This window comes from Sturnira hondurensis, unplaced genomic scaffold (assembly GCF_014824575.4).
Source record: "Sturnira hondurensis isolate 20B ecotype Veracruz unplaced genomic scaffold, ASM1482457v3 Scaffold0008948, whole genome shotgun sequence".
Taxonomy (NCBI): domain Eukaryota; kingdom Metazoa; phylum Chordata; class Mammalia; order Chiroptera; family Phyllostomidae; genus Sturnira; species Sturnira hondurensis.
The window spans coordinates 1,469,171-1,613,349 of record NW_028081579.1 but is presented as its reverse complement, the minus strand read 5'-3'; positions in this window follow the sequence as shown (position 1 = coordinate 1,613,349).

Sequence of the window (144,179 nt, the reverse complement as noted above, 5' to 3'; positions counted from 1 at the left end):
AGGTATGTAATTGCTCTACATTAGGCCTGAGGACAGGCACAGCATAGGTGCCTACAGTTAAGTCTTTACAGTTGTTTCTCCAGCCTCTGTTTGAATAGGCTCAACATTCATGTTTCATGGAGGTAAATGGGAAAAAAATACCACGTGCCAGCAGAATACCACGTGCAACTCGAAGAGGAGTTCCGGTGAACAGAGTGTTCACCCAAGTCTGCCTTATAAAGCAGCCTCACCGTGGATGTGCTCCTCTCCCCTTTTCTGCTCTGACCCCACATTGCTCCAACCCAGCATCGGAGGAAGAGGATGTACTACTGCTCTCCAGCCCCAAAGACTGGAGTGTTGGAGAATGCTGAAAAACAACACTCCTGGCACAGTTACAACTTTTCTTAGGAAAGACAGGGGGCAGGGTCGGTGATAAAATATTGTTTCAATTGCCTTCAAAGCAGCAAATATTAATGAGTGAAAAAACATGAGCCAACTTGTTTGTAAGTCCATGAGAACTACTTTGTGAGCATACTTCTAGAAATACTTGGGGAAAGACTTAGAGCCAGGCATTCTGTGCAGAAGGAGGGCTACACCACCAGCAGCACTACATTAATGATGTGAGCATTATTTTATTATTATACAATATTATGTCAATGTATTTTGTTATTGATTTGAATTTCATTTGTACCACACATAGGTAATACCTTGGAAAAAGTAAGTTTCACACCAAAATTTCAACATAGAGGACTGAAAATTTTACTTTATTTGATTTAGACAATCTGAACACTATTGTCTGATGTATTTAATATTAGAGCTGTTAAGTGAAGAATGGCAGGGTTGTTTAGATATTCATAATTTGCTTTTTAATCAAAGGGTAATAAAATATATGTGTCTGGTTTTGTACCAATACCATGCTAATTTGATTACTTTAGATTTATATCACAGTTTGATATTAGGTAGCTGATTCCTCCAACTTTGTTCTTCTTTCTCAGGATCACTGTTGCTATGCAGGGCCTTTTGTGGGTCCATATAAATTTTTGAACTATTTGCTCTAGGTCTGTGAAATACGTCATTGGAATCTTGATAGGAACTTGAGTGAAGCTAGATTGTTCGGGTAGCATGGACATTTTAATTCTGATCATTCTTCCTATCTATTATGTGCTTCCACTTGTTTGTATCCCCTTCGATTTTTTTCTTTGGCATCTTATAATTTTCTGCACACAGGTCTTTTACCTATTTTGTTAGATTTATTCCAAGGTATTTTATTCTTTTGGAAGCATTTGTGAATGGGATCGTTTTCTTAGTTTCCCTTTTTGTTAGTTCATTATTAGCATATAAAAATGCAACTGATTTCTGGATATTAAGCTTGTATCCTGCTACTTTGCTGAGTTCATTTATCAGTTCTAGTAGTTTCTGGGTGGAATCTTTGGGGTTCCCAATTTACAGTATCATGTAATCTACAAAGAAAGACAGTTGTACTCTCTCCTTTCCTATTTAGATGCCTTTTATTTCTTCTTGTTTTCTGATTGCTATGACGAGTCCTTTAGTACTATGTTGAATAAGAGAGGTGAAAGCAAACATCCCTGTCTCATTCCCAATCATAAGTGAAATGCTTGCAGTTTTTCATTTGAGTAGGATGCAGGCAGTGGGTTTGTCATATAGGCCCTTTATTATGTTTAGGTGTGTTCCCTCTATCCTAATACCACTTTGCTGAGAGATTTTATCATAAATGGGTGCTGGATTTCATCAAATGCTTTTTCTGCATCTATTAATACGATCATATGGTTTTTATCCTTCACAGAACCCAGAAATAAACCCACACCTTTATAGTCAGTTAATATTCGACACAGGAAGCAAGCACATACAGTGAGCTAAAGACAGTTTTTTCAATAAATGGTGTTGGGACAATTGGACAGATGCATGCAGAAAAATGAAACTAGACCACCTTCTTATACCACACACAAGAATAAATTCAAAATGGATTAAAGACTTATTAGATCCAAAACCATAAAAATCCATAGAAGAAAATATAGAGAGTAAAATCTCAGAAATTGCTGGTAGCAATATTTTTACTAGTATATCTATCTTCTAAGGCAAGGAAAACAAGAAAAAATTAACAAATAAGAATATATCAAACTAAAAATTTTTGCACAACAAAGGAAACCATCAACAAAATAAAAAGACAGCCCACAGAATTGGAGACAATATTCACCAATGATACATCTGATAAAGTGTTAATATACAAAATTTATAGGGAACTTACAAAAGCCAACACCAAAAACACAAACAATCCAATTAAAAAATGGGCAAAGAGCCTGAATAGACACTTCTCCAAAGAAGCCATATGGATGGTCAACAGACACGTGAAAAGGTGTTCAGTTGTCACTAGTTATCAGAGAAATGCTAATTAAAACCACAATGAGATACCATCTCACACCTGTCAGAATAGGTATAATCAATAAATCAACAAACAAGTGCTGGCAAGGATGTGGAAAAATGGGAATACTTTTGCACTGTTGCTGGGAATGAATATTGGTACACTCACTGTGGAAAGGGGTATGTAGATACTTCAAAAAATTAAAAACAGATTGCTTTGACCCAGCAATCCCACTTCTGGGAATTTATCCAAAGAAATCCAAAGCTAATTTGAAAGACTGTAAACCGCCCCTATGTTCATCGCAGCATCATTTACATTTGCCAAGATATGGAAGCAGCCTAAGTATCCATCAATAGATGAGTGGATAAAACAGCTATGACACATTTACACAATGGAATCCTACTCAGTTATAAAAAAAAATTTTACCCTTTGCGATAGTATGGATGGACTAGAACTTTATGCTAAGTGAAATAAGCCAGTCAGGGAAAGATGAATACCATACAATTTCACTCATATGTGCAATCTAATGAACAAACTGAACTAACAAGCAAAATAGAGATGGACTCATAAACAGAGAGCAGGATGACAGCTATTTGGGGGGTAGATTTTAGGATGTACAGGGATCAAGCAAAAAGGTGAAAGGAGTAATCACCCCTCTTATCACCAGGGGAAAAATACAGTAAAATAATAAAGTCTGAAAACTGAAAAAAAAGTAATAAGAAAACACTAGCGTAAGAATCACTCCTGCATACCATCAGCTGCAGCCATCCCTGTTAAGACTCCAGAGATTCCACTCAAAAGAAGTCCTCGGTTTGCCAGCTCTTGCACTCTCAAAATCAGAGGAATACCTGTGCTGGTGAGCGGTCTCTGCCACGTGTGAACTGCACAGCTCCGTTCAAGCCACCAGCTCAAAAGGAATAGCAAACACATAGTGCCCACTGTGTCGAGACACCATTCTAATTGCTGTACACATGACAATTTATGTAATCCTCACTCTGCCTTACTAAGTAGTTGCTACTTTTAATCCCTCTTTTAAAGAAAAGGAAATCAAGTACTGAAAGTCAAGTACCATAATGTGTGGGCAGTCTGCACCCAAGGCCTAAGCCACTAGTTGCTTCTTTAGAAACTGGACCTGAAGACTTCACTAGCTGACCCCAGGCCACCCTCTGTTCCAGGTTCTGCTGAAGAAGTAGAGAGAAGGAGGAGCTAATAAATCTACCAATGACATGATGGACAGATTCCAGAGGAAAGCATGATGCAAAAGGAAAAGCAAGATCCAAAGTGGACTGAGAGAGCAGAGTTAGTCTGCCCCAGACTATGTCTCTAATCTCTTCACTCTCCCACAAAAAGCAACACTTTCTTAGTGTTCTTGGGTTCTTTTTATTTCCAGTTTTAATTGACGTACAGGACTGGGTAAGTTTAAGACACACAGCCTGATGGTTTGAATTATGCATATTAGGAAGTGGTTACAATGTTCTTGGATTCTTGACTGATCCACATCAGAGCTCATACACAGTGGTGGTGAAAAGGGGGATGCTCTGTATTTCTTGAAAAAAGGAGTTGCTTCAAAAATGCGTCCTGCTGCCACCCCACAGTATCTATGTTGCTGGCCATGAGGAGCACCAACCGAGAATGCCACTACCTTTAACGTTGTCTGTGAAGCAGGACAATTCTGGCAGGCCGAGCTACTGCTCAGAAATTATAAACAACATTTCATTCACCCCTTTTCCTTCCTCCTCCTCTATTTGCCTTCATCTATGTGCTGGTGAGCTTTGTCTTTGTAAACAAGGAGAAGGAAAGAGTTTTATTAGAGATGGGGCTGCAGTAAAGGTGAGGGCCATGGAGGGGACACAATGGTATCTGGCCCTCATCTAATCTCTTGAGTTGGCTTTGAGCCCCTTTGGGAAAGGAGGTTAGAGACTTTGTGTGACTTTGCCACAAAACAGAGCTGTATTGGGGTCAGAGTGACCGAGTGGGACCTAGAGTTGGAGAGGAGGCTTTAGTCTGCACATCAGTGCTCATCACTCTAAGAAGCAGCGGCTTTAGGAGCAGCCGGAGGTAACACTCTTGGTGCGGGCACTGGCATCTCACAACTGGAGTTGGCAACAGCACTTCTGTGAGCAGTAGGTGTGGACAAGAGAGCACCAGGGCAGTGCCAACAAGTGCAAACAAGTCTTGGCAGCTGGCAAACTGATTTGTGGCCCTACACAAGACACACCTTTAGGGACATCTAATCAAGTTGATGAGGCCCTACTGCACTGCACCACTGTAGTTCATAAAATGAAGTGTGCCTGTGGGCAACATAAAACATGGTTCTAACTGAGGAAGGCAGGTAGAATGATCAGCCATTCCAGTTTGCCTGTCCTGGTTTTAGAGTTGAAAGTCTCCTGTACTGCGAAACCCCTCAGCCACAGGCAAACTGGAAAGGTTGGTCACCATTGCTGAACATGGGCTTTAGCTTGGGATTGGCATAAATGTGTATGGAGTATATTTTGCTTTATGATGCGCTTCAACACAGAGAAGAACCATTAACAGGTGCTATTTTTACACCATGAAGCAATGAAATTTAGATGCTTACTTCATATAGGCAGCTTGGTTGCCATGGCAACAGTGAGTGGCTAACTTGATTGTTTGAACATAAAATCGACAGCTGTTTCAGTATTTGCTTCATACCTTTAAGTTTTAACATTTGCTACAGGGCTGAGCCCCTTGTATTGTGAAATTGCATTATAATATTTCAGCATAATTATTTACTTTCCAGAATATTATTAGCAACAATTAGTTATCTTATTTATAACTGATATTTAAAATATAGTTCCTTTGAGAGGATTTCTACAGCATCCATCTAATTCTAGACACATGAATTGCAAACTCTCTGTGACCAGCATGTTTGAACAACTGCTAAATTCTTTGTGCACAGGCAGTACCTAAACATATATCCACAGTTACAGTACATAGTTTATACATCTTTATAGGCTGAAGTTAAGACTCACTATTATTTATTTATGTAAAATAAATAAATAGTGTACCTTGCCCCATAAAGTATATAGAGAGGCTTTAAATATACAAAATAAAGCCAGAAAAAAAAATAGAGATAAAGAGAAAATGTGATCAGGAGAGTAAATTGGTGAATGAGTAAAGTTAGTACAAAAAAATGCATGCTAAGAAGTTTCATTTCCTTGAGAACATCTAATGCTGGGTTATGCATCTGTTTCTGCCCTATCTGACAAGCAAATTAAAGACAAAAATCATGCTCTACTATAAAATTCAATGTCCTTTTGATAAGGACAAACCAGTACCTTAGAAACAGCATAAACTTATTGACAGAGAAATGAAAGATAGTTATCACATGGTCTTCACATGGAGAATTCTATTTAAGGATAAATGTCTAAATTGATGCCAACTACTGGTATGTCACCTAAGATCTCTTGCGTATGTGAGGAGTGTTACCTGATTGTGTAAAAAGGGAAAAAAGTCTTTTTCACTTAAAAGAAAGAAAGAGAAATGGACATCTCTGTAAGATAAAGATTTTAACTTTGATTTTTTGTTACTTCTACCAACTATTTTTTATAAATTGTTCATAAAACAGAATATCAAGGTAATAAGTAATAACCAACATGGCTTTGAAAAAAATTGTTGTTCATGTGGCTTCCGAAGATCTTATTAAACACAGCATGCAGTAATATGCCAATAAAATAAATCACTAGCATTGGTCTTTATAGTTTACAAGGGGATTTTACATTCAATACTTCACTTGGTCTATTTAGAACACTAATTGCACAAAACAGGAAACTAAAGTGAACCAACTTTTCCCACTTGCAAATGGTTATTTCTGATTCAAACTTAACTCTGACTCATAATCATTCTATTGCCTTTGACTGATGAATAAATAAGCCATATAGTACAAAGCATAGAGATTCTGTTGCAGGAACATTATATAAAAATTATAAAAAGTAATCTTGGCTGTGATATTTCCTATAGAGACACCACTGAGATAGATATCACCACTGAGAAAGACTGCATGAAGGATACATGGGACCCCTCTGTACTATTTCTTGTAAATGCATGTGAATCTGAAATTACCTCAAAAATGTTTTAGGACAGTAATATTTCAATTATATTTGGCAATAGTCTTTTCTTCGTGAAATAAAAAGTAAAAACTCCTAGGCCTTCAGTCTGATCTTCATACTTTAAGAATAAGACAAGATGTAGTAAGAGACATTAAACATAGGACTTTGTAAAAAACAAAAATGAGAAAAAACATGGAGGGGAGGGAAGATTCCACTCAGGATGGCAGTGTAGCTAAGTGCAGTACTCAGAACCTCCCATGACAACATCAAAATTACAACTAAACTATATAACAACCATAATTCATAACCACCTGAAATCCAGTTGAACAGAAGTCCTACAACTAAGGTTATAAAGAAGAACCACATCAAGACTGGGAGGAGGGACAAAGAAACAGAACCAGCTGGCCCCACATCTACCTGTGGCAGATAAAAATCAGGAGGGATAGCTCGGCCAAAGTGATTCCTTCTAAGGAGTGAGAATGTCCCAGCCCCACACCAGGCCTCCCAGCCCAGCTCCAGTGCTGGGAAGGGAAGTCCCCAAAACTTCTGGCTGTGAAAACCAGTAGGGATTATGGCCAAGTGAAATGAAGGGCTTCTAGAGTCCCAGGCAATCCCTCTTAAAGGGCCCAAATAAGAACTCAATCAGACTCACTTTCTCAGAGCTCCAGCGCAGGAGCAGCAGGTCAAAAGACAACAGGGACAAATTGGGAGGAATTAAACTATCTAGTTTTAGGACATGAGCTGAAGGGGAAACTTTCTCACAGACAGAAATTCTGGTGGAGGCCATTGTTCCTTCTCTGAGCTATTCCCCAACAGAGTGCACAGATGAGTACCATATCTCAGTCACCATCAACCTACACTGTTCATTCCACCCTGGTGATGCTGTGAAATCTCTCTCCATCCAACTTCAGAGTCCGCCTAAACCATATCCAGTGGATTTTCCATACAAAGAGCCTGCCTTGGCTCACGCTTTGGACTATCCTCAAATAAGTAGTATCTTACCTCAGCATGGCCCATACCTCTTATTAAGTGGCCCTAGGCCCAGACTGGCAGCAGCTGGCCTTGAATCATAGCTTAGCCTCTCCTGAGTACCTCCAAGCCCAGCCACAAGTAGCAGCCATCTGCAGATCACTTTGTAGCTCATGCTGGGTGACCCCAGGCAGAACACAGGTGACAGCTGACCCTGGCCTGCACCTCTCAGGGGGCTCCAGAGTGATCGCACCTGGTGGACAGTTTCAGACCAAGTCAGAGTACCACCTAACCTCCTAAACAAGTGACACACTGAAGGGGAGGCTCAGCAAGCACAAGGCCCCACTGAAATAAGTCCTGTTCCATGGGGACAGCCTCTGTACAGCTGATCCTTCATGCTTATCATAGCCAGTCTTGACAGCTCATTAGCCTGGGGGTAAATCCTTCCATTAACATACCAGCAAGGCTCAACTACAACAGGGAGGTATACTCGGCCCACATGGGGTGAGAAGGAGACATGTGGAGTTCCTAGTTTGGGTGATCAGGGAGGCTGGGCCAGTGAATCCTACAGGAGACCTACTACGGATAAGGCCACTCTACCAAGGCCAGGAGATGTAGCAGCTCTACCTAATACATAGAAACAAATACAGGGAGGTGGCCAAAATGAGGAAACAAATAAACATGTCCCAAATGACAGAACAGAGTAAAACTCTAGAAAAAGCACGAAATAAAATGGAGAGAAATAATCCACTAGATGAAGAGTTCAAAACACTGATTATAAGGATGCTCAGTGAAGTTACAGGAAGAGTAACTGACAATGAAGAACTTCAACAAAGAGATAGAAAACATAAAATCAGAGATAGAAAACATAAAAAAAGACCCAGTCATAACTGAAGAATACATTAACTGAAGTGAAGAATACATACATCACAAGGAATCGACAGTGGAGTAGATGAAGAAGAAATCAAATCAACAATGTGGAAGATAAGAAAGCAGAAACTATAAGTTTGGAAGAGTAAAAAGAATTCAAGAACATGAAGACAATGAAGGAGCCCCCGGGGCAACTTCAAGTATACCAATATTTGCATAATTGGGGCACCAGAAATAGAAGAGAGAGAGCAAGAAATTGAAAACCTATATTAAAAATAACAAGGGAAAACTTCCCTAACCTGGTGAAAAAAATAGACATGAAAGTCCAGGAAGCAAAGAGTCCCAAACAAGATGAACCCAAAGAGGCCCACACCAAAATGCATCATAATTAATATGCCAAAGTTTAAAGATAAAGGGAGAATCTTAAAAGCAGCAAGAGAAAAGCAGTTAGTTACCTACAAGGGAGTTCCCATAAGACTGTCAGTTGATTTCTCAATAGAAACTCTGCAGGCCAAAAGGAATTGGGAAAAAAAAATTAAAAGTGATTAAAAGCAAGGACCTACATCCATAGTTGCTCTATTCAGCAAAACTATCATTTAGAATCGAAGGGAAGATATAGTGCTTCCCATACAAGAAAAAGATAAAGGGGTTCATCAGCACCAAATCAGTATCACAAGAAATGTAAAAGGGCCTTCTTTAGGAAGAAGGGGAAAGAATATCAAAATACAAATAAAATGGCACTGAATACATATCTACCAATAATTACTTTAAATGCAAATGGATTAAATGCTCCAATCAAAAGACGTGGAGGCTGAATGGATGAGAAAACAAGACCCTTAACTATGCTGTCTGCAAGATACTCACTCCAAATTGAAAGACACACAGACTGAAAGTAAAGGGATGGAACAAGATATTTCATGAAAATGAAAAAAAAAACAAATAAACAGAAAGCTGGGGTAGCAATATTTATATAAGATAAAATGAACTTTAAGACAAAAGCTATATAACAAGAGACAAAAAAAGACCCAGCAATTCCACTTCTGGGTTTTTATCCCAAAACACTAAATTGATAATACTTATTTATCTGTATGTTCATTATTTATAATAACCAAGGTATGAAAGCAACCTAAGTGTCCATCAATAGATGAATAGGTAAAGAATCGGTGCAAAATACAATGGAATATGACTCATCCATAAAAAAGAATGAAATCTTTCCATGTGCAACAATAAACACCATGGATGGACCTCGAAGGTACTGTGCTGAATGAAATAAGTCAGACATAGGAGTATATATCCATATAATTGCACTTATGTGGGAACTTAAAAAATAAATAAACAAGCAGAACAGAAACAGATTCATAAATACAGAGAATATTTTGATGATTGCCACATGGGAGGAGGTTTGGGGGATCAGTGAAGGAGGTGAGGGGATTAAGAAGTACACATCGATAGTTACAAAATACTCACAGGGATGTGAAATACAGTGTAGGGAATATAGTCAACAACATTGTTATAACTATGTAAGGAGTCTGATAGACACTAGATTATTCAGGGTGATCACTTAGTAAGTTATATAATGTCTAATCACTGGGTTGTATACATGGGAATGGAGTAGGTGTGAATAAATCATCTTTATCCAGAAAATAAATCTAAAGAAAATGCACTTGGACAAAATTCAGAAAACACTTTCTAATAATCTTTCTCATAATAGGACTAAATACTTCCACAATAATAGAAAATTACCCATCCGTCTTTGACAAGGAGGGTTCATCTGGTTGGAGGCTATAGGCTTGGTATGTGAAGTCCTTTGATCCCTTTGCAGTTCGACAAGGTAATCAGAGTTTTATAGAAGAATAAAAGAGTGTTTGAATGCTGGCTCTAATGCTTGAGTGAATCGTGTAACCTCCTTGGACCTCTGTTTTCTTATTTTCAAATAATGACAAAGGGATGCTGCACTTTGTAAACTGCAAAATTCTGCAGAAGTACTGGTTATTGTTACTATCTTTGATTTAAATGAAAATGTCAGAGGTAACTTTAAGCACAGGAAGAGCAAGTTAACCATCTTTGTACTGGGATATGAGAGGCACTGAAGACAAACTCTCCCAAAACAGAAATAAGTCCATCCTCTACCCTTCATCTACCAACCTGCTTGATATTCCACCATTGAAGGTTCACTTTCCTCTAATACACTGTCAATGCCCTAGGGCAAGTTGTAAGTCTTATTTATCATTGCATTCCCACAATGCATAATGCCTAACAAAATAGATGATCAAAAAATACTGAATATCCATTGAAAAAGAGTCTATTATCTCCAGATATTCAAAGTTTAAATTCCAACAGGATTACAAAAATGATATGCTGAGGTTTTGTGAGCCAGTGACTCTTTAAATGATCACCTGCAGTAGTGGACACTGCAGTGCAACACCCAGACCCCACCCCAGGCCTGAGGCATTCATTCTCACAATCACTAAGAGTGCTGGTGGTCCACAGCTCCACATGCGTTCTGTAAATGAAGTCCCTTTTCTGGTCTTGCCTTCAGTAAAGAGAGCTACCTCACCCCAAATTATACTCTCTCCCCAGGGGTATAATGGCCAAGTTTTCATGTCTTAATTTGGATCCATTCTAAAAGGCCAATCCTAATGGGGAGCTCTTGGAGGGACCAGCTGATGCTCCTGTTGCAACTTGTATTTGTCTTGGAGGGACCAGCTGATGCTCCTGTTGCAACTTGTATAAGTGTTCTCCAGAGAACAGACCCAATAGGAGATATACATCTATATGATGATTTATTATGAGGAATTGGCTCACACAATTATGGAAGCAGAAAAGTCCCTTAATCTTCTGCTTGCAAGCTGAAGAACCCAGGTAACCTAGTGCTATAATTAAGTCTGACTCTGAAACTCCAAGTACTAAGGGAGCTAATAGCATAAATTTCAGTCCAAGTTCAGAAGGCCAATGTCACAGCTCAAAGAGTTGGACAGGAAAGAAATGAATTATCCCTTCCTCCACCTTTTGTTCTACACAGGCCTTCGAAGGATCTGAAGAGACCCAACAACACTACAGAGGGCAATCTGCTTAACTGAGCCCACCAATTCAAATGCTATCTCACCCAGAAGCACCCTCACAGTAACTCAAAAATAATGCTTAGCCAAATATCTGGGCATGCCATAGCCCAGTCAAGTCAACTCCTACAATTAACCATCACACATCTGTATCAGAGTTCAACATCTCCTTTTACTTAAATCTGCCTCCATCACCACCCCATCGCTGTTGGTCTCTAGATCATTTCCCAAGAAACTGTCTTCTACACGTATAATGCCCCTCTTAAAGTCAGTGTCTTGGGAAAACTCACTTGTGTCACCTATGCGTTCTGTAAATGAAGTTAACCACCAGACACACCCATTTTGATATGCATTCTCACATAGGAAACCATGCTGAAAACTGGCCTACTTTCTGTATCATTAAAAATGTAATGACTAGGCCCTGGCTGGTGTAGCTCAGTGGATTGAGCGCGGGCCTTCGAACCAGACGATTGCGGTTCGATTCCCAGTCAGGGCACATGCCTGGGTTGCAGGCCAGTTCCCGGCAGGGGCCAGTTCCCAGCGGGGGATGCAGGAGAAGCAACCATACATTGATGTTTCTCTTCCTCTCTCCTTCCCTTCCCCTCTAAAGATAAATAAATAAAATATTTTTAAAAAAATGTAATGACTAGATGACAAAGATGGTAATTAACTTCTGGGCAAGATGGAGGAATACATAGATACACTTTGCCACTTCCCAAAACCAAAAGAAGGACAAAAAGAAATTTGAAAACAAAAATTAACTATAACTGTCAGAAAACAGCACTGTATGGAAGTCCAACAACCAAGAAGTTAAAGAAGAACATCATCCAGACCAGTAGGAGGGGTGGAAAAAGGCAGCCAGGGTAGAGAGGACACATGGCAAGGTGGAGGCTGGAAGGATGGGCAAGGCTGCAGCTGATGGAGTGGATGATCCCACATTTGCATGCAGATAAACGGGAAGGAACAACTGAGGAGTGAGACAGTCCCCATTACCCAAGTTTCCAGCATGGGGAAATAAAGCCTCAAAACCTCTGACTGAAAAAACTTGTGGGGGCTGAGGCAGCAGAAGAAACTCCTAGCCTCACAGGAGAGTTCATTGGAGAGAGCCGCAGGGTCCTAGAACATACACAAAACCAACTACCTGGGAATCAGCACCAGAAAGACCCAATTTGCTGTGGGTAGCAGAGGAAGTGACTGAAAGCCTGTCAAGAGCTGAGCAAGTGGCATTGGTCTCTCTTGGACCTCTCCCTCATACACAGTGCCACATTGTAGAAACCTGGGTTGCCATGCCCTGGCAAATACCTAAGGCTCCACCCCTTATTATGCAACAGGTGTGCACAGACAAAAAAAATGAAAAAACAGATAAAAGCTAAAAAAAATACAACTAAGTGATGATGAGATAGCCAACCTATCAGATGCAGAGTTCAAAACAATGGAAATCAGGATGCTCACAGAAATGGTTGAGTATGGTCACAAGAATAGAAAAGAAAGGTTAAAGACTGTGTAAAATGAAATGAAGAGAAATGTACAGGGAACCAACAGTGAAGGCAAGGAAACCAGGACTCAAATCAATGATTTGGACCAGAAGAAAGAAATAAACCTTCAACCAGAACAGAATGGAGAAAAAGAATTCCAAAAAATGTGGAGAGACTTAGGAACCTCTGGGATAACTTTAAACATTCCAACTTCTGAATCATGGAGTTGCCAGAAGGAGAAGAGGAAGAGCAAGAGATTGAAAACTTATTTGAACAAACAATGGAGGAGAACTTCCTGAATCTGGCAAAAGAAATAGACTTCCAGGAAGTCCAGGAAGCTCATAAAGTCCCAAAGAAGTTGGACCCAACGAAGCACACACCAAGACACATAATAATTACATTACCCAAGATTAAAGATAAGGAGAGAATCTTGTCTACAGCTATACCACCCTGAACACGCCCCATCTCGTCTGATCTCGGAAGCTAAGCAGAGTCGGGCCTGGTTAGAACTTGGATGGGAGGAGAGAATCTTAAAAGCAGCAAGAGGAAGGGATAAAGTTACCTACAAAGGAGTTCCCATAAGACTATCAGCTGATTTCTCAAAAGAAACCTTACAGGCAAGAAGGGGCTGGAAAGAAATATTCCAAGTCATGAAATCCAAAGACCTACATCCAAGATTACTCTATCCAGCAAAGCTATCGTGTAGAATGGAGGGGGAAATAAAATGTTTCCCAGACAATGTCAAGTTAAAGGAGTTCATCATCACCAAGCCCTTATTATATGAAATGTTAAACAGACTTATCTAAGAAAAAGAAGATAAAAATATGAACACTAAAATGACAACAAACTCACAACTATCAACAACTAAACCTAAAAAAAAAGCAAACTAAACAAACAACTAGAACAGGGACAGATTCACAGAAATAGAGATTACATGGAGGGTGATGGAGGAAAGGAAACCAGGACTCAAAGGGAGGGGCAGGGGTCGGGGGAGAATGGGGGAAAAGATACAGGGAATAAAAAGCATAAATGGAAGGTACAAAATAGGGGGAGGTTAAGAATAGTATGAAAAACAGAGAATCCAAAGAGCTTTTATGTATGACCCATGGACATGAACTTTGGTCAGGGAATGATTGTGGGAGGGGGATACAGGGTGGGGTGGGAATAAAGGGTAGAAAATATGGGACAACTGTGATAGCATTATCAATAAAATATATTGAAAAAACAAAGGTGGTAATTATTGTTATATTTCTCTGAGAAAGTTTAGCTTTCATAAAATCTCTCAATTTTTTCTCTTAATCTCATTACTCATATACACAGGTTAATAAGACACCAAAGTTCTGAATTTTCCTTCTTCCCTTTATCAAGACAGTGTAAAAATATAATTGCTGATCAATAAGAACTATGCTTGTGGTATCTTTTCACAGTATCTGTTTGAGTCACTGTAATATAACTGTGAAGCTTCCATTATATATTCCAAAGTGAATTATTTGGACTTTGTAACTCTATACATTGACTAAGTATTAAAAGTGATGAGAACAGGTAATTTTTATTGCATTTTGTGAGAAGTAATTTAAAAGAATGATTTATTAAATGCAATTCATTTCATTGATTATAATTTTTACCAGGTATATACACAGATAATACTTCTCTGATTACATTTAAAAAGCATCAAAATATTTTTTTAAGTTAAATGGCACAAGTTGGGAAGTAACTGATGTCATGAATTACTAGCCAGAATACTTCATTATTTGTCTGTCATTTAAAGGCAACATAGTTAGGATGTACAAAATTTAGTTCATTCAATCAACAAACATCATTTGAGCCTAATGTGTGCATCAAAACTCTGTGCCACTCTTTAAAGATACAAAAAAAAAGAGATGGAAAGTGTGTTTCCTTTTACTTTCAAAGCATTTTATCAAACTGAGGCTTACTACTATTAATCTGTCCAACTACTCGTCTATCAGAAAATTATTCTAAATTGGAAGGGAAAACAAACAAACCAAGCTTAGTGGACTCTCCACACTTCATGATTTTAAAAGTTTAGAGAGAGAACTAAATCACAGATTCTCTGGAGCTGTATTCCCTCTCTAATATTTTAGGGGCTATAAGACACTGTTTCAATCTCCTTAGAAGAATCAGGTAGGAAAAAATATTTTTAACTTCTCAGTCCTAATTGAGTATTTTTAGCAGAATGAAATCCGAGTTCCAGCAGGGCAATTCAATGGTCTCCACGGTAAAAGATATAGAATAGAGTACCTCAAAAATAAGAATTATGCCTATGCCTAACCTACTGGAAGTTTCAAAACACCCTGATTACACTTAGTAATTATGTTTTTCATCATTCTACACAAATGAAATGTTGAGGAAAGAAATGCCTTTTATGTACACCAACAAGAACAAAATATAGAAAGATTTCATTCCATAAAATATGAATAAATTTTAATTTCACTGGACATTGTTGCTGAAGCCAAGCCTAATACTTAACACAGAAACATAATCATGTGGGATCATATGGATGAAAGTGCTTGGCAACCCAAAGATGTAGTAAAGATGCATGGTTGTCATTAATCATCTATGTGACTGAGTGTATGTGGCATCAAATATGAGACTTTAAACTGGCTAGCACCACAAAACCTGTCACATAAAATCCTGTTTACCCAAATCTGGAATGATTAATGGTTACGAATTATAGGTCCTTCTTGAATAGTCTTCAAAGAGTGATGTATTTTTAAAACAAGTAGAAACCAATCAGCTTTGGAGATGACAAAAATACGTAATATGTGCTGTTAATTGCTGACATTTATATGGAGTTGACACTAGAAAGCACTCACCATGGCAATTACCAATAGTAATTTGCATATCCTGGGCCATATAATGAAATTTCACTAAGTTCATTTTTTTAAATGTATTTTCCACTGTCACGTTAATGTTTCTTAAATTAGCCTGAAGTATAGAACAGGGCTTCCCAGCATATTTTATTACACTTTCAGAAGAGGATAAAATGTGTACAGGATCCTTCCTGGCCACCCACAATGAGCAACATTGGCCCACAAAAAGCCACAGGGGGACATTAGCTTAATAGGACCAGTTCTGTAAAGATCATCTATCCATTCTGTAATTTATCTATAATCCACCATCCCATACTCAACAAACGAGTGAATCCCAGTCAGTAATAATGAAGGTAAAATCTCATTATAAAAATTTTCTTGAAGTTAGTTCTATGTATTTATCAAGTTATTTACAATGAATTATAAAAAAATAAATGGTTTGTGGCCTCACCTCATCAATCATTATTTTCTGTAACAAATATACTGTTATTTGGGGTTTTGTTTGTTGGGAAACACAGTGGAATTTCTGCCAGAAGATGCGGAGAGCAGGATGAACAAACCGGTTAGCCACTTTGACTACTGCAAAGTGAAGACCTGCTGCTTAATCTATAAAAAACCCACTCCACCCCTCTCTTGGTGCCTCAGTTGGTTGGAGTGCGTTCCCATGCACTAAAACATCATGGGTTCGATTCACAGTCTGGGCACATACCTAGGTTGTGGATTACATCCCCGGTTAGGATGTGTATAGGAGACAACCAATCGATGTTCTCTCTGCCTCTTTCTCTCTAGAATCAATGAACATATCTCTGGGTGAAGATTTTTTTTTAAAGAAAAAAAAAGAAAGAAATAGCTCTGCATTCCCAAGATAGGACCCAGATTGTGGGAGGATTTCCTGTGGACCAGATGTGGACCTATGTGGTAAAAAAAGTCTGAGGTTAATGCCTACCCAAGAAAATCCTACTCTGCAGGGAGGAGCAATGAGACACCTACAGAAGTTTGAAAGGAGCAGCAGCCTAAGAACTAGGGGTGGTCCCTTCTGGCCTATGAACCAGAAAAGCCGCCCCCCACTGCACCCCCAGGGAGGCTTGAAGTGCCCACAAAAGTGTCCACTGAGTAAGGGCAGCTTGAAATGTCTCAAGGTTGGGTCTCAGCCTATCAATGGTGAGTGGCTACAATTGCCTGGGGCACACCCCTGGGCCCCACAGACTGAAACCATTGCTGCTGGATTGGCCCCCATGATTCTTGTCATGACCACTAGATCCATCTCAGTAACAACCATCAGGGAACTTTGAAAAATTTTATTACTCACAAGTCCTGAAGGGTATACAGCAAACCCAGGGTCAAGGTACCCCAGGACCCATACAGGAAATGAGGGAAGGAGGGAGGGGAAGAGAAGAAAAGAGAGGGAGAGTGAGCTCTGGATTCTGCCTTTCTTGAAGTTGAGGGTGGAGTACCTCTAGTTTTGTGTGTTCGTTCTTTATGGGTGAATTTGAAACAAGAAAGCAAAAATTAAAAAACAGGAAGGGCCCTGGCTGGTGTAGCTCAGTAGATTGAGTGCGGGCCAGTGAACCAGACGATCATGGTTCAATTCTCAGTCAGGGCATAAGCCTGGGTTGCAGGCCAGTTCCCAGCAGGGGACACATGAGAGGCAACCATACAGTGATATTTCTCTCCTTCTCTCCTTCCCTTCCCCTCTAAAGATAAACAAATAAAATCTATTTTAAAAAAAACAGGAAGGGATGCCTTGGCTGGTGTGGCTCAGTTGGTTGTAGTATCATCCATGGAACAAAAGGTCACACGTTCGAGTCCCAGTTTGGGGCACATACCCAGGCTGCAGGTTTCATCCATGGTTGGGGTTGGGGGGTTGTGGCATATACAAAAAATCAACCAGTGGATCTCTTCCTCTTTTTCTCCCTCCTTTCCTCTCTTTAAAAGCAATGGAAAAAATGTCCTTGGGTGAGGATTTAAAAAAATTAAATATGGAAAGGGAAAAGCAAGCCCTCAAACCAGAGGTCTGAAAAGGGAAACTTCATGGGTGGGGTGATCTAGCTCTTTATCTAGTTGCATAGCTGGCGAAGTGTTCATTGGATATGGGTGTCTTTGAAGTGAGTGCCTCAGCAGTCAAAAGATTAATGTCAAGCACTTATGTTATAATAAAAAAGGCTGCTGGGTTCTGACACTACAGCACCCCAACATCTTGTGATGCCTTTTGTTCAAGTAAGAACCTCCAGATCCTGCTTCCCCCTTTTCCTTCCACGGCTCCCAAACTAGCAAATAGGAAAGGATGCATGTGAGAAAAAAGCTTCTTATCCTCCATCCTCAGCAGCTGCCTTGGGTCCTTCCAGGGTGAGAGAAAACAATTGATATTACATCACATTAAGAGTTTTGATGATTGTTGGGCGTTGGGCATCTATTTTCTGAGTTGAGACTATCTAAAGCTTAGTGTGACCGTGGGACTTTCTATTATTTAAATTCACCAGGAAAATCCTGGAGTCTGCCCAGATCACATATGTGGGGAGGGGAAAACTGCTTCTAAGAGTACATTTTAAATGAGCACAAAGGGTGGAAATGAAATTGTTTTGTGCTTATTCACATTACAGATTAACTGAAATGATAAAAACAGAGAGCACTTATAAATGTATAACTTTCTCATGTTTGTTTTAAACTTTATGAAACTTATGTGAACTACACACCAAAAATCTGGCCTTTTCAGAATGTTTTATAGAAAGACTCTAAGTCTCAAAGTTGCCCAAGTGTGTAACTGACCAAGTACATAAAGAACTAAGAATAAAATCAAGGTCTACGTGAAATAAGGGAAATTTTCAGGCAAATTCAGGACCTATAGTCAATTTTTCTTTAAAAAAAAGGAAATGTGGAATTTATGTTACTAAAAAACATAGAAGATAGAAAACAAAGCTAAAATTCTTATGAAAAATCATAAAATTACTTCATCATCAAAATCAGTGCCTAAAGTATCAAGAATAGAAAACATTCTATTGTTAACATATTGATGCTTCTAATTTCTTTAACCCTGGAGAACTGAAAACAAATATATTTCTGAGTTTATCCTCTCTAGCCTCAAGTTTCTAATTAAAACATGTTACTTTGATGTGATTTTGAAACCAGAAAAGTTGGCATTTGTGCTGCCTATCACTACCAGAACTAAGAAGTAGAGACAAGGATTGAATATTTACAGGCGCTTTACTTAGATGGCCGGTGATCTGAGAAGACAGCAGGTTATGTACCCTCAAAAACTGTCTTAACATTTCATTTTAAGCTGACTTATTTATAAGGAGAAGAAAGGGTGGGTAAGAGGTTTGGAAAAATGTTATTGGATAGACGGGTAGGTAAAGGGTTTGGGGAAAAGGTTAATTGGAAAAGAGTTGCAATCCAGTGACAATTTGCTAGTACTTCTGTATCTGTTGATCAGCAATTCTTTATCCGCATCAAGGATATTCCCTCCTTGGGACATGATGGCTCACATACCACTTCCAAGGCTTACAGACCCCCTACGGTACAAAGGTTAAATTGCTTGGACCTGCTGGCATTACATGGTCATGCATTCCAGCTCCTGGAATATCAGCTTTCCATATGCATTAAGCTCTTAAGGCTGTCATCTAAGGTTAAAATCTTAAACTTTTGAATTTTCCTATCAGTTTTGTTTATAATTAAAGAATTAGGAAATTATTGACAAAGCCTACCACCACCTACTGCCCCATACACACATAATTAAAATTTAAAAACCATGGGAAACAGAAAGCCTTTATAATAACTATTAATGTTCATGATGTCGGTATCAACAAATTTCACACCTCTTTGCTTTTCTTGCAACAGCACCTTTCACTGAGAAATCTAAAATCTCTGGATGATTACATCTCCCCACACCAATGCACACTGGTCTCGCTGGCACTCATATTTCCTACTCAGTCTTCTGCTCAATCAAACAGTAAGGCAGGTCCTGCTGCCCTCAGACACCCTCTAGGCAAAATTCTGGAAGTAGAAGTTTGGTGAGAAAAAAGGAGCCTTAATTCAAATCCACACAGTTTTGGAATAACAGCTTTTCATATGCCTTAGTCACTTAGGCCTATCAACTAGGCTGAAATGTTTGACTCTTGAGTTCCAGCTTTAGTCACTTAAGCCTGTCAGTTAAGGCTAAAATATTTAACTCTTGTTCCCCTGTCAGTCCCCCTGTTAGTTTTTAATTATCTTATTTATACAAAGTTAATTTACAAACTAAAACAACATAAGACACAAAAGCTACACAATTTGAAAGAATGGCAGGCTTCTGCCTCGGACCCCGTTCCCTCTAGGACACCCCCCCCCAAAAAAATAATAATAACCCTGCCACCCTCTGCCAGGCCAAAGCAGTCCTAGGCTGGAGTCCCTGGAGTTCCTTCTCCAGTTTAAAATACCATTCTTTGAGAAACACAGGAGGCTACAGAATGATCATCCAGGCATCCTCCAGGAAGGGCAAGAGAGAGAGAGACTGAAGTCCTTCTGTTTAAATCTTCTGGCCCGTAATTCGTGTGAACAGGAAGCATTCAGCTTCTCGGCCAATCCTGTCCTAGACGATTCATCATTGCTTTGGGCAACCTCCTCTTATGGCCCTTCCTTACTCCTCCTCAGTAATCTGATCAGATCTCTGCATCATAATCGATATCCCCATTTCTCTCCTTAAACCCACCCTTCTTTATGCCTACTTCAAATTCATTGTATAGAGAAGCATCTCTCCCTAATTGGAACTTTCTCATCAAAGAAATGTTAAGTTCAGATATAAATGGTTGAACTATAAAAATGCTTAACTACAGGCATTCTAAAATCTATAGATGTTAAATAAATCATTGGGTGTATATTATCAGCTGTAGCTTTAACTATCTTGTTAATTGTTGTGCTGGCATGACAAAGTTATTCCAGATCCTTCAGCAACGGTTCCACCAAATCTTAATACAAAGCACATTTCTATGTGTGAACAATTCTAAGAGAAAATCCACCTAAAAATTTCTACTGTCCCATAAACTAGGAAGAAATTTATAGCCTTTTCACACATGAGGCTGACTTCCTAACATTCAGGAAAAGAAACTAAGGTACTTTATTCAGAAAATTTCTTTTTAAAATATGATTGCTATATTTTATTGATGTAAGAATCATCCATACCTCTGGAAAATTTCCATAAGAGATTATTTGAACCAAATTGACAACAGATACTGGGGAGCAAAATAACAAAAGCTCCAGAAAAATAACAGTTTTGCAGTCTTCTTTTACGTATTTGAAATTAAGAAAGATTACATGGAAGTGGTAAAAGGGCAAAGATTAGATTACAGGATAATTAGCAAAAGTATGTGTTCTCTTGAGGGTTAATATCCTCTCTTAGAAGTATTACGTCCAATATTTCAAGTCTGTTAACTTAGATTGTAAGAACAATGGACAGGGCTGGCTTTATAGCTTTTACTAAAGAATTTACATGTTTGGGGCATGACGACTCACCATGACCTGCCCCATTATGAATTTATCATCAGATCACCCTTCTTTTATCCACAATTTGAAAGAAAAAGAAAAGGATTTGTAGGTCTGGATATTCCAAGTACAGTTTTTGTGAACAAATTATTTTTCAGTTTGTGAATTAAACAGCATGGTTTTTAAATTCACTGATCATAAGTGATCAGTGAGGACCTCTGTCTGCATGTAGTATGCCACTAAGAAGAAATCAGTCTTCATGAATATTCATTGAACACCACAGAATCCTGCTCCACACTGAGACCAGGCAAGCAAAAGACAAATCATCCATCAAATAAAAAGAACAGCCCTCAGGTGATTTGAAAAGAAGAAAAAAAGAATTGTTGAATCTAATAATCTATAGAGTTTGTCTCTATGTCTACTCATGGATAACTTTTTTCCTCTGGAATATTCAGATTTGACTTTTCCGTTATTAATGCAGCTTTTCAGTACTATCAATCCATATGGATGCCTGACTTATAGGAAGTATGGAAAACATTCAGATATTTTTTAAAATATTGTATTCATTTATTTTCAGAGAGAAGGGAAGGGAGAGAGAAAGAGGGAGAGTGAAACACCAATGTGTGGTTGCCCCTCACACACCCCCTACTGGGGGGACATGGCCTGCAACCCAGGCATGTGCCCTGACTGGGAATCGACCCAGTGATGCTTTCGTTCAGAGGCCTGTGCTCAATCCACTAAGCTACACCAGTCAGGGCCATAGTTGAACATTCATATATTTAAGTTGGTAAATCCAGCATAGACTATAAGAAAGAGTTGCTACCCAACTACTTGTACAATACTGGCCTGCCCACTACTTCCCTACTTCTCTATCTTTCTTCTGACTAAGCTGTACTGGCCAATCTGCCTTGAACCCCACTTCAAGAAATTAGCCAACATCCTTGAAGTGTTTTCATCATTAGCAAGTAAAAGTGTGGAAACTAGAAACTACAGGACAGGATCTATCTCTATTTTTGTCTTTATACTTATAGAGCACTTACATTGTGCCATTCTACATATGTAATTGTCCTCTATTCTCATTTAAAGAATAAAGTGTCATCATAGAGCAGATACATTATGGTCTCTATTTTATGGGTGAAGAAATTGAGTATTGAGTTTCAGAGAGGATTTGCTCAAGGTCATACAACTGGTGAATGGCAGACATCAAATGTGAACCAAGTTGGACCCCAAATCTGGAACTTGAAAAGTACATGCCCCTCTGATATCCAGAGGGCACCCATTAGCTTGAGCCTTCCTCCACGCTCAGTCAAATTTAATTCCCTTGTTGATGTTCTGAACAAAGTGGAGTTTTGCACCAAGTATTCAGGCTAGCTGTGTGGACACTCTCCAGTTGACCAAGTTATAACTGACCTTGCTGAGTTACACATGTGATTCAATAGTAATTCCTTTTATTGTATGAGCCACTGGTAAGTGGTTAAAAATAGTATAGGATAAAGAAAACATGGCTAAATGAACACAAACTACATCCCTTATAATCATATAAAAACATAAACTAGAGAACCAACCAGCATCATTATTGTGAAGAATTCTTTAACATCATTTGTAAGCACAGTTAGAAAAACTGCCACAACTCAAGTCCTTAGGATGAGATGGCATGGTAAACATCTATTTCAGAAATGTTTCCTTATAAAAATCTTAAGACAGGAAATGAATTTTAGAAAAAGACTTAAAAATGAAAACAATCTATTTGCATAAGATGAACATAATGGTGAATACAGTCCTTATCCAAACTAGTCTTTTATTTATAGAACTTACACATCACAGTCAAAGTATAATGAAAGTTCAGCCATAAAATCAACTTAGAAAGGAGAATTACCTGGCCTAACTGCACTGACTTAATTGCAGGGCACTTTCATATACAGACATTTGTACATTATCTGGAAGGACTTCAAGATCTTCTTTTATATTTTACTAAGAGATAGATTTATTATAGGGAAAAGATTCAGTCTTTCCTCTTATTCTCAGCATGAAGTGTCAGCAACATCATTTTTTAAAAAGAAAAGAGCCCTTATTTGGCAAGATCAAACAGGAAATCCACATCTGTGGTTTTAGTTGGATCTCCCAGGTCACAGTATTCATAATCGTCTTCTATAGTCATGTTCTTGTATTCTTCTTCTTTTGAACTGTTTTACTGCTCTGCTAAAGTCTCTGGCCCACAATCCTGTTCTGAGAACTACCATACTCAGAACCTAATTCTACTGCTCACACACACACGTGTGTGTGTGTATATATGTATACATATATATATACACACATATACACACATATATATGTATACACACACACACATATATATGTTTTCCTGCTTTACTGAGAGGCAGTTGACATAAAACATTGTGTGAGTTTAAGTCATACAATGTGATAATTTGATATACTTATATGTATAGTGAAAAATGACAAATTAAAAATCTTCTTATATCCTTTTTTTGTTTGGGTGTTTATTGTCTAAGTCTCAAACTAGGCCACCAGTTCTTGGCAGGAGAGACTTTTTCTTTTTAATTTTATCAAGATGTCTTTTTTTACTATTTATTGGCAAAGATGCTTTGTATGAGTGCTTTATTAGGATTCTTGCAACAAATTTAATCACCACCAAATAGGTCCACATATACAATGAGGAATTATCAATAGTTGTTGCTCTTTTTAAAGATGGTCTGAATGATAGCCACTAAACTTCTCCATTGTTTGAGAGTGATATAGGAGTCTTCATCTTAATTTGTTTTTGAAAAGAAGATACTCAGGATATTGCCATTTTTTTATTGCTGTTCAAGTACAGTTGTCTCCATTTCCCCCCTCGAACCTCCTCCACCCCATTCATCCCTACCTCCCACCCTCGATTTTACCCCCCTTTTTCTTTGTCCATGGGTCCTTTATACATGTTCCGTGATGACTCTTTCCCTGTTTTTCCCCATTATTCCTCTCACCCCTCCCCTCTGATTACTGTCAGTTGGTTCTCTATTTCAATGTCTCTGATTGTATTTCACTTCCTTGTTTGTTTTGTTGATTGGGTTCTGCTTATAGGTGAGATCACATGGTATTTCTCTCTCACTGCTTGGCTTATTTTACTTAACATAATGCTCTCCAGTTCCATCCATGCTGTCTCGAAAGGTAGGAGCTCCTTCTTTCTTTTTACTGCATAGTATTCCATTATGTAAATGTACCATAGTTTTTTCATCCATTCATTTACTGATGGGCACTTAGGTTGTTTCCAACACTTGGCTATTTAGTGTACATAGACAACCCTATAGACTCCACCAAAAAACTACTCAACCAAATAAGTGAATTTGGCAAAACAAAGGAATGGATACAAAGTTAATATTCAGAAATCAAAGGCATTTTTGTATATCAACAATGAAATATCAGAAATAGAAATCAGGAAAAAAATTCCATTTACTATAGCAACAAGAAAAATAAAAAGCCTCAGAATAAGCCTAACTATGGAAGTAAAAGAACTTTACTCAGAAAACTATAAACACTGAAGAAAGAAATAAAGGAAGACACAAATAAATGGAAGCATATACCATGTTCATGGATTGGAAGAATTAACATCATCAAAATGTCCATACTATCTAAAGCAATTTATAGATTCAATGCAAACCCTATTAAAATACCAATGACATATTTCACAGATTTAGGACAAATATTTTAAAAATTTATATGGAACCAAAAATGACCCCAAATAGCCTCAGCAATCTTGAGAAAGAAGAACAAAGTAGGAGGGATCATAGTACCTAATATCAAACTGTATTACCAGACCATTGTTCAAAACAGCCTGGTACTGGCATAAGAACAGACACATAGATCAGTGGAACAGAATAGAGAACCCAGAAATAAATCTGAGTCCCAATGGCCAATTAATATTTAACAAAAGGGACGTTTTCTTTCCTGTTCACTTCTGTATTTTTCATAGCCTAGCACAACATTAGCACTTAAAATTTTTTTTGACTGGCTGACTAAATATTGCAAGAGCTCCAAAAGACTTGGATGGAGAATACAATTTCAAGTTATCAAAGGTCCATGACAACATGTAAACATTCAGTCTTTCAAGAAGGAAGCTTAACTAATGGTTTTTCTTTCTTGTCTTCAGTGCAATAGAATGTCTATATTTCCTGTCATTTCTAGAAGAATTTATAATTAGGATAATTACCTAAAAGAAAAAGTGCTTGTTTTGAGGTAGCTAATAATTTGGGCCCAGGGTTTAATTGGCTAATAGTTCGAAAACTAAAGAACCCGAGGGAATTTGACGTGACAGTAGAAATAAGGAAACACCTCTTGGAAAAACAAGGAGTACCCCTAGAGAAAAAGAAAGAAATTGGGAGAAATGGGCAACAGAAAGGGCAACAGAAAGGAAAGGATGGGTAAAAGGGCGCATCAAAAGTCAGGAACAGTCCCAGGGATAAAGAGCCACAGTCCCATAGGAGTTTAGTGGATGAACTGGCAAAGGACCATTAAGCCCAGAAGCTGAGTTGGTGAGGAGGTGATTTTCTTGACGGCTCAGCCCTTACTCAGAAAGGATGTCCTATTGCCTGTGCCCACTATGACACTAATAGTTCTTACCGACCTCTGGTCCAAACTTTGTTATCATCCAGAACCTCAACCATCTGTATCAGTCGCCCTGTGTATACAGTTTCCCCAAACCCCATCCACATAAGGGCCTCCAAGAAAAAGAAGAGAGATGGGATCCTGGACATCTTGTGGGTGGGTGAAGTATCAGCTCATCTGTACTTAGGGGAGGAGGAAATGAGCAATAATATTCATACTGCACAGTCATTAGAAACCATTGACCTATCTATTCTCAACTGGTAGGTCCTTGGGGTTTTTTAATTTTTCTGTAACTTATTAGTGAGGCTACTAAGAAGTCCATCAAAAGCAGGGGTTTAAATGCACACATTTACCCTTATTTCCTCCTAAAATATCACCAAAAGAGCAAAATAACAAAAAGAATAAAAGATAACAGCAAGTAAAGAGACATAATTTTGGGAGATAGGATTAGATGGACCAGTGATAACTGACTTAGCAAAGCAGAGAAAATGAAACCTAAGTACACAAAGTTGGGAAGCCAATCAGTTAAATGAATCATTCCCATCTCCCTGTCGACTTCTAGAATACTGGGAGTCATATACCATATGATCTCAGTTATATGTGGGATCTTACTAACAAAATAAACTGAAGAACAAAATGAAATCAAAGGCATGGATATATACGGAACAGACTGGTAGCTGTCAGAGAGGTGGGGGGAGGGAACAATGAATGAAAGAAAGGGAAGGGATTAGACAAAGAACATGTGTGCATAACTCATAGACACAGACAACAGTGTGCGGATGGTCAGAAGGAAGGGGGGTGCTGGATGGAGGTGGGCAAAGGAGGGGAAAATGGGGACATCTGTAATAATGTGAATAATAAAAATAAGAGTGGGGGAGAAACTGAAGAATCCCTTTCTGAAGAGCTTAATCAGCTAAAGAAAAAAGTCCTAATATCATGAGATCTTGGTAACTTCTCCAACAAAACCTGAAGCAGATTCCTGCCCAGTGAACAGGCCCAGCCAGCTTTTTGGTGACTCCATCAGCTTCTGTATTTAAGAGTGCCTCACTTCTTTAACATATTTAAGAGTGCCTCACTCTTAAATACCAACAGTAAGCCAAGTGTCACTAGCCATTTCAGGAAAACCTCTACATCAAAGACAAAGACCGAAAAACAAGGTTTAAAGAAAAACTAACTCAGCAAAGAGAAATAATACAAAGAGTGAAAAACAATTGTAATTAATAACTTCAGAGGAATAAAGGAGAGCAATGTAATAATGTAAGATCAGGATGCTATATTTGAAAGAGAAAAATTCAGAGAATAATAAAGCATATTTAAAGTTTTAAAAAAATTCTAAATTTTGTTCAAAAAGGCCTTAAAGATAAAATTTTTTGTTTGTCTCTTTCTTCCAGAAAGTTTGAAAAAAAAAGACATGAACAATAAGAATTATGAGGATAACAGGAAAAAGATAACCTCCCAGAACTCAAAAATATGGGGTTTCAAACTGAAAGGTTAAACTGGAGCCAATGAGCATTATTTTCTAATTTTAGTTCTCAGATAATTTTCAGATCCTGAAAGCTTCCAGATTAAAAGAAATCATATGCAAAAATTCAGGATCAGAATGGCACCAGACTTTGCAATAGCAGTACTAGAAACTAGAAGACAATGAAGCAATATTTGGTTTACAGTTATGCTCAATTTAGAATTTTATACTCAGCCAGAATATCAAGGATGACCATTAATAAGGCATTTTCAAATATGTAAGTTTTCAAAAAATAAATTACCTTCTATGCATCAGTCTCAGAAACCTACAGGAGATTGTACACCACTAAGACAAATTGTTTTTTACACGCTCTTAGTATTTTTTATGCATAAAATATCTCCAGTCAAATCCTCTTCTTCCATTTCTGATACTAAGTTCTGTGTTTTCCTTTTTTTTCTCTCTCTTGATGGTTTTTACTAGAAGTTTATCTGCCCGGTTAAATTTTTAGAAGAACCAGCTTTTGATTTCATTACTTTATTTTAGCTTTATCTTTTTTCTTTCCACTTACTTTGGGATTCACTTTCTCTTCTTTTTTCTAACTTCATAAAGTAGAAACTTGTTTTTTTTTCTTTTAAACATATGCATTTAAAGCTATAAATTTTTCTCTAGGCCTTATTTATTTTAAATATTTTCTCCCTGTGGTTTCTTCTTTGACCCATGGGTTACTTGGAAGAGTGTTCTTTAATTTCCAAATAATGGGAGATTTCTCTGATATCTTACTGTTATTATTTCTAATTTAATCCATTATGGCAGAGAACATACCCTGTAAATTTTCACTCTTTTGAAACTTATTGGGATTTGTTTTACAGTCCAGCACATGGTTTACCTTGGTGACTGTTCCATGTACATTTGAAAAGAATGTATATTCTGCCTTTGTTGGGTTTGGTATGTCAATTAGATCATGTTAGTTCATAATGTTTTTCAGATCTTCTCAGATCTTCTCCATTTTTACTCATTTTTCTGGTCTAGTTGACCTCTCAGTTACCAAGAGCGTCATTGAAAATCTCCAACTATGATTTTTGTCTGTGTTCCTGCCTGTGTTTAGTTGCCCCCTCAAACTCTCAATGACTTGAGAGTTTATCATTGTTTATCTAAATGATTTGTTCAGAGTTTATCATTGTTAACTGCAAGAGAATTAGTCTGATAGAAGCTGCACCATCATTTCCAGATGCAGTAACCTAAGAATCTTAGATAATTTTGAGAAAAATATTTATAGGTTAAAATTTTACTCAAATTTCCAGCTCTTGTGTATTGTTCTCCTTACCTGTCCCCACTACCAATAACATCACAAAAGGAACTGATAACAAGATACATCATTTCCATTAATGGACTTCAAAAACAGTTTCCTTTACATTTTATCTCTGTAAACAAGTACTATAGTCCCCTTTATTCAACATACCTTAAAAGCTCTTCTGAAAAAATAGTTGAATATAAAACTAGAGGAAATTGTCTTTATTCCACTCCACTGTCCAATTTTCCATTTATGGGAAATATTTTCCAGACATCCTGAAAAAAAAAACCCATAAACATGAGAGGTACTGGTGATGATCAAACTAAAAGGCGGCAGAAAAAAACGATGGTTGGTAACCAGAATGAAAGGCAATGGCGAGATTTAAAGGGAGTGGTCTGGAGAGAAATGAGAACCCCCTTACATTTGGACCTACACGCTTATGCTGCACAACAAAATTCAAAACACGCGTCTCAAAAATGCCATATCATAAGTTACAGCACCGTTATAAGATGCAATTTTGTAAAAGACATCTATTTTATATGACGGTATTCTAAAAGCTCATACAACATTTGACTTGCAGGCAGTCATTCCTTTGAAAATGGAAACTAACTTCATAACTCGGATCTACCTTTCAGTAGAAGTGGAAGTAAAACATCTTCCAACTTTAGGAGAAACATACGTGCCCCATCCTTATCCCCATGAAAAGCTTTCTTTTTAGCCAAACACTTCTCAGGGGAGCGTTTAGGAAGGTGTGAGCGCTGATGGTCCAGCACATTTCATGGTGCCACATCCACTCACTGATGGTCCAGGGAAAAGATGGAAAAAGATACGAAAGGAAAGAATGTAACCTAAAAGAAGAAAACACACGAATTTAATAGTCTAAATGAAGAAGAGAAGAAGAGAAAGGACAAACAAGGCATGGTTCCGTAGAGGCGCAGGTGATACAGAATCCCTGAGTTCCAACACTAACTCTGCAACTATCACAGCATGCAGTGGAGTCATCATCAGTGTTTGTATTTTTCATTCATCGACTAAGGACACACACACAGAAGGCATGCAACATAGGTCATGAAAATGAGTGCAGGTGTTACCCATCTTAAATGTCTAACAGGTCCTGATACAACCCCTCTGCTCTTTCTCTTTTTGTTTGTCTTTTGTTTTGAGATGTCATTGGCTTTTTTGGGGGGGGGGTATTTATTTAGTTTTATAATATATTTTATTGATTATGCCATTACAATTGTCCCATTTTGCCCCCTTCACTCCCCTCCACCCTGGACACCCCCTCCCACCCACATTCCCTCCTTTAGTTCACATCCATGTGTCATAAGTTCTTTGTCTTCTACATTTCTCACACTACTCTTGCCCTCCCCCTGTCTATTTTCTCCCCACTGTCTATGCTACTTATTCTCTGTGCCTTCTCCCCCCTTCTCCTCCTCCCACCCCCCTGTTTCTAACCCTCCATGTGATCTCCATTTCTATGGTTCCGCTCCCGATCTAGCTGTCCTCTTAGTTTGCTTTTGTTTTAGGTGTGGTTGTTAATAACCGTGAGTTTACTGTCCTTTCACTGTTCATATTTTTCTTTTTTCTTAGATAAGTCCCTTTAATATTTCATATAATAAGGGTTTGGTGATAATGAACTCCTTGTGCTTGACCTTATCTGTTCTTTCTTATATGACTACTGAAAACCTTGGGAAAAAGCTGACCTTTTACATTTTTTTCCAGGAACTAAAACTGGCAGACAATTTCCTCAAGAAGGACTCCCTTAACCACAGCCACCACACTGCTCTGTCATTCTCTATCTCTCGTTCTGCATTATTATTTTCTCCACTAATCATTGTCCGAATTTATGTTATACATTTTTCTCCTGGTTTATTCATAGACTCTAAGCTCCATCTTCTGAAACTGTTATCTAGGAAGAGCGCTTTGTTTTGTTCCCTAATCTATCCCCAACATTTAGAAACTATACCTAGACTAGCCATAATAGGGGCTAAATTAACATTGGCTGAAGAATGAATAAATCTAATGCTGGAATTTAGAAGGAATTTGTACTGAAGCAGATTGAAACAGTTCCAGTGTTTCTCAGACCAGAATCTTGAACTATCTGGAAGTCACCTAGAAGTTCAAGGACACTGACAAGAAGGGTCCTAAAGAGAGGTCCTCGTACTTCTGTCCTAGACTGTGACAATTCTGCAACAGTCCACGAGCCCACTCTGGGTGTCATATGCTGCTGAGTGACTTCCATGAGCTAAATTCAGTATTTTTGCAACTATTTTTGTTCTTTATAGCCTACTCACATAGTTGACCTTAATTATGGATTCTCTCACTGAATATTTAAAATAAAATTGGGGTGGGAGTCCATATATTGAGTATGTGGACAAAAGGAGGAAATAGATATATTGCCAATTGATGTATTCTACAAATTTCATTCTGGGTCTCAGACTAGGAGATTGTTATCACTCCAGATACATTCCCCCTCCTGGATAATGGCTCGGCTGCTTGGGTTTCCATGTGCTCCAGTACTGGTGGAGACAACTGACGTCATCCTAGTGAATGGATAGAATGCCACAGCAACAGTCCTGAGTGTGAACAGGACACAGACACACACAGAAAGACACACACACACCATCTGAGCCATCAAAACAAAACTGGCTTCTCACTGACCTTCCACTTCAGGTGTTATTTCCTCTTTTTTTTTTTTCAATTTCCTTTATTCACTTTATTTGTCACACATAAAATATTTTTTGAGTCTTAAAAGTCAAACTTATATTAAAATACGAGTATCCGCATTCTAATCCGCATTCTCAAACATTTTCATTCCTTCATTGTTACTTTTTATATCACTTTTAGATTCATTTCTTAGAACAAAGAAGATGCTACATTTACTCTTAAGACCCAGAGACATGGTAGAATATTTGCTACCTTCCAGTGGCTCAACTATTTTATCTAGCTGAAGAAAATAAGTTCAATAAGTCAGGTTATTTATGTACACTGGTCCTGCTAAATTTTGATTCATTACTTAAAACCAAAGTACATTTACTATCTAAATTCTGAATATTATTGACTTATTTTTATTTTACTTTTTTCTTAAACAAAGGGGGTAAGATAAAACCTAACACCCAAGAATATATCACCATAATAAAATTTTATTTAAATGCTGTCTATTGTCATCATAGAACAGACAGTACAGATGTATTGACATCAACAGAATCGGTATCTAAGAAGTCAGTGCTATTAGTTTTGTGAGTTACAGTTTAGTTTCAGCAAAAAATCATGTCACGTTAATTTTAACTTGCGTTTTTCTTCTGGGGAGGGTTATGTATATAAAATTTGCTAATCAGTTTTGGGTTTATATTGGTGTAAAAGTTACAAATGTATCCTGAGTTTTAGGTTTATGCGTTTGAGAAACATTATCATAAAGGCCCTTCAGGTCAATGCTGGGGACCAATGAGAAATCAGTCTTTTAGAAATGCAAATCAAAATCACAATATACCACTTTGCACCTACTGAACTGGCTATTAACAATAAGAAAGGATATCCTGGCTGGTGTAGCTCAGCGGATTGAGCACAGACCTGCAAACCACATGATCGCAGTTCGATTCCCAGTCAGGGCACATGCCTGGGTTGCAGGCCAGTTCTCAGCAGGGGACTCATGAAAGGCAACCATACATTGATATTTCTCTCCTTCCCTCCCCCTCTAAAGATAAATACATAAGATATTTTAAAAAAAGAAAATATTTCTAAAAAAAAGAAAGGATATGGAGCAAAGGGAACCCTCATATGTAAACATCATAATATAAGATGTTTGGAATATGTGAAGAATTAATAAAAAATAATTTCTCAACATAATAATATCTACCCAAAGCAAAAGTCAATATCATGCTTAATGGTGAAACATTGGAAGGGTTCCCATTAAAATCATGAAAAAAAATAAGAAACTGTGCTTTTCTCTTACTATTTAACAATGTTCTAAAAATACTGGCCAATAGAATGATACATGAAATAAAAGTTATTAAAAAGAAAATAACCAAATTATCATTATTTGTAAGTGACATTATTATATAGCTGGGGAAAACAAGAGTATCGACTGTAAATTTCAGAAATTAATGGGATAATTCAATAAATGGCCAAATAAAAATGCATGTACAAGTATTAATAACATCCCTATATACCAGAGATAAAGAGCCACAATTGAGAATAAGAAAAAAGTTTCCTCTCATGAGAGCAACAAATACATTTCTAACTACCTAGGAATAACAATAATAATCACAACCACCACATATAACATTTACTGAACTTCAACAGAGAAGGAATGGTCAGGGAAACAGGAATTGGGGAGGTTTGTTTGAAGGATGTTTTTTCTTCCAAAATACAAGAGCTATGGGTAAGTGTGTATGTCGATGGGAAGAATCCTCTTGAAAATTAAATGTTAAGTATACTTAGGAAAAAAAGCTGAGTTGCTGAATTCATCTAATTAAACAAGTTGAACTTATAAACGCACTCCCCCAGCCCCTGTCCACTTTGGACATTTTACTAACAGTTATTCCTTTTCCTCCCTGACCTGATCTTATGCTGTGATGACTTATAGTCACAAAATTACCATTTCCCTGTTTGTGGAAAAATCAGAATATAAGAAATTCTTTTGACCTAATCTCCTTCAATAGAGCCAACAGTATAGTTGAAATAAGTATGCTGATAATCAAGATAAAAGGACTTCATTGCTCTGATCATGCAGGTGATTTCTTCAATTCTTCATTACATACTGCTAGTGTGGAGTTGGTCAAAATAGAATATATAGTCCATAGTTATAATTTTATTTGCATAATTTTGCAGGGAAGACATGGGTGAGAATTCTGTTTTGAAACTGCCCTCTTTTCCACTTTTCTAGCATTGTTTCCACATAACGTTTTTCTTGAATATCACAAATTACCATAGTAAATCATGATATATCAAGTCAGCCCCACCAGGCAATGTTGGCCATGCAGGTGTGAGTCTGGATCACATCGAACCACTTCTGTCTTAGCCCCGTAAATATGGGCAGAATAAAGATGCCGGGAGGCTTCGGGGACCTGCAGAGAGCCTCTTGCCAACAACTAATAAAAAGCTAGGCCTCTTAGTCATATAGCTACAAGGAATGAAGTCTGCCAACTACCTAAATAATCTTAAAATAGGATCCTTCCAGCTGCTAGGTGAAAATGCAGTCCAGCTGATGTCAACAGAGAAACCAGTTCTGGATTGTCGTGGCTAAACTCTTCACTGCTCTAGGTTGGGTGACTGCTTACTGTCAATAGCTGATGAAACCCTCCCAGAGTTTGTAAGAGTCTGAATGAAAGGAGCCAGCTGCAAGCCAGATGTCAAGCGAAACAAAAGCAAAGGTAAACAAATGGATCCAAATCAAACTAAAAACTGCTGCACAGTGAAGAAAGCCATCAACAAAGCAAAAAGGCAATCTACTGAATAGGAGATACTTGCAAATCATACATTGGATAATGGGTTAGTATCTAAAGTATATGAAGAACTCAAAATACTTAACAACATAAAAATAACCCAATTAAAAAATAGGCAAAGGATCTGACTAGACATTTCCCAGAGAAAAATATATGGATTCTTATGTAGTATTTGGAAGTTCACTTGGCTTACTTATATTTAAACATGAATGATTTTTTTCCTTTAAAAGTAAATGCATGAAGTTTTACTAAATATTTCTTTAATGTTAAATAAATTAGCTATTAAAATAAAAACAAAAATGTTGTGGAGATAGAATGTCGACTGTAGTTAAAAATAATTTTAAAGATTTTTGTGGGGAAAAATAATTATCAGAATAATTATCAAAATAACTATAAACACTTAATTACATTAAGCATTTAGGTTCCCAGCCACAAAGCTATTAGTGGTACAATTTGTACAGATATAAGGCAATAGGAAGCAGAATATTTCTTTTTATTTTTAGTGAAAAAAATGAACTCTTGTGGTTAAGACAAGCTGTCAAGCTCTTTTTCTGACCTTTGCTCTTCTGTTTATTCTACTAATTAGTGGCCTTTTACAATTTCTCTCCTTTCAGCATTAAGTTATGAAAGCAATAAGGGGTCACACTTGAAGGCAAAGAGCTACATAAAATAATCTCCAAAGGCGGTATATTTCTGTAACATATTAAATTTACAAATAGGAACTTCACACTATTTTACACGAGCATGCTAATTTAGGCTCAACCCAAGACCCATTTGTAAAAAGTATGCATCAATTCTTTCCATATGTGTTACAGAGCTATTCAATAGAAGATACCACAGGCCGGATCCCCAGGGGGGAAAAAAACACTTAGAGGTGAAGATATGTAGGAGGGGAGGTTTACTAAGGCTTGCTGTGAGGATCAATACTTGTAGTGAAGAAAACAGGATGGGGAAGAGAAAGATAAACTTTGTAACAATTTCAACAAAGGCTTTAGCTAATCCCATGAGAAGCCTTGGAGCTAGAAGGGCACTTTGGGGTTATCCTGAGCTGGGGGGAAACAGCCTTATACTCCCACTTAGACCCACCTTCAGATGTGAGTTACTTTCCCTGCCAGGCCACAGCAGCTGTCCTCAGCCAAGGGCAAGTCCCAGAGACTCAGCTGAGTGCTATGGGCTGCCAACTGTCCCAGCAATGGCAGGTGTGAGTGCTTTAGTCTGGCAGAGAGAGGATTTGAGCAGCATACTACAGCATCTAATACACAGCTGCAATATGAAGCAACAGTTTTTAAAAAGTCCAAAATTTCTATCCAAGAAACATGTCGCAGAGCTTATTGGGCTGAGTCTCAAAGGAACTATATGCTGTCTCTTCTATTGTACTTAAAACAATGTGGCCTTTGGAAAGCCATTTTTCTCCCTGTCTTCAGCTATAAAATCAGTTTCAACAAGAAAATCACTTACGGTCTCTTCTACTTGGACAAGCCTTAACTCTGGTGCCTTAATTTTCAGGGAAATCAAGAGGAAAAAATTTCAAGTGTAGTTATGCCTCATAAAAAGTCCAATTCATTTAGATCTTAAAGGCTTGGATCCTATTATTCCCCAGTTCAATAAAAATCTCAAAACTCCGAAGCCATTTTCCAGTCCCTCTGATAACGTCAATACTGGTACCTTTTAACTAAATCTAAGAGTGCAATCTAAGTCCCAGAAGAGGAAGAATGAAGATGACTGATCACAGAATTCGAGTGCGGAGACTAGAATCCCGGGCTGCTGAATTCAAGCTAAAAATTCAAAAGAGCTCCTTTAATCCTAACTCTGTCATTATCTACATTTCTGAAGGAACAAGATCACTAGTGAGCCCATAATAAATTTGATTATCCTTGTAAAGCCTAGTTGTCCTGTTTCTTCTACGGAGAAGAAGGGGAATAGCCACCCTGCCTTCTTTATCATCTTCTATCCTTCTTTGTAAAGGTCATTGGTTACATCTGGGGTCTCCATCACTCAGAATAGCCAACTGATAGATATGAAAGGTCATCTGCCCTTCCAAACATATGAAAGTCAGCCAACTTTACTTGGGGTGCTTTAATATAATTGCCTGGGAGAGGTGCAGAGAAAACCAAAATGACTACATTAGATTTACTGTCTCACTCTATTAGGACTTGTGTAGCGTCTTTGTCCCTTAGAAGAACAAAGTGGAGAAGCCTAAAAATAGAGGACGCTGGTCTTTTCCTGGCACTAAGCTTCCTGAAGAACAGCTTCTTGCAAAAGAACGGCTTTATTTCAGCTGTTTAAGTATTCCATGTCATGTGTGCAACGTGAGATTTTTAAATGTATCTGATTCATAGTTCTGCCTTGATTTTGTCCACAGCAACTTTAATATTAATGATTCATGTCAAAAAGAGGAGTCCGAAAATACATAGTCTGGAATAAAATAACTCTTCTTTTTCTCACAGGCAGGAAGCCAACTTAAAACTGGTGTTGAACAGCCAGTGAATATGAAGAGAAAATGCAAGCAATTGATTTTAACAGAACTTGTACACTGCTGACACTTGTGAAGGCTCCTTTTCAGTGATTTAAAATAGTTTTCTGCCCTGGCTGGTGTAGCTCAGTAGATTGAGCATAGGCCTGCGAACCACACAGTGTTTGCAGTTCGATTCCCAGTCAGGGCACATGCCTGGGTTGCAGGCCAGTTCCCAGCAGGGGACTCACAAGAGGCAACCATACATTGATATTTATCTCGTTCTCTCCTTCCCTTCCTCTCTAAAGATAAATAAATAGGACTTCCGCCAAGATGGAGGCATAGGTGGAAACACTGTGCCTTCTCCCACAATCAAGTTTGAATACAACAAAGGTTTGGAGAACAAAGACACAGCCAAAGAACGGAAATTGAATTATACGGAAGTCTGACAACAACGAACTGTTCAACTGGGATGGTAAGAGGGGCGGAGCCAGCAGTGGAACAGGGTCGGGCAGGAAAGATCCCCCCACCTAGGCCCGCAGGCAGCCCGGACACAGTCAGGGTGTGGGGCAGACTGACCACGGTCGCATACAGCCCAAAAGATGGCGCAAGAAGAACTCAAAGTCCCAGAGCCAATAACTCTCAGCGACCAAGAAATAGCCAACCTGTCAGATGCACAATTCAAAATACTGGTGATCAGGATGCTCACAGAATTGGTCGATTTTAGTCACAAATTAGAGGAACAAATGAAGGCTAAACTGATTGAAATGAAGGGAGATGCACAGGAAACCAATAGTGATGGAAAGGAAACTGGGACTCAAATCAATGGAATGGACCAGAAGGAAGAAAGAAACAACCAAACAGAAAAGAAGGAAGAAACAAGAATTCAAAAAAAATGAGGAGAGGCTTAGAAATCTCCAGGACATCTTTAAACGTTCCAACATCCAGATTATAGGGGTACCAGAAGGGGGAAAGAAACAGCCACGAATGGAAAACGTATTTGAACAAATAATAAAGGAGAACTTCCCCAATCTGGCAAAGGAAATAGACTTCCAGGAAATCCAGGAAGCTCAAAGAGTCCCAAAGAATCTGGACCCAAGAAGGAACACACCATGGCACATCATAATTACATTGGCCAAGATTAAAATGAAGGAGAGAATCCTAGAAGCAGCAAGAGATAAGGGGACAGTCAGCTACAAAGGAGTACCCATCAGACCGTCAGCGGATTTCTCAAAAGAGACATTACAGGTAAGAAGGGGCTGGAAAGAAGTATTCCAAGTCATGAAATCCAAAAACCTACAGCCAAGATTGCTTTATCCAGCAAAGCTTTCATTTAGAATGGAAGGACAGATAAAGTGCTTCTCAGATAAGGTCAAGTTCAAGGAGTTCATCATCACCAAGCCCTTATTATATGAAATGCTAAAGGGACTTATCTAAGAAAAAGAAGATGAAAAATATGAACAGTGAAAGGACAGCAAACTCACAGTTATTAACAACCACACCTAAAACAAAAGCAAACCAAGAGGACAGCTAGATCAGGAGTAGAACCATAGAAATGAAGAACATATGGAGGGTTAGCAACAGGGGAGTGGGGGGAGAAGAAGGGGGGCGAAGGTACAGAAAATAGCATAGACAGTAGGTAGAAAATAGATAGGGAGGAGGGCAAGAATAGCGGGGGAAATAAAGAATCTAAAGAACTTGAGACACGTGGTTATAAAGTAAGGGGGGGAGAATGGTGGGGGAGGGAGTGTGTGGGTGGAGGGGAATGAAGGGGGGGAATAGAACAACTGTAATGGTATAATCAATAAAATACATATTAAAAAATAAATAAAGAGCCCTGGCTGGTGTAGCTCCGTGGATTGAGCACAGGCCTGTGCAGCACACAACTGTGGTTCTATTCCCAGTCAGGGCACATGCCTGGGTTGCAGGCTCGTTCCCTGCAGGCCAACTCCCAGCAGGGGATGCAGGAAAGGCAACCATACATTGATGTTTCTCACCCTCTCTCCTTCCCCTCTAAAGATAAATAAATAAAATTTTTAAAAAATAATAAATAAATAAATAAATAAATAAAGATGAAACAACATGAAAAAAAGATAAATAAAATCTTATAAATAAATAAATAAATAAATAAATAAATAAAAATAGTTTTCTGTTACAAAGCAGTGACACGTTCCCCACATTGGGCGTGTTTTTATATTCTACTGGAATGTTTCCATGGACTTGCCTATGACCATACCCCAATTTCTGTGTAATACTTTTAGACTATGTAATGATAAGAGTGTGCATTTTTATAGTAAGAAAAGAATTCTATGTCTTACTCAACAATAAACATACTACTCAGTGTACCCTATCAAGTTTTCAAAACAAAGAAAGAATGCGCAAATTATTCTTGAAGATTGGCAACTAACAAAGAATACCAAGCAAATTATTTCTGATATCTAAGTCCCACCTAACTGTATATGTAGTTATTTTTCTTTCAAGACACTACCCCGAGTCATTCCAGAAGCCAAGATCGTGAAGGAGCCGGTTTCCTGGCCTGCAGGTGCAAAGAGTACAACTGTGAGGTGCCACACCCCTGCCTGGGTCCCCTGCTCCAAATGTCCTCAAGTGCTGCCTTGAGGTCTGCATACTTTCCTCACAGTCAGAGACACATTTGTGGAACAATGTGTGGAATATAGAACACAGAAATACAGCATTTTGGTGTAAAAATACAAGGTGGGGCAAAAGTAGGTTTACACTTATAAATAAAGGAAACAGTTTATTCTTGTATTGTTATTTATTAATTATTATATTTTTTCTCACACAAACAACTGTAAACCTACTATTTAAAAAGATTTTACTTATTTATTTTTAAAGAAAGGTGAAGGGAAAGAGAAAGCGGGAGAGGAACATCAGTGTGTGGTTGCCTCTCAAGCATCCCCTACTGGGGACCTGGCCCACAACCCAGGCATGTGCCCTGACTGGGAATCGAACCCGTAACCCTTTGTTTTGAAGGCTCCCGCTCAATCCACTGAGCTCACCAGCCAGGGCTGTAAACCTACTTTTGCCCCACCCTGTATGGGGGAAAAATTAGTTGCTAAGACAAAAAGGAGGTTAATTGGTTGACAAGCAGAAATTAGGTTTTGGAATACAGCCTTGAGAGAGAGAAGTAAAATTCTACTAAAATATCCACAAAACCGGAGGCTCCTTGGTGAGGAAGGTGGGTGAAGGTAGACAGGATGCCAGATTGTTCTGCTGTGCAGCAACTTAAAGTGGGTCAAACTTTGCAACTGTGTGCATCGGAGAAGGGTTAGAAAACACTCGGACCTTAAGGAGTGTGCACTTTGAGCTACACAGTGCTTACTCTGGTTCCCAGACAAAAGCATGCAGCTGCACAGCATCTCCGAAGTCAAGACTAAACCAGGACTGAGAATCAACATAACCCTACTGTTGTGGTTTGCACTGTCGCCCACAGGGAAAGCTATGTGTAAGTCCCCTGTTACCTGTGAACATGACTTTCTTCGAATATAGGGTCTTTGCAAATGTTACCGAGTTAAGGTTAGGTTATATGGGGTTGAGATGGACCCTAATCTAATCTGACTGGTTTCCTTATAAGAAAAGGAGAGACACACACATCACAGAGGGAAGACATCATGAAGACACAGACAAATGACATGTGATTGGAGTGATGGAATTCCAAGCCAAAGAATTCCAAAATTGCCAGCAACCCCCAGAGGCTAGAAAGAAGCGAGGAAGGATCCTCTCTTAGAACCTTCAAAAGAGAACATGGTCCTGCCAATACTTTGATTTCAGACTTATACAGCCTTCGAAACTGTGAGATAACAACTTTTTGTTGTTTTAAGCCACCAAGTATGTGGTACTTTTTTACGGCAGCGTCAGGAAACTAAAAGACCAGCCTTGAGAATGGGAACAAAGGAAGAGGCGGCTCTGCATTGAAGGAATTGGAAAGATCCATACCTTAACAGCATTCCAATAAATTAAAATGATAGAAGAGTGGAGGAACAACCCAGTAGAAACACCGCACAAGTAAGGGGAAGCTGAGAGGAAAGGCGGTTGTGTTGGCGAATCACCAGGAAGTCCCATTTCAGCATGGCATCCATGTGTGTGGGTCTGAAGGCAGGAACACTACAGTGTGAGGTAGGGCCTACTGAGCAGAGCAGCCTGAAGAGTTCAGACTTAACTCATAACTAATGAAGAGCGACTGAACGCTTTTTGGCAACAAGTGATTTGATCAGAGCCGTGTGAGGAAGACTGATCTGACAGTGAAGGTAGGGTGGGTTAGGGGAAAGAGAGAACCTGAAAAAAAAGTGAATCCCAGGTAGGAAATTACTGCTGTAGTCAAAGAAAATATACTAATAAAATATAACATTGGAAAGAGGACACAGGAACAGAAAAAGGAAACAGGAGTCAAGTTTGGTGGAGATAGAACTGACAGTTCCAGATAGTTGATTTCACACAAGGATGAAAAGAATAAATGAAAAATAACTGAGCCTGGGTGAGTAAATGACAGAGGCATTATTAATACATGAGTTAAGTCAAAAGAGAGATGGACTTAGGAAAAATGTGAGTTTGAGATTCTGGTTCATGCCAGGTTAAACTGAATTATTTCCTACTACACAAAGATGCTTCATTCGTGCTTGAAGTCTCAAAGCCAGTTCATGTTTTAGCCTGAACTGAATAGTACTGAGCTGGGCACTGGGGGAAGCAAAAAGAAAAATAGACTCAAAACACGTTTGATAGCACATCAATAGGGCACATGTAGGGATCCCCTGAGATAATCAGAAAGCAGCTATGATAGGAGGTTGAATGAGCCACAAGCTACAGTCTCAACTGTGACACAGGCCAACCCTTTTCAGAAGCACTGAGCACAGCACGTCTGTCCAGGGGAATCCTGGACACAGGTGGACATGCCTACAGCAGAAAATACTCGTAGACCAAGGACCAACTGGGGGCCCCCAGGCTAGTGCTCCTTCTGGTTCAAAAGGGAAAATGAAGTTTGCACGAATCCCAAGTGCACATATTTTATTAAGCCAGCACATATAACAAGAAACACTGTAAATACAATGACTGAAAAAGCTTCAAATTTCCAAGTCAAAGATAATTAATATGTTTTCAAGGCACTAAAGGATGCAGCTATACTTGTTAAATTATGCACTCTGAAAAATGATATTAACCCCATTTGAAAACTTTTTTCTGAACAAAAAAAGGAGTTCTCATTTATTACAGTCATGTAGACACAGAAATTTCTAACCAGCAGAAGAATGTGTTACAGATTCTGCTAAAGGAAAAGTGTGGCCTCCTTCATTCAACAGCATCTATTTTAGACCAGACACTGTTTGGCACTGGAGTGAGCCCAGAAAAATGCATAACCCCACGCACACAGGATTATGCATCACAAAAAACTAACTTACTTATACATACTTAAAAACTAACAAATAAGAAGACAGAAAAAAGATGCTGTGAGAGGAGATAATGGATGGACATGGAAGTCCTCCCTGAGGAGATGACATTTAAGCTGAAATCTTAAGAAACCCACTTTTAGAAGACCTGGGAGAGAGACTGTTTCTGCCAAAATGAATCGTGAGAAAGACTCAAAGATGAGAAACCCCTCAACATGTTCTAGGAACTGAAGGAAAAGACCTCTGCAGGGGTCACAAAGTGAGGGAGGAAGAGAAAGGCACAAGATGAAGCTGCAAAGAACAGCAGGAGCAAGACCGAGGGCGCGTCACAGGACATTGTAGTGGGGGAACTATCTCTGAGCACACAGGGAAACCGAAGAATTTTTAACTGAGAAACGAGACCCAATTTGCTTGCTTAAAAAATTATCTTTTTCCTGTATAAAGAATAAACATCACAGAGCTTAGCAAATTCTAAGGGTGAACATCTAAGATATTCAGTAAAAGCCCGAAAAGGGAAGTAGGAGACCTAGTAGGAGGCTTTGTAAATAATCCAGGTGAGAATGAGAGGCTGGGAAGAAATGGACATATCCAAAAGATGTTTGATATAAAACTGACAGGAATGAAGGGCAAACTAAAATGTGAGGGTGATAACGAGGGGAGAACTAAGAATGACTTGGCTCAATGGCGGTGCCCTTAACTAAGATGGAGAAGAGGAAGCAGATTTGGGAGAGGGAATCAGTTTTGACACTGTTATCAAGGGGCTCACCTCTGTAAGTCTAGAGGTCAGAGAAGAGATTTGGGCACACGGCGCGTGCATTTAGGACTAGAGGAGACCACTGAGAGAATGTGTAGACAAACTCCCATACCTAGAAGTGAGGTGAAGGAAGAGAAACCTGCCAAAAGTCACTATCTTTGTCGACACACATGCCACAACATGCCCTTCCTGATCAGAGTTCATCCCCACTCCCCTGGAGTTGAGCATTACCCTGACTGATGACAATCACTTCCTTACATTTTGGTTTTACTGCACATGTCACCAAATGTGCAGACTTGACATGTCTAGTCTGCCTGTTTCTGGCATCAAGGTTAGGCCCCCTGTACAAAATGAGTAAAGAACAAATGCTCTTTGTCTGTTCTCTGGAATAGTTGGTGTAAGATCAAAATTACTTTCTCCTTAAAATGTCTTATAGAAAACAGTATGGAGTTTCCTCAGAAAACTAAAAATAGATCTGCCTCTTCACCCGGCAATTCCACTGCTGGGATTATACACTAAGAACCTTGAAAATCCAATTCCAAAGAACCTATGCATCCCAATATTCATAGCAGCACAATTTACAGTAGCCAACAGCTGGAAGCAACCTAGGTGCCTATCAGTAAAGAGTGAATCAAAAAATTATGGTACATTTACACAATGGAATACTACGCAGCAGAAAGAAAGAAGGAGCTCCTACCCTTTGCAACAGTGTGAATGGAATTGGAGAGCATTATGTTAAGTGAAATAAGCCAGGTGGTGAAAGACAAATACCGTATGATCTCACTTGCAAGTGGAACCTAATCAACAAAACAAACACGCAAGCAAAATATAATCAGAGGCATTGAAATTAAAAACAATCTGACAGTAACCAGAGCGGAGGTGGGAGGGATAACGGGGGGGAAAAGGGGAAAGGTTTGCAGGAACATCTATAAATGACACACATGGACAAAACCAAAGGCAGGTAGGATCAAGGGTGGGAAGTGGGGATGGCTGGGGTGGGGGTTAGTGGGGAGTGTAAACTGGAGACAAATGCACTTGAACAACAATTAAGTTTAAAAAATTAAAAATTAGCCCTGGCTGGTATAGCTCAGTGGATTGAGCACAGGCCTGTGAACCAAAGGATCGCGGTTCGATTCCCAGTCAGGGCACAGGCCTGGGTTGCAAGCCAGTTCCCAGCAGGGGACACACGAGAAGCAACCATACATTGATATTTCTGTCCCTCTCTCTCTTCCCTTCTAAAGATAAATAAAATCTAAAAAATAAATAAATAAAATTATTTTAAAAAATAAAATAATTAAAACAAATTGAAAATTAAAAATTAAATGTTTGATAGAAATCATGGGTAAAGTTTTGTGGGACTGGACTTTTATCATTCTAAAAATTATTCTTACCAGCTTTATACATATCATGAATATGTTTACTTCAGATCAGTAAACTTAGGACAGATTCTTTCTTATTAATGTGTCATATTATGAATTTAATACAATTCAACCACTTCCCTATTGAAGTCCATTTCAGGTTACTTTCAGACTTTTACTTCTACTAATAATACATCAATAAACTCCTTATGTCCTGAAGTTTTGATTTCAGTGGGGTAGATTTGCAAAACTGGGGCTCCTGTGTAAAAAAAGTACTTGTATTATTTATTTTTAATATATACCTATTTTCCTTAAAGTTATGGAAATTTATAATCCTACTAAGAAGACATGAGTGCATATTCTCTGATTGGCTATTGTTACTCTTTCATTTTTACCAATCTAATAGATGAAAGATAGTCCCTCGTGGTTGCTTCAGTTTGCACTTCCCTAACTACTCCTCAAGTTAACTGTCTCCTCTGTGGTGTTTATTCTCTAATTTTATTGGTTTGTTTAGTGTTTTAAGTTTCTTGAGTTTTGCTTTTGGTATAAATTTGTGGGAGATCCTTGCAGGGTACTAACCCTTTGCCTGGAATATGGTTAATGTTTCTCAAAACTTTCCCACAAATCTCCATATTGGATCTAAATTTTTTTTCTGTCTATGGTTCTCTTTAACTTTCAGTTATGATGTTTTGTGCCATGTATCTTTTAAAAATTTTTATATAATTGTGGTGGAGACGACCAATTGCCCACATAAATTCATTCTGCTTTCCTCTTTGACACCTGGCTGGATTGCATGCCCCCCTCCTTTTCAACCTGGCCTGCGACTAACCCTCACCAGTGTAACATCAGCAGGAGCAGTGTACACCTTTCCCCAGGGTATACACAGGGTATAACATGGCCTTAAAAAATAGCCGTGTTACCTCCATGCTCTCCTTCTCCTTCCACCACCTGGAACCTGGACATGACAGCCCAGTTTTGACCATGGAAAGGACAATACCCTAAGAGATGACAAAGCCACATGTATCTGTCAGGGTCCAATCAGGAGACAAAAACCGGGGATGGCGGAAGGGGGGAGAGATTCAGTACAAAGAATTTGTAACTCTGATAAACAAATGACTATAAAATATAAGGAAACACTACATGTGACCCTAGAGTTAACAGACAGCGTCCAAAGAAGATCAGCTTAGCCAGGCCCACCCCTCTAAAGCTGGGGAACAGCTCAATAGGTAGCAGAGATTTCTGCTTGTTTTCCCACACCAGAGCTGGCTGGTAGTCACTAGACAAGCAGGAAACAATCTTCCAGCGTGAAGGTGAGTACGGGCCATCAGCAGCTGGTGGTGTGGTGGCACAGGCATGCAGACAGGGTGGGCCCTGGAGCACAGGTCCGCAAAGAGAACCGTGGCGCCAAGCAGGCAGCACAGGTTCTTTGGAGGCCAGGTTCTTTGTGATGCAGGCCTCAGGAAAGTCATCTCCAGGCCAGGCTGAAGCTCAGAAGTCACCAAGGGAGCTCTGGTTAGGGCTGCACATTGGGGCAGAATTCTACTGAACGTCCTCCCTGCACACTACTGATGCACCATGCAGCGATCAGAAACGGCAGGAGAAGCCCCATCCTCCACCAATGTGCCTCCAAGCACCCTCTGCTGTGGAAGCTTAATATCTCGTCACTATACAAGAGACAGGCTCCAAGGAATTCAGTTCCCTGTCCCAGGGGACACTTTGAAAATGTGTGTTTCAGGTGAGATTTAAAGGCAATAAACTGACAACTGGCACACTGCAACTTGTCAGTGTGGAAGGAGCCTGAGTTCCCGTATGACCGCATGGTCTTGGAAGGCTTGCCTCAGAACTAGTACATAAGAGAGAAATAAACTGTGTGCTTTGAGCCACTTTCAGGAGGAGGCCTTTGCAGTAGCATCTTGGCTTTTCTTGTTCACTCAGTAGTCAAACATGTCACCTTTTCCATTTACGGCTTCTGAGTTTCCTGCCTTACTGGGAAGACCCTCAAACACTGATTTTAAAATGTATAGCAGGTGATTACCCAGTTAGGGAAAAACTATTCAGAAGAGAACAAATACTGCCTCCTTGGCTGTGGCTTGTCGCCAGCTATTTCCTGGCACAGATGAGCAATAAAGGAGAAGACAGACAAAAGAATCATGTTAGTGAGGAGCCATGCACACAGACCCCTCTAGCTCCTCTGAGTGGTTTCTGGGAATTCTTTCTGGAATACAGACCTAAAGCAGCTACAGAAAGAGAGAGACAGTAAAAAATAATCAAAGTAATTAGTTTTTCTAGCAGATAAATCACAACTCTATACAAACATGTGTCAATCAAGCAAGAGGCCTGAGCAGCTGAAAACAGGGAAGGTGTACTTCAGTGGAAAGTTCTACACTGCCTTAGTCCACAAATTACTCCTCTGGGCTAACATCAGGATTGTCCTGTGTGTGGACAAAGCTGCTTCCATTTTAAAACTCCCCACCCCCGACTCGCCCACCACCTTTTATTCCACACTCTGGAATGTGCAGAGGCTTTGGGTTCATCACAAACTAACATTAATCCTTTCTCTACTAAAGAGTCCTTCTTCCCCTGCAAGGCATCCTCTGCATTATTGTCTAACCCACCACAGTGCCAGGGCCTGCTGGTCTCTGGAGCCTTTGCTCTACTCCATCATCTTGCATTCTTTTGGGGGCAGTCGGTCTGTCTCCTAGCGGGAAATACAAAAGGTGATCTGGAGGGTGGAAGGCACACGGATCCATTTTCTGTCCTGCTGCCCAGGACTCTGTAAGTAAGTTCCCTATTGCAACTCTTTAAACCAACAAGCAGGACTTGTGTGCGTCCTTCTTTGGCTCTTGGCTCCAGCATCTGGGGGCCGCTTTGCACACACAGCCTTTTCATACAACATCCTGTCATGTGAAAAGCTATTCATACCCTCTCTGGGTATTATACATCATTCCCCTTTCCTCTACATCACTTGCCCTTTTGTGAGAAGGGATTATAAGGATTATAGCCTTATAAATAAAGTCAGTCAGCAATCATGGGCAAACAGGGAGGCTGCTAAAACAAGGAGACGAAGAAACATGGCCCAAATAAAAGAACAGGTCAACACTCCAGAAAAAGAGATAAAATGGAGGTAAGCAATCTACCAGAGGCAGAGTTCAAAACGCTGGTTATGGGGATGCTCAAGAACTTAGTGAAGACCTCGGCAGCATAAAAAAGACCCAGTCAGAAACGAAGGATAGACTAATTGAAATAAAGAACAATTTACAGGGAAACAACAATAGAGCGGATGAAGCCAAGAATCGAATTAGTGATTTGGAACACAAAGAACCAAGAAACAACCATGCAGAAAAAGAAGAAAAAAGAATTCATAAAATGAAGATAATATAAATAGCCTCTGAGACAACTTTAAGAGGTCCAACATTGACCACATAGGGGTGCCAGAAGAAAAAGAATAAGAGCAAAAAATTGGAAATCTACGTGAAAAAAATAATTAAAGAAAACTTCCCTAATTTGGTGAAGGAAATAGACATGCGAGCCCAGGAAGTTTAGAGAGTCCCAAACAAGACAGATGCAAAGATGCCCACTCCAAGACACATCATTATTAAAAGTCCAAAGGTTAAAGATAAAGAAAGACTCTTGAAAGCAGGAGAAAAGAAGTTAGTTACCAGAAAGTTGGCAGATGGGAGTGGGGAGGAGGAGAATGGGTGAAGATTTAAGGGGATTGAGAAGTACATGTGGGTAGTTGCAGAGTAGCCATGGGGATGTAAATTACAGTATGGGAGACAGAGTCGCCAAAGATTATACATATGACCCAAATACATGAACAATAGTGGAGGAATTGCCTGAGGGAACAGTGGGCACTGGGTGGAGGTGGGCAAAGGGGGAAAAATCAGGACAACTGTAATAGTATAATCAATAAAACTTTTTCAAAAATATTACTGATTAAAGTACCTGTTGTAATAGGTCCCCACCAGCTAAAAGAACAATTAAGAGATACAGGACAACGATGCTTTGGTCTGGCTAGTGTGGCTTAATGGATTGAATGCCCATCTGCAAACCAAAGGGTCACCAATTTAATTCCCAGTCAGGACACATGCCTGGGTTACGGGCCAGGTCCCCAGTATGGGGTGCACGAGAGGCAACAACACATTGATATTTCTCTCCCTCTTTTTCTCCCTCCCTTCCCCTCTCTCTAACAATGAATAAATAAAATATATTTTTAAAAGATGTTCTTACCTTCCCTATCCTGCACATGGTAGAAGAAATCATAGTTCACGTATGTGGAAATACTAGCTGACTAACTGAGGCCACCTGAAGACACGGCAATACTCCAAATTTGGTGATGACCTGAAGGTGAGCAGTGACGAATGTCATTGTTGATTCTAGTACTTTACAAATTTCATAAATGTATTACATTTCAGCCACTTGTTCTAAACAATAGTGTAAAATCCACTAGTAAATAGCATCTTTCTCACTTTTGTTTTGTTGCATTGTAGAACCCTCTTCTTGAAATTCAGGCTTAAATTTGAGGGTAATAGAAAACAAAATCATCTAACATTGCCCCATTTCATTTTTACTTTATTTTTTGTTTCATTTTTTAAATTTTTTTGCCCCAACATCTTAATTACACTTTTACAGCCTTGTACCTTCCTCCCTAGAGGGATTCTCTTCATCTGTGACCCCACCCACCTAGTGAAGTCCTACTAGACAAAATTCAAGTCTCAGTTCAAATGTAACTGTTCTGATTGTTCTGTGGGGTCTTTTCTGAGTTCCTCTGGGTAGAATTAATTCATCCAGCATGAGTGTTGTCGTGGTTCTTTGGACACATTATTTACTATGTGGTGTCTTCATTGCCTGCTGAACTCTGGCAGGGATTGGCATGATTGAGAATACATTTTTGTGTGTATACACACACACACACATATACACACACAGGTATATACACTTCTACTGTGTGGCATTTGTATGCGGTAAATAAAATTTACTAAATGAATCAATATTTCACTTTTGTTATATTGTTTCTGTTTTCTAATGTCAGGATTTCAAATTCTTAAAATAATTCACTGAGAAGTTAAAGCATTCCAGTAAATTAGTGTTTTGGTCTTAATTTAGAGCAATGTTAAAAGTCCCAAATGGGGGAAGGACTGAAGGTGAGAAGTGTACATGGGTGGGACAAAGGAAAGTGGTAGTCGGAAAATGGAGACAACTGTACTTGAGCAATTAAAAAAAAAGTTTAAAAAAAACCGTCCCTCTGCAGCCTGTTCAGCAGTTCTCCACAGCGGTGGGTTAAGCCCTGGAGGAGCGCTGCCCCCTGGTGGTATCCTTTCAAACAAGCGCAAATGTGGTACCTATTGTGCAAGGCTGGTCTTTGTTCAGATTTTGGTTCTAATCCCACTGCCAAACTGGGCAGCAGATAACCACATAGTCGTAAACAGTTTACTGAAGGAGAGTAATGCAGAATACTCACTTTCATTTTACAGCCTGTGAAAAAAAGTCAGGCAGGATACCAAGTGGGAAATAAAAACTGGTAAATTTCTTTATAAGTATTTTATAGGGTATTAAATTATTATTAAATAATTAGCAATAGTATTAAATTATTTGCAATATTTTATTATGTCCATGATTTTAAGTGGCTTTATGCCCAGCTTGCTAGGACCACACACAGTACCAGAGGAATATAAGATATGAATGCCACTATAGTTCCATGATCCCACAGAGAGTAACAAGCCTCAATCAAATAATAACTGGTGGTCCCAACCTTTGATTCTATAAAAGTATAAATGTATATTTACTGACTTGAAAATAATAATAGAGTAACGTTATTAATAAACATTATTGATAGTTTGTTATTATTTAATAAAGAACAACAATTTATTATCAGTATGCTATTGTGATTTATTATTTATTAAATTATTTATTTATTTATTATTAATGAGAATTAATAAATAATAATTTGTTGTTATTGATAAACATTAATAATGGAGTAAGTTAAAACAGTATGATACACACAGTGTGGCATGTGTACTTACATGTATATAGATATATACAAATATGTGATGTTTCTAATTTTGTATACATTTCACATGCATAGAATTATAGGAAGAAAGGTCAGAAGTAATATGTCAAAATGTTAATGACTCTAATCAGCAGAGAGCAAAAATTTTAGCTACTCTTAATTTTTATCTATATTTTTCTAATTTTTCCTAAAATGGTTATGAACTAATTACTGAGGTAATAAAAAGGACAGAAAAACTCACAGATAATGTTACCAGGGCAAACATTAATAGATAAGGACTGAAATCAAAATTAAAATGATCCTGCCTAGTGCAAGTTAAAGAGGCACCTTCTGATGCAAACCTCACTAAAAGAAATCAGTCTTTAGCTGTCAATTAACAGGAAGAAATGTGCTGAACCCCAGAAGGCTGTCTTCTTGGGGACTGGGCCCAGTGAGGCATGGTTCAGCCCCAGTTATGTGGCAATTATTCATTAAGTCAGTCAGTTCTTCATTAAAAAGCCAGTGAAGTCGGGCCCAAGGTTGTTCTGGAAATATGGCTTCCTTAAAAACTATTTGAGTTATTCCAAAAAGGAACCAAACTATAGGCACTTAAATGCCCCATGAGTGCTCAAGAAAGCAGGCAAATGACATGAACATTTGGCAAAGGAACCTCAGCAATTTTCTCTTTAATTATTGAGATGAGAAAGTGAGTTTGGTTTCATTTAGCTGTTCAAATAGAAATCTGTTTAAATATTTAAACAGAAAAGCCTTCTGGTCTACCATCCTGCCCTCCTGTAACACCCATGGCCTTTCCAAAAAGATAAATGTTATAGTGGTACAACAACCACATGTGGTGGATAAAAATTCAGGAGGAGTATCTCAGGAATAAGGAGTCCCAGTCTCACACCAAGCCCCCCAACCCAGGGTTCCAGTGCCAGGAAGATAAGTCCCCACAACTTCTGGCTGCAAAAACCAGTGGAGATTGAGTCAGCGGAAGACTCTTGGGAAGTCCCAGGCAGATCCCCTTAAAGACCTACACAGAGATGTACTCAGACTCACTCCCCCTGAGCTCCATCACTGGGGAGCAGCTTCAAAGGCACCATGGCAAATAGAGATGAAGTTAAGTGTCTGACATCAAAGCAGGAGCTGGGGAATGGCTTTCTTCCAGACAGAAAGGTGGGCAGAGGCCATGGTCCCTTTTCTGAACCCACCCTCTGCAGAGTCGTAGAGCCAGCAGGTGGGTGACATATCTGAGATTTCATCAACCATGCTAACATTTTCTGGAGATCTGGAGAGATCCCCTGGAGATCACCTGATCTGGAGATCCCCTGATCTGGAGATCCCCTGAGACTCTGTCCTCCAACTTACAGGCCCACCCAAACTGTTATCCATGACTTTTCCATGTGAATGGCTGGTCTTGGCTCATGTTTCACAACTTCCTATGTCCTATCAAACAAGCAACAGCCAGCCTTAGTAAGGCCCAAACCCCCAAAGCTCACGCTAAGTGGCCCCAGGACCAGCACTAGCAGCATCCAGCCTAGATTCACAGCTTGGCTTCACCTAGGAACCTCCAGGAGTAGCACAAGAAGCAGCCACCTCAGATTGCTTTGTAACTCAGGTAGGTTGCCCCTAGGCAAAACACAGGTTGGGGCTGACCTTGGCCTGCACCACCTGGGAAAACCCAGAGTCTGCACACACAGTGAAAGCTATAGAACACATCAGAGCACCACAGCCCTGCAACTGCACAACTGATTCTCCATGGAGGATGAAGTCTGGTGGTTAGTAGCCACAGCCAATCCTTCTAGCTGACTGGCCTGGTTAAATCTTTCCCACTGACTTGCCAACAGCAATCAAGGCTCAACTATAAGAGGAGGTTGTTTTAAGACCACAAAAAGGGTGCACTTCAACTACCTAGATTGGGTGATAGGGCAGGTTGTGCCACTGGGCCCTACAGGACACCTACTACATTAGGCCACACTATCAAGACACTGAGTCATAGCAGCCCAACCTCATATGTAGAAACAAACACCAGGAGACTGCCAAAACAAGGAGACAAATATGACCCAAATGAAAGAACAGATCAAAACTCCAGAAAAAGAGATAAAGTGAAAATAAGCAATCTATCAGATGCAGAGTTCAAAACACTGTTTACAGGGATGCTCAAGAACTTAGTGAGGACCTCAATAGCATAAAAAAGATCCTGTCAGAAATGAAGGATACACTAATTTAAAAAAGAACAACTTACAGGAAACAACTCTAGATTAAATGAAGCTGAGAATCAAATCAATGATATGTAACACAAGGAAGCAAAAAAATAACCAATCAGAAGAACAAGAATGAGAAGGATTCCAAAAACAATGAGGATAGTGTAAGCTACCCATGGGACTACTTCAAGCATTCCAACATTCGTATGATAGGGGTTCTGGAAGGAGAAGAAAAAGAGCAAGAAATTAGAAATCAAAAATCAATTTGGAAAAAAATAATAAAAAAACTCTCCTAATTGGGTCAAGAAAATAGACATGTAAGTCCAGGAAGCAGAGTACCAAACAAGATGGACACAAAGAGTTCCACTCCAAGACACACTATAATTAAAATGCCAAAAGTTAAAGATAAAAAAAGAATCTTAAAAGCAGCAAGAGAAAAGAAGTTAGTTACCTAGAGGGGAGTTCCCATAAGGCTGTCAGCTGATTTCTCAAAAAAATTTTGCAGGCTACAAGTGATTGGCAGGAAATATTCAAAGTCATGAAAAGCAGGGACCTACACCCAAGGTTGCTCTACCCAGCAACAGTACATTTAGAATCAAAGGGCAGATATAAACCTTCCCAGTCAAGAAAACACTAAGAGTTCATCATCACAAAACCATTATTATATAAAATGTTTAAGGGACTTAACTAAGAAAAAGATCATTAAAGTACCAATGGCATATTTCACAGACATAGAACAAACACTTCAAAAATTTATATGGAATCATAAATGACCTCAAATAGCTACTGCAATTTTGAGAAAGAAGAGCAAAGTAGGAGGGATCACAATACCAGATACCAAACTGTATTACAAGGCCACTGTAATCAAAACAGCCTGACACTGGCATAAAAACACATACATTGACCAATGGAACAGTACGAAGAGCCCCAAATAAACCCAGGTCTCTGTGGTCAATTAATATTTGACAAAGGTGCAACAACATAAAACAGAGTAAAAATAGCCTCTTCAACAAATGATGTTGGGAGAGCTGGACAGCTACATGCAAAAAAAAATGAAACACTATACACAAAAATAAATTCAAGGTGAATAAAAGACTTAAATATAAGCTGTGACACCATTAAGATCCTAGAGGAGAACATAGGCAGGAAAATCTCAGAAATTCCATACAGCAATATTTTCACTGATATGTTCCCTAGAGCAAGGAACATAAAGGAAAAAATAAAGAAATGGGATCTCATCAAAATAAAAAGCTTCTGAATGGATAAAGAAAAGAGTGTTAAAATAAAAAGAGAACCAACTGTATGGGAAAAGATATTTGCCAATGATACCTCAGACAAGGGTTTGATCTCCAAAATATGTAAAGAACTCACATGACTCCACTCTAAGAAGACAAGCAACCCAATTTAAAAATGGTCAAAGGACTTGAACAGACACTTCTCTAAGGAGGACATACAGAGGATCCAAAGACACATGAAAAGATGCTCAATATTGCTAGCTATCAGAGAGATGCAAATTAAAACCACAATGAGATACCACTTTACACCAGTCAGAATGGCCATCATAAACAAAGCAACAAACGACAAGTATTGGAGAGGTTGTGGGGAAAAGGGAACCCTAGTGCATTGTTGGTGGGATTGCAGACTGGTACAACCACTATGGTAAACACTATGGAATTTCCTTAGAAAACTAAAAATGGACCTGCCTTTTGACCCAGCAATTCCACTGCTAGGATTATATCCTAAGAACCCTGAAACACCAATCCAAAGGAACCTATGCACCCCAATGTTCATAGCAGCACAATTTACAATAGCCAAGTGCTGGAAGCAACCTAGGTGCCCATCAGTCAATGAATGGATCCAAAAACTATGGTACATTTAAACAATGAAATTCTCTGCAGCAGAAAGAAAGAAGAAGCTCCTACCCTTTGCCACTGCATGGATGGAACTGGAGAGCATTATGCTAAACGAAATAAGCCAGGCATTGAAAGACAAATACCATATGATCTCACCTTTAACAGGAACCTAATCAACAAAACAAACAAGTAAGCAAAATATAACCAAAGACACTGAAATAGAGAATAGGCTGACAGTGACCAGAGGAGAGATGGGAGGGAATTTCAGGGGAAAAGGAGAAGGGTTTACAGGAACAAGTATAAAGGACACATGGACAATAACAAGGGGAGGGGTGGAAATGGGAGGGAGGTAGGGAGGGCTGCGGGGGTGAGCTGGCATGGGGGTAATGTAGGGGAACAGTTTGTCTTGGCCTGGCAAATGTGACTCAGCTCTGTATGGAAAACCTACATACAAGAAGTGGTGGGCAGGAGCCAGATCTTCAAACCGAGTTTTTCCGTGGGAATCAAGACTAGAAAATACTTACAGACTGTTATGGCTTGCTCTTGCTAAAACTCCCTCACCCTGGTCTAAAGCAACAAATGTATATTGTCTATCTTCAAGGTAACTTTCAAAGCCTGTGTGAGCTCTCCCAAGGACAGAGCTAATCAGCCCATTTCCATCCCCTTCTGCATGCTATTTTTATTTCCTTGATTGTACCTAAAATGTAGACAATAATGTTCTATATGATAGATAATAAATCTTTCTATGATGTAAGACCCCAGGAAAACAATAAAAGCCTGTCTAGGCAAGGGTCGGGGTGCTCCCCTCTTGAGGGAGTGGCCGAGGCACCATAGGCACTCTCCCCTGAGAGAGTAGTCATGCCTGTTCCCTTTTTCCACACAGGATTGTTGTCACCTGTGCATTCCACAACAGGCAGACTCTATGGCACAGGGTCTGCAACAGGGTAAAAGGCAGAAAACTGTACTTGGACAATACAATAAAATATATAAAAAATAAATAAAAAGATCAAAAATATAAACAATAAAATGGCAATAATACATATCTATCCAAGACAGAATCATGGATACAGAGAAGGTTTTGTTTTTGTTTTTGTTTTTAATTACTTTATCATTGTTCAATTACACTTGTCTGCATATTCTCCCTCTCCTCCCCCCCACCCCAGCCAAGCCCACCTTCCTCCCTTGGTTCCATCCCCCCATTTGGTTTTGCCCATGTGTCCTTTATAGTAGTTCCTGAATACCCTTCTCCCCACTGTCCCCTCCCCCCACCCCTCTGGCTATTGTTAAATTGTTCTTAATTTCAATGTCAGAGAATGTTTTGATAGTTGCCGGGTGGGAGAGGGTCGGGGAGAAAAGGTGAAGAAGCGAGGGGATGAAGAAGTGGTAGTTACAGAATGATCATGGGGCTACAACGTGCAGGATAGGAATGGAGTAATCAAAGAATTTGTACACATGACCCATGGACATGAACAATGGTGTTGGGGTTGCCTAAGGGATGAGGAGTACTGGGTGGAGTGGAGCAAAGCGGGGGAGTTGAGACAACTGTAATAGCATAATCAGTAAAATGACTTTAAAAAAAGAACAGGCAGACACGTATACACGTCCCATGTGATGGTGAACAGAACACTCCACAACAGAAGCAGAAGAGGAGTCAGAGAGAATCTCCCAAAGTAGATGACAGTTGAGCCAGATCCCATCAGACAGATGGGAGCTTTCCAGGTGAATGTCAGTGGAAAGTCCTTTCAAACCAGCGAGCTAGCACATTGCCTTTGGGGAACTAGATGTGGCTAGAATAAAGATGTGACAGGAGGCCAGGTTGAACGGAGAAGCAGAGGTCAGATCACAAAGAGCTTTGCATTTATTACTAAAGAGAAATTTGAGTTTTAATGTGACGAATCACATAATCAATTTGGGTATGGAACCAGAGTGTAAAATCAGGAGTCTTTGATTTATGGGTTGAATTTAAAAATGGAATATACTATACAGACAGGGCTGTTAGTCAGAAGAGAAGCTGAGACACTAACCCTTTTGAGCACAGTCACTTAAGAAGCAGAGAGAGAAATGGGTTCACAGAGGAGTTCTTAAATCAGGACTCAGAGGTAAGAGGAAAACTAAAAACGAGGAAAAACACACACAAAAAAGGAATTTTGAGAAGCACATGCCTAACAACACAGCAAAGCAGTTAAGTAATACAGAGTAAGTTACATAGAGAATGAGAGTTCAGTGGATTTAGCAATCAGATCATTGGTAGAATAAAAGGGAAGTCAGATTGCAGGAGGCTGAGGAATCAATAAGAGATGAGGACATGAAGACAATCCACCACGGGTCATGAAGACCATGTAGCTAGAGGGGAACAGAGGGTCATGGGGCTTCTTTTAAGATGAACAAAACATAAGCACAGCATTGGAAGAGAGGGAGAGGTTCAAAATGCAGGAGACTCACAAGAGATCACTGCGGGATTAGAATGTTGAAGGCAATGAGAGCAGACAGGATCTACCATGTCAGCAGAGGAAATCATCTTGGATTCTGAGGGGGAAAAGGTAGAAGAGAAATACGGGTGCAGATGAAGACTATTCTGAAAATCAGTGGTACAAGTTAAGGATGTTGACAAGTCCAACTCCAGTGAGGAAAAAGGTCTAGAGCAGGAGGTGTGAGGAAAGTCATAAAAATTGAGACAACTTGGTACAGAGAGCAGGAAAGGGAGCTGAAACACAGGAACCTAAAAGGATCACCTGGTGATAAGTATTGGAGATTCTATTTTTTATGATGACATCTATCCACAATGGTCTGGATTTCTTTGATCAATAAACTGAGAATAAAACCAGAAAATACTCTCTGTTGGGTTGGTCAGGATTATATATTGCATGGCACATGAGCAAGAGAGTTGAAGGTGCTGGCCAGAGAGGTTTACAAAAATGCAGGTGGGAGAAAGAAGAAAACTAATCCAGCAGAGGTATGTTACTCTGAAGGCACAGGGATGTGTCAAAGAACTGGAAGTCTTCACAAATTCCAAGAACCAAAGATGATAGACCTTAGAAAGTGAGACAGCTAAATAGGCAAAAGGCCATGGTCCAAAAGCAAGTGAGTTCCTAGTGGTGGCCAGATCCAGCAGAGCGAGTAGATCTAAAAGTGAGTACCAGAAGCAGCATATAGTATGTACAATGAAACTGAGATCAAGGACCTCTAAGCTGGGATACTGACTGTAAGTTTCCCAGGGCTTTACTTATGCTATGCCAGGCAAAAGAACCCTCTGAGGGAGGATCTATTATTAGGACAATCTTCATTTTGCAGCAGAGGAAACTGAGATACAGAAATGTTAAGCAACTTCCCACAGTCACACAGCTATTCTAGCAGGAGCAGGAATTCAAACCCAGGCCATCTGGCTCCAGGGTCCTTGCTCCCAACATCACACTACAACCATTTTCCCTAGAACAAACAGCAGCAGCTGTCTCTGGTAGTCATGGATAGCATGGCCCAAACCAGGAGACATATTTTGAAGAAATGGTGAAAGGGAAAATGGTGAAAGGATCTAACATCCAAATGTTCTCCCTAATATTAGCAGCATTAGTTACTGCATTTATCCAGCTTCTGCCCTGGGCCTGTATGTGATGTTTTAAAACAATCAATCATAGTACAGAAGCTGTAACACCAGGATTTCGTTTCCCCCGTATCTCTGAAATTTGCACAAAAGTGTTCTATTATAAAAAACAAAGCTAAAATCATACCTTGGTATTCAGCCTGCTGGGTGGGAGAATCTCAAGTTAATTGATTCTATAAAAATCTATGACTTAGGAGCCAAATATATTTCTCATCTGAGAAATAACTGAAAAATTCACAACAGAGTCATGCACAGGAATAACCAGCCAGTAACTACTTACTTCACAGCCTACCTAGGACGAAACTGAGAAGTTTCACCCAACACTAGTCACCCTGGCCAACTCACAGCTATTTATACTGCAGTATCTTAGAACATGCCATGGAGAATATCTAAAGAAGTCAGACCCATTTTTAAACCAAATTTTAAATGCCTTGTAGAGGAACGAGGCAACATGGAAGACCTCCTTGTTCAAATATTCAACTACATCCTGTTGCCTTTGTTTATCTATTTTTCAACATTTGCTGAGAATCATACCAAGAATTATGGCTTGACTGGCAGCACTGAATAAATTTTCTTAGTGAAGCAGGATGTCAATGTAATGTCATAACACACTTGATTCGATATTTGTGGCAATAAACTTCAGAATGAACTATGACATACCATATTTTTCTGTGTGAGTAGAGGATAGAATGACCTGTGTTTAAATTTTATAACCTCCTTTTAACAAGTTACAATTTTATCAGTATTCCCCACCCACAAAATCTTTCTACTCTCCACTAAGTAATAACAAAATCAAAATGTGAACGCAGTAGGCTAAGAAATTAGAGGTAAGAATCAAATCCCCCACAATGGGAATTAGCAAGATTTATTGATCCACCGTAAGAACATGTAACAACGGCAGTACCATAGAGGCCTTTGGAAGGCAGGTAGCCTGGAGAATAGAGGCTTTGGTTTGAACTCCTGCTGTCACTAACTGGATGTTTGTCCCTGGTATATTACCTAATTTCTCTGGACTTGTTTTCTTACCTATAAAATAACGTATGATTTTTGTAAGTGCTGTATTATATAGCATTTAGCATACTGCCTCATTCAGCACAGAGCTAAATATTTCCTTCTTTCTTGATACACCCTCTCCTCCCCGTGCTCTCATTTTTGTCCTTTGTATCCTGGTATCTTAAAAGGCTTTGGCTCTTCCTCCTTCTAGTGGTACCCAACTGCTAAATGTCAGATCCCCTTAGGGCTCAGTAGCAAGCCCTCCTCCTTCTTTATCTCTAGACTCTCTCAATAGACAAACAGCCTCTCCCAGGCCTGGAAGAGTATCTGCCTGCCAACTTCCCAGCCCAGTGCTCCCCTCCTTGTTTTAGAATTATGTATCTTCTTTTCTACTTAATGTCTCAACATGGAAGTCTCACGGATGTCTGAAATCAACATGTCCAAAAGTGGACATTTAGCTTGACTCTAACTCCCATGCCATCCTGACCTGCCTCATCTCCAAACTTCCTCATCCCAGGAAATGCGCCACCATCTATCTGCACAGGAGCTCGGGCCAGCAGCCTGAACTTTCACTGACTCTATTCTTTCCCAGGTCTACCTACCTCGTCTCTCATGAGCCCTGTTGATTCCCAATCAAGATGGTCCTCATGTTTCCTTTTCATCCAAAGTCTTAACTTCTTAGATGATGCCCAACAGAATCAGAAGGGTTCAAAAAACCTCTGATAAATGGCATTTAATAATGGCATTGTCGTAAATGGCATTGTCAAGGTTATTTTTAAATGAAAGTTTTGATCACAACTAGAGGAAAAGTTTAAAGACAATTAGTTAGAACACTGCTTCTACAGAATGTCAGCGGGTGTTAAGAAAGAGAAAAATGACCAAATAAATTTGGAAATTGATAGATTAAACAAAATTAACAAAGTTTTCACTGTTGTTGCCATTGTGTTTACCCTAGGACTTCTCAGAATTTTTAAACAGCCCCTGTGAACTCATAAGAGGCACATGAATGAGGTGTTACAATTCACTTCCCTCTGGTTTATTTGGTGCAGAGGCCTCAGGGCTGTATTTCCCTCCTCACCTGGTTGCCGTCATTTTCCCCACAGCTGTTTTGCACTGGGAACTCCAGGACTCCTGTTTTTCTTCACGTAATATTCCTCTTTTTCATGGCATAAGCAGAGGAGTTCATGTGAGGTTTGCCATACATTCTTAATTATGCTTTATTTTCCATAAGAGCACCAAACAAGACTCCATAGAAATATCAAGCTTTTCTAGAGTGACATCAGCAACAGAAACATAAGATGTTCCTCAACAACAACAATTTCACATCAGCCCACAAACAAAACTGCCTCTGTGGGAGCTGTGAGATTCAGCACCATACACCAATGGATCAGGGAGAAGCACTGCTTACCCGAGCACTGGGGCATAGGACTGCAGACCTCAGTCCTGGCTGTGGGCCCTGTAGCAGCCTGTGAGCTGGCCCTGGGCCCTCTTGGCTGTGGCCCAGGAGCCCATGGAGAAGGCTGTCTTAGACAATTATCCATGGACAAGAAAGATGGAAGTCCAGATTTCCATCCAAGATGTTTCAGCATGCAGTTAGAATGAAAAATACAGGCTTGAATGAACTGGAGAGAGATTAGACACCAAAAGATAAGGAACAAAAGTAAAAATAAATAAGTAGAACTATATCAAACTAAAAAGCTTCTGCTCACACACAAAAAAACAATTGGCAGAATAAAAAGAAACAACTTACAAAATTAAAGAGAATATTTGCAAATATTTACCTAATAAAAGATTAATGTCCAAAATATACAAAGAACTCATACATGTCTCTGGTTCTATTTTGCTTGCTTGTTTGTTTTGTTGATTAGGTTCCACTTATAGGTGAGATCATATGGTATTTGTCCCTTGCCGCCTGGCTTATTTCACTCAGCATAATGCTCTTCAGTTCCACCCATGCTATCTCAAAGGGCAGGAATTCCTTCTTTGTTTCTGCTGCATAGAATTCCATTGTATAAATGTAACACAGTTTTTGTGATCCACTCATTTACTGATGGGCATTTAGGTTGCTTCCAGCTCTTGGCTATTCTAAATTGCACTGCTATGAACATTGGGGTGCATATGAAATAAAGAACAAAGTAACCAAAGGGGTGGGGATGGGGGATAACAGGGGAAAGAAGGGGAAGGGTCATGAAGGAACATCTATAACGGATCCATGAACAAAGACAACAGGGGGGGATTGAATTTGGGAGATGGGGGAGGGTAGGACAGGGGAGAGTAATGTGGGAGAAATTGGGACAACTGTAACTGAATAACAATAATAAATAAATAAATAAACACAACTAAATAGCAAAAATGTTTTTTAATTATTTAAAAATAGGCAGAGGATTTAAATAGACATTTTTCCAAAGACATACAAATGACCAATAGGTACCTGAACAGATGCTCAGTATCACAAATCATGAAGGAAATGCCCATCAAAACCACAGTGAGATATCACCTCACACTTATTAAAATGGCCATCATCAAAAAGACAAACAAGTGTTGATGAGGCTGTGGAAAAGGAAATCTTGTGCACTGCCGGAGGGAATATAAATTGGTACAGGCACTATAGACAATAGTTGTTCAAAAAATTAAAAATAGAATACCATAGCAATCTTACCTCTTGTTTTATGTCCAAAGTAAACAAAATCACTATCCTGAAGACTTATCTACACTCCATGTTCACCGTAGCATTTTTCACAATAGCCAAGATTTAGTTAGAAACAACCTAAGCGTGCAGTAACAGATAAATGGATAAAGACAATATTACACACACTGTGGAATATTATTCAACTGTGAAGAAGAAGAAAATCATGCTATTTGCAACAACATAGATGGACCTTGAGTGCATTATCCTCAGTGAAATAAATCAAACAAAGAGACAAAACTGCATGTCTCACAGATACGTGGAATCTAAAAAAGCCAAATTCATAGAAAAAGGGAGCAGAATGGTGGGGAACAAACCCAGGAAAGTGTGTGTGTGTGCTTCAGAAGACAGGGTGTGGGGCGGGGACAGTATGAGATTCTGTAGGGACTTTTGAGCTATCAGACTCCTGATCTAGCCACTGCTAGGACATCTCCGGTGTCCACAAGTGATGAGTAAGGGCACTGTGTGAGCTCATGGGGCACATAAAAAACCTGTAAGTAGATGGTTTACATTTCCCTCTGGGTGCTTCCCAACACTCACCTACCCTGATATGCCAGTTTGCTCCTGTCATTTCTTCTTCTTTTTAAAATTTGTGGTTCAGAAGAGTTCTACAATATGTTCTACAAGTTCTGCAATATGTTCTGAAATAAAGCAAAGGGGTCCCCTAATCCAAGTTTCCTAAACAAGGCTCTCCAGGCGTAGGCTCAATGGTGCCCTAAACTCCTGTGTTAGAACAGGTTGTTGGCAGTCTCAAAATCACGCAGCTCTGTGCTTCCCACAGTGCATCGTGCTCGGTGGCACTGTGCTCTGATTTACATTGCTGAGACCTCATTCAAGCCACTGTCCCCCACGATTGCCTCACACTGGCCGTTGGCACTGTCCTTGGCTGTGCTGTCACATTCTCCAAACCACCCACTCAACCTGGGCTACATCTTCTGATTCTTGCATTGCCTGGCTCCTCCCAGTGCTCATCTTCTCCTCAAGTTCTGGTCTACCTCCCTTTTCTTCATGTGGCCTTCTTCTAGAGGAGTCCCTAAGCAGATCTGCCTTTCCCAGGCTACCATGACCCTTTCGGGATTTCATGATCAAAACGACCTCCTCCTGCAGAGAGCTCATGTGCTACCAGAATGACTGACTATTCCCACTGTGATTGCTTCAGGGATGCTGTGTATCAGGTACGTAGCCCAGGGGCCAAATCCGGCCTGCCACCCGATGGTGTATGTAAAGTTTTACAGAAATACAATCTCACAAATATGTTTTTATATGGCCTATGGTTGTTTTTCTCTACAACACCAGAATCAAGTACTTTGATACACAGAGACCCCATAGCCCACAAAGCCTGAAATATTTACTTATGGACCTGTGCCATCAAAGTTGGTTAACTTCTGCTATAGATGAAAGAACAGAAGAGTGTTATTTGGCCCCCTTTGTGGACACAGATCAGCAATCCTGTCTGCCAAAATAACAAGAAAAAAGAATAAAAGAAAAAAACAATCCTAGCACATGCTTGGGAAACTACAGTCCCATCTGATCATGAAACCTAAATAGACAGAAGGGAAACCTGCATGGGACCCCAAAATTAGGATCATGACTATCTCAGGATGAAGGGAAGAGAATGTGCTCATGTAACAGAATGGACCCATTTGAGGGGGGAATAAAGTACTCTTACCAAATGGATCCCCCCTCTGCCAGGGTCCCTCTGAAGGAGATTCGCCTTGCCTGCCGCCCTTAGGAATTATGGCTCTCAAGCCAGAGTTTAGTGAAAAGAAAAGGAACTATACAGGTTTAGGGTAATGGAATGTCATCAATAACAATCCCAAAGTCCCTTAAAACACCCACAAACACACACACAGTACTTCCTTCCCCCCTTTTCCCAGTCAAGCCAGTCAGGGTACCCTATCGCAGAAAAAAAAAATAGAGGTCCATGGCTCAGCTAGCTACCAGTCCTTCCCAGGGGGCATGCCTCCCACAGTTCCCAGCACCATCAGCTGTGTTGCCAGGATCTCCAGTTCTTAATCCAAACCCACGTGGTACCTTCTCATGCCCCATCAGCAATAGTCTTATCACTTCTTTCCTTCCTGCATGTCTCTCCTGCCTTCTTCTGAACTGTTAAGAGAGAGCTTCTGTGTGGTTTCTACAGCTTGCTTTCCTGCTTCTTAAGCCATGTGGTTAAGAGAGCCCCAAACTGTGTGGTTAGACCCCTCTCTGCCCCCAAAACTACATGATTCCCACCTGCATGGCTGCCACGGCTGGGTGTTTAAATCCTGGAGCAATCTTCCTCGGCAACCCCATTTCTGACTCCTCCCACAATTGGCTACACCTACGTCGGCCAGCATTCTGTATTTTTCCAGCCTTTCTGGGCTGTCCTAGCGAGTTCAGGCAGACATAGCTCCAGGCTCTCACACAGGCTCTGGAAGGGGAGCTGCCTCCAGTTACCTCATGAGTGGAAGCCACTCCCATCTCCCTGGCTCAAAGCATGTCCACAGCTACTTAACATACTTATGAAGCTAGCCAGCTGTTAAAGATATGTAAAATAACCATTTTTGCATATCAGGTATGAGGCTAGCCAACTGTTGATATGCAAAATAACTCTCAGTGGCCCTGCTCCACGTGTCCCATCCCCCAGTCCAGACTTGTGGAGGTGAGGACATCCTATATGTTCATATTTCCTGGACATCCTGAGTTCTGAACCCCATTACAAATCCCTCTTTGAAAGGGGCCCCTGGCTGTACCCCGTTACACTCAGAGAAGGGTAGAGAAGATTTCAACTGCACTTATAACAATGGTTTCTTAGGTTGAATGATAAGTACAAAAAGGTTCGTTTTTTTTGCATAGGATACATATCTTACACATCCACTCCCCTCTCCCCATCCCCATTCACTGAGCTGGGAGAGGCTGACCTCTGTGGACCCCATCAAAGAGCTTTGCCTCCTGCGTTCTGACTGGTTTGGCAAATAGGGAGCTCCAGCAGGACTCAGACAGGAAGTGAAGTCAGGGTATTTATTCTCCCAGGGTCCTGCAAACTTAATGTGACCCTTAACTGAAAGCCATAGCTCCTGGCTGGACATCTCCACACAGCCCTTCCTGTCTCCTCTAAACCCTAACCCCAAAACTCGGCAGCTTAATAAAACAAACATTTATTATCTCAGTGTCTGAGTGCCTCTGCTTCAACAGTGTCACAGGTTGCTGGCCCGAGGCGTCTCTCAGTTTCCTGTCAAGAGAGTCACGGCACAGCAGCTCAAACTATGGCAGCTGACTCCCCTCAAAGGAAGCTAGTGAGACAACAGGCAAGATAGAGCCACCATCTTTTCATGATCTAATCTGAGAAGTGACATCCCATTGTTTTCAGTGTGTTCTATTCATTAGAAGCAAGTGAGTAAGGTCAGCCCACACTCAAGAGGAAAGAAACACACAGTGTGTGAATATTACATTTATTAGTGGCCAGGATCAGTGGGGCCTCCTTAGAAACTGTGTCACACCTCTCCAGACCTAAAGGCAATAACAAGCTGTCAGTAGCCCTAGGGTTGTTGAAATAATCGCCCAGGTTTCCCTAAACCCTGGTAAATAGCCCCTTGTTAAACTCTCCTCAGACTACCTCATTTTTCCAGGACCCTGACTTATAAATTATACCTAAAGTTGTTTTGTATGTCTAAAATATTTCTACTAAAATGTCTTTAAATATGTTATAAATGCAAAGGCTGTGGATGAATGTGATCTTGGAAATAAAAGGAAAAAGTAATAAATAAAATGAAGGTGTTTTTTTGAATATCATAGTCAATGAATGGGATTAGCTAAAAACATAAATGAATTCAGAAGGGGCTAGATCAATAATAATGTTCGGGCAGTTTTTATTTCTGAAATCTCCCAATATTTTGGATATAGTCTCTAGTCTTTTGAAATGAGTTCAAAAGTTCCTCCCACAAAAGTTTTCTAGTGCCACCATTATACACAAGCTTAGCTTTTTTTGCACGGGTAGAGGGTGGAGGGGTTAGGGGTGCTCTGGGGCTGTTTGATGTTTTGCATGCTCTTGTAGGACTTTTATCTTGTACTTAACCCGTTTCGTAAAGCACACTCTTTACAGAAAATCACTTTCAATAGCCTTTTAAATGAGGAAGATCAGGGTAGTCTAATCTCTCAATATTCTACTCAAAATCCTAATTTCATGTGAAATCACTTCAAAAATGCCATTAACATCCTTAATAATGTCCAAAAGGAAAGCAGCTGCCGATGACGATAGAAAATAAGGTACTCAAAGACTAATGTTCAGAAGGTTTGAGAGCCACAGGAATATTTGAATGGCAGGGCTGAGACTTCATTTTTTCCAAACAGCTCAGTGTGAAAGACAATATTGTAACTGACCTGAGCAGAGCTCTGAACGCACAGAAAATGGAGGCACACAGCTGAAAAGAGGAGAGAAAATGTGCAGATCAAACTTTTCAGTTATGAGTAATTCTTCTAATCCTTCTTTGGTCCTTACATGAGAAATAGAATTTGTTCTGATAGAATAAGGAGAAATAAGAAAAAAATAAAATGGGAAACTAGAAAGATAAACTAAAAGCAATGATAAAAATCCTAACATTTGGAAAAATTTAGACAGCCTTTATGGGAGCAGAGACACAAATTCCACGGAGAATAATTATCATATTTTCGACTTTGACTTTACATAAAGTATTACTTTAGAGAGTGAAATAAATGTTTACCTTTAATGAAATGACATTTAGGTAATAATGTATTGCTGTCTCAAAGAGAGGTTGAAATAATTCTATCACTAACATTTTGCCAGTTCTCAAAATTCTTATCAATCACTGCCATACTTATTAATCTGAAATTTCATATGAAAGCTAAAGTCATTTACATTTTTATTAAAAATTTATACTTTCCTAGAGAATTATTTTTATTCCGGTATTATCTATCATGTTCTAAAAGAGAAATGGGAAGCAAGACTTTAGCTCAATACTTACAGATTCAGGGTTCTTGCCCCTCCCTCCTTCTCTTTACATTCACATATAATTCTCCAAGCCAGGGTGGAAGCAATTCATTTCTGGGATGTCTAGTCATTAGACTAGAGATGCAAACATAATAACCAAAGAATAAATCAAAAGTGGATGGAAGTTTTTAATCCTTAGTCATTGAATGGGTTATGTGCTGCCAAATTTCCTACTGAGTCTTAAGAAGAAAATGACCAGTCACTTTACAAAAATGTTGAGGTTTACAAAACATATGCTTTGATGACATGAAAAGAAAAGTACATTTTTAAATCAGGGAAATGTTTATCTCAATTTAATAATTTCTACTGTATTTTTTCATTATTGTTTAGTTCCCTTATGCCCCCCAACCTCCACAATCACCTTGTCCATGTCCATGAGTCCTTTTTCCTTTTTGCTCAAACTCTCCATCCCCTAACATCCACCCCTACTTAGCTGTTATCTGTGAATCTATCTTTATTTTGCTTGTTTGTTCAATTTGTTCATTAGATTTTATATATAAGTGAAATCATGTGGTATTTGTCTTTTTCTGCCTGGCTCATTTCACTTAGTGTAGTGTTCTCCAGGTTCATCCATACTGTCACAAAGGGTAAAACTTTCTTCTTTTTTACAGCCAAGTAGTATTCCTTTGTGTAAATGTCCCATGACTGTTTTATCTATTCATCTATTGATGGACACTTGGGCTGCATCCACATCTTGGTGATTGTAAAAATGCTGCAATGAACATAGGGGTGCTAATGTCCTTTTGAATTAGTGCTTTGGGTTCCTTCAGATATATTTCCAGAAGTAAGATCACTGGGTCAAAGGCAGATCGATTTTTAATTTTTTGAGGTATCTCCATACTACTTTCCACAGTGGCTACACCAATCTGCATTCCTACCAACAGTGCAAAAACGTTTCCTTTTTTCCACATCCTCACCAACACTTGTTTGTTGATTTATTGATGATAGCCATTCAGAAAGGTATGAAGTGACATCTCATTGTGGTTTTAATTTGTATTTCTCTGATGATTAGTGGCACTAAGCATCTTTTCTCCTGTCTATTTGCCATCTTTATGTCCTCCTTGGAGATATGTCTATTCGGATTTTTTTGCCCATTTTTTAATTGGGTGTTTGGGTTTTTGGTGTTCAGTTTTGTAAGTTAAGTACTTTATAAATTGTGTATATTAACCCCTTATCAGATGTATCCACGAATATGTTTTCCCATTTCCTGTGCTGTGTTTTTATTTTGTTGATGATTTCCTTTGCTGTGCAAAAATGTTTTACTTTGATGTAGTCCCATTTGTTTATTTTTTTTCTTTTGTTTCCCTTGCTTGGGGAGATATATGGGATAAAATACTGCTATTAGCTATGTTCAAGACTTTGCTGCTTATGTTTTCTTTGATGATTTTTATGGTTTTGGGTCTAATATTTAAGTCTTTAATCCATTTTTAATGTATTCTTGTGGATGGTATAAGAAGGTGGTCTAGTCTCATTTTTCTGCATGCATCTGTCCAATTTTCCCAACACCATTTATTGAATAAACTATCTTTAGAACATTATATGTGCTTAGTTGCTCTGTTGAGTATTAATTGACTATAAAGGTGTGGGTTTATTTCTGGGCTCACTATTCTGCTCCTTTAATTTATGTGTCTGCTTTTATGCCAATACAATACTGTTTTGATTACAATAGCCTTAGAGTATAGTTTGATATTAGGTAGCACGACTCCTCCAACTTTGTTCTTTCTCAGGATCTCTTTTGCTATGCAGGGTCTTTTGTGGTTCCATATGAATTTTTGAAGTATTTGTTCTAGTTCTGGGAATCATCATTGGAATCTTGTTAGGAACTACACTGAATCCACAGGTTCCTTTGTGTCATATGGATATTTTAATAATGTTAAGTCTTCCTATCCATGAATATGATATGTGCTTTCACTTACTTATATCTTCTTCAATTTCTTTCTTCAGTGTATTTTCCAAGTACAGGTCTTTTATATTCTTGGTTAGGTGTATTCCTAGGTATTTTATTCTTTTTGAAGCAATTATAAATGGGATTGTTTTTTAATTTCCCCTTCTGTTAGTTCATTATTGGCATATAAAAACACAACTGATGTCTGGATATTAATCTTGTAACCTGCTAATTTGCTGAATTCATTTATCAGTTCTAGTAGTTTCTTGGTGGAATCTTTGGAATTCTGTATGTACCATATCATGTAATTGGTAAATAAAGACAGTTTTACTTCCTTTCCAATTTGGATGCCTTGTATTTCTTCTTCTTGTCCAATTTCTGTAGCTAGGACTTCAAGTACTATGTTGAATAAGAGGGATGAAAGCAGACATCTCTGTCTTGTTCCCAATCTTAAGAGGAACGTTTGTAGTTTTTTCCCCATTGAGTATGATGCCGGCAGTCATAGGTTTGTCATATGTAACCTTTATTATGTTTTTGTATGTACCTTTATTATGTTTTCGTTGTTCCCACTTTGCTGAGAGTTTTTTATTGTAAATTGGTGCTGGATTTTTTTCAAAGGCTTTTTCTGTATCTATTGATATAATCATGTGTTTTTATCCTTCATTTTGTTTATGTGGTATATCACATTTATTGATTTGTGGATGTTGTACCTACCTTGCATTCCTAGAATAAATAGCACTTGATCATGATGTTTGATCTTTTTCATGTATTATCAGTTTGGTAATATTTTGTTGAGGATTTAACATCTATGTTCATCAGGATATTGGCCTATAGTTTCCTGTTTCTTTGTAGTATCTTTATCTGGTTTTGGAAACAAGAAAATGCTGGCCTCGTCAAATGAGCTTGGGATCCTTTCCGTCTCTTGAATTTTTTGATATAGTTTGAGAGGCAGAAGTGTTAGGTTCTTCTTGGAATGTTTGGTGAAATTTGACTGTGAGGCCATCAAGTCCAGGGATTTTGGGGGGATGGGGGAGTTTTTTGATCACTGGTTCAATTTCAGTAGGTATAATCTGTCTATTCAGTTTCTCTGATTCTTCCTGATTTATTTTTGGAAGATTGCACACTTCTAGGAATTTATCCATTTCATACAGGTTGTCCAGTTTGTTGGCATATAGTTGTTCATAATATTTTCTTACATTTCTTTGTAGTTCTTTGGTGTCAGTTGTTATTTATCCTTTTCCATTAATGATTTTATTTATTTGGGTCCTCTCTCTTTTTATCTTAATAAGTCTTGTTGAGTTTTGTCAATCTTGTTTATCTTTTCGAAGAACCAGCTCTTGGATTCATTTATCTTTTATATTGTTTTTTTAGACTCTATTTTATTTACTTCTGCTCTGATATTTATTGTTTCCTTCTTTCTACTCACTTTGGCTTTTGCTTGCTGTTCATTTTCAAGCTCCTTAAGTGTAAACTTACGTTTTTTTGTTTTTTTTTTAATGATTTTATTTATTTTCTTTAGAGGGGAAGGGAAGGAGAGAGGGAGAGAAATGTCAATGTACAGTTGTCTCTCCAGCCTCCCCTGGGAACTGGCCTGCAACCCAGGCATGTGCCCTGACTGGGAATCAAACCACAATCCTTTGGTTCACAGGCCTGGGCTCAGTCCACCGAGGTACACCAGCCAGGGCCTTAGTTGTTTTTTTTTTAATTTGATCTTTTTTCTTGTTTTTTGAGATAGGCCTCTAATGCTATGAATTTGCCTCAGGATTGTTCTCCCTCTGTCCCACAGATTTTGAATTGTTATGTTTCTGATTTTCATTTGTTTCTTTTGATTTCTTCCTTGACTTCATTTTTAACCTATTCATTATTTAATAACATGTTATGTAGCTTCCATATATTTGCATGTCTTTCAGTGTTCTCCTTGTGATTGATTTCTCATTTCATACCATTGTGGTCAGAGAAGATGCTTGATGTGATTTCAATTTTCTTAAACTACTGAGACTTGTTTTGTGTCCTAACATGTGTTCTATCCTAGAAAATGTTCCATATACACTTAAAAAGTATGTATATTCTGCTACCTCAGGGTGAAATACTCTGAACATATCAATTAAATCCATTTGATCTAATCTGTCACTTAAGGCTGCTGCCTTCTTGTTGATTTTCTGTCTGGAAGATCCATCCATTGAAATCAATGGGGTGTTAAAATACCTGACTATAATTATATCTCTGTTAATCTCTCCTTTTATGTCTATCAAGATTTGCTTCACGTATTTAGGTGCTCCTATGTTGGGTATGTAAATGTTTTCTAGAGGTATATGCTATTTTTGAATTGTTCCCTTTATCATTATGTAGTATTTTTCTTTGTCTCTTACTAGAGCCTTAGTTTTAAAGTCTGTTTTTCTTAGATATAAGTATTGCTACCCCAGCTCTTTCCTTTCCAGTTGTATAAAATATCTTTTTTGCATCCTTTTACTTTTAGTCTGTGTGTATTTTATACCTGAGGTAGGTTTCTTGGAGGCAGCATATAAACAGGACTTGTTTTTTATCCAATCAACTGGCCTATGTCATTTAGTTGGAGCAGTTAAGCCTTTTATATTTAAGGTGATTATTGATAGATGCCATTTTATTGTTAGACTATTTTCCTCTGCATTTTTCTTCCTCTTTCTCCTTTCTCTCTTTCTCCTTCTTCTTCTTTCTTTTTTCTTCCTCTTCAAGCAAGCCCTTTAACATTTGTTGCAGTACTGTTTTGGTGTTAACAAACTCTTTTAGCTTTTTATTGTCTGGGAAACTTATTTCTCCTTTTTAATGATAGCCTTGCTCAGTAAAGTAGCCTTCCTTGTAGGTCTTTGCTTTTTATCACTTTGAATATTTCATACCACTCCCTTCTGGCCTGAAATGTTTCTGTTGAGAAATCAGATGCCAATCTAATTGGTATTCCCTTTTATGTAATTATCTGCTTTTCTCTCACAGTTTTAATACTGGACATTTTAACTATGACATATCTCAGTTTAGGCCTCTTTGGGTCCAACTTATTTGGGACTCTTTGAGCTTCCTGGACTTGTACGTCTCTTTCATTCACCAGATTAGGGAAGTTTGGTGTCATTATTTCTTCAAGTAGGTTCTTAATCCCTTGCTCGCTCTCTTCTTCTTCTGGAATTCCAACAATTAAGATGTTGTTATGTTTCATGTTGTCTAAAATGTTTCTTAAGCTCTCCTCATTTAAGAAAATTTTTCAAACTGAGTATTATTTTATAAGTTGGGGCTAACTTTTAAATGTAATAATGACTTACACAGAAAATTAATCTATGACACAAATAGCAAGTGTCTAACTCAATTAACTTGATTTTTACCCATTGCAATCACCTGAAAAAGTTTATTATTTTATAATTCACAGCAAATTCTTCCAAATAATATGAGAAACCTTCTCTAAATATAGTAAACATCTGTTGCCACTTAAATAAAATTCTCTAAAGAAGCTCACACCTTGGTAGTGATGACTCACCACTCAATGTTTATTAGCAGGTTATAGGTAAGTAATATCAATACGAATAATTCACCTCAGATTATTATGTTGAAAGGGATTTTGATGCTAATATTACTATCATAACTATATTACTTATTCCATCTGTATTAACTTGTTTCAGGTATGCTTCATTACATCCTTTTACCCAATTATTCATTGAGAAGGGGTATCATCTTCTTTATGTCATGAAAAGACTAGGTCACAAATAAATGAATATCAAAGACATGTAATGGGAACAAAAACTCTCCTGTGAATGCAACATTAACTTTCACTTGATAAACAAAATGCAGTATAATTTTCACTGCAAGTATAATTGCAGTATAATTGAAGAGAAACTTTTCCTTGAGTATAATACTCTTAATTATGTGGCACTTTTGTCCCCTAGAATTCAAAGCTCCTCATTACCTAGAGAGAGACAACTGAACTACAAGAATGATAAGACAATATATTTGAAAGGAAATGCTAGCACACCTGATTTAATCAAAAGATAATAAAATGACATTATAAGATCTTTCAGACAAGAAGTAATTTGTTTTAAATTAGGTATCAAACAAAAATTATGTAGTAGAATTCCATTATGGCAACATATTTTTTTAAAATATCCACTCCTTTGCTCAACAAATATTGGCCCACCCAACAGTTATTAGCCCACCAAACAAATATCCACCATGGGCTACATGTACCAGGAACTGGGAATATGTTGATAAATAGGACACAGTCTCTGCCCTTATGATGCTTGGAGTCTATAGAGAAAAAGGTGAGTGATAGATTCTGCAATACTGAGAAATAAGGACTGTAATAAAGGCATATGTTCTAGAATATTATTTAATTACTCTTATAATAGAGATGTTCTTTTAGTCCATTCAGACTTCTATAACAAACTATCTTAACTTACAAACAAAAGAAATTTATTTCTCACAGTTTTGGAGTTTGGAAACCTGAAATCAAGGTGCCAGCACAGTCAGGTCAGGAGGATATTTGACCTCTTTGGAGGATACAGACTTGTAGTTGTATCCTCACATGGTGAAAGAAAGGGTCAAGGGTGCTTGCTCTCTCAGTCCCTTTTACAAAAGCACTAATCCACCCTGGCTGGTGTGGCTCAGTGGTTGAGTGCTGGCCTGTGAATCAAAGGGTCGCTGGTTCCATTCCCACTCTAGGGCACATGCATGAGTTGCAGGCCAGGTCCCCAGTGTGGGGACATGTGAGAGGCAACCACACATTGATGTTTATCTCCTTCTCTTTCCCTCTCCTTTCCCCTCTCTAAAAAATAAATAAAATCCTTTTTAAAAAATTTAAACACATAAATAAAAGCACTAATCATGAGGCCTCTAACCTCATGACATAATCACCTCTTAAAGGCACCACCTACTCATAATATCACCTTTGGAGGTTAGAATTTCCACATATGAATTGGGGGAAGAACACAAACATTCAGACCATAGGAGATATGCTTCAGTCTCTTTTCTTAAAAGTGCTACTGAATAATGATCTCATGTTGGAGGTAAGGAAGGGAAAGCAAAGTGTTAGTCTGTATTTTGGAAATTTTATCACCATATACTATGAATATCGCTTGTTTTGAGAAAGAAATAAAAGATGTTGATGTTTTGTGAATTTTGATGACATTGAAATGATGAACAAGAACTGACAAAATATGAAGTTTTGATAACCAGATTCTTTCTCAAGCAATTAGACTCCTTCTTGTGTGCCTTAAAGAGAAACAAATAAATAGAAGGTAAGGCTATCCCATTCTACCCCACAGTTGAGATATAATGACCTTGAGGTTAGAAGAACCAGTTAGGAGTTACATGAGTGTGTGGTTTGAACAGGGGAATGGGAACTCAATAAAGTAGTCCAAGTCCTGATCACAGAGACAATAAACCTCTGTCATTCAAATTATTTCTAATCCTCTCTCCTATAATGTCCTCTAAATTGGAGTTTGGTCAGCACCACAGGAGGGAGTTATTAGTCTTTGCAGCTGGTCCTGATGTTGGCCATGGCATTACTCTGTCTGATTCCACTGCTTCTCTGGGCCTGGAGCTGAAACACAGCTGACACCTAAATGTCATTTCCAGAGGTTAATGCTTGTGGGAGTTGTTGTGCAAGGACTTGTAGTTTTGCCTGTTGCTAGGTACCCGGGGCTCTCCACCCTGGTGACACTCTGCACTGGGCCCATTGTTCCTGTTCTGATCATGCCTATCCAAATGCCTACTACCGTGAGACCTGCTCGACATCTTCCAGGTTGCAGATCTCATAGGTATCATCAACTGTTTCCATAAGGTTTACTCCAAAAGGAGAGAACTGATTCTCTCTCTGCTACTGATGTAGGATAGCATATGGATAAGTTCATACACATTGTTCTAAGTTACAGCTTCTGAGAGTATTCTGATTCACTGATACAAAATCAATAGGACTATAGCCAGAATGTGGTCAACATGGAAAACAATAAACTCCTACTAAAATTGTCTCAAATTTTTCACTTTTTCCTAAGAGCAATGGCAGGCTATTAAATTCTAGGATTCCCACACAACAGTGCAAATGTGATCTGATTGGGGTGGCATTCATCTCTGTATCTCCCCCCCTGTCTTCTCACTCCAATCCCATTGCAGGACCTAGGATAGTTTCCAGAATATAGTATATAACAGTTTGTCAGATAAATGGCATTTCTTTATAGCTAAATAAGTGATGGGAGTATATATATATATATATATATATATATATATATATATCACAAGAATATATATATATATATAGTCTTAGAAATCTTCCAGAGGGTCCAGAGGGAAGGGGGAGAGAATCACAGGGGAAAAGGGGAAGGACTCACATGAACAAATATAAAGGACACATGGACAATAACTAAGGGTGGGGGGTGGAGATGGGAGGTTAGGTGGGGAGCACTCGGGGTGGGGCAGGGCTGGGAATACAAGAATGAAAACTGTACTTGAACAAGAGTTAAATAAAAAAAAGAAATCTTCATACTTTTTTATTAATTTCAGAGAAAGAGGAAGGGATAGAGAAAGAGAGAGAGAGATTGGTTTGTTGTCTCACTTATTGACATATTCATTTGTTGATTCTTGTACGTGCCCTGATCAGGGATTGAACTCACAGTCTTGGCATATGGGAGTGATGCTCTAACTAATTGAGCTACCCAGCTGGGGAAAAATTCTTATACTTTTGATAACATCACAAGGCCACAGAATGAGAATTCAGATGAAGTCCACACTGAAAAACTTTAGTAAAGAAAACAAATCATCTTATTATCCAAAAGTAACTGCTTGAGTCTGTTGCAAACATATTTTTATTATTTTATAGGATTTCCTTTTAGTTATACTCCATAATATTAATAATTGAGGAGAAAGCTGATTAAATCATCAAAATTCAACTGCCCATTTGCTCAAAGAAGATATGTATGTAGTTGTTTATTTGTTTCACCAATAGGAATAACTGTTCACTGCATGTGAATTGAATTCATTTGATGGTATTTTGATTCCTAAGTATATCTAAAGGGTAGAATTATCTGACATTTCATTGGAGTTTTATTGAATTCTTTGATTCTATCTATGCACATTATGGGTATAGTTTTTCTTGCTACATATAGATATCATTCACATTCATGCAGATTAGAAATTGGGTTAACTACAGTTCACTTTTTTCTTCAAACTCCTGTCTTTTAAACATTGGAATGAGAAATCCATATTTTAGTTTATTACTCAGCATATCTTATAGTTATTTCTCTCTTAAATTCTACATTAAAAGTAAATCAATTCTAATTTTCTCAAAACTAAAATTACTCAAAAAAAAATTTCAGTGATAACAAATATTGATCCAGTGTGAAAACTGAAATAATTTAAAATTCATTACTCGATCTGTTTTCTCAGCCAATCCATATTAGAAATAATTCTCCATATGCCCCAAATTCTATGCCAGTAAGATTGAGTTGCTTTATCATTTTTACACTAAGACTACATTTTTTTAAACACAATTAGGCAAGACAGGAATATCGTCTCAAAAATACAATTATGTTAAAAATTATTTAATTAATGTAATTCAAACTCTCTCAACTTTTAGTTAGTATTATTTATTTGGTGAAACACAATTTTTTATGTTAAGTGAGATCATTTGAAACTTTCAACATAGCTTAAGCTTCTTTCGTAGATGCTACTTTGAGCCTGTCTGTTATAATTAGATTGTCTGGGAAAGTCTTTAAAACATGTTAAATTTAGCACAATGTTTTATTCTAATTTTTTAACTCTAATGGCTTGAAGATGTTATCTAATGTGTATGTTCATGTATATGTTAAATATCTCGTTGACATATATATAGACATTGATCATAATCCCATGTTATTGACGGAGAAAGTAAAAAACTAGTGAATTGTAAAACTTAGTGTGAACTACAAGAAATAGGACCTGCTTTCCCAATTCCCAGTGAAGTGCATCTCTTCTGATTATTAACATTTAAAGAGTCTTATCATGCACCTGTTAACTATGACAGAGGTCATTTGGGACACAAAAGCAAGTTTGAGTATGGAGTGGGTGTCAGAATCTGTCAGGGTCCAGTTAGGGCACAGAAACTCCATTAGTTATTTTTAATGGAGAGAATTTAATACAAATCATTGTTAACTCTATACTGAATAGCTGGAAAGATGAGAGAATTCCAAGGTATCACATAAGTAACAACTGTAGAGAGTCACTACTGGCCTCAGAGTCGGGGAAACAAAGGGAAGAGGGTGGGATTATAAAATTTAGAGGCTTGGACAAGAGCCCAGGTGTGCCTGGAACCCAAACCTCTGAGGAATGGGCGCTTCTTGCTTCATGCTGGTGTGTCCAGGGGTTGGACAAGGCTAATCCTGCCAGTTTAGAGAAACTGGAAACTGGATTTGACTGTTTCTATTGGATTCAATTGCCTCTATTAGGGTAAAGTAAGGAAGTCTACACGAACCTAGCTGAAAAGACCCAAGTCCCTTCTCCCTCCATCAGCTGAACAGGTTCCCTGGCGCCCCCTGTTGGCAGAGCCCCACCTGAGACTGCTGACAGAGCAGGAATGTGGTTTGGAGTCCTGGCTTCAGCACCCCAGAGTAGGGTATAGAACACTGAGAGGGTTGATGGTTTGACAATAGCTTAATAACTGACACACAATGATTTATTCCAACTGGGAGGAAGAACAGCATTTTGATAGATGAAATTGAATTGAGTCATAGGTGCTACCATTTATCAAATAATTACAATGTGTCAAGCATGTTTTCAGGTACTTTACATCCATTAAACTCATTTACCTTAATCTTCACAACAACCATTTGAAACAGATACTATTATCCTCCATTTACAGATAAGTAAACTGAGGTTCAGGAACAAGTGAATTGACCAAAGCTATATACTTAGTTCTACAGGTCTGAATATTCATTTTCTTTTATAATTTGTAGTAGTTTTCAAACTGCAGTCTGTGGACCCTCAAGCTCCAACAGGTCACCTGAGGGGCCACAGTGAGCATGACAATCAAGCCAGGCAGGGATCCCATCTCTGCTCCAAACTGTGGCTGCTCTGCTCTTACCTACTTCGTAAATGAAGGGGAAGCAGAGGGAATATGAGAAGCTCTGTAAGATTTCAGTTGGAAAAGCAGTCTGATGCAAAAAAGCTTGAAACCCTCTACTTTAAAAACAGATTAGTATTTTTTTTACCTTATAAATTTGTTCCTAACAATTCCTAAATGCTTAGTCTGCCATCTTTTTTCTCCTGTTTTAGTTTGACTCACAGCGAAAAGGCAAGGATTGCTTTCTTCATATCTTACAGGTACCATTTAAGTGCTCCTTTCCTAAATTAATGGCTCCTACTAAGAAAAGATGTTTTTAACTTATCTTAGAGTTTGAAACACTCAATAGTTCCCTCTTGGCCATCTGCATTCTACCTCCCCAGTCAGGGCTGAGGCCAAGAAGAAACCTTTTTTCCCAGCCAGCTACAAAACCACCTGCTTACTACCTCTCCCAACTGACCTTTGACTTCTCCATTTTGTAACCATACCTCCTTTTAAATCTCTGTGGCTACTTAAAGAAGAGAAATTATTTTGTTTCTCTAGACATTCTAAAATGATAATACCTATGTAACAACTTTAAAATGAAGTCCCCCAACAAAGTCTACTAAAACCCTGATGGGTCAGCTCATCTCCCCTAAATCCCAGAGAGTCAGATTGCAGCACAAAAGTATCCATGCATCAGGTGGTGTGTCTTCATTTCATAGGAGAACTTTGTGTTAAGTCAAATGCAGGCATTAAATGAAAAGTTGCTAATGAGTAGTTGTCCTTGACCTAGATTTTATAAACATTTTCATGTATAAAAAAAATTAATTTAATTTCAATTTAGTCTAGTGTTTTAGCTATTATGTGAAAGCTATAAATGATTATCCTTTGGGGATGAGGTGAGGTACAAAGATTTAAAAGTTTGGATCATACTGGTAATCAGTTATTAGTATGCACATAAAGAAAATCTTTGTGCATGATAAGCTTTATAAAAGAATTTTTGCAAGTTATCAAAGAGCCACAATATGACATTGGGTAAGTATGAAAATTAATTTTAAGCCATGTGAAGCCATTAAGAATGAAAATGAACATGTCATGGAGAATTAAGAGCAATTAAAAACACTTAGGGCTTTTTAATCTGTATAAAGCAAACTATAACATTTTATCTTCATAAAGCAACTAGTCTTCATAATATCTAAATGCTCACATAAGAATTAGAATACCTTAAGCCAAAGGAAAGTAATTCCTTAGAGTTAATGTGTGTAGTGTTATCGCTTCCAAAACACTTTTTCTGATCACCCATTTGCGCTAGAGAATACTCCTTTACCAAGGAGAGGTATCCATGTCCTCCACTGACAATGCCTAGAGATATTTGGTAATAAGCCCAATATCCCACAGAAAGATAAAGAGAGAAGGACATCTAGATCTCCTGACTTTATTATATCACACACAGTATTCAGCCAGGCAAGTGGACACAGCAGTGTGCACACCAGTGTAAACCCATGTTCATGTACACGCATGGGTTCTGCTTATAGTTTATGTATAAAATAACCAGGAAATTTTTAAATCATTCCAGAAATGACATTTGGAACAGCTTTATCGATGAAGCCGTAAACTCGCATCACTAAATCTAATTTTGTTATACAGTTGACCATTGCACAGATCACATCTTAGAAGTGCTGACCCCTCGTGCAGTCAAAAATACAAGTACAACATTTGAGTCCCCCAAAACATAACTAAGAGCCTACTATGGACCAGAAGCCTTGCCACTAACATACACAGTCAAGTAACACACATTTTGTATGTCACATGTAGTATACACTGTATTCTTACAATAAAGTAAGCTGCATAAAAGGAAATGCTATTAAGAAAATCAGGAGATCCAAGATGTTGGAAGAGCAAAAACAAAAAATAACGAGAACTGACAGAAAATTGAACTGTATAGAAGTCTCACAACCAAGGAGTTAAAGAAGAAACATTCAGAAGAAGAAACATTCAGAAGAAACAGACTGGTTTGAATAAAGGAGACAGGCATCCAGGGTGGAAAGGCTTCCCAGAAAGGTGGCAGATGGGGTGTGTGAGGTGGCAGTCCCAGGTTCACATGTGAATAAGCTGGAAGAAACAACTGGGGAGCAAGACAGACCATGCAACACAGGATTCCAGTGTGGGAAACTAAAACCTCAAAACTTCTGACCGCAAAAAGCTATGGGGGTTGCACTGGCAGGGGAAACTCCCAACATAACAAGAGAGTTTGTTGAAGAGACCCATGGGGTCCTACACCATATACAAGACAACCCACCTGGGGATCAGCACCAGAAGGGATGAACTGCTTGCAGGTAGCACAGGAAGTGACTGAAAGTGGGTCAAGAGCCAAGAAATGGCATTGTTCCCTCTCCAACTCCTTCCCCACATACAGGGCCACAGAGTGAAGTGGGTTGCCCCGCCATGGAAAATATATAAGGCTCTACCACTTACAACATAACAGCTGCACTGAGACAAAGAAATATAGCCTAAATGAAAGATCAGAACAAAAATCCAGAAAAAAAAAAACAATGAGGAGACAGCCAACCTATCAGATTCAGAGTTCAAAACACTAGTAATCAGGATGCTTACGGAAGTTATTGAGTACAGACACAAAACAGAGGAAGAAGTGAAGGCTACAAAAAGTGAAATAAAGAAAAATATACAAGGAGGACCAACAGTGAGGGGAAGGAAACAACTGCAACAGGAACAGAATCACAGAAATGGAGATCATGTGGAAGGTTATCAAGGGAAGAAGGAGGAAGGAAAATGGGGGGAAGGTACAGAGAATAAGAAGCATAATTGGTAGGTACAAAATAGACAGGGGGAGGTTAAGAATAGTATAGGGAGTCAAGAAGCCAAAGACCTTATATGTACAACCCATGGACTTGAACTAGGGTGGCAAAGGCAGGAGAAAATATTGATGGGAGAAAAGTTGCAGGGTGAAGGGTCAAAAGGGGGAGAAAAAAATGGAACAACTGTAATAACATAATCAATAAAATATACTTAAAAATAATGAATAAATTAACAATGAGATCAAGGAAGAAATCAAAAAGTTTCTGGATACAAATGAAAATAAATGTAAAACAGCCCAAAACTTATGGGACACAGTAAAGGCAGACCTGAGAGGGAAGTTCATAGCAATATAGGCATGCCTATAAAAGATAAAATTTTCTCAAATAAATAATCTTATCCAACATCTACAAGAACAAGACAAGCAACACCAAACAAAGCCCAGAGAAAGTAGAAGTAAGGAAATCATCAAGATCAGAGCAGAATTAAATGGCATAGACACTAAAAGAACAATTCAAAGAATCAATAAGTCCAGGAACTTGTTGTTTGAAAACATAAACAAGATCAACAAGCCTTTAACCAGACTCATCAACAAAAAGAGAGGGCCTAGACAAATAAAATCAGAGACAAAAGAGGAAAAACTATAACGGATACCACAGAAATGCAAAGGATTGTAAGAAATTACTACAGTAACTATACGCAAAGAAATTTGACAACCTGGGTGAAATGGGCAAATTTGTAGGAACATATAAGCTACCAAAACTGAATCACAGAGAAGCAGAAAGCCTGAACAGACAGATAACAACTAGTGAAATTGAAGCAGTAATCAAAAAACTGCCACCACACAAAAGCCCTGGACTGGAGAGTTTCACAGGTGAATTTTAACGAACACTTAGGGAAGAGCTAACTCCTATTCTTTTCAAATTATTCCAAAAATTCAAGAAGAGAATAGTTTCCTATACTCATATTATGAGGCCAGTATTACCCTAATTTCAAAATCAGTAAAGACACAAAAAAGATAGAAATCTACAGGTTATTATCATTGATGAACATAGATGTTGAAATCGTCAACAAAATCTTGACAAACCAGATTTAGCAATACGTTAAAAATATCACACACCATAATTGAATGGGAGTCATCACAGAGATGAAAGGACAGTATAATATTGGCAAATCAATAAATGTAATATGTGGTATAAATAAACTGAAAGGCAAAAGGTACATAATCATATCAATAGATGCAGAAAAGAGATTGATGAAGTATCGCATCCATCCATTTATGATAAAAACACTCAGCAAAGTGGGAGTAGAGGGAGCATCCTTCAATATAATAAAGGCCATATACAAGAAACCTACAGTCAACATCATACTCAATGTACAAACACTAAAAGCTTTCTCACTAAGATCAAGAATAAAACAGGGTGGATGCTTTCATCACTCTTATCCAACATAGTATTGGAAGTTTTTGCCACAGCAATCAGACAGAAAAAGAAATAAAAGACATCCAAATTGGAAAGCAAAAAGTAAAACTCATTTGCAGATGACCCGATAGTGTACATAGAAAACCCTGTAGGATTCACCAAAATGCTACATAACCTAGTAGGTAAATTGGGCAAATAAATATTGACATGGGATACAAAGTCAATATTCATAAATTGAAGGCTTTTTTGTATACCAACAATGTTTTAGAAAGAGAAACTAGGGGAAAATCCCATATACTACAGTGACAAGAAAAACAAAGTACCTAGGAATAAATTTAACCAAAGAAATAAAAGACCTGTATTCAGAAAACTACACAACACTGAAGAAAGAAATTAAGAAAGACATAAACAAATGGAAGTATGTACCATGTTCATGGATTGGAAGAAATAATATCATCAAAATGTCTATACTACCCAAAGCAATCTATAGATTCAATCCAATCTCTATTTAAATACCAATGACATACTTTACAGATTTATAACAAATATTTCAAAAATTTATATGAAACCAAAAATGACCCCAAATAGCCTCAGCAATCTTGAGAAAGAAGAACAAAGTAGGAAGGCTGAAAATACGTGATATCAAACTATACTACAAGACCATTATAATCAAAACAGTCTAGTACTGGCATAAGAACAGACACATTAATCAATGGAACAGAATAGAGAGTCCAGAAATAAATCCATGTCTGGCCAAGATGGAGGCACAGATAGACACACTGTGCCTCCTTGCACAACCAAAATTAAAGACAACAAAAATTTAGAAACAAAAAACACCCAGAACTGACAGAAAATTGAGCTGTAAGGAAGTCTGACCACCATCCATCCAGATGAGTAAGAGGGGCGAAGTCAGCGGCCAGCAGAGAGGGGTCAGGGAAGGAAAAAGTGGGGGCTGGCAGAGCCGGGAACACAAGCAGCAGCTGGCAGACCTTGGGGGCACAGGCAGTGTCCAGCAGACTACGAGCACAGGGTGGCAACAAGCAGACCTAGTGAGGTGTGCAAGGTGGCTGACTGACCATGCAAGGTCACACATTTGCATGCAGATAAACCAAGTGAAAATGAGGAGTGAGACAGACCACACAACCCAGGGCCCTAGTGCTGGGAAATAAAGCCTAAAAGCACTGATTGAAAACACTTGTAGGGGTTGAGGTGCCATGAGAGATTCCCCACATCACAGGACAGTTCACTGAAGAGATGCACAAGGTACTAGAATGTATACAAGCCCACCCACCTGGGAATCAGCACCAGAAGGGCCCAATTTGCTTGTGAGAAGCAGCAGAAGGGACTGAAATCCAAGAGAGAGTGGAGAAAGCACCATTGTTCCCTCTCTGGCCCCACCCCGACATACAGCATCACAACCCAGCAACTGGGTTGCCCTGCCCTGGTGAGTTCTTAAGGCTCCACCCCTCATACCTAACAGTTATGACAAGACCCCCCCCCCAAAAAAAGGCTCAAATGAAAGAACAGATCAAAGCCCCAGAGCCAATACTTTTAAGCGACCAAGAGATAGCCAACCTATCAGATGCACAGTTCAAAATACTGGTGATCAGGATGTTCACAGAATCGGTTGATTTTGGTCACAAATTACATGAACAAATGAAGGCTACACTAAGTGAAATGAAGGAAAATGCACAGGGAACCAATGGTGATGGGAAGAAAACTGGGACTTAAATCAATGGAGTGTACCAGAATGAAGAAAGAAACAAACAAACAGAAAAGAATGAAGAAAAAATAATTTAAAAAGATGAGAAGAAGCTTAGGAACCTGCAGGACATCTTCAAACATTCCAACATCCGAATCATAGGGGTACCAGCAGAGAGCAACAAGTGGAAAACTTACTGGAACAAATAATAAAGGAGAACTTCCCCAGTCTGTCAAAGGAAACAGACTTCCAGGAAGTCCAAGAAGCTCAGAGAGTCCCAAAGAAGTTGTACCTAAGGAAGAATACATCAAAGCACATCATAATTACATTAACCATGATTAAAATGAAGGAGAGAATTCTAGAAGCAGCAAGAGATAAGGGGACAGTCACCTACAAAGGAGTTCCCATCAGACTGTCAGCTGATTTCTCAAAAGAGACCTTACAAGCAAGAAGGGGCTGGAAAGAGCTATTCCAAGTCATGAAATCCAAAGACCTACATCCAAGATTGCTCTATCCAGCAAAGCTTTCATTTAAAATGGAAGGACAGATAAAGTGCTCCTGAGTTAAAGGAGTTCATCATCATCAAGCCCTTATTATATGAAATGTTAAGGGGATTCATCTAAGAAAAAGAACATAAAAAATATGAACAGTGAAAGGACTGCAAACTCACAGTTATTAACAACCACACCTAAAACAAAAGCAAACTAAGTGGACAGCTACAACAGGAGTGGAGCCATAGAAATGAAGATCACATGGAGGGTTATCAACAGGGGAATGGGATAAAAAGAGCGGGAGAGAAGCTACAGAGAATAAGTAGTGTAGATGGTAGGTAGAAAATAGACAGGGGAAAGGCAAGAGTAGTGTGGGAAATATAGAATCTAAAGCACTTGTGACACATGAACATGAACTAAAGGGGGGGGGAATGTGGGTGGGAGGGGGTGTGCAGAGTGCTTGGGAATGAAGGGGGAAATGAAACAACTGTAATTCCACAATCAATAAAATATGTTTTTTAAAGTAATAAACCCACATGTCTATGATCAATTAATATTTGACAAATGGGACAGGAGCATAAATGGAGTAAATATAGCCTCTTCAATAAATGGTGTTGGGAGAACTGGAATGGTACATGCAAAAAAATGGAACTAGACCAGTAACTTACATCATACACCAGAATAAACTCAAAATGGATAAAAGACTTAAACATAAGCTGTGATGCCATAAAAGTCCTAGAGAAATTTCCCTAGGAAGGGAAATTTCAGATATCCTATATAGCAATATTTTCATCAGTATATCCCCTAGGTCAAAGGATATAAAGGAAAAGGTAAACAAGTGGGACAACAACAAAATAAAAAGCTTCTGCATGGTTAAAGAAAATGTTAACAGAATGAAATGGGAACCAATCATGTGGGAGACATATTTGCCCATGATAACTTGGACAAGGGTGTGATATCCAAAATATGTAAAGAACTCCACACCAAGAAGAAAAATTATCCAATTTAAAAATGGGCAAAGTCCTGAACAGACACTTCTCCATGGGGAACATACAGAGAGCCCAGAGACCTATAGGCTAAAGATGCTCAGCATCACTGGTCATCAGAGAGATGAAAATTAAAACCACAATGACATACTCCTTCACACTGCTCAAAATAACCATCATAACCAAATCAACAAACAACAAGTGCTGGCAAGATTGTGGTGAAAAGGTAACCCTAGTGTACTGTTGGTGGGAATGTAGACTGGTGCAGCTATGGGGGAAAACACTATGGAATTTCCTCAAAAAACTAAAGATGGAACTGCCTTTTGACCCTGCAATTCCACTGCTGGGATTGTATCCTAAGAATTCTGAAACACCAATTCAAATGAACCTGTGTGCCCCTGTGTTCAGAGCAGCACAATTTACAATAGCCAAGTACTGAAAACAGCCTTAAGTGCCCATCAGTAAGATGATCAAAAAACTATGGTACATTTACACAATGGAATACTATGCAGCAGAAAGAAAGGAGGAACTTTTACCTTTAGCAATATCATGAATGGAACTGGAGAGCATTATGCTAAGTGAAATAAGGCAGGTGATAAAAAAACAAATACCATATGATCTCACCTATAAGAGAAATCTAATGAACAAAATAAAAAGTTGAACAAAATAAAACTACAGGCATGGAAACAAGGAACAGACTGACAGCAACCAGAGGAGGTTGGGGAGGAGGATAAAGGGGGAAAGAAAAGGAAGCATCTTATCCACAAACAGGGATAAATGACCCATGGATGTGGACAACAGGGTGGGGATTGACTGTGGGAGCAGGGGGTGGTCATGCAAGGGAGAGCAACAGTGGAAAATTGGAACAACTACAATAGAACAATGATAAAAATATTTTTACTCATAAGGAAAACACATTTACATTATTTATCGAAAAAAATCCATGTATAAGTGGAACATTGCAATTCAAAATCATGTTGTTCAAGGGTCAATTCTATATGCATTTATTACATTCTTCCAGGTATTATTGTATTTTTATACATCTCAATTTCCCAACAGTGGTACCAACTGAGACCACAAACTCTAAGAGAGGACAATTACCTTATATTAAATGAATCATTTTTTTCTGAGAGAATATAACAAAATGCTTTACACATAGTATGTATTCAGTCCATGGGGTGAATTATAATTCAAGCACAACTCTTCCACAAATATTTTAAGAATAAAACAAATTTAACATGCTTCTCAAAGTAGTCAACTGAGGCAAAGTCTTTGTGTTAAGTAGCTAAGACCAGTAAGCTTCCAATCTAAACTCTAAAATCTAGACAATCTAATAAATTTTTAAGATTTAGAAGCCTTTTCATAGGCTTCTGATTTACTTTTTTACCTGTTTCAGGTAGCCTTTTTGTGACTCAACTTATAATCAGAATCCTAAATCAATGTACACATCCAGTTTACTTGACACATATGTATTGAGCCATGGTTAGATTCTTGGTAAAATATAATGTGTGAATAAATGAAGGATGCTGTCAGAGAGTAGCCCAGTGACATCAGATAGGTGCTGAGCTGTGTTGCTTGGGCTCCAAGCATTGCTTTCTTTTTTTTATTTTTATTTTTATTCCATTACAGTTGCCCCAACTTTTCCCCCTTAGACCTCCTCCACCCATCCCACCCCCCACTCCAGGCATTGATTTGCACATGGAGCCAGAACGTTAATTGTTCCTCCAGCTCCCTTGAGCCTTCCACATGATCTGAAAAGTGAGCTAGTTGCATGACACACAACATACATCCACATCAGCCCCCCAAAAGGAGCCACTGAAGCCGTAGTAAACTGAGGTCTTAGTTTTATAGCAAAGACTCATCTCAGAGCCCACCAGCTTCACTCACCAGACAGCCAACATAGGAAGAAATGCTCCCTTACTCTAGAAATCTCATTGTTATTCCACTTCTCTTGTGGTCCTAGTATAAGATCATAGTATCCGGAACATCCATGGCCAGGCCAAAAATAAGTGAGTAAATGAGCATTCTACCCAGAAATGAGCATTCTGTATACAATATACATTCCTAGAATTCAATAACATAAAATGTCTTTCATATTACATTCTCCAGTGACACTCAAATCCTCTAGTTAACAGCTTTTCAATAATTTGGAATTTTATTTAAAGGTGAGAAAAAGTAGCTTGACTTTATTTCTGAACATGTAGACATAAAAGCCATCTCTATTTTTTTAATTCCTTGTTGGAAGTTTCAGAAAGTACTTTGATTTTAGCTTATCCTTTACATTTTTAAACCTAATACTAAAGAATCACTGTAGCTTATGTACCTTATGAAACTATACCCAGTATTTCTTAAACATTCTCCTCAATAAAAAGTTTGGCTGTGTTTATTTAAGCAATAAACTAGCAAAAAGATTAAGGAACTAACATAATATCAATAACTGAATCTTCCTCAAAAGCCAATTTGAATAAATGCACACATTACATCCTTATCAATAGTATGTCATGGACAGTTTTAGAACCATCCAAGATCTCCTTAGAGATTGGTTCAAGCCATTTGAACTATAGTGTCTAATTGCATATTCTCTGCTGTACTGCCATGGTGTTCACTTTGTCTTGTGTTACATGTTTTGGAAGAACCACAGTTTTCAGATATTTTCCTACCAAGCACAGCACATTACAATAAACTAAATATGCCCTGAACCACTTGGCTGGGTGGTTCAGTAGGTTGGACTGTCATTCCAACCTACAGGGGGTAGGTTCAATCCCCAGTCCAGGGTTCAATCCCCAGTCCAGGCCCATGTCTGAGTTTTGAGTTCAGTCCCCAGTTGGGGTGTGTACAAGAGGCAACCAATTGAAATTTCTTTTTTCTTTTTTCTTTCTTCCTCCTACTCCTTCTTCTTTCCTCCTCTTCCTCCTCCTGATCCCTCCCTCCTCCTTATCCCTCCCTTCTTCTTTCCCTTACTCCTCCTCCTCCTCCTCTTCTTCTTCTTCCTCTCTCTCTCTCTCTCAAATCAATAAGGATGTCCTCAGATGAGGATTAATGCATATGATAGATAGGTAGATAAACAAAAATAAACTGAATGCAAGTAATTTTAAAATTGGGGAGACAACTAAAATAGGAAATGCTCTCCTGAGCATTTACAGACCTGCCCTCAATGCTGGGTTTATCTATGTTACACTTAATAAAAACTAATTTGTTAACAAAGACATAATCCTACACTCCCCCACAAAGACTTTTCTTCCAAAAGAAATTTTGAAATAAAGGAAAAAAAGTATGGCTATTAGTTAATATAACAGATGGCAGAGCGACACATCCGGAACAAGCATAGCCATGATTAATGTATGTGAAAATATCCATTCAATATAAAAATCTCTACAGCACCAAACAGAAATTCTGACCAAATCATGGCTTTTTATAACAAGTCCTCATTATTTTTATAATGCCAGAGACTGTTACCCAGTTGGAATCTAATGGCTCAGCCACACCTACTGGATAGGTACCCCTAAATGAAATATTTATATTATCATTTCAGATCTTCTCTGAAAATGGCCTCTCTGAGCCCTGACAGCTTTATTTCTATTGTGTAAATCATAATTGGTTGGATGAAGAATAAATGCTCAACACAATTAGCATAATCAGATTTCTTAAACTGAAAAATTTGTAACTGGAATCAAGCAAGCTCGTCAGCAACCTGCCTATGGGCACTCTGTAGCACCGCAAAAAATGAGTCACTGCCGGGGCTGGGCTGGGGGAGGGACAGAGAAGGGAGGTGCTGGCTTCCCAGCCTTAGTAGCTCCTTTTCAGTGCCTGCTGCTCTCCCGCTGTTGTGATACTCTTTTGTCTCCTTCTAATAAATTCCCTCAGCTGGGTTAATTCTCCTTTCATTGACCTGTTATCTAAAACCCAGAGCCTTAAGTAATGATTTATCTTTACATAAAATTAGTTACTGTTATAGTTTCATTTGTCTACATCTTATATCCTCACCTGAAGCATAAGCTCCCTGAGAGCACAAACTAATTTTTATACTTCTTGCATGTACATAGCACACATATACTAATATATTGAGAATATAAATTTACATTCAATATACTAAATGAATTTGTGATATATTATTTAAACATAGTAATATATTAAATATAAGCAGACTTTAAATACTTGCTCATTAATTATGATTCCATGTTGACATTTTCTTTGTATTCAAAAACGTTATTGTCTACAGGGTGACAGGGTCCAGAGGGGAGAGGGGAGAGAATCATAGGGGAAAAGGGGATGGACTCACATGAACAAGTATAAAGGACACATGGACAATAACTAAGGGGGGGCAGAAATGGGAGGGAGGTGGGGAGCACGGGGCGGGGGGTTGACAGGGCTGGGAATATAAGACAGAAAGCTGTACTTGAACAAGAATTAAAAAAATAAAAATAAAAATAAATTATTTTAAAAAACGTTATTGTCTATAGTTATGATCCTTTGTATGACTTACATACAAATACATATGTTGTTTTTGAAGTGTTTCTTCAGTATTTGCAAACACCAGAAATTAACCTCCTGGCTCTGTTTTTCAACATTTTGGATGACAGATTGTGTTATGTGCAGTTCCTTGTATTATTACCGCAACTAGTTCGTGCTAAAATGCAAAGTAAGAAAACCAAAGAGTTCCTCTTGGGAGAACAGAAACACTGCCCAGAGGGGCAGTGAGATTCCCTCTCTCTGGGAAAAAGTTTGTGAAACCATGTCAGAAAGAGTTCAGTTAAGTGAACCCTTTGATGGTGGTGGGACAGACAGGGGCTAGCTTTAGTGATCATCCACCTTTTTTGCTTAAAGTTTCTTTCCAGCCTGCGACCACCATTTCTTCTCTTACAATCACCTCTCAGCTATTTGGGATGGACCCCTGACAGGTCTATTTGCATTATCTAATACCAACAAAACCAGGATCAGGTCTTTGCTTATTCACTTCAGGTCCTCATATTTATACCTTCTGAGTCCCAATAAGAGTGATTTCATTTCTTCACCCTTAGATCAAGCAATAATCTCCTAGCAGTACTCTTTAGTTTATCTCATTTATTTTCAATTTGTGTTCCCTCATGCTACAAGTTCTAATGTCATGTATTTCTGCATCACTCTTGTTCTCAAAAATCAATATAGTTCTCAGAGGCCAAAACAGGTCTCATTTACCCATTTAACTTAATTTCATACTATGCTCATTCATCCACTCAACAATGTGTATCATTCACCTGCAAGGGCAGGCATTCGTTAAGCACTTAGGAACACAGTGAGGAACACAGACAAGTGAACAGGATGCAGAATTGTATGTAGTGATAACTGGTATAGTAGAGATATGCATATGGTGCTAAGAAAGCATTCAAAGGGAATACCAAATACAGTCTAAATTTGTTTACCAGAAAAGTTTTTCTAGAAAAAAATGATACCCCAAAATGAAATCTAAAGAGCAAGTAATTATTAGTTCATTATGAGCAAGAAATTAGTCTTGGGAATGCTAAGTTGTAGGAATACGGAGAAAGGAAAGTATTGTATGCAGATATGTGCATGGGCCAGTAAGTAGGTGGTGGTAGTGGAAATGAAGAAAAGTGGATAAAGATAGGTAGAATCAGTGGGGCTTCATAACAGATTGAAGGTGGGAGGTGAGGGAGAGGGAGGTACCAAAATGACTACCGGATCTCTAGTATGAGCAACTGCTTGCCCAGAAGTATCCTGTTGTGAGATGAAAATAAGTGCTTGATAAAAAGATCATAAAGTCTAAAAACTTTTGTTTAATATAGCATCTTGCATACAAGTAAGAATATTTTAAAAGTTAGGCTCTTGCAAAGGATGGATCAAAATTTATAGGAAGATATGCACCAGAGAGTTAACATTTTCTAAGTCAGTGTGGTGATCCATTTCTTTTTCTATATATTCTAAACATTTGGTGGTAAATATATATTATTTTATACCATGAAAATAGGGCTATTTTCAACAAAGTATTATTAATATATATATTAATATATATATTAATATATATATTAATAATACTTTGTTGAAAGTATATATATATGTATATATATATATATATTGTTAATAAGGCTTATATGAGATAGCAGATTGAGGCAAGACTGCAGCAAAATAAATTAATTTTTACATTTTTCTGGGGCCAAAATGATCCCTATTTCTTCTTTTAAAAAAATAAAAGAATTTTATATTTGTAAAAACACAAATGAGGTAGCACCATCTGGTATTCAGAACTCATCTGGTGAAATCTGGCAAAGTAATATTTTAAGACTCACAACATCTACTTAAATGTTCCCTGTGGTGTTAACTTCCTCTACACTGGAGAAAGCAGCAAGCAAGTCTGATGCTCATGGCTCATCATAGATCATCAGTAGCACTGAAAAATTAAGGCAAAATTATTTTTCATGAAGATCATGAACTTAATTATTCAAATTTGTTCACTTCTACCCCAGGCTTTCTGGCTCACATCGGTCAAGTTATTTTACCACTAGAGGCATGAATGTATTTATTATCATTTATTCATTATTTCTTGCCTTCATCTCAAAGTGCTTGAGGTCATTATTCTGTCTACCACAAGAAGTATTTTGAACTTCACATGAATGAGAGAAAAAACTAGCATTGTGTTAACCCACTAACCTCAGGGGATTTGTTTCTTATGAGCTGATACTTAACTAACACTCTCTATAAGTCTGTACCTAACTAAATTGTATTAGGACTGTAACCATACCTTCTTCAATTTTGTTACAAAAAAATGACTCTACACAATAATATGTAATAATATTCTAAAAATGTTTACTAGTGATACTAAGGGCATCAGGCTAAATGAAAGAACAATAGACAAGAAGTATGTCAAAATTTTATTTTAGCTAAGCTTCAAAAGCTACCCATCTAAATACTTAAACCAGACTTTTCTTATTTCTTTTTTTATATATATTTTATGGATTATGTTAGTAGAGTTGTCCCATATCACCCCCTTTTATTTCCCTCAGCCCTGCACTGCCCTCCCACCCACATTCCCCCTGCCAACCTTAGTTTATATCCACAGGTTGCACATAGAAAGTCTCGGGCTTCTCCATTCCCTACACTATTCTTAGCCTCCCCCTGTCCATTTTGTACCTACCAATCATGCTTCTTATTCCCTATCTTCTTATCCCATTCTTCCTTCTCCCTCTCCCCTCCTCTCTGATAACCCTCCATGTGATCTCTATTTCTGTAATCCTGTTCTTCTTCCAGCTATTTACTTAGTTTGTTTTTGTTTTTGTTTTTAGGTTCAGTTGTTGATAGTCGTAAGTTTCTTGTCATTTCACTGCTCATATTTTTATCATCTTCTCTTTCTTAGATAAGTCACTTTAACACGTCATGTAATAAGGGCTTGGTGATGATGAACTCCTTTAACTTCACCTTCTCTGGGAAGCACTTTATCTGCCCTCCCATTCTATATAATAGCTTTGCTGCATAGAATAACCTTGGATGTAGATCCTTGCCTTTCATGACTTTGAATACTTCTTTCCAGCTCCTTCTTGCCTGCAAGGTTTCTTTTGAGAAATCAGCTGATAGCCTTATGTGAATTCCTTTGTAAGCAACTGTCTCCTTTTCTCTTGCTGCTTTTAAGATTCTCCCCTTATCTTTAATCTTGGGTAATTTAATGATGATGTGCCTTGGTGTGTGCTTCCTTGAGTCCAACTTCTTTGGGACTCTCTGAGCTTCCTGGACTTCCTGGAAGTCTATTTCCTTTGCCAGATTCAGGAAGTTCTCCTTCATTATTTGTTCAAATAAGTTTTGAATCTCTTGCTCTTCCTCTTCTCCTTCTGGCACCCCTATGATTCAGATTTTGGAACCTTTAAAGTTGTCTCAGGGGTTCCTTAGTCTCCCCATTTTTGGAATTCTTGTTTCTTCATTCTGTTCTGGTTGAATGTTTATTTCTTCCTTTTGGCTCAAACCATCCATTTGAGTCCTGGTTTTTTTTCCATCACTGTTGGTTCCCTGTACATTTTTCTTCATTTCTCTTTGCATAGCCTTCACTTTTTCCTCCATTTTGTAACCATACTCAACAATTTCTGTGAGCATCCTGATTACCAGTGTTTTGAATTCTGCATCTAATAGGCTGGCCATCTCTTCATTGCTTAGTTCTATTTTGGGAGGTTTGATCTGTTCTTTCATTTGGGCCATTTTTTTTGTCTCGGCACAGCTGTTACATAGTAAGGAATGGAGCCTTAGACATTCACCAAGGCCAGGCAATGCACATGGCTGTGTTGTGGCATTGTATGTGGGGGAGGGGTCCAAGAGGGAACAATGCTACTTGCTTGTCTCTCCACCACCTTTCAGTAACTTCCCCGGCCATGCACAATCAAATTGGGCCCTTTGGGGCTATTTCCCAGGCAGGTTGGTTTGTGTACATTCTTGGATTCTCCAGGTCTCTCTAACAAACTCTCCTGTGAGGCTGGGAGTGCTTCCCACCACCACAACCCTCATAGATTTTTACCACCGGAGATTTTGAGGCTTTATGTCCCCATGATGGAACCCTGGGTTTCATGGACCATCTCATTTCCCAGTTGTTCTTCCCAGTTATCTGCATATAAATGTGGGGCTGCCCAGTATGCCAGCTGCTGCCTTGCCCTTTCTGTGAACCAGAACTTTCAAAACCTAAAAAGTTTTATGTTTTGGCAAAAACTTTTTCTGAAAGTTTTAAAAAATTGGCTAGCTTACATGTTTCTTTGCCTAAATAATTTCTGGTAAGGTGATGCCAAGAAATAAAATCATACAAAAAGAGACAAAGACATGCAAACATGCAGGGGAAACCAATAACTCATGGATAGTCTAAGTAATCACATCCTTATAGGTTTTTTCTCCCTTTCATGAAATGTAGGACTGTGGAGTTACTGCTTTGAGGCCAAGTCAACTGCAGTGTCCATATATTTTACTATTGCAAGCATGACCAGGTTATCACCAAATGTTGTTTGTACCAAAAAGGAAAACCTAAAAAAAATGAGATACGGTCATGTTTCCTTTAGACATTTACCACCAGGACATTTCTTATTACTCTAATGACTGTCCATTGGAAAAAAATTAATGTGCTGCCATGTTTTCCAATTTAGAAAAAGAATAAGACTTTAATATAGATGCATTTTTAACTTTTTTTGTGCTATAGGGAAGCTGCTTTCAGAAGAAAAATGTAATGAATGTTTTTAATCATATTAAAATGGTGTACCCAGAATCCATGGTTTAACTTAACCTTTCAATGGCAACAAAATAGAAAAGATTTAAAGTACATTACCAGCTAGGGCTTCTCCTTTCTCAACATGACCTCTCCTTTCTCAATGAATCAAATATGTATGAAAGACAAAACTCATCTAGAGCAATAGAAACAAATAAGCCTTCCTGGTTAATTTTTACAATCTCTTTTTATTCCACATAGATCTATTTGGATTATTGCCCCTCTTCTGAGAACTCCTGACCCTACCCCTTCAAGTATATTTGGAGTATATCCACTATTTTACTCAGACCTTTAACCACAAAGTAAGCAACCTGCTTTCAACAAGTGTGTCCTCAGATTTAAGCTAAACAGAAATCAAGAACAATTTCTGTCACATTTCTTCCTTGATTTGAATCATATTCTCAGAGATTTCACCTAAATATCTCCCTGAGGATGCCCCAATCACCTCACCATCTCCACATCTTGCTGGTTTCTGAAGTGCTGCAAGCAAACCTCAATGATACTCTAATATCGCCTTATTTTTCAGTCTAAAAGATATCAGGTAACGAGGGGAGACAGAGTTGAAAACAATAAAAAGGGGACTTCTGCCAAGATGGAGGCATAGGTGGAAACACTGTGCCTTCTCCCACAACCAAGTTTGACTACAACAAAAGTTTTGGAGAACTAGAACACACCCAAAGACCAGAACACGGAATTATACGGAAGTCCAACAACTACGAACCATTCAACGGGGACGGTAAGAGAGGCGGAACCAGCAATGGAGCAGGGTCGGGCAAGACAGATCCCCCGACCTAGGCGCTAGGCGCGGGGGCAGCCGGAAGCCAGTCGGGGTGCGGGGCAGACTGACCAAGGTCGCACATTCGCGCACAGTGAGATGGACCACGCAGGCCCCAGGGGACGAACCCAGTGGTGGAGGGCTGACAGCGGTGGCACACTTGAGTGCAGTGGAACGAAACGCATGGACCCGGTGACAGTGGTGGCTGCGGTGCCGGTGGGGGTTGCGGCAGCGGGCGGCGGAGGGAAGCCATTGTCCCTCTTTGACCCCGCCCCCACATACAACGTCACAACCCAGCGACTTTGTTGACCTGCTCTGGTGAAAACCTAGGGCTCCGATCCTGCTACTTAACAGGCATGAACAGCCCAAAAGATGGCGCAAGAGGAACTCAAAGTCCCAGAGCCAATAACTCTAAGCGACCAAGAAATTGCCAGTCTCTCAGAAGCCCAATTTAAGAAACTATTTATCAGGATGCTCACAGAATTGGTAGATTACAGTCACAAATTAGAGGAACATATGAAGGCTAAACTAATTGAAATGAAGGGAGATGTCCAGGAAACCAATAGCGATGGAAAGGAAACTGGGACTCAAATCAATGGAATGGACCAGAAGGAAGAATGAAACATCGGACCAGAAAGGAATGAAGAAATGAGAATTCAAAACAATGAGGAGAGGCTTAGGAACCTCCAGGACATCTTTAAACGTTCCAACATCCGGATTATAGGGGTACCAGAAGGGGGAAAGAAACAGCCACGAGTGGAAAACGTATTTGAACAAATAATAAAGGAGAACTTCCCCAGTCTGGCAAAGGAAATAAACTTCCAGGAAATCCAGGAAGCTCAGAGAGTGCCAAAGAAGTTGGACCCAAGAAGGAACACACCAAGGCACATCATAATTACATTAGCCAAGACCAAAATGAAGGAGAGAATCCTAGAAGCAGCAAGGGATAAGGGGACAGTCACCTACAAAGGAGTACCCATCAGACTGTCAGCGGATTTCTCAAAAGGGACCTTCCAGGCAAGAAGGGGCTGGAAAGAAGTATTCCAAGTCATGAAATCCAAAGACCTACAGCCAAGATTGCTTTATCCAGCAAAACTTTCATTTAGAATGGAAGGACAGATAAAGTGCTTCTCAGATAAGGTCAAGTTCAAGGAGTTCATCATCACCAAGCCCTTATTATATGAAATGCTAAAGGGACTTATATAAGGAAAAGATGATGAATAATATTAACAGTGAAAGGACAGCAAACACACAGGTATTAACAATCACACCTAAAACAAAAGCAAACCAAGAGGACAGCTAGATCAGGAGTGGAACCATAGAAATGAAGAACACATGGAGGGTTAGAAACAGGGGGGTGGGAGGAGGAGAAGGGAGGAGAAGGCACAGAAAATAGCATAGATGGTAGGTAGAAAATAGGGGGGAGGGCGAGAATAGTGGGGGAAATATAGAATCTAAAGAACTTGAGACACGTGGTTATAAACTAAGGGGGGGAGAATGGTGGGGGAGGGAGTATGCGGGTGGAGGGGAATGAAGGGGGGGAATAGAACAACTGTAATGGTATAATAAATAAAATATATTAAAAAAAAGAAAACAATAAAAAGGGAAGTAGTAAGGCTTCTACACACCATAGAGAAATGATCTGTAAATATTACTGGTTCTTCAGAAGAGAAGACTGAATACAGAAAATAATTCATCTAAAAATAATAATAAATAAAAAATTAGTTTTAAGAAAAAGAAAATAAATCATCTGAGAGAAGGATTTTTCCCCCACATACACCTATTACCACCATAAGCTATCTTTGCAACTTCACAACTGATACCTGTAATGAATTTTCCAGGAAATAAAATATTTAATCATCATCATATTCTACCATTAAACATACTTCAGAATATATATATATATATATATATATATATATATAAGAAGTCATATTATATCATGTCTGTTTTCAGTTTCATCTTTTTAACTAAAAGTATTTTAATGTAGGAATTAACATATTAATGGACACTTAGGTGGTAAAATTCAGTGACAAATATAGGATAAATATTAAATAACATCATACTTCTGGTTTAACAGAAAGCATGAGAGTGTGACAGTCATGCTTAACACCTTGGTTAAGTAAAGGGGGAAATGAGCAGGGGTGTCAAAGGCGTGTGCCAAGGTTTAACAGTTCACATAACCCTTAGCCCTTCTGAGAAATTATACTTGGGAAATATGTGACAAATGTTCTGTAATATGATGGCTTCAATCGATCAGTGATTGTTCATGTGTTTTCAGCACTGACATTTACACTCAAAGTGTGTTTGCAAGTTAATACTATAAATTCCTTATATTCAAACATATAATTTAAATTTAGAAAGTTCAAGATAAAGCACACTTGTTTTCAAAATTACTTTTAGATAAAATTGAGATTACACTACTGCAAGCAGGTATACTCTATGCATAGTTAATTCTAGTTACCATATTTTACATTTATCGGTTATCAACTGCACAGACTTTTCTCCAAAAGAAATTATACCAATCCAGCAAAATGGCTACATTTAATTTCTTTTAAAGAGAAATAAACTAAGCGTAAAGAAGAATAGGCTTTTCTTGATATCTCATTTTTAAATTATTGATACAATCTTACCAAAGGAAATAATTATATATTTTGCCCAGCATCACATAATCCGCAGGAAGTTTATAAGATAACCACATTTCTTGTTCAATTTCCAAAAATAAATAAAGGCTTCACAAAGTACAAAAAATAACTTCTCAGCTTCTGAATAGCCCACTTAGTTACATAAAGTATTTTCTGTTACAACACTTTCTCAAATGCAAAAGATATTTGCTACCAAAAAGCATGGCAAAAGACTTCCAATCAAGATAGCAACATAGGTAAACATGGTACTCACCTCCTCCGACAATCACATCAAAATTACATCTAAACTACAGAACAACCATCATTTGGAACCACCTGAAATCCAGCTTAGTGGAAGTCCTACAACTAGGAAATTAAAAAAGAAGCCAAACCAAGATTGGTAGGAGGGGAGGAGACATAGAAAAGGATGGTCCCACACCCATACATGGCAGATAAAAATTGGAAAAAATTTCTCAGCTGTAGAGGTCCCCACTGATGAGCAAGGGTTCCTAACCCCATACCAGGTCTCCCAGCTCAGGACTCCAGTGCCAGGTAGAGAAGTCTCCATAACTTCTAGCTGTAAAATCCAGTGGGGATTGAGGCTGATGGACACAGAAGGCTACTGGAGTCGTACACAGCTCCTCTTAAAGGGCCCATGCAGAGGCTTACTTGAGTCACTCCCTCTGAGCTCCAGTGCTGGAGCAGAAACTTGAAAGGTATCAGAGATGTATGGGGAGGCACTGAATTGTCTGGCATCAGAAAGAGCTAGGGATGGCAACATTATCCCAGACAAAAGTGTTGGCGGAAGACACTGTTCCTTTGTTGAGTCCTCCCCCACACGGAGGTGGCCTGCAAGTGCCATATCTGATGTGCCATCAACTTGGCCCACCCTGTTGAACCCACCCTGGTGATTCCCTGAGGCCCTGTCCCACCTAACTTTCAGGCTTATGCAAGATGTTTCCAGTGTCTTTTCCATACAAAGAACCTGTCCAAGCAGAAACTTCAGATTTTCCTAAAATTTTTCAGAGAACTTCTGGCCAAGATGGAGGTGTAAGTAGATACATCTTGCCTCCTCACACCAAAAAAAAAAAAAAAAAAGAAGAAGGATATCAACAAATTTCAAAACAAAAACCAACCAGAAGCCAGAAAATCAAACTGTGTAGAAGTCCAACAACCAAGGAGTTAAAGAAGAAACATTCACTCAGACAGGTTGGAGGGAGGAGACAGGCAGCAGGGCCAGAGAGGACATGCAGTAAAGGAGCTGCTGGAGGACCAGAACAGGCAAGGCAGAGGCTTGTGGACTAAGCAGTCTCACATTTGCATGCAGATAACCAGGAAGAACAAATGGGGAGTGAGACAGACCTCTTAACCCAAGGTTCCAGTGCTTGGACATAAAGCCTCAAAACCTCTGGTGGTAAAAAAAACGGTGGCGGTTGAAGCAGTGAGAGAAACTTCCAGACACACAGGAAAGTTTGTTGGAGAGACTCACAGAGTCCTAGAACATACGCAAACCTACCTACCCAGAAATCAGCACCAGAACGGCCCAATTTGCTTGTGGGTAACAGGGGAAGTTACTGAAAGCTGGCCAAGAGCCAAACAAGTGGCATTGTTCAATCTTGGAGAGAACCCTTCCCCATGTAGAGTGCTACAACCCTGTGATGTGGACTGCCCTACCTGGGCAAATGCCTAAGGCTCAGGCCATACTATATAACACTGGTGCTGAGACAATATATATATATATATATATATATATATATATATATATATATGTCCCAAATGAAAGAATAGATCAAGCTCCAAAAAAAGAATGAAGCAATGAAGAGATAGTCAGCCTATCAGATATGGAGTTCAAAACAGTGGTAATCAGGATGCTCATGGAAATGGTTGAGTATTGTCACAAAATGGAGGAAAAAGTGAAGGCCATGCAAAATGAAATAACGGAAAATGTACAGGGAACCAACAGTGACAGGAAGGAAACCAGGACTCAAATGGATGGTTTGAGCCAAAAGGAAGAAATAAACATTCAACCAGAACAGAATGAAGAAATAAGAATTGCAAAATATGAGATGAGACTAAGGAACCTCTGGGACAACTTTAAATGTTCCAAAATCTGAATCATTGGGGTGCCAGAATGTGGGGCAACTTTCCTCACAGGACCCCCCGTGTGCCACAGATGAGAGTAAACATGACAGAGACATGATGTGATCTGCTTGGGGAGGAGAGGTGGCCAGTGTCCCAGAGGAAAAAGGCCTTGAGCAATGGCCAGTTCCTCAGGGGAAAAGGGCATTGAACCCCTTCCTCCAAGGGCTTTTATTGGGTTGTAATACACAGGAATACAGGGTGGCAAGGGTCAAACAGTAGATAACATTTCAAAGAAATCTGAGGGCTTAGTCTGAGTCAGAGTGTGTCAGGAACAGAGTTTTAGGGTTTCCTGCTCAAACCCTTAACATGTGAATGAAAGCACTCTTAGCAGAGCAAATTTCACAGGTTTATCAGGAAGTCTTTGTGGTACCAGATTTTTCCCCAGGAAACACTCTAGCAAGGCAAGGAGCTTCACCCCTCCCCATCAGGTATTCAGGCTTAAGGGGATTAGAGCCAGGAAGTGCTTCTCCCAGGGGACATGGGGACTTGGGCTATGTCAAAGCCAAGGGGTAAGAGTCCATTGCTCTTTGTTGCAGCCCACCGAGTCCTTCCATGATGGCCTCCCAAGTGGTGGTGTCTAGCCTAGGTTGCCCCTCTGCTGAGGGGTCTTACCCATCAAGGACTTCTGACCATGCTTCGGGGGCAGGGAGGAAACTGAGGCAGCATTTGCTACCAGAGACAAGCTTTGTCTCCTGCGGCTCTCATATTCCAAAGACATAGCTCACTCATCCTTAGCCACAGGGGGTAGAGTTACAATTCCTAGAACCATGCATAGTGGTCCACAACACCAGAAGGAAAAGAGGAGGAGCAAAGATTGAAAACTTATTTGAACAACTAATGAGTTTTATTATTTATTAAAGAATAGCTCAAAACTCAGTGAAGAGGAAGCAGAAAGCCTGAACAGGCCAATAACACCTGATGAAATTGAAGTAGTAATCAAAAAATTCCCAACACACAAAAGCCCTAGACAAGATGGTTTCACAGGAGAATTCTACAAAGCACTTAAGGGCTAACTCCTATCCTTCACAGACTCCAAAAAAAGTCAAGAAGATGGAATACTCCCAAACTCTTTTTATGAAGCCAGCATCATCCTAATCTCAAAACCAGACAAAGACACAACAAGAAAAGAAAACTTCAGGCCAGAGTCACTGATAAATGTAGATGCTAAAATCCTCAACAAAATATTGTCAAACCTCATCCAACAATCCATTAAAAAGATCATACACCATGACCAAGTGGTATTCATCCCAGGGATGCAAGAATGGTACAATATTCACAAATCAATAAATGTAATATATCACATAAAAAAAGCAAAGACAAAAATCACATGATCATATCAGTAGATGCAGAAAACACATTTGGTGAGGTACAGCACCCATTTATGATCAAAACACTGAGCAAAGTGGGAATAGAGGGAGCATTCCTCAACATAATAAAGGCCACATATGAGAGACCTATAGAAAACATCATATTCAATGGGCGAAAACTAAAATCTTTCCCACTAGATCAGGAACAACACAAGGTTGTCCAGTTTCACCACTCCTATTCAACATAGTATTAGAAGTTCTAGCCACAGCAATCAGACAAGAAAAAGAAATAAAAATCATCTAAATTGGAATAGAGGAAACAAAACCGTCATTGTTTGCAGATGACATGATAGTGTACAAAGAAAATCCTATAGACTCCACCAAAAAACTGCTCAACCTAATAAATGAATTTGGCAAAACAGCAGGATACAAATGCAATATTCAGAAATCAAAGGCATTTTTGTATACCAACAGTGAAACATCAGAAACAGAAATCAAGAAAAAAATTCCATTTGATATAGCAAAAAAAAAAATGAAATACGTAGGAATAAACCTAACCAAGGAGGTGAAAGATCTGTACTCATAAAACTAAAGAAAGAAATTGAGGAAGATACAAATAAATGGAAGTCTATACCTTGTTCATGCATTGGAAGAATTAACATCATCAAAATGTCTATACTACCCAAAGCAATTTACAGATTCAGCACAATACCTATTAAAGTACCAATGGCATATTTCACAGATATAGAACAAACACTTTAAAAATTTATATGAACCATAAACCACCCCAAATAGCTGCTGCAATTTTGAGAAAGAACAAAGTAGGAGGGATTATATAATACTTGATATCAAACTGTATTACAAGACCACTGTAATCAAAACAGCCCGGTACTGGCATGAAAACAAGCACATAGACCATTGGCCTATGGAACAGAAACCCAGAAATAAACCCAAGTCTCTATGGTCAATTAATATTTGACAAAGGGGGAAGCAGCATAAAATGAAGTAAAAATAGCCTCTTAAAAAAAATGGTGTTCAGAGAGCTGGACAGCTACATGCAAAAAAATGAAATTCAAGCACCAACTTACACAATGCACAAAAACAAATTCAAGGTGGATAAAAGATTTAAATATAAGTTGTGACACCATTAGTGTCCTAGAGGAGAACACAGGCAGGAAAATCTCAGAAATTCTGCACAGCAATATTTTCACCAATATGTCCCCTACAGCAAGGGACATAAAGGAAAGAATAAACAAATGGGATCTCATCAAAATAAAAATATTCTGTACAACTAAAGAAAACAGCATTAAAATGAAAAGAGGACCAACAGTACAGGAAAACATTTGCCAGTGATACCTCAGACAAGAGTTTAATCTCTAAAATGTGTAAAGAACTCTCATGACTCCCCTCTAAGAAGGCAAGCAACCCAATTTAAAAATGGGCAGAGGATCTGAACAGGTTCTTCTCCAAGGAGAACCTACAGAGGGCCTAGAGACATATAAAAAGATGCTCAGTATCACTAGCTATCAGAGAAATGAAAATTAAAACCACTATGAGATACCATTTTACACCAGCCAGAATGGCCAAACTAAGTAAATAGCTGTAAGAAGAACAGAATCACAGAAATGGAGATCACATGGAGGGTTATCAGTGGGGAGAATCAGGGGAAAGGTACAGGGAATAAGAAGCATAAATGATCAGTACAAAATAGACAGGGGGAGGTTAAGAATAGTGCAGGAAATAGAGAAGCCAAAGACCTTATATTGTGACCCATGGACATGAACTAAGGGGAGGAGGTTTCAGGGGAGTGGGAGTAAAGTGGGGAAAATGGGACAACTGTGACAACATAAGCAATAACATATATTTAAAAATAAATCATAAAAATAAATAAAATAACACTAGAAAAATAAAATGTCTCAGATAAATATCATTTGGCCTTGGAATGTCTTGTATGCCTTGTCAAGAGGCCCCAGGCCTGGAACTAGCAGCAGCAAGCCTTGGTTCACACGTTTACCTCTCCTTGGCACCTCCATGCCCAACATGAGTAGTAGTCACCTGCAGGTCACTTCGTAGTTCATTCCATGTGGTCCTGGGCAGAACACAGTTGGTACTGACTTTGGTCTGCACCTCCAGGGAAACCCCAGAGCCAGCAGATCCAGTGGACAGCTTCAGACCATGTCGAAGCACTACACAACATCAACCACAAGAGACACAGTCAAGCAGCAAACTCAGTGGGCATGTGTGCCCCACAGAAGTAAGTCCTGTTCTGTGGGATGGGCCCCTGTACAGCTGATCATGCATGGTGGCTAGAGATCAGTAGTCAGTGGTCACAGCCAGCCATTACAGTTGACTGGCCTAGAGGTAAATCTCGCCCATTCACGTGCCAACAATCAAGGCTCAACTACAAAAGGTGGGTGTATACAATATTGGGGAAGGGCTCACTTTGAATGCCCAGCTTGGGTGATCAGGGAGCCTGTGCCACTGAACCCTATAGGACACCTACTCCTCTTAATACATAAACAAACACATCTAGGTTGCCAAAATGAGGAAACAAGGAAACATGCCCCAAATGAGAGAACAGAATGAAACTCCAGAAAAGGAGCTAACAAAATGGAGACAAGCAACCTACAAGATACAGATTTCAAAATACCAGTTATAAAGATGCTCAGTGAACTTAGTGAGAACTTCAACAGCATGAAACAAGATCATCAGAAGGGAAGGATACACTAATTAAAATGAAGAATAATTTACAGGGAGTCAACAGTAGAGGAGATAGAGCTGAGAATCAAATCGGCAATTTGGAACACGAAGAAGCAAAAAACACCCAGCAGAACAGCACAAAAAAATGAATAAAAAGAATGAGGATAGTGTAAGACACATCTGGGACAACTTCGAATGTAACAACATTTGTATAATGGGGACACTAGAAGGAAAAGACAGAGAGCAAGAAACTGAAAACCTATTTGAAACAATGACAGAAAACATCTCTAACCTGGTGAAGGAAATTAGACATGCAAGTCTAGGATGCACAAAGAGTCCCAAATAAGATGAACTCAGAGGCCCACACCAAGACACACAACAATTAAAATGCCAAAGGTTAAAGACAAAGGTAGAATCATAAAAACAACAGTGGGAAACCAGTTTGTTACGTGCAGGGGAGTTCCCGTAGAAATCAGTTCAGCTGATTTTTCAGAAGAAACTTTGCAGGGCAGAAGGAATTAGCATGGAATATTCAAAATAATGAAAAACAAGACTCTTAAGAACAAGAAGGGGAAAAAAGATAAAGATTTTGAACAAGAAAATTGCAGTAACTACATGTCTGTATCAACAATTGAATCTAAAAATCAAATAAATGAACAAGCAGAAGAGAAACAAACTCATAGATGCAGAAAACATTTTGGAAGTTTCCAGATGGGAGAGGGGTTGAAGGAAGGGGTGAAAAGGTGAAGGAAATAAAAAGTATAAATTGGTAGTTACCAAATAGTCATGGGGATGTAAAATGCATCACAGGGAATATAGTCAATAACATTCTAAAAACTTTGTATGGTGTCAGATGAGTGCGAGATTTATCAGAATGATCACTTAGTAAGTTATATAATGTCTAGTCACTGGGATGTACACCTGAAACTAATATAATATAATAATCTAGTTAACTATAATTGTAAAATGAAAATATTAAATATATACATATATATACACACATAACCAAAGACACTGAAATAGAGAACAGGCTGACAGTGACCAGAGGGGAGACAGGAAGGAATTTCAGGGGAAAAGGGGAAGGATTTACAGGAACTAGTATAAAGGACACATGGGCAACAATTAAGGGGGTGGAAATGGGAAGGAGGTGGGGAGCACTGGAGGGGGGAGGCTGGGATAGGAGTAAAAGACAGAAAACTGTACTTGAACAATTAAATAAGTAAATAAATAAATAAACAAATGCTGCAGGCATAGTTGGCTTAAAAAAAAAAGAACATGGCAAGCATCTTCATTTCAAAGCCAGTCGGTCTGTTTCCATAGTAACACTGCAGGATTCCTTGGCTACCAAAAGTTGCATCAGTTGACCATGGAATTTCTCAATCTTCTGTACATCTTGAGCCTTGTCCGCTCTATACACCAAACAAACTAAATCATCTGTTATTTTAATACCAAACCACCATTAGAATGCCAATATTTGGAACCACACTTGCTTTCATAAGATTGGCGAGGTAGAGCTTCTTGGCTTGGAGACTGAACTTCTCTCAGGTCTAGTACTGCGGGTTGGTGGGCCCCTCTCCCAGCAGAACAGAAGTGGGAGGCAAGATGGACCTGAGGTGGCTGGACCTGGCTCACCCACCTACCTACCTCCCACTACCACCCTAACCTTTTGATTTTAAAAAGCTCACAAATTACATTCTGAAAAATTAAATGGAAGCCTGATGCAATCAACCGGGTGATTTGTGCAAAATCCACGTGCCTCAATGCTGGAAATTTTGAGTAGTCCTCTCATCTCTTCACCACTTCTTTTGGTTCTCTAGCATCAATTTCCTGATCCATTTCATGGAAAGGAAAGAGGTATCATGCAAATGTGTCCTAAACAGCAGTTGGAGGGACCCTGCATGCAGTTCAGGGGATTCTTGTAGTTGCACCATCCAGTTCTGCCTGGTTCATACCTCTTTGGATACCCTCTGGGCAGTGTTTCCTCTTGTTTCTGCACCTTGGAATAATGTAGCAAGGTAGCTCCAATGAAACCTGGTAAAAATCTAAATGAAGCAGTTACAAAGTAGTTTCAATACCTCCCCACCAATTTAAAAAACACTTTACAGATCATCTCTTTTGTCATTGCCTCTGTTCACTTCCCCCTCTCAAAAACTACTCCCAAAGATACTGGACACTAGACTTTACTCTATGGATTTCAGAATTCTTGACTAAAAGGTATGATTAAGTACAAAAAATATTACAATCCAAACTAATTAGAGGGAGTTATGGTCTAATTTAGTTCTATGATGTGAAGCTGTGCTCAGTTGGTTTAATTGGAAACACAAATTCCATTATATTCTAAATTCAATTGCACAATTCTACAGCAAAGAATTGGGTAATCCATATAGTTCTTCAATTTTCTTGCTAAGATTCAAAGTTTTGCTTATTCTGGGTCATGAAATATGAATTATTTCAGTGAATCAACCTCTAATTTCAAGGAGATTTGAGGAACAACTCTTTAATTAGTCTTTATCATGCTTCCTTAAACCCGGCCAGCCATCTCTCTCTGAAAGTAAATTAAAGTTAGAGGAGAAAGAATCTGAATGACCTGCCATAACACAGCTGGCTACTTGACAGATAAGTCTTCATAAGACCCATCATTTGAAGAATGACATAATTTTAGTTCTAAGTACTAAGCGTGCTCAGAAAAAGTTATAAGGCAGTGCAAGGAGAAGTGAGAGTAATGATTGTATGTGTGAAGAGGCACTCTAGGTAAATATTTACATCTGATAAGTAATACATACTCATTATTTATCATTTATTTTAATAGGTTTCTGCCCTGAAAATGAATTTTACCCAGGCAAATATTCTGCTTGTTTATATCTTTAATTAATACCAATACAAGGCATAGTAATTTTTACTACTATTATATGTGTTTTTATTATTATTATTATTATAAGTTTACAGCCACAATTCACAAAACAAACACCTAAAAAACAGTTCTTACCAGTTCTGGAGTGTTGATTTTAAAAGTAATGTTTAGTTTCTTTTAGCCATGAGAAAACATTAAGAACAAAAAAGACAAAGTAAATATACTGACTAATACTTCTATTCTATGACTCATAGTAGCTAACATGATGTGCTCGCAGACATTGTGCAAAGTACTGCACATGGGTTATCTGAACTAATCCTCATAAAAACTAAGGATGCTCGATATTATCTGCATTTGATCAATGACAAAACAGAGGCTCAGAGAGGTAAAGTAACTTTCTTAGGCCTCATAGCTAGTTAGTAACTAGCCTACAGTTTAAGTATAGATTTATCAGGACAATATACTCAGTTACCATGTTGCTTCTGTGCAGACACAGGTCCACCAGCAAACTGGCATGTTATACCTGCTTGCATGCTGAGGCAGAGATGGTTAGCTGCCAACATTCAATGCAAAATGTTGATGTTCGTATTTGTCTACACAAGGACTCCATTTTTAAGCCCCCTTACATCTAAGTGGAGCTACAATACAGACAGGTTGTTACCAAGGGAGTATGGGAGAGCTGATGTCAGATCTAGCCATAAATAAACCTCCCCAGACATCTGCCCTGCTCAGCTGCCATCCCATCTTCCATTTGATGTCAACTGGGGCTGCCAGATAGAATTCAGGACATTGAGTTAAACTTGAATTTCAGAAAAACAATCAATAATGTTTCACTGTAGGTACATCCCATTCAATATTTGGGACACACTTATACTTATCAATGGGCATTGACATTCATGTTGCCAGATTTAGAGAACTAATACATCAAAAATATGAAAGTCCCAAGTATTTGTATTGCATGGGTCATGTTTATACTGAGAAGTTTGTTTCAAATTCTTTTTTTTGTTTATTTTTAAAAATTTATTGATAGAAAAGAGATTATGTCTTTCAGATATAGGAGATTTTTTCATTTTCTTTTTTTTATTGTTTTTCAAGTACAGTTGACTCTATTTTTTCTCCTTTACCACCACCACTCCCCCCACCCCATCTATCACCACTTCCCACCTTTGATCCTACCACCTTCAGGTTTGTCCTTTATACTTGTTCCATGAATAAACCCTCCCCTTTCCTACCCACCCCGTTATCTCCTCCCACCTCTCTCTGGTTACTGTCACTTTGTTCTCTATTTCAGTGTTCCTGGTTATATTTTGCTTGCTTCTTTGTTTTATTGATTAGGTTCCACTTATAGGTGAGATCATATGGTCTTTGTTTTTCACCACCTGGCCTATTTCACTTAGTATAATGTTGTCCAGATCCAACCATGCTGTCCCAAAGGGTAGGAGCTCCTTGTTTCTTTCTTTCCACTGCATAGTATTCCATTCTGTAAATGTACCATAGTTTTTTGTTTTTGTTTTTGTTTTTGTTTTTAATTTATTTAACTCTTGTTTAAGTACAGTTTTCTTTCCTGTATTCCCAGCCCTGCTCCCCCCAGTGCTCCCCACCTCCCTCCCATCTCCGCCCCCCACCTTAGTTATTGTCCATGTGTCCTTTATACTTGTTCATGTGAGTCCCTCCCCTTTTCCCCTGTGATTCTCTCCCCTCTCCCCTCTGGACCCCGTCAGCACGCTCTGCATTTCAGTGTCTTTGGTTACATTTTGCTTGCTTGTTCATTTTGTTGTTTAGATTCCTATTAAAGGTGATAGCATATGGTATTTGTCTTTTACCACCTGGCTTATTTCACTCAGCATAATGCTTTCCAGTTCCATCCATGATGTTGCAAAGGGTAGGAGCTCCTTCTTCCTTTCTGCAGCATAGAATTCCATTGTGTAAATGTACCATAGTGTTTTGATCCATTCATTTACTGATGGGCACTTAGGTTACTTCCAACACTTGGCTATTGTAAATGGTGCTACTATGAACATTGGGGTGCATAGGTTCTTTTGAATTGGTGTTTCAGGATTCTTAGGGTATAATTTGGGCAGTACAATTGCTAGGTCAAAAGGAAATTCCATTTTTACTTTCTGAGAAAGTTCCATACTATCTTCCACAGTGGCTGCACCAGTCTGCACTCCCACCAACAGCGCACTAGGGTTCCCTTTTCTCCACAACCTCACCAGCATTTGTTTGTTGATTTGGTTATGATGGTCATTCTGAGCAGTGTAAAGTGGTATCTCATTGTGGTTCTAATTTTTACCTCTCTGATGGCTAGTGATGCTGAGCATTCTTTCATATGTCTCTGGGCCCTTTGTATGTCCTCCTTGGAGAAGTGTCTCTCCAAGTCCTTTGCCCATTTTTTAATTGAGTTGTTTGTCTTCCTGGATTGGAGTTGAGTAAGTTCTTCACATATTTTGGAGATCAAACCCTTATCATTTGCAGATGTATTTCCCCTTACACTTGGTTCTATATTCATTTTGCTGATGTTTTCTTTAGCCATGTAGAAGCTTTTTATTTTTATGAGATCCCATTTGTTTATTCTTTCCTTTATGTCCCTTGCTCTAGGGGACACATTGGTGAAAATATTGCTGTGTGGAATATCTGAGATTTTCCTGCCTATCTTCTCCTATGGGACTTTTATGGTATCATGACTTATATTTAAGTCTTTTATCCATCTTGAGATTATTTTTGTGTATGGTGTAAGTTGGTGGTCAATTTTCACTGTTTCGCATGTAGCTGTCCAGGTCTCCCAACATCATTTTTTGAAAAGGCTGTTTTTGCTCCACTCTATGCTTCTTCCCCCTTTGTCAAATATTAATTGATCATAGAGACTTGGGTTTATTTCTGGATTTTCTATTTTGTTCCATTAATCTATGTATCTGTTCTTGTTCCAGAACCAGAGTGTTTTGATTACTGTGGCCTTGTAATATCGTATGATATCAGATATTGTTATCCTTCTTACTTTGTTCTTCTTGCCAAAGTTGCTACAGGTATTTTGGGGTTGTTTATGGTTCCATATAAATTTTTGAAATGCTTTTTCCATATCTGTGATATATGTCATTGTTATTTTAATACAGATTACATTGAATCTATAAATTGCTTGGGTATTTTGATGATGTTAATTCTTCTAATTCATGAACACGGTATGTACTTCCATTTGTTTGTGTCTTCCTTAATTTCTCTCTTCAGTGTTGTATAGTTTTCTGAGTACAAATCTTTTACCTCCTTACTTAGGTTTATTCCTGGGTACTTTATTTTTCTTGTTGCTATAGCAAATGGGATTTTTTCTTAATTTTTGTTTCTGATATTTCATTGTTGGTATACAAAAATGCCTTCAATTTCTGATCATTCATATCAAACATTTTCTCAGACCATAAGGTCCTGAAACCAGATATCGACCTGAAGGAAAAAACTCAAAAACACTCAAATTTCATGGAGATGGAATAGCATGCTATTAAACAATGAACAGGTTAAGAATGAGATCAAAGAAAAAATCAAAAAGTTTCTGGAAACAAATGAAAATGAACTCAAAACAATCCAAAACTTATGGGACACAGTGAAGGCAGTCCTGAGAGAGAAGTTCATGGCAATAAAGGCCTACCTGAAAAAGATACAAACATTTCATATAAACAACCCAACTTTACATCTACAAGAACTGGAGGAACAACAACAAATGAAGCCCTGGGCAAGTAGAAAGAAGGAAATAACCATGATCAGAGCAGAATTAAATGACATAGAGACTAAAACAACAATTCTAAGAACCAATAAATCCAGGAGCTGGTTCTTTGAAAAGATAAACAAAATCACCAAGCCTTTAAGCAGACTCACCAAGAAAAAAAGAGAGAGGACCCAAATAAACAAAATCAGAAATAAAAAAGAGGTGAGATTACAACTGATACCACAGAAATACAAAACATTGTAAGAAATTACTACGAGCAACTACATGACAAGAAATTTGAAAACCTAAGTGAAATGAACAAATTTCTAGAAAAATATAATCTTCCAAAACTGAATGAAGAAGGAGCAGAAAGCCTAAACAGACTGATGACAGCTGGCAAAATTGAGGCAGTAATCAAAAAGTTTCCAACACCTGGACCAGATGGTGTCACAGGAGAATTTTACAGAACATTTAAGGAAGAGCTAACCCCTATCCTTCACAGACTATTCCAAAAAATCCAAGAAGATTGAAGACTTCCAAACTCTTTTTATGAAGCTAGCATCATCCTAATCCCAAAACCAGACAAAGACACAACAAGGAAAGAAAAGTGCAGGCCAATATTACTGATGAACATAGATGCTAAATTCCTCAACAAAATATTGACACAATGCATCCAGCATACATTGCAAAAAGCATACACCATGATCAAGTGGAATTCATCCCAGGTATGCAAGGATGATACAATATTTGCAAATCAATAAATGTAATGCATCACATAAACAAAAAGAAAGACAAAAAATCACATGATCATATTAATAGATGCAGAAAAGGCATTTGATAAGGTACAACACTCATTTATGATAAAAACACTCAGCAAAGTGGGAGTAGAGGGAGCATACCTCAACATAATAAAGGCCATATACAAGAAACCTACAGCCAACATTATACTCAATAGGCAAAAACTAAAAGCTTTCTGACTAAGATTGAGAACAAGACAAGGGTGTCTGCTTTCACCAGTTCTATTCAGCATAGCATTGGAAGTCCTAGGCACAGTGATCAGAGAAGAAAAAGAAAAAGAAAAGGCATCCAAATTGGAAAGAAGGAAGCCAAACTCTCATTGTTTGCAGATGACATGACAAAGACCACCAAAAAACTATTCGACCTAATAAGTGAATTTGGCAAAACAGTGAGATACAAAGTCAAATTCTAATTTAATTGCTGTGTGCTCATTCAAAAACTGTCCCTTATACACCAAGAGCAAGGAGAGACTGAAAAAAGAGACAGAACACTCCAGATTGGTAAATAAAAATATTAATGGTAGGTTTAATAAGCAAGGCAACTTACCAGATTTGCCTTTAGCATGCCACAAGACAAGTAGATGTCTGCACCCACCCACCAGAATCTTGAAATTGATCAAGAGGCTTTAACTGGGTTCATTCATTTCTGCTGTTTAGATCTTCTCAACAAGATATTGCTCTCTCAAGGCAGCATCCTTGAAAACAGCTCCCACTGTAGAAGAGTGGGCAGAGTAGTACCTTCCAAGAACAGAGGAGGGGGTGGGTAACCCTCTGTACCCAGGTCTAGCTCATGGGTCAACTAGTGATCATTTCCTCTCAATGACCTCCTCAAACAGTGTCCAGTATTTTTATTTACTAAATCTGGCAGCCCAGATATCAGCACCTCCAGTAACATTAGAACCAGCCACATGTTGAAGGTGACAGAGCCACCATCAACATGGTTCTGATGACTGCAACCTAAGCACCTTCTCCTTTGGAATTTATATGAATGACAAATAAAGCTCTACTGTGTTGTTAAGCCACTAAGATTTGTAAGCTAACAATTACGATGCAAACAGTATTAATATGACTAATTCTAATACAAGTACCATGAATTTACCATTCAGGCCCTACAGGGAGTCAGCACAGAGAGTGAAAATTACTCTCTTTGGATTCAGAGTCACACCAGCACATCCCAGGTTAGATTTCTGCTGAGTCACCTCATAGCTATGTGGTTTTAATGATAAGCCTCAGTTTCTTCACCTATAAAATGGTAAAGCCAATGATTTCCTGAGAAGACATAAAAATTAAATAAGACATTCACAAAAAATCTAGAATAACATTTGACATATAATAGATTTAGTACTGGTTTTAGTTATTTAATAATAAGCTAATTTTATATTTTAAATACTTATTCGGGTACAAAATAAGTAATTATATGCCTTTTTTAAATTAAAGTTTATTTCAGCAGCTCAAGTGTCCATCAGTAGATGAGTGGATAAAACAGCTACAGTACATTTGCACAGTGGAGTTCTATTCAGCTGTAAAAAAGAAAAAAATTTTACCCTTTGCAATATCATGAATGGACCTGGAGAACATTATGCTAAGTGAAATAAGCCAGTCATAGAAAGACAAGTACCATATAATTTTACTCATATGTGGAATCTGATGAACAAACTGAGCTAACAGACTGAAAAATAGAAAATAAGCAGACAGCTCTGGGGAGGGTTGAGGGGATAGAGGAATTGAGCAAAAAAGGAAAGAAAAAAGAAAGAACTCAGGGACATGAACAAAAGAATGGTGATTGTGGGAGGAGGAAGGAGGGTGGGGGATGGAAGAAGTCATGGGGAGATAAATAGTGATGAAAAATAAATAGATATTTTAAAGTTTATTTTATTCTTCATAATTAATTATTAAATCTATAAGACTTGATTTATAATTAACTAATTATTATCTCACTTTCTTTGAACTCAGTAATTGGTTTTGCTGATGTTTAAGCCGAGATCAGTCTGTTTCCTAAGGTTTCCGGTTGGACTAGCACTACTAAATGGAACCAGTTTCTGCTCACAGCAGAAGCCCACCAGACACTCTGGACAGAATCTGAAATCTGACTTTCCTCTTATTGCTGAGCACGTCTCCAACGGATCAGCTCAATCTGAAAGTCACTTTCATAGAAAATCAGAGAATCATCAAGTCACCCTATTAAAAAGCCAGGATGTTCGCCATCAAATATCCCAGGACTGCAGCGAGTTCTCAGTACATTCAGCACCTGGCTGTACCTAAAGCCCCAAATTTTGTCCCTCTTTCAGACTTAGACAGCTTGCTGTCTAACAGACAAATTGAAGCCCAATTTGAAATCACTTTTGAAAAATAGTACTTGTTGAAACAACATTTTAATCAAATTTTTACATCTTTTTATTTAATATATTTTATTGATTATGCCATTACAGTTGTCCCATTCCCCCCCTTTATTCCCCTCCACCCTGCACACCCCCTCCCCCACCATTCTCCCCTTTAGTTTATGTCCATGTGTCACAAGTTCTTTAGATTCTATATTTCCCATACTATTCTTGCCCTCCCCCCTGTCTATTTTCTACCTACTGTCTATGCTATTTTCTGTGCCTTCTCCCCCCTTCTCCTCCTCCCACCCCCCTGTTGCTAACCCTCCATGTGATCTCCATTTCTATGGCTCTGCTCATGATCTAGCTGTCCTCTTAGTTTGCTTTTGTTTTAAGTGTGGTTGTTAATAACTGTGAGTTTGCTGTCCATTCACTGTTCATATTTTTATCTTCTTTTTCTTAGATAAGTCCCTTTAACATTTCCTATAATAAGGGCTTGGTGATGATGAACTCCTTGAATTTGACCTTATCTGAGAAGCACTTTATCTGCCCTTCCATTTTAAATGAAAGCTTTGCTGGATAGAGTAATCTTGGATGTAGGTCTTTGTCTTTCATGACTTGGAATACTTCTTGAAGGTGATCAGAATTAATCTATGTTTTCTGAAGTAAATCTGTTCCCATAAATCTCTTCTCCTAAAGAGAACTGAAAATGAGAGTGAATCTCTGATCTTTTACTAGTGTGGAATTTAATCATTTTGTGCCAGCTTCTAACTTCAGATACAAACCATAGAAACCAACAGTTTAACAAGAGGGTGTAACCTGAAGTGTATCAGCCTCCTAAAGTTGTAGGCAAAGCTCTGTGTTTCTTCATATTTTTCTTAGATTCCAAAAGGGATTCCTAGGGTTTATTTCATTGAAAGCAATAATGGCATGTTTCAATTTCTACGTTTTTAAAATATCAATAAATAAAATGATTAATAGCATTTTGAGAGCCTCCCAGGTATGATTCGGGTAACCGTGGGTAACAGTAGTGGAGATGAAAGAGCACACCCATAATCCCTCTTTCCCACACAGTAGACTATGGTCAGTGGCCAGGGTGCAAGGAGTCAGTAAACAGTTGTAGAGTCACTGTGGTTTTTAGTATTCAACTGCTTAACTTACACCCATAATGGACTGTTGATTGTACTCAGGAATTTAAAAAGGAACATCAACATTAACACCAAGTTTTTAAAAGCACATAAAACTGATAATTCTCAAATTTCACCTCAAAAAGGATTTTTTCCAGAATTCTAAATTGCATTCACCTGGTAACCTACATTTAAATATCTATTTTATTCTAAAAATCAAACACAAGATAGTATCACTGTTCATTTATTTCTTGAAAAACCTTACCTAACATAAATTTAAGTAAACAGTGTATATTTCTTACTAAACACTTTTAGACAATTACATTTAAATGTATTACATTTAGAATGCATTAAAGATACTATAATTTTTAGTATTCCCATCTAAAATAAGTTTTACTTATTTTATTCCACTGTATCATATAACTTTAAAAAATAATGGAATGAAATGATGAGAGTTTATATGACCACAAAAGAAGTTGGAGTACCACAAAGGTTCACAGATGCCCCAGCTCCACTGTTTGTTAGGGGTGAACTACAGGACGGAGGAAACACGGTTTGCAGTGTCTCAGCTCCAGCAAAGAAACTCGTATCTCTCAGAGCAAAGTATGCAAAGGAGAATTTAGAGCCAAGAGATCATCTTCGCAACTGATATAATTGGAGTTCATAATTTGGAGTTTCCCAATGGGCAAAATTGTTCGATTTTCTCCAATAAATGAGCTTAGTATGTAGATGGTTATATTGGTCCAGGGTTGCAAGTTTCATAAGCAGGTGCAGGAGAAAACAGAAGGCAAGGGAGTTGAAATCTCTGGTGAGAAAGAAATGCAAACCATTCACCGGATAGCACAGGTCCTAGATAGATTTTTTTTCTTTAATGGAGAGAAGCCAGGTGGTGAATAATAAATGGAGGGAAAGTGGAAGGACAAGAGCAGAAATATTACCAATGAGGTATTTGGGGAGGGAGGAAATTTGGTAGTTGTGTGTGCAAAAGGGGATTATGGTTGTTAGTTGTTTGAAGGTAGAGAAAGATGAATGAAAGACCTTGTGAGTGAGATAGTGGGGGGGAGGGTGGAGGTAAAAATCATTATGTAAAGTAGGTCAAGAAAACTGTAAATTAGGGAGTTGGAGGGACTGTCCAGATATATATTTAAAATATCCAGATTGACAGGAGTTAGTGTAGAAGGATTACTGTAACCCAGGTGTCAGAGTTCTTAATGAATTCTGGGGATTAACCAGAACACTTGGTTAAAAGAAAGACTTTGGATTTTAAATAGCAAGTCTCCTGGGGAGGTAGGAGGAGGTGGAGGAAGATATAGGGGGGATAAAGGGTGATGGATGGAGACTTGATTGGGGAGAAAAAAGAAAAAATATAGCAAGCCTTCAGTTCCAGGTTCTTCCACTTAAGAGCTGAGCTTAGGCAAATTACCTCCTGGGTAACTTTTCCTTTATCTGTAAAATGTCACTAATAATATAATTTTATAGGGTTTTTGTGATGATTAAAGAAATATTTAAAGATCCTTGCAACTGTGTGTTAAAAGAGAAATCTGAGTTTCTCTTCTATGCCCTTTCACTTCTGCTTGCACACCTGAGCTCATTTCTTTTTTGTAACACTTTGACAAGCACACCAAGTAGTTATCAAAACACTCTACTAACACTCCACTTTCTACCTATCACTATGCAGTAGCAAGCTCATTGGACACACATCTGCCTTCTAAATTAGTGCAGGTACCTATCTTGCCAAGTATTTTACCAAATATATCAGATAAGTCTGCATTTTCCAACCTCCAATCTCAGTTCTCACTTCCCACTGATCAATCTTAAACCAATATACCTGTATGTTTTAGGTGTTTTTATGGCACACTCTGCTTCTGCATGCAAATTATCTTATGGTTAGGATATTTAATGCTCCCGCCAGCATTTAATGTTCCGAGCAATAGTGGAAAGTGTTGGGGGAGAGGAAGGAGAAAAGAAAGAGCAAACCCGAAGAACAAGCAGAGAGGTGACACAACGTGCTTACATTCCGGGCATGGACCTAGATATCAGGAGTGTAATTAACTAGTCTCGATTTCCTCTTTGTCCTCAAGTCTGAGGACAAATGAACTTAGATGTTGAAACTGAATGGGGCTTTAGATGTTGTTTGCTTTGATGGCTGAGGTGTTTCACATATCAGAATTCTGGTTCCATTTGCTCTCTGCGTCCTTCAATTTCAAGCTTCAAAGTCAGGGCACCTGCAGCACTTCTGAACCCTACTCAAGTTTGGATACCCAAGCCCTTTTAACAAAGGCACAAGGTAAACAGAAAAGAAGGTGAAATTGATCTCTTTTTTTATCAGAAATAATTTACTGCTTGAAAGGAAACTGAAAATCTATTCCAGAATTAAGCTTTTCAGCAAAGTTTCCTAATTCTACCATAAAATATAAACATTTATTCCTTAACTTTTCAAAAATAAGAGGATTATTATCATCCGCATCATATTATCATCACCTCCACCCATTGTTTTTATGGCCATCATAATCACCCTTCTCTTTCCACTCCCTTTTCATCATTAAATATTTTTGAGGGTTTACTGTCTAGGACATTGGGCTAGGTGGTGGGCTCACCTAAGCACATAGGTACAGTCTGAACCAGAACTCCCTCCTTAGTTCCCCTAGTATATACTGCTAATGAGAAATGTTGGTAAATCGTCTTTTTTATTTTAAAGCCTTGTTTGCTCAAGAAGTGCTGACGGCAGACTTCCCCATCCAACCCCAGGGCAGACACACTGTTCTATTGTTGCAGGTAACGTTTCTGCATTCATTTCAGAAGTCAGGCAACACTTCTGCCAGTTACATTACTTTCAGGGTCACTGGAGTCATTATTAAGTTGAGCTCTTCCAAGCCTTGGCCAGTGTGGCTCAGTTGGATGGAATGTCATCCCAGAAACCAAAAGGTCACAGGGTCATTCCCAGTCGTGGCACATGCCTGGATTGCAAGTGCAGTCCCCTGTCAAAGCACATGTTAGAGGCAGTGGATTGATGTTCCTCTCTCACATCTTGCCCTTTCTTCCCCTCTCTATAAAATCAATAAGCATGTCCTCAGGCGAGGATTTTAAAAAATAATGAAGGGAGGGAGTGGGGAAGGAAGGAAGGAAGGGGGAAGGAAGGAAGGAAGGAATCTCCCAATCCCCCCAAAGCTATGGTCAGGAGGAAGGAAGGGAAGGTGGGAAGAAAGGAGGGAAGGAGGGGAGGGAGGGAGGAAAAGGATGTGATTTCATGTGTGTTCAGGAAAATAAGAGGTTGCATTCAAGTGAGAAAAGTGACTATCTTTCAAATTATGAATAAAAAGGCCCATAATTTTCCAACCCACAAACCCCTTAGAACCCAAGGGTATTACCTCTTTAGAAGAATAAATATTAAATATTCACACACATCACAATTTGTGTGGCTCTGTTCAAAGAATATATAAAGCCATTTACATTATTTGTGCTAATTTAGCTTTCTTTACATTGAACCTAAATAACCAAAATCTGGTTACTTTCTATCTTTTGTCACTTCTTCCTTTTTACCTGGCTTCTGCCTAAAGAGATAGGGCAAGTCTCATCCCTCAGCTCTTATTGTGACTCCCATAAATCTGTTCTCAGCCACGAACAACCCAGGTTCCTTCTACTCTTCCTTGACTGATAGGACTTAGTGCTCTTGTCTGCTTTTCTCTGCAACATTCCACTTTGTTCACATCTCAGACAACATGCCTGGTAACAGAGCACTGGTGCAGAGTGGACTGGCATCTCAAAGCCAGATATTACACTGCCAGCATCACCTCCAAGGGTGGCACTATTCTTCACTTCTTTTTGAAAATTTCAGTGGGAGATTTAGTCTTGCATTTGCTATGAAAATTGTCACCCCCACCCACTCAAAGTTCTGTGCCTGATGTGTCTGCCAGTGTCTCTCTCAGCAGTTTTCAGCTACCCCCTGTTGCTCAAAGCTGCACTGCAGTATAGTTAGACTGGTGGGTTAGATCATAGAGTTTGTAGTTCTGCTCTGCAAATAAAGTACTGTTGTGGCTGTTTGAACTTTCACAAAGGAAATGCTCTCCAGCTGCTCTTCTTTGCCTGAATTAATTAGCTTTGCTAAGGATGTTTAATCTCAGGAGCTCATTCACACAGGTATGCAGGATTAGTCTCTACAGTGTTGTTACATCTCATACATTAGGTCAGAATTTTATCGTTTGGGGCTGTTGCAAGATTTAGAAAATAAAACAGATACAGAGTATGATATTGGGGGGGGAAGATAAAAGTCAAATAGAAAAATCTTTGTCTACAACTGAGTTAGGAGGCAACAATACACACACACCAGCAAGATGACAATAACTGACCAATGTCTCACCATACCACTTTAACTATATAAAAAATAAACAGCTAATGTTTGTTTACTGCCTTTTAGTGTCAAAGGCTATTTCAAGTGCATTTATATCTATCATCTCATTTAATTATTGGAATAACACTATTGGATGAGTATTATGATCTGCAATTTTCAGGTGAGGAAATGGAAGTCCAGAGAACTTGCAAATGTGCCCTGTGTTACACAGCTATAGTAAGTGACAGAATTAAAATTTGAGCTAAGCTGTGTTACACCCACACCACTATCATCTCCTGGTTCCCATTAGTTTTAATCAAAGGCACCCTGGGTGAAAAACCCACTGACAGGAAGCATGGGAAGTGTGTGGAAACAGACTTCAAAGATGGCTGGCAGGAGTGACAGCTGGTACAAGCTTTCCCAGAGTAATTTGGCACTCTCTGTCAAAACACTTGAGCCCTGGCTGGCATAGCTGAGTGGATTGAGCTCAGGCTGTGAACCAAAGGGTTGCAGGTTCAATTCCCAGTCAGGTCACATGCCTGGGTTGCGGGCCAGGTCCCCAGTGGGGCCACATGAGAGGCAACCACACATTGATGCTTCTCTCTCTCTCTTTCTCCCTCCCTTCCCCTCTCTAAAAAATAAATAAATAGAAATCTTTAAAAATTTTCCTAAAAAAAAAAAAGTCGAAGCATACATGCTCAGCAAGTTCAGTTGCAGCAATGTCAATAGTAACAAAAAAATTAAAATACCCCTGTTCAACATAAGGAATTTGGTATATAAATGATAGTACACAACATAGTGAGATTATTGAACAGCCATTAAAAATTACGATTCAGATGTCTATTGACACAAAAGGTGTAGATACCATTTACTGAAAATGCATATGCACTACAAAACAGAATCTAGGATATGATATGACTTAGAAACATGTACACATACTTTTACATATATACACATTCATTTTCAAAAGTACAGAATGATAGAGAATAATATGATATCAAAACATCTCTCTATGGTTATATCAACAGTTGTTTTGTCATTAGGATGACCTCTATTTTTTTTACTTTTATACTCAATATGTATTTTATTAAGGAAATAATAAAAGTTTTAATTCCTATATTTAATGATAGTTTTTAAAATAATGACTAATTAGCATTTGCTGGTGTCACTCAGTGGATTGAGTGCCAGCCAGCAAACCAAAGGGTCACCAGTTCCATTCCCAGTCAGGGCACATGCCTGGGTTGCAGGCCAGGTCCCCAGGAGAGGGCGTGTGAGAGATAACCACACACTGATGTCTCTTTCCCTCTCTCCTTCCCTTCCCCTCTTTCTAAAAATAAAAAAAAAATGAAATCTTTAAAAAAATAATAATGACTAATTAGATGTATACTATTTCAAATAAGAAGAGTCCAATACAGGATAATGTGATCTCATGTTTGTAAAAATCTGAATCATTTATATTAGTATTATATTACATATAAGAATATACAATAGCTGGGATGGAATTAAAGAGCAGAAAACTGTACTTGAACAACAATTAAAATAAAATAAAGAATATACAATAAATTCTCCATTATCTCTGAGTAGCAGGATTAAGGATGATTTTTTTTCTTCATTTTGCTTGTCTGTATTTTTACTTGCACGCTGGTTATATAATTAAAATACTTATTTAAAGGGTCTGTTATTAATGATAAATATTAGTGAATTATATGAAAATAAAGTTCAAAAATTGCATAAACACAGCATTAAAAAAGCACCAATGTTCAAAATGGGTTAAACTATAAATTGTTAATTCTCTCCTAGCACTCAGAGACTTGCCCACTGTGATGTCCAAGGAAGATTAAAACTATAGAATTAACACAACTTGAAATGATGCAGATTTTAACAGCAACCCTGAAATGTCTTTAATGCACAACACACAAGGAAAAGCATCAATTTGTTTGTTTCTGAGACAGTTTTAAAATGACAAATATACAACCTTATACCTTTGCTATCATGTGAAAGAGATACACTCAATAATAGCCTTAATGTTTACCAAATGCAGCTTCCTTGAGATTTTTATGACATACAAATAAAGCTTTTCAATCAAATATTTTAAAACTGTACACTGTACATTTGTGTCATGATGATTCCATGTTGCACATGTAAGAAACTCATCAAAATAAGAAGTTATAATGTAATAAAATACAGACTGTAATTAAATTCCAGTTACCTCACTATGTTTCTTCCAACAGTTCTATAGTTTGTGAACTATAGTTGATGAACAGAAGGCAGAAACAAGAAGAACTAAATGTAAGTTGAACAAAACTTGTAAAAGGGGAAAAATTTGCTGTCATAGAATAAGAAGGGATAGACTTTAAGGTTAAATAACAAACAAGAAAAACTGATACAGAATGAAGAGTTTTGACAAATTATGGCAATTACTCTAGGAAGAAAAGAAATATCATATGAGAAAATTAAAAATACTTAACAATAATAATCAGAAATTCAGTGTTACTTGAGTCTCATTTTTATACTAATAAAATATGTAGCAAAACTGTCTACTTTAAGAATGAGAAATATAATAGCAAACAATGAAAACACTGAAAATGCAGAATAGATGACAATTCTAAGAGAATGGACTTTGAATTTCCTCCAGGCTAGAAGGTACAATCAATACTTTCTCCAATCATTTGTTCAAATGATTAAAGAGTTACTGTAATATGCCCAGATACTAAATGCTTCACTTGCCTATGACCACTCTGCATCCTTGCCAGGAAACAGATCATTTCCAAAAATAATGAGTAAACAGGACCAAACAGGGGTTGAACTGAGCAAAATTTTGTTGCCTTATAAACAAAGAGAAGGACTATGATAATATGTATTTTCAAGGCAAAGCTTTCATTTCCCCCGAAAGAAGCAATGTTATGGATCAGTCTAGGGATACAAGTCACATAGAACACAACAATGCCTCTGGACCAGAATGGTGACCTGATACTGGGCGTGATAAAGAAAAAGCTGATAAAACAAACCCACTGACGTAAAATAAATGCCACAAAAGAGAACACTCAAGTTTAATGTCCTTAACTACAAAGGATTGAACTTTTTAGGGACTAAGTTAAATATCTCAATACAAATCTTTGTTTAAATACATAAGAGGATTATTTTTGTGTGGAAAGGTATATTGTATTTTTGTCATATGGGGTCCAGCATAAATAACTCCCCTTTTTATTACAAAATCATAAGCATATATTCTGTAACATAACAATATCACACTCGAGCACACCATATGACATTTTAGTGAAATGTTCAAGTTAAAACTATAAATTATTACGCCCATATTATTACCCTACCAACCACACTCAAGCAGGCATTCCTTTCCCCGGACCCCATATAATTTACCTGATTATCTGTTTCATCAGCTAGCTTCAGCCTAGAAATGTAAGTAACTACACTAAGAGGCAATCACAGGGTCAGTTCAGACAGAGGCCTGTTCTATCCTCTGACAGTCAGCCATACCATGAAGGTTGAAGGACACCAAGCCCCCCACAAGTTTTCCCTTCAATATGTCCACCATTAGAACTGCTCCATAGAATTAAGTCACTATACTTGTCAAATGCCCTTATTAAATGGAACTGGGAGACAGTGGTGGCATTTATCAGTTAAGTTTGCATTCAGCACAAGTACCGGATGCCTAACTCACCTGACAGGAATTTACTTATTTCATGCCATCAGTTTTGGAGGTATGAGTTTACATGTCACTGAGGACTCAGGTCCTTCTTTCTATATTTTTGGTCTGTCTTGGCATTTGATTTTCCTCCTCGAGTTCACAGGATGGCCACTGCAAGTTCTATCAAGTGTTAAAAAGCTGAAAAACAACAACAAAAAGCCTAGTAACTCCAGAAGCCAAACTTTTAAAAAGCCAGTCTCACCTTGGCTGGTATGGGTTAATGGATTGAGTATTGGTCTGTGAACTGAAAGGTTGCTGGTTCAATTCTCAGTCAGGGCACAGTCCTGGATTGCATGTAAGAGGAAACTGAGTGATATTTCTCTTGCATGCTCATGTTTACATCCCTCCCTTCCTCCTCTCTCTAAAAATAAATTTAAAAAAATTTTAAAGGCCCCTCTTCCATCCTTCCCAGACAAGAGTAAGACTTACTTCTAGTGTGTATGATTACTACCTACATCAGCTTCAGTTGTAAACCTAGAATAAATTGTCCCTTTGGGTTAGCAATGACAATGACATTATAAATAAGAAATTTAGGAGTTCAATTTTCGATGCCTCACCTTTCAAGACTCTCTCATTTGGAAATGGGGACAGACCTCTAGGTAAGTGCCAAATGTCTCACAGCAAAGGGTAAAATGCTCACATGTGTTACCAACTTGGAAAGGACCAATAGGGTGGGCCTGGAATACCGTCCAGCTTCCTAAGTACACTACTAATAATAGCATATCAGATTCTGTGTTAAGCACTTTATATTTGCAGCATGAAATCTGAGCAATATCACTATGTTTCAGGTATTTCTGTTAACCCTGTTTTAAATCTGAAGTGCCTAAGGATTAGGTTTGAGTAACTTGTCAAAGAGTTTGGGAGGTGAACACACAGTGCAGGAATGGATGATGTATTATAGAACTGTACACTTTAAACTTATATAATGTTAGTAGCCAATGTCACCCCAATACATTTTTAAAATTTAAAATAATAATAATAATAGTCATGCAAAAAAAATCACAAAACCAGGAGACAGAGCTGGATTTACACCTAGATAGTTGAGTTGAGTAGGGGGTTGAAACAAATATTCATAGTCCCTTTCTCAGATGGACTGTGGTTATAGGTCAAAGGCTTTAATAAAACATCTCTTTCTCTTTCAGAACCTGAGAATTCTCTAAGCTGAATTGGAAGGAACTGGGCAATAAATTGCAAAATCAACACAGACCTTTAGATGACAAAAACCATTAGTCTGTATAACACCTTTCTGAGGGCCCAGGGATCCTGAGCCACAGGGCTCAGAAGATTTTTTTAAATGTTAGCCACTAAAGCATTTGCATGGACTATTATATCTCCCCATAGATTTAATACAGGCCAATACAGATCACCACCATCAAGTTCGCTTAGATATTGCACTCACTCACAATTTCTCGACTGCTGTAGGAAAAGTCCCTGTTTGCTTACCACACCAAAAGGATGAATGCCATTGATACCACATTTCATTTTCCATTTTAAACAAGTACATACCCACATCATAACAAAGGGAAGAACCAATAGAACACTCATAGTGAAAGTTATTAAAGCCATGTCACCACAAACCAAGGTTAAGAGAGCATAGTAATACAATCAAATGTATCCTCATAAAGATAAAAATATTATTTCTTGAGTTCAAACAACATACTAGTGCATGAACACCATAGAGGCGACATAAGAGAACACGATTGTTGATACTCCCTTAAGACACCAAACACTTGGCAAAAAGTCTCACAGGTGGCAACATCATGTTATTTTTTCAAAGTAATAAACAAGCCTAATGATTTTCAATGTTAAAGAAGAACAAGGTTATTCTTCATTTTTGTTTTGTTTTGTTTATAAGCAAATGGCCTACCTTTCTGTGAGGTCATAGCTTTGGAAAACTGGGACTTGAAGGTTTTTCTTGTGTTTGTTTTGTTTCAGATTTTTGCCAAATTTCACCTATTGAGATGAAATTCACATGGCATAAAACTGGTCACTTAATAATGAACAATTCAGTAGCATTTAGTACATTCACAATGTATGCAACATCACCTCTGCTGAGTTTCAAAACATCCTCAGCTCTGGCCAGTGTGACTCAGTTGGTTGGAACATTGTCCTATAAACCAAAAGGTTATACATTCAATGCCTGGTCAGGGTACATCTGCAGGTTGCAGGTTCGATCCCCAGTCAGGGCACCTACAGGAGGCATCCAATGGATGTTTTTCTCTAACACTGATGGTGAACTCGCGCTCTCTCTCTCTCTCTCCCCCCACACCCTTCCTTCCTCCTTCAAAAAAAGCAATGAAAAACATGTTTTCACATGAGGATAAAAAACAAACAAACAGAAAACACCTTCATAACCCAAAACAAAACCCTGTACCAATTCAGCAGTTCCTCCTCACTGAGTGCTCCCACCTTCGCCCACCCCCAGCGTTTGTAACCACCAATCTGCTCTCTGTTTCAATGAAGAACTCATGAAATGCTTGTTTGATACGTTTACCCAGATGTTCTAAATGTTTTTACAACTCCTTATTAGATAATCACTAGATAAAATAGACAGACTTACTAAATCAGGGAAATGGTACAATTAGATGCAACTTTTTTTTCTTTCAGCATTTTTACCTACAAAATAAACCCAGAGTGCCATATACTCTGGATGTAAGTAACTGCTCACGCTCAGTGAGAAACGTAGAAAGGCCATCCACGTCATAAAAGTACAAAGATGAATTTCCATATTTCCATGTTGATGCCAGTGGTCCAGAATCTTGTTTGGCAGATTCTGACAAGGATACTTTGTGGGCTCTTAAATTGTAGTCCTGTACATCACTTTACAAATGTCAAACCATCCACCAGAACAACTGGAAGCTCAATTGTTTATCATAATAGTCTCTTACCGAAACTATCAAAATAAAAGCTGGGGGGAGAGATAATAGGGGATAAATGGAGAAGGACCATCAAGGAACATGTATAAAGGACACATGGACAAAGCCAAAGGGGGGAGGTTCAAGGGTGGGAGGTGGGGATGAGTGGGGCTGGGGGGTGTGGTGGAATGAAAATCCACCACAGTTGTGGATTTTACAGTTGTGGAGACAACTGTACCTGAATAACAATAAAAAATTTCAAAAAAGAAATAATTTAATTAAATAAAAGCTGTTACCTTCTAGGCTCAATTGTCCCCAAAGGGCATAGGAAATAGTAGTCATAATATAACACTTTCCTTTGTTGCCATCCCATGGGTCACACATGCCTTAAAGATATTTAATCATTAAGCAAGAGTGTATGCTCTTCCAGCTGAGAACACAGCCTGGTGGAAGGTACTGGAAAGGGTACCAGAAAATAATCCCAAATGCTTAAATAGTGCTTACTCTGCTCCTGGTACTGCTCCAAACATTATTTATTTGTTTGTTTACTGTATATTTAATTAATTAATTTAATGAGCATACATATGTTGATTTAATTTTTACAATAATCATTCAAGAGCACTACTATTGCCACCATCCCCACTTTACAGAGAATAAAACTGAGACACAGAGAGGTTATGTAACTTATCCACAGTCACACAGCTCCTACAGCCAGGAGTTGGTCCAGGCCCCTTGGTTCCATCTATGTTGGTAATCTCAAGGTTATTCTAATGCTCCACTCAAGTAAAGACTCTTAAAGAAGCCTGCTATTTAGTGCTGAACTACTAACAGCATCATTGTTTATATCTTACAGAATTAAAAAGAGAGAGAGTCCCATTTTATTTGTACTTCGAACTATACAAAAATATCATGAGGAACATTTTCATGAAATGTAATAGATACAATCTCCCAAAGTGCATGGTATAGGAAGTTAGCTGAGCTGTGGATGGGTCCTAACTTTATAAGTAATTTAGAAAAAGTATGTTTTGCACCCATAAACAAAAAACATTGAATAATAAATTTGCTAAGCACTCACCAAAAATAATGACTTATAGAAGCATTTAGTTTTAAAGTAAATCTGAATTCTACAGAGTATTGTAAGATAATAGGAACACACACACACATATGTATACATACCTATGTATATTGTTTCCCCCCCGCCCCAGTCCCTGGCACAAAGCCTTTAAAACCTTTAAAATTTCCTAAATGATAAGATTGTCGGAAGCATCTCTTGTTTTAATATTTGTCTTTGACCCTGCCCCCGACACAGGCTCCTAAAATCCTTGTGGACACCTACGTGGTAAGAGCACTAGGAGCACTTGAGTTCTAATGAGGCGACTCTGGGTGGGCTCTTCTTGGGTTGCTGGTTCCAGGATGGGGGCTGGTCTCCAGAAACACTGAGCTATGATTAGAAGCTCGGGATTTTTAGCTCCCCATCCTCACTTCTCCAGAGAGTGGAGAAGGACTAGAAATGGCATTAAAAAATGCTCATGCCTATGTGAAGAAGCCTCCATAAAAATCCCAACAGCATGTGTTTCGGGGTGCTTGCAGGTTAATGAACACATCCACATTAGGAAGGTGATACATTCCAACTCCACCGAAGCTCCGGTAAGTCCTCACTTTGTGCATCTCTTCTTCTGGCTGTTCACCTGTATCCTTTATCATCACCTGTAATAAACTAGTAAACATGTTTCCCTGAGTTCCATGAGCCACACCAGCAAATTAATCAAACTCAATGAGGTTGTCATGGCAACCTCCTCTTTATAGCCAATTGGTCAGAAGCACAGGTGACAGCCTGGACTTCTGACTGGTGTCTGAAGTGGGGGCAGTCTTGTGGAACTGAGCCCTTCACCTGTGGAATTTGACACTGTCTCCAGGTGGATGCTGTCAGGATTGAGTTAAGCTGTAGGACACCCAGCTGCAGTCACAGAATTGCTTCATGTAGGAAAACCCCACACACATCTGGTGTCATGAGGGTTGTGAGTGTGGTAGTAGTGTGAGAGTGAAGGAGACACAGGACAGAAAGACACAGGAGGTAAAGAGTTGGGTTTTTCTCTACTCGGGAGGGAAAGACTGGGTGCTTTTCCTAATACAAGTATGTATTTGTGTCCTGAATTTTCCAGATCCTCTAATTTCTACTCTGTCCTTCTTTGCTCTAACTTGGCCATAAAATTCTAAATATTCTACCACACATGCCTCCCTGCTTCAACCAGTTTTGAAAGCTTTTGAGTAAATCGTGGGTAAAAACAAAAGTTGACATCTGCAACTTACAAACCATGCTGTGTGGCTGCATAGCAGTTACAGTAGTTTTTGTTGCTGTTTTTGCTGTTTTATTGGTAGATGGAAGAATCTAAGAAGATCCTGAAAAGTTGTTAGTACTCCAGCATTTGATAGATTCAGCTGATAAAAATAGTCACATTATTTTAAGGATATTGCAGGCATGTATTTTCATGTTCCAATTGATTGCTTGAGCACAATGCCATCTAGATTCCCAAGATCACTATTAATATCCAAAATTTCTTTCTAGCCTTTTCCAATACTCTTCTTCATGTTCCCTATGTTCTAGACCAACCCTGTTCAAAGAATTTTCAGTGATGAAGTAAATGTATTGTATCTGCATCACAAATTACAGTAGCTACTAGCCACTTGTGCCTACTGATTATTTGAAATATTATTGGTTAAACCAAGAACTTAAATTTTGAGTTTTATGTAATGAATTGAAATTTAAATAGCCATGTGTAACTAGAGGCTAGTATATGGCACAGAGTGGCTGTAAACAAAGATACCCACTTGTCCTTTTCCACCCTTTACTCACTTACTCCATAAATATTTTTTGCCCATCTTCTCTGAGCCAGGAATTATGCTAGGCTCTGGGCATATAATGGTGAACAAGACATTTCTGCCTTTATGAATGCTGAAAGAGACAACTACTTAGTTACACAAGTTAAGTTCTTAATTCCAAGTCACAGAACTATACCTTATCAGTTCTAAGATGTTCAGTTTTATCAAATATTAACATTTTTTAAATCAACACATGTGCTTTATATCAACGGCATTTATATTCACTGTCAGCCAGGGCAGTCGTGACAAATTGTCATCGCCTGCACATTAGGAACTCAGTCATTACTCCTAGTGGTGTGACCAGGCAACATGCAATCCCTTGACATTGCAGCCAACAAATTATATCAGGACCATTTTAAGAAAGAATATGAGTCCTGGTCATTATCAGAATATATCCAGTTAACACCTTTTGGTAAGATTAAGAAAGCACCTTGTGTTGATAGCTCATAGTAAAGTAAAGATGACACCAGAATGAAAACTGGTGGATTTTCAGTGGCTTGGAATAAAATTCCAAAGACAAAAACAAGCCCTCTGTTAAGAAGTGCTGCTGCGTCACTGATGCACCTTAAGGCACCTTAAGGTACTAGAGTAACATGGTGTAGGAGAACATGGACAACCTCATCTCTACAGGAAATCGTGATTCGGATTCTACATTTAAAAACCTATTAGGAATATCTTACTCAACTTACTTTGTTTATATTTCCCTTTTAACACATGCACAAGAATAAAATATGATAAAATTCATGTTTACATAAAAAGAACTCTCTCGATAAGCATGAAATAGAATTCATGAAGAAAAAACATATCATGGATTAATTAAGAGTGGAGGTTTTCTTTTTTATTTGTCTTTGTAAAATGTTTTATTTTTCTAAACAACAGGCTTATATGTTATGAGGTATTTGGTTTTTCCAACATTTTTATGATATATTTTATTGATTATGCCATTGGATTGTCCCATTCCCCCCCCCTTCATTCCCCTCCACTCTGCGTGTCCCCTCCCACCCACATTCCCCTCCTTTAGTTCATGTCCATGTGTCACAAGTTCTTTAGATTCTATATTTCCCATACTAGTTTTGTCCTCCCCCCTGTCTATTCTCTACCTACCATCTACACTACTTATTCTCTGCACCTTCTCCCCCCTTCTCCTCCTCCCACTCCCCTGTTGCTAACCCTCCATGTGATCTCCATTTCTATGGTTCTGCTCCTGATCTAGCTGTCCTCTTGGTTTGCTTTTGTTTTAGGTGTGGTTGTTAATAACTGTGAGTTTGCTGTCCTTCCACTGTTCATATTTTTTATCTTCTTTTTCCTAGATAAGTCCCTTTAACATTTCCTATAATAAGGGCTTGGTCATGATGAACTCCTTGAATTTGACCTTATCTGAGAAGCACTTTATCTGCCCTTCCATTTTAAATGAAAACTTTGCTGGATAGAATAATCTTGGATGTAGGTCTTTGGATTTTGTGATTTGGAATACTTCTTTCCAGCTCCTTCTTGCCTGTAAGTTCTCTTTTGAGAAATCGGCTGACAGTCTGATGGGCACTCCTCTGTAGGTGACTGTCCCCTTATCTCTTGCTGCTTCTAGAATTCTCTTCTTCATTTTAATCTTGGGTAATGTAATTATCACGTGCCTTGGTGTTACACAGACCCTAGCAGACCCTGTGTTACACAGTCTGTCTTGCTGCCCGTGTTTGCCTGGTTTATATGTGCACAAATGTGTGTTTGAGGTCATCCAGCTGCCTTACATGCCTCACTGGGTCTACTCGTTTCCTCCCTACACCCATGGTCTGCTAGCCCCGAGCTGCCTGCCTGCCCAGGTCTGCCAGCCACCACCTTTTCCTGCCAAAACTCCTCTCTGCCAGCCTCTGACTCTACCCCTCTTACCGGTCTGGATTAATGGTTCTTCTTTCTTAATAATACATACAACAATCAAGTATTTTTCAACAGAAGGCATCTTAAAAATCAGTGGAATTTAGTAAACGCAATACTCAAGTGGTCAAGCTTCCAATCCTTTCTCTCTCTCTCTCTCTCTCTTTTTAACAGTTTCCCCCTTCCCTGGAATGCCCTTCTTATTCACCTTTCTGTTCCAGATCAGAGAGCTCTCTGATCTGATCTCTGGTCATCATCTCTTTTCCATCACAATTAATCCCCTCATCCTCCTCACTGATGAATTCTCAGAGTACCTTCTCAGGACCTATGGTAGAGCATGCAGCATTTTTGTGCACATTCTTAGCTCCCTCCAGTAGAATACCTGGGTAATAGGCTCCTTAAACCCCAATTGCTTGTCTTATTCCAATCTGATATTCCACCCAGGATACTATTTTGCCTATTGGAGTATTTAGCAAATGTACCCAGAATGTTATGGTATATAATGCCAGAAGATCCCCCATAGAGTGATATAATGAACTGTAGACTAAAAATATGGCAGACCCTTTTTAATAATAAGTTTCTGAGATACGTGAAGATTTGTTCTCACCAGCACATGCGGCCGTCTGGGGGCAATGCCATGACGATGTCAGATGGAGTGTTTAACCTCCCACATGGCTAAACATAGGTAATATTGTGGCAAGGTCTGCTTCCTCCCAAAAGCCCAAAAACTAAAAGGAAAGAAATTAACCATAATAAACCAAAAATACTAAGTAGCCCAGTTGTTGGGAATTGCTCTACCTGGTTTCAGGAGGTGTAACTGCCCCCACCTCCACCCCATGGATAAGGCTGAGTGAGCGACCTTCTGACTATGAGCCACTAAGGATCTATTGTTCGATCCTTGCTCCCTGACATTGATTGAACTTTACCTGTATTCCTGTGTATTACAAACCTAATAAAAGCCCTTGAGGAAAGGTGGTCAATCTCTCACAGGAGAAGGACCAAGAGCCCCTTCCTCAATGGCTTTTATTGGATTGTAATACACAGGAATACAGGTGGCAAGGATTAAACAGTAGATAACATTTCAAAGAAATCTGAGGGCTTAGTCTGAGTCAGTGTCTGTCAGGTAAGGGGATTGCAAAAACTTTGGAAAACATACTCACTTCCTGTTCAGACCCTTATCATATGAATGAAAGCATTCTTAGCAAAGCAGATTTCACAGGACTTTATGAATTCTTTCTTATGCCTGATCAACCCAGATCCCACTCCAGCTGGCAGTGGACTGCACGACCCTCCTCATCATAGGTTTTAGGTTTAAGTGGATTAGAGCCAGGGAGCGCTTCTCCCAGATGGAAATGGGGACTCAGGCTATGTCAGAATAGCCAGGGGGCAAGGGTCCATCACCTCCTCTTTGCTGAAGTCCCCCAAGTCCTTCCTTGAAGGCCTCCCAAGTGATTGTGTCTGGCTTGGGTTGCCCCCTCTCTGAGAGGTTGTACCTGTCATTGACTAACCGACCAAGCGTTGGGGACCAGAGATGGATGAAGCAGAAGCAGGGTTCCTTCCATAGATATAAGCTTTGTCTCCTTAGTGGCTCACAGTCAGAAGGTTGCTCACTCAGCCTTACCCATGGGGTGGGGGGGCAGGCAGTTACAACTCCTGAAATCAGGCAGAGCGGTTCTCAACACCCAGTAAAGGAAATGACAACATATAATGCTCACAAATTTTGGAAGCTGATAGTATACGGGCAAGAAATGTTCAGGAGTGAGAAACAAAGACAGATTTATAGGTGGGATGTGGCACAAAGCTAGCAATAGAAGGCTTTATTGAATTTATGCTAGAGTCCCAGGTTCATGCCCTCCGGGCAAAATGGTAGCACCAGGTGTAAAGAAAACAGAGGAAGAGAGTGGAGCTCTGTATACTAAATAGTAGGACCCTCAGTCTTTTCTGCTCACTCAGCATGAAGAATACAGGTTTATGTCTCTCCAGAAGGAGACTGGTAAATTCCTCTTTGGGGAAAGTAATCAGCCTCTTAAGAATAATTCTGGTACTAGCTATTTAAAAAGATAATATTTTGCTAGTCTACACACACATGCGTGCACATGTGTGCACGCATGTGTATGCAGATGCTATTGAGACCCAATCTGAAATTTGAAAACTTTATATAAATACATCCAAATATATTAAGTCTGTCCAAGAAGTATCCAGCCATAGACTGTGAAAAATAGAAACATTTATTGAAGAAGATACAAGATACAAGAAACACTGTGCATAGGACAATGATACCTCGGTCCCCTTCAAAGTAGTAGCACCTGGGGACCTCAGACAGTTCTCCCAATCACCATCAGCTGCCCATTGTATTTTCCTGAATCTTATTAGCAGTCTGAAATCTCTTCCCTTTCAAAGATGATTTTAGTTTGGGGAAAATCCAAAGTCACAGGGCACCATGTCTGGGCTGCGGAGAGAGGGGTGAATCACCTGAGTGATTTGATGTTTCACAAAAAATTCTACACAAGATGTGACATGAGTGGGCACAATGTTGTGCTGAAACTGCCAATCACCAGTTGCCCATAGCTGCAGCTTTCTGAGTTATCTGAATAGTTCCCACAGAGGAATGTTCAAGCTTAATGCAAAAATTGATGCAGATGCGTTGCTCTACTTACTCAGTCATTTTAAATGCAACAGACACAGTGCACAGGCTCACTCAATAGCATCTCCCTCCCCCACTGACTAGCACAGTGAAGTCATCATTCACATATGCTCATTCCAGTCCACTCTCCTTGGCTTCCGGGTTACATTGATTATGTACAAACTGTTCTTGTTATATTAACAATGGCTGGACTTTTTCCAGACAGACCTCATGTATCCCACTAAATGCTAAACTCTTTGGTAGCTAGATTTATATTCTATCCATATCTCTAACCCATAATACAGAGTTTTGCCTGCAATAACTACTTAACTATATTAAGTATAGTTAACTTAACTAACTAATTAACTATATTTTTAATTTAAACATGAAACTTCTAAGAATTCAATATTTGTTGCTATATATCCATGGAGTTTGATTCTTAACAATCAAAAGCTGTTTGACCAAAACTTTCTAACTCCAAATGAAACTCAGAACAAAGTGGGCATGAGTACTTATGGTGCTCACCATGGACACACAACACAACCCCTCCTCTCAGCTCCCTGTAGGGCGGTGATCAGAAGCTCACTGTGCACGCTTTGATGGGTCTGCAGTGTTGGTCCTCAGACTCAAGGATGTAGGTATGATGGTGCCCATGCAATCCAAATAATTGTTCATATTATGTTGCAGCCCATTTAGCAACATTATGGCCACCTTATAAGACACATTTATAAATGAAGTTTTAAGTTTGAAAATTTGTTCAAAATTTTGAAATTTCTTAATGTTTTCTTTTCCCCAGTGTTCAACCAATTGCATTAGCTGCTATTATTATTGTTAAACAGGTAGGTGTAGTAATTTAGTACCCAAAAAATATAGAAAAAAAATTATAAGATAAAAGTTGGAAAATATGCTGCTTTACTTCCCCAATTTTTTAATATTCCCTAATAAGAAAGTGATCCACACCAGACTGATTTTATGCTGTTAGCTTCCAGGAAGACATCTGTGGTTTTTGTCATGTCCATTAATATTAACTGTTGATAAGCATCACTAAGTGATTTTAGGGTTTTACAAAGTAACTGACGCCTTGAGAGTTTTTCACAATACTGTGGATATACCAAAGATTGGCAACAGTTCAGGAATGGGGTAGCAAAATCACTTTAAGCAAACAGTCAGTGGTAGAAAAGGAGAACAGCAATAAAGGGAAAAGGCAGAAGCCAAGAATTGCAGGAGGCTCCGCCCACAGGGCCCCACCAGCCACCACAGATGAGAATAAGTCTACCTGTAGGGGTGACTCTTCTCATAAGCCACCCCCCCACCGCCAACCCCCCCCCCCCATGGGTGAAAGTCTGCCCATGGGTGACAACGTCTGCCATGGGTGAAAGTAAACACTACCGAGACATGATCTGCTTGGGGAGGAAAGGTGGTCCATCCCTCAAAGGGGAAGGGCGAAGAGCCCCTTACTCAAGGGGTTTATATTGAGTTCGTTTGCACAAGAATACAGGTAAGGATCAAACAATAGATATCATTCAAAGAACTAGGAGGGCTTATTCTCAGTCAGGGTCAGATAGCTAATGAGCCATAAAACTCAGGAACAAACTTCTGCTTGGACCCTTATCATTCAAATGAGAGCATTCTAAACAAAGCATGTTTTGCAGGATTTTTACATATTCTTTCTTAGGCCTGATTTACCTCGGATACCCACCCTTTCCAGCTCAGGGCTGCACTGCCTTCCCCATCAAAGGTTTTTAGTCTTAAGTGGATTAGAGCCAGGCAGTGCTTCTCCCAGATGGAAATGGGGACTCAGGCTATATCACAATAGCCAGGGAGATGAGGGTCCATCACTCCCTCTTTGTTGCAGCCCCTCGAGTCCTTCTATACTGGCCTCCCAAGTGATCATGTCTGGCCTTGGTTGCCCCTCTCTGAGGGGTCATACCCGCCATGGACATCAACCATACTTTGGAAGCAGGGGAAGATGCAGAAGCAGCACTTGCTGCCAGAGACAAACTTTGTCTCTTGTGGCCCATATTCCGGAGGTTGCTCGCTTAGCCATGGGAGGCATTTACAATTCCTGAAACCAGGCAGGGAGGTTCCCAACATCTACTAAGAAATGATGTGCTTGGGAGGAAAGGTGAATGATCTCTCAAAAGAGGAGGAGGGCCCAGAGCCTTTTTCCCAACGGGTTTTTATTAGTGTTGGGAACCGCTCTGCCTGGTTTCAGGATCTGTAACCCCATGGCTAAGGCTGGGTGCACAACCTTCAAACCATAAGCCACTAAGGAGACAAAGCTTATCTCCTTGGCAAAGGTGCTGCCTCAGCCCCATTTTACTTCATCTATAACTGGCCCCCAATACTTGATTGGTTAGCCAATGAGGGGTAAGATTCCCCAAGGCGGGGGGAATGACCTAAGACAGGCATGATCACGTGAAGGCCCCAAGGAAGGACTTGGGGGGGTTACAGCAAAACGGAGTGATGGGCCCCTACCCCTCAGCTATGACATAGCCTGAGTCCTCATTGTGTTTCCTAATCTCTTGGCTGCCTGACTTAAACATGAAACAATCCCCGTGGTGGGTGCAACCCTGTGCTGGAAAGGGTGGGTTCCCTAGGGCAATCTGGCTTAAGAAAGAATATGCAAAATCCTGTGAAACCTGCTTTGTTTAGAATGCTCTCAATTAAACAAGGGTCCAAGCAAGAAGTGAGTTTGTTTCTCAAAGTTTTATAGCTCTTTAGCTATCTGACTCTGACTCAGAATAGGTTCTCAGAGTTCTTAATTAACTATTGCGTGATCCTTATTGCCTAACAATGATTAATGAGCTTTACCTGTATTCCTGTGCAAAACAAACCTAATATGTGGGGGAGTTCAGCCTGCAGTTCCCCACCCCTGGCTGCCACGGATGAGAATTGGTCTACCAAGACATGATCTGCTTGGGAAGGAAAAGTGGCCAATCTCTCAAAGGAGAAGGGCCAAGAGCCTTTTCCTCAACTGGCTTTCATTGGGTTCATTTTGCACAGGAATACAGGCAAATGCTATATCCAATGCTCTTCCCCTTATAACCCACCCTTATCGAAAAGCCACTGCCCCTGTCTGCACAGGCCACCTAGTACAATCTCCCTGACTCTCTGTGACTCTATCATCTACCTACCTCCCGGTCAAAGCCATCAAAGACTTTAGAATGAGGATCATTAAATTCCACTCTAACTGCTGGAGGAATGATGCAGAAGAGAAAGTGAGTGGGAACCAAAGCTAACTTCTACTTTGCCATTTTTATTTTGTCTGTGACTCTTGTTCAGTTATCACCACCTCAGACTTGGAGTGCTATAAGCTTTGGCACATGTGCCAATTTGCTAATGATTAAACTGCACAATGTAGCAAAATATCTGGAATACTTCACTAATACAAGTTATAGAAACTCAAGTATCTAATATTCAGCAATATTAAGAGAAGTTAAATTTTTCAGTATTATCAGTAATCTTGATATAAAAATGATATGGCTAATTTCAAACTGTAATCTCCCATCTGATATGTTGCCATTTGTAGCCCCAGGGGGCGGTTGAACAAGGATTATAAGAGAATGACTGGCTGAAAGTAACCAGGTAGCAGTACAACTATAGCAACCCTGCTCTTTCCCTCATATATTCTGTTTGGGACCCTCCACCTCTGAGATATTATTGATTGATAATAACATAAAATACCCTTCTCTAGCCACTATTTCTTGAAAAATGTTTATTTCTGCTTTTCATAAGCATCCTAATGACCATATTCCTTATAAATCTGCAAGTTCTAACCTTCAATTCTTAACACAAAAATGCCAAAATAATTCCCTACTTGAAATAAATCAAATCATATGTATAGGGTGGTCTTATAGTGGGGATAGAGAATAATATACAATAAATGACATTGTTGGTTTCCTACACACAGCTGTCCCTCCTTTCTCACAAGCTCAATGTATTGGGTTGGCCAAAAAGTTCATGTAAAAGTTCATTGGGTTGGCCCAAAAGTTCATGACACATTTTTCACTTTCACCAGTAACTTTATTGATTTGGATATTTTGAGTATGTCGGCTTTCTAAATGTCTGGATTTGATTGCTATCAACTTCACTGGTCTACCTGACCATGAAATATTGTCCAGTGAGAAATCTCCAGCACAACATGTCGCAAACCAATTTTGACACATTCTATCAGTGACAGCACCTTCTCCGTACACAGCACAAATCTTTGTCTGTGTTTCAGTGGCATTTTTACCTTTCTTGAAATAATAAAGCATAATATACAAAAATGTTGTGTATTTTCTTTCCTTTTCAGTATTAAAATGGCTACACAAAAATTCAGTAATGTTTTTTTTAAATGCATGCTGATATAGCTGCAGTTGTCATACATTCTTTAAAAAGTGTTTCAAATAAAGTTGAAAACAACTAGACCCTACTAGATCCATCTTACAAAAAAAAATGAACTTTTTGACCAATCCAATATATTAATACCTCCCACATAGATGATGTCACTCAGAAGAAATTGACCCTATTCCAGTTCCAGAAGTAGATTCTGATTAGTCTAAACTGGTCATAGTCATCAAACACCTTCATCAGTGATTGGTCAGGAATCTGAGCTCAAACCAATCAGCACGTGGCACTACCCCATAATGGCTATGGATCCAAAGGTAAGCACAAGATTTAAATGGACCTTAATTGTTCTATGATTGAAGTAGTTTTCTCCCTGTCTGGCCATGAACAGGAAGCATGTTGATGCTGTCGAGATCCACCTGGCCAACCATCAGGGAAGCCATCTGAAGACTAGCTAACACATATAAGAGGCAGAACTAAAAAAATAAATCAAATGAATCTAACCCAGAGCCTTGATCATATTCTGCCCAGAGATATCCTACCATTGGACTTCCTGCTACTAAGGTAATAAATATCCTCAGGAATTAAACTGTTTGTATTAAGTTTTCCTTCACTTGTAGCTAAAAGCATCCTGCTTAGCACCATGGATAGACTATAGTTGTTTTACAAATAGAGATAGTTATATATTAAAGAAAATATCTAAAGGCTACCCACAAAGTGAATATTTAATTTCTAGTGAATGGCATTGGGTTGATAATGGGGGGGCTGATATTAGTGATGGGAGACGTTTTAAATATTTTATTTATTTATTCTAGAGAGAGGAAGAAAAAGAGGGACAGAAACATCAATGTGTGGTTGACTCTCAAGCACCCCTTACTGGGGACCTGGCCTGCAACCCAGGCATGTGCCCTGACTGAGAATCAAACCAGCAACCCATTGTTTCACAGGCCAGCACTCAATCCACTGAACCACACAAGCCAAGAGATTTTTATGTTTTATATTATATATTGCTGCTTTTCATTTCCACAATCAATATATAAAACATTTTTAACCCTCGCCTGAGGATATGTTTATCAATTTTACAGAGAGAGGAAGGGAAGAGAGAGATACTTTAATGTAAGAGAGAAATATCAATCACTTGCCTCCCATACACTCTCCTACTGGAGCTCAAACATGCAACCTAGGTATGTGCCCTGACCAGGGATCAAACCCACAATATTTTGGTGTATGGGACAGTGCTCTAACCAAGCCCCACAGCCAGAGTAATAAATAGAACTTTTAGTAAGAATGTTTCTAAGCCAAGTAGAGTGAGGAGATTGACTAGTGTATTTTTCAAGAGCAATTCCACACTCTAATATTATGACTTTCTTATTAGGCAAAGTTGCTTGAAACCACAAATTATGAGAGATAAAGCCATAATACACAAAGTTTATGGTATCTTCCCAGCCCAAGCTTCTGTTCACTGATAAATATCTTACTTTAATATCTGTCTCTGGAAAACTACCTTTGGAGATCTGATGCGGTCACCAGCAAGCAGTGCCGGCTGCATTGTGGATGAGACACAACAAATTCACATGGACAACTGAGTCCTGTGGAGGAAAAGGGACAGCATGGCCACTCTCTTAAGGGGAGAGTGCCCTGACCCTTGCCTTGACAAGCTTTTATTGCTTTTCTGGGCACATTACATGATGGTCCTCATTTATTATGCACAGTTTTGCTTTAGGTGGTTACCTTTTACAGAAAACAAAGGAGAAGATGCTACTAATTACTTCAAAGAGAATTATGTTACAGACCAAGGGGGAAAGTGGTTGAACCAGTTATACTCCACACTTGGGAGGTTCAGCACAGACTTTAGGAAGCTACAGTAAGCACTTGATACCTCAATTCAGGGTGAGGGAGTTTTAGCAAAAAGCAAGTCTCAAAGCAGTCTAGGTACAAGGCAGGCCTGATTCCCCACAGGAGAACCTACCTGTGGGCATGGGTCCTATGCATCTGACCTCACTTTCCACTTGGAGCTGGACCCACACCATGCAGAACAGTCTCCTATAGAGATCCAAAATGGTCACAGAGTAGGTGGAAGCTTCATCCACTTGCTCCAAATCCTGGACTGATCTTACAGCTAAACCGCAAGCAATCAACATGAAAATTCACCTGAGAGAGATGAGAGGAAATCCTTTCTGAGAAATTTCAACTTGTCTTGACTGACTTCCATTTCCTCTACTCAGTGAGAAATACACTGCTGCTCTAGCACTGAGCAGAAGGAGATGGAGGCCTAGTAGGTGGAAACTGAGTCCACTTGCTCTAACCCCCAACAGAGATCTCAGCTGACCTTCCAATAAGTAACCTTAAATATCAGTGGAATCTTAGCTGATACAAAGTTGTGGGCCAAGGAGTAACAGAAGACGCTTCACAACAGGTGCATACAAGATGTGGCAGGGTTTGTGACTACCAGTCAGCCAGCTAGAGGGGAGAGCACATCAACAAACAAGCCATCAATAATCAAAGTCCAAGAATAATAAGAGAGCCCACATAAACTGAATAAAGGCAATCCCTAGAACAGCCAGATCAGGAGATCAAAGAGATAGCATCACTGAGTCCCACAGAACTCCTAACAGAGAAGACTACCCCATGAAGACAGGCTGTCAGAGCAGAGCAATCTGAAATACAGAAACAACAACAACAAAAAAAGAGTCACCTAAAATAGGGAGAAAAAGAAATAACTGTCAAACAAAAAGAGGAATCCCCCCAGAAAGAGATAAATGAAATTGAAGCAAGCAATCTCTCAGACATAGATTTCAAAATAATGGTTATAAGGATACAGAAGGAACTCAGTGAGAACAACAAGGAACTTTATGGCAGCTACAGGGAACTACAGCAGCATGAAAAATGACATAGAGACTACGAATAAGAATCAGGAAGAAATGCAGAATAAACTAAAAGAAATCAAAAGCAGGCTATGTAAAGTAGAGGACTGAATCAGTGAGCTGGAAGACAAGGTAGGAAATACACCCAGTCAGAGAAATAAAACAAAGAGTCAAAAAAAAAAAAAGACTGAGGATAGTTTAAGGGAGCTTCAAGACAACATGAAATGAAACAATATTCACATCATAGGAATATCAGAAGGAGAAGAAAAAGAGCAAGGGATGGAAAACCTGTTTGAAAAAAATAATGACAGAAAATTTCCTTAAATTGGTGAGGGGAAAAGTCATATAAGTGCAGGAAGCACAGGGGGTCCCAATAAAAATGAACCCAAAGAGGCCCACTCCAAGACACATCATAATTAAGATGGCAAAATTTAAAAACAAAGAAAGAATATTAAAGGCAGCAAGAGAGAAAGAGCTAGTAACATACAATGAAGCTCTTATACAATATTTAGGTGATTTCTCAACAGAAACACTACAAGCCAGAAAGGATAAATATTGGCATAAAATATTCCAAGTGGTAAAAAGCAAGGAACTGCAACCAAGACTACTCTATACAGCAAGGCTCTCATTTGAAATGGAAGGCAAAATAGAAAGCTTCCCAGAGAAAAGAAGGCTAAAAGAATACAACACCATCAAGCTAGCACTGCAAGAGATGCTAATGGACTGGTATAAGAAGGAGAAGAAAGAGAAAGAGAGAGAGAGGAATGCTGGTGCAGAATAAATGGCAATGAATATATGCCCACCAATAATAACCTTAAAAGGGAATGGATTAAATGAGCCAATCAAAAGACATAGGGTAGCTAAATGGATAAAAAAACATGACCTGCATATATACTGTCTACAGGAGACTCACGGCAGAACAGAAGGTATACACAGACTGAAAGTGAAGGGATGGAAAAAATATTTGAAAGAAACAGACATTTAAAAAGGATGAAGTAGCCCTGGCTGGTGTAGCTCAGTGGATTGAGCACGGGCCTGCGAACCAGAGGATCGCGGTTCGATTCCCAGCCAGGGCACATGCCTGGGTTGCAGGCCGGTTCCCTGCAGGCCAACTCCCAGCAGGGGACACACGAAAGGCAACCATACATTGATGTTTCTCTCCCTCTCCTTCCCCTCTAAAGATAAATAAATAAATAAAATCTTTTTAAAAAATCTTTAAAAAAAAGGATGAAGTAGCAATACTTATATCAAAGAAAATAGACTTCTGAACAAAGGCCATAACAAGGGACAACAAGGTAACCACATAATACTTCAGGGAGTAGTCCAGCCAGAGGATATAACCCTTGTAAAAATATATGAACCCAATATGAGAGCACCTAAATATACAAGGAAAATCTTGGAGGACTTCAAGAAAGATATCAGCAGCAATACACTCATTGTAGGGGATTTTTACCACCCAACTGTCAACAATCTATATGATCTTGCAAAGAATCAGCAATGATATTGTGGCATTGAACAACACACTAGATGAAACAGAATTAATTGATATATACAGAACCTTTCACACCAAAGAAGCAAAATATACATGCTTTTCAAATACAGATGGAACATTTTCAAAGATAGACCGACATGGTAGGACACAAAACAAGCCTCAACGAATTCAAGAGCATTGAAATCATACCAAGCATGTGATCAGATCACAAAGGCTTGAAACTAGTAACCAACCTCAAGAAAAAAACTCGAAAACATTCAAATACATGGAGACTGAATAACATGCTGTTAAACAATGAATGGGTAAACAATGAACTCAAGGAAGGAATCAAACGTTTCTGGAAACACATGAAAATGAACACACAATAGCCCAAAACCTATGGAGCATATTGAAGGCAGTCCTAAGAGGGAAGTTCATAGCAATACAGGCATACCTAAAAAAAATAGAAAAATCTCAAATGAACAATCTAACTCAACATCTACAAGAATTAGAGGAAAAACAACAAACAAAGCTCAGAGTGAGTAGAAGGAAGAAAATGATAAATATCAGAGGAGAATTAAATGACATAGAGACTGAAAAAACATTTCAAAGGATCAATAAATCAGGAGCTGGTTCTCTGACAAGACAAAAAAAAAGTCACAAACATTTAACCAGACTCACCAAATAAATAAATAAATAGATAGATAGATAAATAAATAAATAAAATCCGAAATGAAAGAGAAGTTACAACTGATACAACAGAAATAGAAAGGGTTGGGAGAAATTACTATAAACAATTATATAACCAGAAATTGGGCAACCTGGGTGAAATGAAAAAATTTCTAGAAACATATAATCTTCCAAAACTGAATCAAGAAGAAGCAGAAAGCCTGAACAGACTGATAACAGCTACTGAAGTTGATGCAGTAATCAAAACCTCCTGTAACACAAAAGCCCCGGACCAGACGGTTTCACAGGTGAATTTTGCCAAACGTTGAAAGAAGAACTAACTCCTATCCTTCTCAATCTATAAAAGACATTCAAGAAGACCGCCAGACTCTTTTTACAAGACCAGTATTGTCCTAATTCTAAAACCAGATAACAACAGAACAAAGAAAGAAAACTACAAACCAATATCAATATTAACATAGATGTTAAAATCCTCGACAAAATATTGCCAAACTGCATCCAACAATACATTGTACATGTATATGTTGCTGGATATATGTATCCAGCAAATGTGTTGATGGTATATAATGCCATGGAAACAGAAAGAAACACCTAGGGAGTGAACGTCCACAGAAAAGAGGTTTACAACCGAGCACTGCTGAGATCATGCCGCCACTGAGAATTAAGAAAAAAGAGAAGTATCCACAGAGAACACGGAGAAGGACTGGCCAGTGAGGCAAGAGCATGTGATGTGATGGAAGTCAAGTGAAGAATAAATAATGTACACAGCAGTGGACCAGCAGCAGCAACATCACCTGGGAACCTAGTAGAAAGCAAACCCTCAGGCCCCACCCCAGACCTACTGAATCCAAAAATGGTGTTTTACTCAGCCCTACCACAGATTCTAATACACACAAAGGCTTCAGAACCAAATAAAGGTGATAATTAAAAGGACATGATCCCCAAAAGTATTTTCTAAAACCCAAAATGAATATGTACTCAATTAAACTCTGTGATCAGTGCTAGATTTTGAATTTTTTTTTTGCAGTACCAAATATTGTTTATATAACCAGCAGCTCTGTGGCACAAATACCTCTAACACTCTCCCTCATTTTACCATTTTGCTTTTCACCAGATTTGTCTTATTGCATATCATAGCCATTGTTGCCAGGAGCTTGCTCTCCAACACCTCTTTTTTAATTTTACTTTTCTTTCACAGTTTATATTCAATGTTATTTTGAATTAGTTTCAGGTGTACAGCATAGGGGTTAGACAATGACATATTTTACAAAGTGTTCCTCCCTATATTTCCAGTACCCACCTGGCACCATACATAGTGATTACAGTACTGACTGTATACCCTATGCTGTACCTCACTTCCCCCTGACTATACTGTAATTTCCAATTGGTAGTTTTTAATCTCTGCACCTGTTTCACCCAGTCCCCCAACCTTCCTCCTCTCAGGAAACCATCGGTCTCCAACACTTCTTTTGCAAACAGATCTCACCATTTTCTTCCCCCTCCCACTGTCCTCAACCACATTACAGTTCACATTACAAGTTGGAATATGGAACACACTCACATGAAAAAAATTTCATGCAGGACACTTTAAAAAATTTTTAAAAACGATTGCTTCTCAAATCTATCTGCTCATCAATATCAGTTGGGCAGTTTTGAGGTGGTTTGTCTATGCAGATTTCTGGCCATCATTTCCAACTCAAAATAGAATCTTGGAAGTTGGACTCAAGAATCTATTTTTAAAACAAAATAAAATATAATTTTAAAGAAACCTTCCCAGGTGATTTTAAAAATTAGCTGGTTTCAGGAGCCAGTGTTATAAACAATAGGCACTTTAGAAATCCAGTAACCATTAATGTGTCAGGGCTAAGCAGTCAAGGAAAGCTCCGTACAGAAGTGGGATTTGACTGAGCATAGCAGACTGTCGACTGCAGTTGACTATAGACTGACAGATGCGGACAGGGCTCAGGTTCTTCAGGAATTAACAATAACATGACAAAGGCAACATGAGCAGATGCATTGATGGTCTTTTGAAATTATTAGGCTCACCAGGAAGCATAGAGGGTGCAATGAGAAGTGACAGGAGATAGGTTGCACAAGGATGCCCTTTATAGTTTGTTTCAACAAGTAATAGCTCACACTTCAAGATAGATGAGTGTGACAGGAAGAACAGGAGAAAGGAGTCCTGATCTGTAGGGGACCGGTTTGTCTTGGACCGGCAAATGTGACTCAGCTCTGTATGGAAAACCTATAGTTGTGAAGTGGTGGGCAGGAGCCAGATCTTCAAACCGAGTTTTCCCATGGGAATCAGGACTAGAAAATACTTACAGACTGTTATGGCTTACTCTTGCTAAAAGTCCCTACCCTGGTCTAAAGCAACAAATGTATATTGTTTATCCTCAAGGTAACTTCCAAAGCCTGTGTGAGCTCTCCCAAGGACAGAACTAATGGAGCTAATTGCCATCCCCCTCTGCATGTTATTTTTATTTCCTTGATTGTACCTAGAGTGTAGACAATAATGTTCTATGTGATA